The 143,761-nt window shown below is 44.6% G+C and overlaps 3 protein-coding genes across 5 annotated transcripts; 2 read left to right on the forward strand and 1 right to left on the reverse strand.

Annotated features, from left to right (window-relative positions):
* Positions 1 to 546: 546 nt before the first annotated feature.
* On the reverse strand, positions 547 to 32,065 carry Fyttd1 (forty-two-three domain containing 1). The gene is made up of 9 exons (XM_038344588.2): positions 31,870 to 32,065; positions 25,296 to 25,424; positions 15,109 to 15,257; positions 11,225 to 11,337; positions 7,726 to 7,822; positions 7,270 to 7,331; positions 4,756 to 4,830; positions 3,534 to 3,660; positions 547 to 1,086 (listed from the first exon to the last, which is right to left on the reverse strand). Exons 1-9 carry the CDS (start codon positions 31,970 to 31,972, stop codon positions 988 to 990), a joined length of 954 nt encoding a protein of 317 aa, XP_038200516.1. The 5' UTR covers positions 31,973 to 32,065; the 3' UTR covers positions 547 to 987.
* Positions 32,066 to 32,139: 74 nt separating this feature from the next.
* Positions 32,140 to 92,094, forward strand: Rubcn (rubicon autophagy regulator). Of its 3 annotated transcripts, none has more exons than XM_038344587.2 (20): positions 32,140 to 32,573; positions 54,270 to 54,423; positions 63,616 to 63,699; positions 65,546 to 65,702; positions 66,315 to 66,421; positions 68,018 to 68,174; positions 68,950 to 69,480; positions 70,868 to 70,912; positions 73,746 to 73,861; positions 75,393 to 75,603; positions 76,014 to 76,115; positions 84,512 to 84,569; positions 85,087 to 85,219; positions 85,792 to 85,937; positions 86,417 to 86,481; positions 86,875 to 87,113; positions 87,660 to 87,721; positions 88,085 to 88,238; positions 89,287 to 89,380; positions 89,598 to 92,094. In XM_038344587.2, the coding sequence occupies exons 2-20, from the start codon at positions 54,385 to 54,387 to the stop codon at positions 89,774 to 89,776; spliced, it is 2,679 nt and encodes an 892-aa protein (XP_038200515.1). In that variant the 5' UTR covers positions 32,140 to 32,573; positions 54,270 to 54,384; the 3' UTR covers positions 89,777 to 92,094. The 3 variants fall into 3 exon arrangements, with proteins under 3 accessions (XP_038200515.1, XP_038200513.1, XP_038200514.1); XM_038344585.2 differs by lacking the exon at positions 32,140 to 32,573 and adding an exon at positions 43,569 to 43,812; XM_038344586.2 differs by lacking the exons at positions 32,140 to 32,573; positions 70,868 to 70,912 and adding an exon at positions 43,569 to 43,812.
* A 25,955-nt stretch (positions 92,095 to 118,049) lies between these two features.
* On the forward strand, positions 118,050 to 132,175 carry Muc20 (mucin 20, cell surface associated). The gene is made up of 4 exons (XM_038345941.1): positions 118,050 to 118,122; positions 121,556 to 122,527; positions 128,536 to 128,627; positions 132,107 to 132,175. The coding sequence occupies exons 1-4, from the start codon at positions 118,050 to 118,052 to the stop codon at positions 132,173 to 132,175; spliced, it is 1,206 nt and encodes a 401-aa protein (XP_038201869.1).
* The last annotated feature ends 11,586 nt before the right edge of the window (positions 132,176 to 143,761 follow it).

Raw genomic sequence — 143,761 nt, forward strand, 5'->3', positions numbered from 1 at the left:
ACCCAACAAGCCTAAAGGCATTAAAAAAACTTTTTAAAATATGAAGCATAGGATTTTATGTCTAGTAAGTGTACTGTCAAAATATCCAAGGATTCAACTCATTTTAAAAAACGAAATTCTTGTAAGCATTTTTAGACGAATGTATGGACACTAGACTCAAGACGACACTAAATCCAAACAGTATAACTACAATTCAGGTTTTCTTTTCTTTTTTTTTTTTTTTAAATCACTTTCAATCCTTCGATCTGTTACTGCCTTTCATTTCTTCTTCAAAAAATTTTTACTAGAGACAAACTATCAGGGTTTGTGTTGGGCATCTCCTGCAAGGCCCTGCCAGATAACTTTGTAAATAAGCATTTCCAGCCCTGAAACATTTGATCTGAGACTAATCCTGAGAGCCACATTCTTACTAAAAGTTCAATACTAAATGTTTAAAACTCAGGGGTTTAAGCTAACAAGAACTTAAAAATGAGCCAAATTCTAAATATTTCCACAATTCTTTAAGAGCTAAAACTGAAATTCTCATAGAATTTAAAACACCACCAATGACAGAAAGGCGACTGTTTATTACCCTAGCACATTAGTGATAAGTTACAGCAACACAGGGGTATAATCTTATTTCTGAAGTTTAAGATTAACCATGGCAAAGTCTAAAAACTGGACAAAAGTGATGAGATCCTAAATATCACGCTCATAAAAATAATCGACTTCTATCTTTCTGTCTTCCTTCTGCTTCACGAGGAATCTAAGAAGTCAATAGAGAATTGCTTTGTTTGGGCCAACCATGAAATCTTTAAGAACAGATAGGTATATCCCCTGTTATTCTTTCAGGGCATTATTTATACATTTAAAAAAAAAACCTTCAAAAATAAAGTTATTTAGGCTTGTGAATATTCTGAAGTTAAGTTTCTTGAACTTCTCTGATGAACTCTTCAAGCAATTCAACTTTCCAAACAGTCAACACTTAAGAGTTCCTTTGACGTGGATCTATCCCACAGTTACAAATCGGCTTCCTCCTTTGTTGAATGTGAGAGTGGCTCTTTGCTCTTTCAGTATCCCAAATCGTTCATTCAAAGTCATCCCTGTCTATAGAAAAGGAGGGAAAAATTAACTTAACCGAAAAAAAACCATTTCCTTTATATGTGATTCAAAAATTAATAGTAACTAGTAATAGCAATACGTAACATCTTGAATTGTGTGTATGATTGAGTTGCCTATGAGAAGCTCTGGAACTTTAAACTAGGCAGTCCAAGGATCCTCATCTTCCCATCACTATAATGCATACGTTACTATTACATAAACACATGCACACTACACTATCACTACTGTCTGTAACAGACATCCAAGATACCGCTATCTGAATTAATCTGGAGTCTGCAAACACTGTTACAAATCCCAGTGCTGCCTTTGATAAAGGGTCACTTCAGCTGGTGTTGGCAGACACCTTTGATTCTAGCACTCAGGAAGCAAAGGTAGGTAGACCTATGAAGGCTAGCCAAGGATATACAGTGAGAGACTATCTCAAAAAACAAAAGCAGCAAACAACAAAAAAGTTCTTTTACCTAAAAATGGTGGTCTACTAATATCCCAAGAGGCTGAGGCAGAAAGAAAATCATGTATAAAGACAGCCTGGGCTACAGTACGAGACTGTGATTTTAAAAAATAACAGAACCACTGTTATTTCGACTTCTGAGTATTTCAAAATTTTTTTAACCGAGTGCCCTACAAAAATTCAAATAAAACTCTGGCTTGATTAACAACTAACAAAGTGTTTTCAAACATAAAAGAAATTAAGAACAGGATTAAAATAAAAGAGTACATTCGTCTCTTTTTTTCCCCACATTTAGTATCAGTGAATGTACAAAGGACTTGTCTATGTTCAACATTCACTTTCTCATTAAACAAAACCAAGTTTTCCCCCATTCTTTTAAATTTAAATACCAGGACCTCATTTTTGGCAAACTGTTTTCCAAAGAAGTGTATAATATTCAACAAAAATTCATGGTAAAAATTCTCAGCAAGTTAGTAAGATGGGCGCTCCCTTGATTTGATAAATAGAATCCATAATAAACTTAAAGCCAACAGTAATATATAAATAAATATGTTAAACTTAAGAACTATTTTCTTCAAGAGTTTCAAAGGAAAAAGTAGAGGCAGGTAAGCTGTAATTCCCAGCACCCGACAGAGAAGGGAAAAGGAGAGTCAGCAGTGGAGACCTGAAAACAGCTATAAAAGAGGAGTGGGGTGTTTTCAGAGCAAAGAGTAAGAAGGCCCCAAGTATCAGGGTAAGCATGGTTGGGATTGGTCAGTACCTGAAGAAAAAGAAAGAGGAAAAGGCAAAGTTATATTTTTGAGTTCAAACTCAGAAAAGTGGGCAAGCTTAGCTGTGAGGTATTGTAACCAACTGCTAACAGTATTACACACATGGTCAAACTTTTAATGCTTTTTCCTCAGGCTTTGGAACGTGGCAAGCACACTAGTTTTACTATGCCTATTCAACAGTGTAGTACATGTGCTAGCTGTTATAATAAAACAAGAAAAATGGTTTAAATACTGGAAAAAATTTAGAGAATGAACAAGTATATAAATATATATAAAAAACTAAAGACTCCACAGACTATGAAGTTTAGTGATTTTTTTTTAAAAAGCAGTTAACTAACCAAGGTGTTCTTATTTTTATCTTTTAAAAGATTTATTTATGTATTTTACATTTGTGGGTACTTTGTTTGCATGTATGTATGCACAACAAAAGAGGGCATTGGATCCCATTATAAATGGCTGTAAGAAACCATGTGGGTACTGAGAATTGAAGTGAACCTATGTAGTAGAGCAGTCAGTGAGTCATTGCTCTAACCCCTAAAGTTCAGTCTATGTAAAAAGATCAAAGACGACAACAATACACAAACTGTTAAACACAGTGAGATTTCACTTTATACTCATTTGTTCCTATACTCAAAGTGACAGAAGATAACACATGTTGACGGGAATGTGGAGAAGTTTAAAACCCCATATATGCTGTAGGAATATAAAAGAATATAGCTACCTCTCTGTGAAAACAGCTTGGTAGTTCCTAAAAGGTTAAATGTGGACTTAGCATACAGTCTACCAGAAATATACCAAATATATACATTGGCATTTACCAAAAAATAAAAAAAAATATGCTAAAACTGACAAACAGAATTCTTTATAGTAGCCAAAGAACACAGGAACTTCCAACTAATTAAAAAATATACAATGTGACATATACTTGTGATGAACAACATTCAAATAATAAAAAGAAAATGCTAATATGGAAAAAACTTTAAATAAATCATGGAAATGAAAGAATCAGGAATAAGATCATATATTACAAGATCCGATTTAAGTGAAATGTCAAAGAAGGCAATCTATGAGACAAAAAGCAGGTTAGTGGTTGCCTAGGGATTGGGGAAGGTGTTAAGTCACCCTGTTTAATTTGCTATAAAATATTTCTGGTTATCAGAAGGCTGTCTGTGAGTGGTCCAAAGAAACACAGGAAAAAAATTTTTTTTTACCTGTTTTCCCACACTATTTATATCAAACTGTAGAGGGACACCTTTAGGAACTTTCTTAACATCGGACTGCTCTCTTTTTGTCAAGAATGAGGGTACAGCAGTACGAGTTAATCGTGGTTTCTGAGCTCTAGCAGAGGAAAAAAAGGTTTCAGTTAGTTTACCAGTTAAAAGTACTCAAAATTTCTTTACACATGTTCAAGTAAATTACAGGTATTACACTATGCTCTCAAACACTAAAAATAAAGTGCTGGCTCCTGATGGACTACTCTACCAAAAATTTCTCATAGAATATTTTTTCAAATACAACTATATTTTTGAAAATTATTTATTATGTATACAGTGTTCTGACTGCATGAATGTCTGCAGGTCAGAAGAGGACACCAGATCTTACTTAATATGGATGGTTGTGAGGCACCATGTAGTTGCTGGGAATTGAACTCAGGACCTCTGAAAGAGCAGAGTGCTCATGACCACTGAGCCATCTCTCCAATCCCATAACTACATTTTTTAAAATCCCCCCCCCTTTTATGTGTATGAGTGTTTGCCTCCATGCATACATATGCACCACATGCATGCAGTGACCATGAAGCTAAGGAGAGGGTGTTGGAGTTCTGGGATTCAAGTTACAGATGGTTGTGATCTGTGTTGTAGGTGCTGGGAACTGAACTCAAGATACTATGCAACAATAGCAGGTTAAGCCAGGTAGTGGTGGCACATGCCTTTAATCCCAGCACTCCAGAGGCAGAGGCAGGTGAATCTCTGTGGGTTCAAGGCCAGTCTGGTCTACAGAAGGAGTTTCAGGACAATCAATGCTACACAAAGAAACTCTGTCTTGAAAAACAACACAAAAAATAGTCATCTCTCTAGTCCTAGCTATACAACATTTTAACAAGTCAAATGATTGGTGATTCTAAATCGTGGTCCTTAAATTAATCTGTTTTTTAGTGCAACACATATAGTGAAATGGTTAGTCCAAGATAACTTTGAACCCACTAAAGTATCTAAACCTGGCCTTAAAATTCATGGCAATCCTCCTGCCTTAGCCTCTCAAGTATTAGGACTGAAGTCCTTGTTAGGGTCACAAATATTCTCTATCTTTGCATCTCATTTTATCTTCACTTAGACAGTATACTCTGAGCACAAGTCCAATACTTTTTATTTTCCTATTACATACCAAGAGGTTACAATTTCTGAAGGAAAAAAAAAGAAGAAAAAGACTTACACTGGACACTGTACTGCTCCAGGGTTGTCAATGGATACAGTCAAAATTCCTCCATTTGTGGTGGAAGTACGCCATCTAGGTTTGAAATTTTTTCTTAAAATGGAAGCTTATAAATCTTACAGTGTATCCCACTGAACAATATTCATTCTGCCTCTCTGCCCATCTGTCTTAGTATACCAACGTTCTACTACCAAGATAAACTCTCAGCTCTAAACCATACATTTTCATAGTAGCCATTCATTTTCAGACTAAACACACCCACACGCACACATACAGATGCTGAACCCCACCAGGATCTACTTACTGCACCAACATCTTAGGTCTAAGAACTGCAAACCTGAATTTGTTAGATTTTTTTTAATATAACGAACACACAGTTGTTTAAAAAAAAAAAAAATGCAGGGAAGCATCTAAGGAAACAAGCAGCCTCTCATCCCAGGCTCTTGCTCACCATTTCTAAACTAGAGGTAGAATTCCTGACACTTCTTATTTGCACTGACTGCTGGCTACTTTTAGTTCATTAAACAAGATGTTTATGTAAAAAGATCTTCCTAGAAAAACAAAACAAAATCCTTCCCAAGCTTGAACAAGGCCATCAGCTTCCCTGCTTACTTCTATTTTCATGGCTGTATTATTATTTTACTTTTCATTGTAATTTAAAACTCCAGTTCTTCCAGAAGCGCCTAACTTCTCTGTCTGCTTGTATGGAGGTTTAATACCCTCGCTACTTCTTTCCACCTTTTCTCCCACCTTGTATTTCCAACACCTCACCATCACTGGGTAGGATGTAGTCTAGGCTAGTCTTGAACTTGGAATCTTCCTGTGCCACTTTTCTAAATACTGGGATTCCAGGTGAATGCCACAACAGTGCCGCTCTACCTCTATATTTATTTATATTATCCAAAATCTGGCACACTTCCATTATATTTTTCCCACATCAACTACCTTTTATCTGTGTTTTACTCTCAAAGCTCAAAACAAATAAATAATACACCAGGCAGCCTGGCACACCCTGTAATCCCAGACCTTGAGAGGTGGAGGCAGAAAGATAAGAAAGAAGTTCAAGGTTAAAGTCAGCTGCACACTGGATTCGAAGCAGAGTCCAGCGAGATCCTCTCCCAGCATAAACCGTCTATAACATCACCATTACATATATGTTCACTGAAGAAGTACAATGATTATTTTCTCCTGCAGTTTTTGGTTCATGTCTCCTGTGCTAATGTTGGGAGCAGTGAGACCCCAGATCCTAAATTTCTTGTAATCCCCTGATCTGAGTGCCTACAGCTGCTGTGAGCACGAGACCTTCAGGAGTTCCTGATGGCAGGAGAGTGGTTTCTGGTGGGTTTGGCTGGAGCGTGGCCATCTCTATATAATCTGCCCCTGAACACAATAAAGGGGGCATTCTTGGGGAATTCAAGGATGACTCATGTCATTGTCTCTCTGTCCGTGTGAGTCTGTGTATTTTAAACTTCTGCCCCTTGCCTGAAACTCGGTAACTGGGTTCAAGCCCACCAAGCGCAGACACGGGGGCGTGGTGTGCGGCAATTGCTAAAGGTTACTGCCAGCATCAGGTTCAAATAATTTCTTACAGTCTGCTCATAATCACACTTCACTCTACTTATCTGGGCCATGACCACCTTTACACTTCTTTTTCCAACAAAATGTAACTGCTGTTTTATTTTTAAAAAATTAATTAATTCCAATTTTCAGGGGCTGGAGAGACAGTTCAGTGGTTAAAAGCACTAGGCTGTTTTTCTAGAGGACCAGGGTTTAATTCCCAGCACCCACATGGCAGCTCACAACTGTCTAAATCCAGTTCTAGGGGATCTGGTGCCCACAAAAACATACATGCAGGCAAAACACAAATGCACACAAAAATAAGTAATCCTCAAAAAAATGAATAAAAGTGTTTAAAAAGTATTCTAAATCCTGATAACTCTGATGGTGGAATCAGAGAACTATATAAGTATACACTATACTTGGAAAGAATAATGGACAGAAACTGACTTTTAAAAGACTTTCACTGGGTCGCAAGGAGAAAAAAAACTACTGTATTTTTGTTTTATAAATTTCCTAAAAGCTCTATGGGATTCTATTCTAGTCATTCCTTAAACAGATTCATTTGTATAAAAGAAGGTATAGAGGAAAGAGAAGGAAGGAAGGAAGGGAGGGAGGAAGGGAGGGAGGGAGGGAGGGAGGGAGGGAGGGAGGGAGGGAGAGAAAGAATGAAGGAGGGAGGGAGAAATGGAGGGAGGGAAGATGGAAAATCTACACCATTTAAACCAGATAAATAGTGAAGAATTAGTTTAGTAACTAGTACTAAACGGGCATCTGAAACCTGAATCAACTGGAGACTAAAGTGGTTCAGTTATTATCTAGCACATGTGAGATCCTGGGTTCTAGTTACCTAATGCAGGAAGAATTTCATTTTGTTTCATTAATTTCTTACACATGGGAACAAAGGGCAATCTTATGAGTTTAGAAACAATATTAAAAAAACAAGGTGAAACTTACTGACGAGTTCTCTTTGCTACAACATCATCTAGCAGCTGTTCTGTGTTCAACTGGGCCTGAACCTAATAGGAAAATAAAAACAAAACCCCAGCAGATCTCATAGAAAACAGGATTAAAGCCAATCGGCTATCATGCACTGTAACTTTACAACCCAGGTTTAAGATGAGCATGGGTCCAGGAAGGGCCTGTACCATGTTAGCTATACACACTTTTGGGGTCCATGGATTAGAACAAGTATATTAGTAAATAAGCAAGTTAAATTATTAGAAGATACCACTACACACGCAAGAGAAAGACAGGAAATAGGAAAAAAAAACATGTATTAACAGAAAGAACTAACCTAATGTCTTGCTTTTCACACTAAAACCTAACTCTCCCTCTCAACAACAGGCCACGTCTATGATTTTTAAAGGATCCACTGTGAGTAAAGGAAGCACAACCAGGGCTTGTTAATACCTTCAGGCCTCTTCTGAAAAGAAAAGTTGCCTGACGAGTATCTTTCTGATGACTTAGTTTATTCCCACTCCTGGTAAAATTAGCTGGAATGGTATTTCTGCAACAAAAAACATGTATGAGTAATCTCAGCCACTTTGCTTTCAAATACCTTGAGAAAAAATAAGCAAAAAGTTAAACTCATAAGCTTAAATTTTGATAAGCAAGTAATATAAACTCCAACTTGCTTTTTTATTTACAGTCACTAAATTTGATTTACAAATATCTCCCTCTGCAGTATATCACATAACTTGGTTTTGAACTAATTTATATCTCAAATATTCTCCTCTCTAATATTACTCACAACTTCTGAAGACATTTACCAAATTACATTTTAGTGCTAATATTTAATATCCCTAAATTTGTTTTTTAAATTACAAGATTAGTTCAAAGAAAATCATACCTAGATACACTCAGAGCCAATCTGAAAACCACAAATACGGACTTGTGACTGGAGAGAGGGCTCAACAGTTAAGAGCACTGGGTGCTCTTTCCAAGGGACCTGGGTTCAATTCCCAGCACCCACATGGTTGGCTCACAACTTTGTTAATTCTAGTTCCAGGGGATCCGGAATCCTTTTCTGACCCCTGCAAACGTGATGTACGGATACACATGGAAGCAAAACACCATACACACATACATACAGCCTGGTGGTGGTGGAACACGTCTTTAATCCCTGCACTCAGGAGGCAGAGTCATGCAGATCTCTGTGAGTTCAAGGCCAACCTACTCTACAAAGTTGATCTACAGGACAGCCAGGATTACAGAGAGAAATCCTTGTCTCAAAAAATCAAAACAACAAAAGATTTGGAAAAACCATCTCTGTTGCTTTTGCTTTCTTCTTCATCTTCATTCAGAACCCTTTGTTAACACCAACAACAGGGGTAGGGATAGAACTAAAGGGTGGAGCATTTGCCTCGCATATCTGAGGCCTTGGGTCAATCCTCAGTATGGGAAGGGAAAACAAACACGAATATATAAAACCTAGAGGTGTATATGTATATGAATACATATTAGCCATGCTTTTTGATCCAGCAAGATGCCTCAGCAGGAAAATAAACTTGCTGTGCAAACCTGACAATCTGAGTTTAATCCCAAACTCACTTAAGGCAAAGATAAAAAACCAACTCCTCAAAATTGTCCTCTAACCTCTAACATAATGCTATGTGGCATATATATTTAATAAATAATACAGTTTTCAAGTTACACTTCTATTTTTAATTTTCATACATGGAACAACAATTATATTTGACTTGGTTTTTACCACTTTAATATGAAAAAAAGACTCAAATTTTATAATTACCTACTACATAATCAAGTACTTAATTAAAAGGTTACCTAAATCTCACTTCCAACCTCCAGAGTTTCAAATGCAAAAATTTTTTAGCTTGCACAATTAACACATAAACCTCATGTAAATGACAGATCCTTATTTGCAAAGAACCCCCTTTCACAAAAGATACCATATCAAATGACTTTCAAAAAACGATCATTAGACAAAACTGCAATTTGATTACTGTAAAGACTCCAACTTGAAGTCTTTATCATAAATTGTATTCTAAGAGAGATAAATAACAGCACTTGATATTCAAACATTAAAGTAACTTCACAGATTATCAGCTGCCTTTCTGATTACTTCAATTATTTTTCTTTTAACTCTTTTCAAGACAGGGTTTCTCTGTAGTTTTGGAGCCTGTCCTGAAAATAGCTCTTGTAAACCAGGCTGGCCTTGAATTCACAGAGATCCACCTGCCTCTGCCTCCCGAATAATGGAAACCATATCTGGTTTTAAGTGCTCCTTGGGTCAAACCAGAGTTAGATGCATGCTAGGGATGCACCCTAGCAACTGAGCCACATCCCTGCCAGATTATTAATAGTGCGGAACTAAAGGTGTGTGCCACCACTGCCTGGCCTAATTACTTCATTCTTTACAGAGAACAGAGAATGTCTTAATTTAAAAATTTTAGTTTTTTTTTTTAATGAACTTAAATTTAGTGAAAAAGTAGTTTAAATGTAAGAAACATCTATGCATCCTAGGCTGGTGGCATATGCCTGAATTCAAGCATCTAGAAGGCATAGGCAAAAGGATCCTTTCAAATTTAAGAACAGTTTGATCTACATGGTTATAGGGCTATACAACAAGACTATCAAAAAACAAAACCCAAAAATATTTATGTAACTTTCTAGCTTGCCTAAAAATAATCCATATTATGCTTCAGTGTTTTAAGAGTAAAGGCTGAAAAAAAATCAATTCAGCTTTCAGAATTTCCATTTTTGAGTAACTATGATCCAAGTGCTAGGAGTTTCACCAAAATGATTACTTTCACAATTTTATTCTATATGTTAAAAGAGGTAAAGAAAAAAAGTGAAGTCCACATATGCATCATGGTACTCCTACCTATACACACACACACACACACACACAATTAAAAAGTGATACTTTTTTAAAAAAAGTTTATAGTGATGAAATTCCTTAATATTACTGTGTCTAAGAAATAAGGAAGTTATTACAGAATGCCTTCCATCTTGGATTTCATATAGACATTTCAAATACCTTTTTTTTGTCCCCCACAGCTTTAGGGATGGAACCCTTGGTCTCCCACATACTAGCTAAGTGCACTGAGCCATACTCCAGACCCCACCAAGTAACTGCGTTGAAATGACCTAGTAAGAACCACTGTAAATCTAAATCTATTCTTCTCAATATCAAAGAACGCATTTTGTATACTGTGAACATTAATCTTGATTGGCAACTTGGCAGGATTTATAATTATTATGGAAAGAAATCTCTGGATATGTATGTGAAGGAATATTTAGATTAAACTGAAGTGGGAAAATTCATCCAACATAGGGAGAGGGCACCCCCAAAAGCTCATATATTTGAATACTTGGTTGCTAGTTGGTGGAACTGTTTGGGAAGGATTAGGTGGTGTGGCCTTGTTGGAGGAGGGAGTGTCACTAGAGGTATATTTTGAAGTCTCAAAAGATTGATTCAATACCCAGTGTTCTTTCTCTCGAGTGTCTCCTACTCGTGGATTAAGATGTAAACTCTCAGCTACTACTGCTCCAGAGCCACAACTGCCTGCTGCCATGCTCCCCCACCATGAGGCTCATGGACTCTGAAATCTTATGTCCCAAATAAACTGTTTCTTCTGTAAGTTGCCTGGGTCATGGTGTCTTATCACTGCAACAGAAGCGTAACTAAGACACAGTCCATGAACTGAGGACCCAAACTGTAGAAAAAGGAGAAAGTGAGTCGAGCACAGTACTTCCCCATCAGTTTCATGGCTGTGGACACTGTCACCAACCTGTTCTTGTTGCCATACCCTTCCTGCCACAATGAACTACGCCTAAAAGGAACCCTTCCACCTTAAGCTGTTTTCGTCAGGTATCATGGCACAGCAACACGACAAGGAAATAACAGAGACCTTCAGATAATCCATTCTTCTCTGTGAGTACTTACTTTCTGTTTAACTGGTTAGGTCTCTTGAGAACTGCAACTGGTTTCCTTTGTACTTCATTTTGTCTCAGAAGACTTGTCTTCCTTTTTAACGTTGGAAAATATCGTTCTATATTCTGTTAGAAGGTAAGACAAGTTAATCAGATTGCCATCTTTGATATAACTTACTACAATAAAAACATTTTTTGTGGTTATTTTCTGTTTTTGTTTTTCGAGACAGGGTTTCTATATGGCCCTAGTTGTCCTGGAACTTGCTATGTAGACCAGGCTGGCCTTGGACTCACAGAAACCCAACTGCCTTTCTCCCAAGTATTGAGATTACTTACATTTTCTAATGTGCAATGACAGAACCCTAGAACTGTTTTAATACAATAGGGAGATGGAAAAACTAAGACAATTTTTGTAAATGACTGACAAGATGACAATCATATTACACTTAATACAGAAATACCTAAGCTACTGGGTGAGAAGGTGAAATGGTGATGGAGAAATGTTACTCTAGCACTCAAGAAAAGAATCCAAGGCACACTGAGAAAGTTCTTAGGTCACTGGGGAAAGTGTGATAACCCTACCCCCCTCCTCTTTCTCTCTGATTTCTGGCCATGAGATGACAGTTTGCTGTACTACAGTCTCCTGCCATGACCTATTTCACCAGAGGCCCAAAGCTATGTGCTCTGCTCCTCGACTCCTAGCAGAACAACCCACAAGCCCCAAAAAGTAAGGCCAAAATAAACCTTACTCTTTAATTAGTTCAACTATTTTACTACAATACTAAAACACTGACTCTTTGTATGTAAAGGAATAAAGGACAATTTCCAAAACAAGTATGTGAAAATGGTATCATACTAACAATGAAGGTAGAGTGTAACTGATGGGGGTGGGATTTAATAAAAATCAAACACGTAAAATGTCTTTTTTTCCCTCCACATATGTAAATTATATCCATCATAATTCTAATTCAATTTTCCATATTTCTATGAAGAGGTCACCAAACTGCTTAACTGTATGGACCATTTCTTATACATTATCTGCATTTTCCTATATTTGCTTTAAGCATGAGAAGTTAAACAGTATTTAAATATTTTCTTGAATATTTAACCTGGATTGATTTCACTGATTTCTTTCTTTCTTCTTTTTTAGACAGGGTCTCTCTACATTTTCCTAGCTTTCCTGCACCCACCATGTAACTCACAGAGATCCACATGTCTATGCCTAAGTGCTGATATTAAAGGTATATACTACCACACACAGTTTGTTTGTTTTCCTGAGACAAAGTTATGCTGTGTAACTAGCCTCAGATTTACAATTCTCCAACTTCCATCTTTTAATGTTAGATTATGACGCAATCATAGTTGGCTCCATTTTTGTTTTAAACAGATCTTTACTTACCTGTGTGTGGTATGCATGTATGTGGATGCACATATATTCATGTACATGTGTGTGTGGACAGAGGTTGACTTCAAATCTTCTTCAATAGCTTTCCGCTTTATTTTTTGAGAAAGAATCTCACTGATTATGGGACTCACTCATTCCAAATAGACTGACTGGGTGGCCAGCAAGTCCCAGGAAATCTGCCTGTCTCCATCTCTCCAATTACAGGTTGTTTTATGTGGATTGAACTAAGGTTCATATGCTTACACAGCAAGTGCCATCCTGAGCCATTTCCCCAGCACCCTTTCATTGGTGCTTAGAGATTATTTAGAAAAGAAGGAAATGTAGAACAAGGAAAAAGACTATCAATAACATAAAAAGCCCACAAGATCAAAAAGATCATGCCTATTTCAAGCATTTTTCTTAATTATGCATACTGCGTTGAAGTGTGGGTATGTGCATATGCATGCAGGTGCCTGCAGAGGCCAGAAGAAGCTGTTGAAGCCACTGGAGTGGGAGTTACATGTGATGATAAGCTTCCTGACATAGATGCTGGGAACTAAACTCCAGAGCATCAAGAGAAGCATGTTTTCGTATCCCAGGAACAATCTCTCTAGCCCCTATTCCAAGCGTCTTTATTTTATCTTAGGTCATAACACCAAAGACCATTTTATAGGTAAATGTGAAGGGCTCATTTGTGAAGCATAATTTTTCAGTACCTGGCATGTTATAATTATTTGTTGTAAGTTAATTTTTAAGCTTACTTATGCCAGGTATGGTGGTGCAGTCCTATAATCCAAGCCTCCCTCGGTAAGGAAACACAGGAGAGATCAAGTTGTTCAAGTCATCTTTGACTAAAACAGTGAGTTCAACTCTTCCCCCTCCTCAAAAACAGGAGACAGAAACTAAGTTTACTAAACATATACATAGATTTTCCTTGTCACTGATTCGTAAATAGAGCAAAACAACTATTTATACAGTATATTGTAATAGGAATTACAAGTAACTGAAGGATAACAAAGTACACAGGAGAATGGGCGTATTTTATATGCAAATACTATACTGACTTTGAGCTATGTGAAGATCTTGGTATCAAAGAAGTGTCCTGGAACCAATTCCCACAGATATGGAGGAACAACTGTATTTGAGCATGAGGTATATTTATGAATGGCAAAGATTTTTACTTAGCTATTAAAATGTTTATGTATAAAGTCCCAAAGTACTTCATCTAAAAAATAAAAAAATCTGGGAATGATAGCACATACCTTTAATTCTAGCACTTGGGAAGCAGAGGCAGGCCTATCTTTGTGAGTCTGGTTTACATACTGAATTCCAGTACAGCTAGGGCTTCATAATAGAGACTCTGTCCCCAAAATAAACAAACTGTATTAAATATAAAAATCAGGGGAGTATGGGCATGAAGGAACATGACTGTAATTACAGCATCTGGGAGATTGAGGCAGAGTCCAAGAAAGCCTTGGCTACATGAGAGCTTGATTCAAAAAGATAAATTAAAAATCAAGGCTGGAGGGCTGCAGAAATGGCTCAGGGATTAAATTGGTTGCTCTTCTAGAGGACCAGGGTTCGATTCCCAGCAGCTCACAGCTGTCTGTAACTCCAGTTCCAGGAGATCTAACACCTTCACACCAATGTACATAAAGTTAAATAAATTTTTAAAAATTATTTTAAAAAAATCAAGGCTAGGGATACAGTTCAGTAGTATAGTGGCTGTCTAGCTCTAAATTTAATCTCCACTGTCCAAAAGAATAAATAAGAATCTAAACTCTGAGGCTGATGAGATGGTCCCGCAGCCGTGCAACCCTTATAGCCATCAGTTTATTCCTAAATGGTGAAGGAGAAGGAGAGAACTCCCAGAAGTTGTCCTCCAACCTTCACATATGCATGCTGGTACATATGTACGCGTGCGCGCACAGACACACAGACACAGACACACACACACACACTATTATTTTCTTAAAAATTAAATGGGGGGAGGGGATAGAGAGAGGGAGGACTCAGGAAATAACAGGACTTGCTATTCTTGCAGAAGACCTGAATTTAATTTAGTTCCAAGCACCCATGACAGGTGGCTTACAAGCGCCTGTAATTCCAGCTCCAGGGATCTGATACCTCTACCACCAAGGTCACCTGCACACACACACGCACACACACACACAATCTCTCTCTCTCTCTCACACACACACACACACACACAATCTTTCACACACACACACACAATCCTTAAAATTTTTTTTGCAAGAATCAAAAGACTCTATCTAAAGCTTATTCATAAAAACATTAGTATAGCCAAGTGTGGTACATTTAAGAAGCAGAGGTAGAGAGACATCTGTGAGTTCAAGGCCAGCCAATGGTTCTACATAGTAAGTTTTGTAGGCCAGAAAGGGCTACAGAATGATATCTTGTCTTAAATTCACTAATAATAAGTATGTGACACTCACCCACAAATATAAATAAAGGAAAATAGTATCTGGCACAGGATCAAGCCATCATCCTACCTTGTCACTTAGAGGTGGACGATTCATAGGACTAATTCCTTTTCGAATTCCAGTTGCTTTCCTAGCTGCAAGGCCAGTGATAACTCCATATGGACGTCTCTTTCCAGGCAAAACTCTTCCTCTACGGCTCACACTTGCTTTACCAAAACCTACAGAAAGAAGGAAAGGATATTAAAATTTAGGAATGCAACTACAAAGTTGATCAGATATTTTACTTCTGAAACATGTATATGTGGTGGTGAGGATCAAACTCACAGCCTTCTGTGTGCTATGCAAATACTCTACTACTGAGATATACTCCAACCCTTAATATTAACTTCTCAATAGGACAATCCAAACCGATTTGTGTAATACAGTGGCTACTAATTTATTTGTTTTTGAAACAGGGTCTCACTACATAGTTCTGTCTGGTCTTGAAAATGCTAGGAAGATGGGGTTAGCCTTGACTTCACAACAATCTTTCTGCTTTTGCCTCCCAAGTTAGGATTATAGATGTGTGACATGTTCAACAGTGGCCACTAACTATATGTGGCTAGTGCATACCTTGACTAGTCTGAACTGAGACAGTACATAGTGTTTCATTAATGATTTTATATTTTATGCTAAAATGGTAATATACTGAATATGCTTGACTAAATCAGGTCCCTTTGTACATGGCTCAAATTTGATTTCTATTAGTGTTGATCTACACTAGAGTCCCCAGCTCATCTTCCGTTTACTAAGTTACAATTTGGCTTCTTTACTCTTAGCCTTACTCTATCCAAATTGCATTTGCTGAAATCTTCATTAGAGCCAATTAATTTATTTTAAACTCTGTGGCACGTAACATTACTGAGTTTGCTTTTCTGTTAAACAGCTCTCTAATTTTTTCTTTTTTAAAAAATGATTTATTTATTTTTACTTTATGTGCATTGGTATTTTATGAGGATGTCAGATCCCCTGGAGTTAGAGTTACCGGCAGTAGTAAGCTGCCATGTGGGTGCTGGGAACTGAACCCAGGTCCTCTGGAAGAACTGCCAGTGCTCTTAACCGCTGAGCCATCTCTCCAGCCCCTATATACTTTTTTTCTATTGATAAAAAAAAATGCCCATTCTATACATATATGAAATTATCAAAGAACAAAATAGTCTAAATAGAAAAAGCTTGCTGTAGATATTCTAAAAACATAGTTTTAGTTTCAACTATAAGTTAACTCAGAAAGTATTATTACATGTATTACCACCATTTTGTTAGCTAAGTAGCCAAAAGGTGAGCTCAATCAACTTTTCACATCAACTAAAGTCATATCCTTGTGTAATATTTTACAGGCTACATTAATACTATACCATGAATACTATTCCACTTTTTAAAATCTTTTTATTATATTACTCTTAAATATGCTACACTCAATCTAACCAATTTAGTCATCACCTCGGTTATGTTTTGTCTTTCTGAGAAATAAATTTCTCAGGTAATTTATTATATAACAGGATGACCTTCAACTTTCATTTCAGTTACTTCTAACATTTCTACACATATCCATCCAACATATTTCTTTTACTTATATTACAAAAAAATCCCAAATGAATTTACTTGTATTTCCAGAAACATACAGTATAATTCCCTTTTCTGTATTAACTTTTAAACGTTTCTATGAAAAATATTTTGCATAGCATATTTATTTTTTAAAGATTTGTTTTATGCACATACGTAAGCATACATATACACATGTGTATAGTGACTGCGGAAATCAGAAGAAGAATGTCCAAGCCCCTGGAAGTAGAGTTACAGATGGCTCTGAGTCACCATGCGGGTGCCGGGAACTGAACCAGGTTTTCTGCAAGAGCAGCCAATGCTCTTAACCACTCATCAATCTCTCTAGCCCCAGGATATCCCAATTATCACTAAATTCCCTTGTGTGATTCAGTTTTTGTTTTCATCTTTAGTATTTGTTTTTTAGGTTTGGAGCAACTAGCCAAAATCTTAGCCCATTTTTCATCTGTATTATTAGTATGGGGGGGATTATACTTTATCTGATGACTTTATTACCAATGAGAATAACCTGTATTTCTGGTTTCTAACTATCTATATTCTTTCGTTATAATTCGCCAACATTCATGAAGCAGATTTCTGTGATATAAGTGATGTATTTCAGAGTTTTAAGAAGGAAACTGGCCAGTGGCACACACTTTTAAGCCCAGCACCACGAAGCAGAGGCAGAGGCAGGTAGATGAGTTCCAAGACAGCCAGAGCTATGTAGAGAGGCCCTGTCTCAAGAAAAAGTCAAATAAGAGGGGAGTTTTATTTACATTTATTTATAGTTAACTGTAAGCATCTTTACTGAACTTTACTATCCACGTATTTATTTTCACTATACAGATATTTTTGTGTCACCAGGCTGGCTAAGTGAAATTCTTTTTTGCACATTTCTTTATTTTACTTACCACTAGATATTCTATAAACTTTACCAATCACATAAAAGATTCATTTCTACTAATAATTTTCTCACTGTCATTCATGGACTAATAAAAAGTTATTAAGGTTTGAATTACTACTATTTTTTGTGCTGAGGATTAAACCCAGAGAGAGTCACATCCATGCACGGCCAGTGCCCTATCGTGAAGCTATTAATTACTACTTTCTTTTTTGGTGGTGGGGATTCAGGATCTTATATATGCTAGACAAGTGTTCTACCACTGAGTCACATCCCAAGTCCTCTTCCTTCCTGGTGTTTGATGTTTTACTCTTTTGGCTTTTTGAGGAGCCCACTACCCAGCTCCCAAATAAATCACCATGGAGGTTTATTAGTAGTTATGAATGCCTTGTCTTAGCTTGGCTTGTTTCTTGTCAGCGTTCCTTAACTTAAATTACCCTGACTACCTTTAGCCTCTGGGCTTTTCCTCTCCTCTCTTGTTTCTATCTTACTAGGCTAGCCCTCGTGTCCTCCTCTCCTTGTTCTTTTGCTCTTCTCTTCCAAGATCTCTCCCATTTATATTCTCTGCCTGCCAGCCCCATATATCTTTGCTCCTGCCTTGCTATTGGCCGTTCAACTTTATTAGGCCATCAGGTGTTTTATACAGGCAAAGAATCACAGCTTCAAAGAGTTAAATACAGCATAAACAAAGCAATACATCTTTACTTCATTAAACAAATGTTCATGGCATAAACAAAAGTAACATATCTTAAAATAATATTCCCCAACAACAGTTCCCTCAAATAGTCTTCCTTTGCTTTCATGTCTATGTGTGTGTATGTGTATATATGTATACATATAGACTAGATTCTGCATATGAGAGAAAACAGAGTCATTTCTCTGGAGACTTTTCTTTTCCCCTGGGTACTAGAGCTTGAACCTAGAATCTTATAAATACTATGCACCAGCTCTATCACTGAGCTAGCTATACATTTAGCCCCAAATTCTGTAATTTTAACATAGAGATTTGTAGGTGACAATTATGTGATCTCCAAACGATACCTTTTTCTCACTTTCAACAGTAACACCTCAACTTTTTAAAATTTCCTAATGCAACAGCCAGAAATTTTCAGAGAATTAGCTAAGTAACACTGTGATGGTGGGCAGGCTTATCTTAATTATGGTTTTTAGAGGGGAAATTCTTTAGGATGACACCTGCAACAGGGTTTACAACAAAAGTCTCACTGTAAAAACTAAGATTAAAATCATTTTCTTAGCCAGGTGGTGGTGGCACACGCCTTTATTCCTAGCACTCAAGAGGCAGAGGCAGGTGGATCAAGACCAGTATGGTCTACAGATAGCAAGGGCAACACAGAGAGACAAAACAGAAAAAGGAGAGAGTGGGAAGAGAGAGATAGACACTCTGAAACTGAGATCTTGGGGGCTGGAGAGATGGCTCAGCAGTTCAGAGCATTGGCTGCTCTTCCAAAAGTCCTGAGTTTGATTCCCAGCAACCACATGGTGGCTTGCAACCATCTATAGTAGGATCTAATACCCTCTTTCTGGAATAAAGGTATATATGCAGATAGAGCACTCATATACATTAAAATAAAATCTTTAACAAAATAATTTTTTTTACTGTAGGATTCCTCAGGGCTAATATGTACCATGGATCTCTAAGAGGAAAATAATAGTACATGTCATTCCCAAGTTTATTTAACTCTTGAACCTTTTTGTGTGATACTCAATTTTGAGACCAGAATACAAGACAGGAAGTCTATTATGCTATGGGGTGTGAGAGTCACAATTAAATCTATCTCAGCTCCCACAGTTCATCCTTTACTATCTGCCTCTAATAAGAACACTATTTTGTTATCAGTGGGCATGACACTCTTGTCAGTAGAGAATGCTAGGGAGATTCTAGAGTATGAAGAAGCTTTTCTTCCAGGTGCCAGTATGTTTCTCGAGGTTTACTCTTGTGCATGGGACACTAAAGAACATTCACCAGCCTTCCTGCCCCCTGGTTGACACTATCTGGCTATCAAGGATAATAGTTCAAAATCTGTGAATGAATTAATTTGTCTAGTTCCCATCCTTGTTCACCCCCCAGTAAATTTACCACCACCACCACCACCACCACCACCACCACACATCCATAGACAGCTTCCTACTGAGTCACATTAGGACAGGAACACAAGGAACTCCTTTTGCCATCCAGGGGGCCATGTCATGGTTGCACCCTCTCTAATAAAATCAATTCAGATGTGCGAGTAGTGGTAGTATGTTTTGTACAATTCCTTCCCAGGTATTTGATGTGGGATTTCCCTCTGTATGCTGTGATTACCAATGATAAATAAAGAAACTGCTTTAAACCTATAGCAGAACTATAGGGGAACAGAGCTAGGCAGGGAAAACTAAGCTGAATCTGAAAGGAAAAGAGGGTGGAGTCAGGGGGAAGCCATGAAGCCCCTTTGGAGACAGACGCTGGGAACTTTACCCGGTAAACCACAGCCACGTGGCAATACACAGATTATTAAAAATGGGTTAAGTTAGTAAGAGTTAGCCAGTAAGAAGCTAGAGCTAATGGGCCAAGTAGTGATTTAAATAATATAGTTTCTGTGTGATTATTTTGGTTCTGGGCAGCCGGATAAACAAGTGGCCTCTTCCAACAGGTATTCTTAGTCCTAGAAGTATTAACTACTATTAATTTTATCAGAAGAAAAGCAATAAATATACAAAATTTTTAATTAAATCATGTGATTTTCTTCAGGAATGATTAAGCGCTGTGTATGAATGTGTATATAAAAATCTATGGCTTGTTATTTTTATTTGTATCAACTACTGAAACAGCTACTAGTGTTAGACATGTCCAATGTTAATTTTCATGAGAACCTGATGAGACTGATACATCCATCTTACTTTTATAGGTTAGGCAAAGAACAATGATTACTGAGAGGTCAAAGAGAAGAACAGAATCGTGCTCTAAATGCAGGTGTGTGCAGCTTTAACAATAGAAGAGGAAAAAGTAAGGTTTGAACTAGCTGTTACAAAATGAGCAGCATTTGAATAGGAAGGCAGAAATGAAGAATTTCCAGTTAGTGTAACAACTATAAAGACATGGGTGAGCACAACTGATTGAGAAATTTAAATCTGGGGAAGGGTAAAAATGAATGGAAGCACCGGGCACAAATTATGTAAGGCTTGGGATGGACACAGTCTGTGTATGACAAAGAATTCACAATAATAGTACATCAGCTTACTATCAGTATCTTAGACTCACTCAAAGAGGAAAAGAGAACATGATAAGACCACTTAGGATAAGTGACACAGGAGCACTCAAGACTTGATAAAGGACCATGAGAGGAACTGAAATTATTACACAGGAGTTGGACTTTTATCTTTTTTAATTTTACTTTCCAATATAAAATATATTTTGATCATACTTTCCCTTCCCCACCTCCTTCCCACTCAACTTCACATTCTCTCTCTCCCTCCAGAAGAGTGAATTGCAAAGCAAAAAAAAAAAAAAAAAAATGGTTAAACTGAGAGAGAATCCATTATTGTACCACAGTTTCAGGATCAAATGAAACAAGACTAACAGGAATAAAGTTGAAAGCAAAATAATCCTGTCAGAGTGTGCCCTTTAATCTCCCGCACTCCTGAATGTCTGTGCATAGATAATCCTGTCAGAGTGTACCCTTTAATCTCCCCTACTTCTGAATGTGTCTAGAACACTGCTCCCATAACCATTATTCTCTTTACTGTGTTGCCATTTCCAGGCACAGAGAACACTGGGAAGAAGGGCAGAGATGTCAGCAGACGAAGAGCAGGCAGTATGGACACTATGGAGATGAAGTAATAAAGCCACAAGGCAGAAAGCAAATGAGTAAAAATGGGTTAATTTAAGTTATATGAACTAGTTATAAACAAGTTTAAGCTATTGATCAAGCTTTCATAATTAATAAGGCTCCAGTGGTTACTTGGGAGCTGGCAGTTGAGACAGAGAAAGATCCACTTACACCACTGTCTTTTACTTCTTTTATCTGTGAGAACTAGAACTAGACACAGAAAAGGCATCTTTCTTTTGAAACTCCACTGTTCTGTCCATGAATTTCTTTCACATATACATTCTTTGCTTCAATAATTTTAGGAGCCCCTCTCTGAAGAGTAGATGAAGTTATGAGGAGTAAGCTTTCACACTCTTATAGAATGGACCTTAGTGGGTTCCCTGCCCTCTTTCCAGCACATGAGATTATCACAAGAAGTCCATGGGCTTCACCCAGAAGGCTCTCATCAGAACCAGACTCTGGTGGAATCTTGATCTACGACTTTCAGACTCCAGAACCAAGAAATGAACTTACTGGGGTCTACAAACTACCTAGCCCATAGTAATTTGTTTTAAAGCAGAAGCTAAGAGTCTGCTTCTGTATTCAATCAATTTAAATTACCAATGTCACAAAGACTCAGGAAGAAGAGCCTATGTTCATGAGGAAATGACAATGCCTTGATTAAATGCAGTTTTCACCTCCTAGACCCCTTCGGTCTTTAGGATTCTCTATAGGTGTCCAGATAACATTTTGACCACCTCTGTTGTTTGGTTTGGTTTTCTACCACAGACATTGAAGTTGTTTTTACAAGTGTTTAATGAGTTTCTAAGTTAATATGTCAGACAAGTTAGAGGCTTCAATTATGTTTTTTACCCAACAAAATCATACCACACATATGCCAATGGTCATCTATTTTATTATTCTCTTCCCTCAAACTAATGCCATCAGAGCTACCACAAGTGGAAATCTGAACTCTTCGCAGTTAATCGGATATTAACAACAGTCCAATAGCAGTAAAAGCAGATGTTCTATGTTAAGTTAGCATATCAGCAGAGCGCTTAACCAACCCAGTGCAACCCCAATCTTAGGAGTTGCTAAGATTCTCCTCGACAGCATTAACCTCACAGATCAGACCAGAACCCCATAAAAGGGTAATTTTCCTGATGCTTCAGGGAGCAAATTAAATCTCATTTCTATTCATTAAATCATACTTTATCTTAACACAAAACCATTATGTGAAGTCTATAATACTGTATCTTTTAAAAAGATACTATTTTACGTGTATGAATGCTTTGCTCTGCATGTATATATGTGTGCCCCTAGTGCCCATCAAAGACAGAAAACAGTGTTGGATGCCCTGGAATTGTAGTGACAGTTGTGAGCCACCATGTGAGTTCTGGGAACCAACCTAGGTTCTCTGGGAGAGCATGGCTCTTTACTGCTGAGCCATACTGTAACTACCCGGCTTCCCTCCTTCCCTCCCTCCCCCACCCCCTTTATATCCCATCTTGTCCCAACTTGAGGCTGTTATTTTTTGAGACAGTTTCACTATATAGACCAAGTTGGCCTTGAATTTACAGCAAGTCTCCTATCTTTGCCCCTCAAATGCTGAGATTTATAGGCATGCACTGCCATGCCCACTTATGACATTTTCAAAACTATTTTCTATAAGTTATTTGACACTAGAAATTAACTCCTTAAAGCTAAAGACTATTTCTTTATGTATTTCCAGAATTAGACAGTTCAAGCCATTTATCAGATATGAAAGATATTAATAAATTTTATTTCTGGCTACTCTGAACTCAAAACAATTACTTCAAAACAAAATATATAAACATATGATGGCACAATAATATGGCATATTAAATGATATTTGTAAAGGAATCTTTAATATGAATCAATATAATTATATATTCATTCCTAACAACTAAATACCTATCACAAAATGTATAAAGTAGATTCAGTTATTTAAAAAATTATTAGAGGCTAAAGATATGGTTCAGCTGTTAAGAGCACTTGTTGCTCTTCCCAAATCAGGTGATGAACACCCATATGTAACTTCAGCTCCAGGGTTTCCAATGCCTGACTTCCACCAGCAACTACAGTCACATGCACACAACCCTACATATAATTAAAAATAAAAATAATTTTTTAAAAAAATTATTAAAGAACATTAAGTTTCTTGTAGGTTCCACTCTCAATAATATGTATTTTTGAATACATGCTTGTATATTAACTGTTAAACATTTAAGTTATACTCAAACAACTGAAGATTCATTTTTGCTTTTCAAAATACAGAATAAAAAATTAAAAGTTAAGAACCAGGCAGTGGAGGTGTACGCCTTTAATCTTCGCATTTGGGAGGCAGAGGCAGGCGGATCTCTGTGAGTTTGAGGCCAGCTTGGTCTGCAGAGTGAATTCCAGGACAGGCTCCAAAGCTACAGAGACACCTTGTCTCGAAAAATAACAAACAAACAAACAGTTGATTAATTTGGCAAAGTTATTTTAAATTCCTTCTATTTTTATTGTGAAAAATGTTAAAATAGAAAAGATTCTCTTATTCCAAACCTTCCTACCACCAACAAGCATTAGTTCATCGCTGACCCTGTTTTATCTTTTTAAAAATTTTTATTGATTCTTTGGGCCCACTCATACACCTTAATCTCATTTTCCAATCCTTCCATTTCCTCCCCTCACTGTGTCTGCCCCCAAATAATAATAATAATAATAATAACAACAATAATAATAATAATAGATATTTTTTAAAAGTCCAATTTGTGTTATCCATATACTTACTGGCGCATGCTCAAACCCTAACTGGCCTACCCCTCTAGTAGAACTGAGTTGTTCCCCTCCTGCACCCTCACCAGAAGCCATCAAATGTGGTGAGCCACCCTCAGCATCCTTACCACACTTCCTCAAAATTCTTTTAGATGGGTTCCTGTTGTTTAGGCTGTTACTTTTTTTTTTTTTTTTTTTTCTTCAGTGAGGGGGAACTGAGAGGCAGGGGTTGTCACACAAGCCTTTCATGTCCCCCTCTCTCAACTTTGTGTCTGTAACTGGAGATACCACTGCAGATATAGTTCCCAAAAAAGTTTTTTTTTATTATGTGAAAAAGACTTAAATTTCTTTTTATTTGATGAAAGGTTTATTCTAAGATGCTGGTATAGCTGCTAAAAAGTTAATTTATAATATACATAGTGAATTACTGCTCCCAATCTACTTTAGAAAAAAACAATTATAGGTAAAAAGCTGTCAGATTAACAGAATTAACTATTTACACCTATAGCAGTCAACTTAGTGGGAATTTACAAATAAAGTTCTTGGATGATGAGATGAAGAATTGCCTTTAATCTCAGTTCTTGGGAGGCAGAGGCAGGCAGTGTCTGTGATTCTGAGGCCAGCCTGGTCTACACAGCTAACCATGGCTACACGATGAGACTCTGACTCTAACTAAACTAAATCTGCAGATAGTTTTCTGTGCAGAATAGCAGTCTGCACATAGTAAAGGATTCTCCTTTACCACATGAATTTGCTTTCTGTTATACTTAGATGTGCTTTAGTTCAAACTGAGAATCTTCTAGTAAAGAGAGCTGTCTCACCACAGAGTAAGTTTTCTTGTGGTACAGTATGCTCTTTCACTGAACAAATTCAATCTGGAGTCAGTTATCCATCAGATTGTTACTAGGGAGGGGAAACAGAATCTGATGCTATATATCATCTTTGGCAATTCTAAACTCTAGATTTAACTTAAACTATTTATAAACTGAGATCACTTTTAAACAACTTTGTATTTAAAGATCAATTATCAGCTATTTTAGGAAATAATTTTTTATTAAGTTTTCAGAACAAATATCTGAATGCAAATAAAAATCACATAGTGGTATTGGTGTATTCCTTTAAGGTTTTAAGTCTATGCTGAACGCATTACATTATGAATCCATAAATAACTGCATTTTAAAACTTACCAGAATTCTGCTGGATTCCCCACCGTACTCTCATCCTGAATTGCCGGGTACCATTTTGCTGAAGTCTTCTATTTAGTCTTGGAAAATTTTGCTTCTTTCCTTCTTTTCTATTCAGTTTGATAATATCATCTACAAAAGAGGTAATGCCATAATTATTTTCATTTTAACACAATGAATAAATTGCTCAGTCTCATTTTATAGTAAATATATTCTCCTATATCCTCAACTTAGTCCCCATTATTATTATCTTAGCTTTTTCAGACAGCCTTAGTATATACTCAAGGCTGATTTTGAACTTACTGTATAGCTTAGGCTACCTAGATTCCAATCCTCTTCCCTCATCCTAAGCTTCAATCAGCCATTTTACCTGATGAAATAGCTTGAGAAAAGTTTCTCTAGTCAAAGTTCCAATCAATAGACAAAAGCAGATCTATCAACTAATGAGTTCTGCCAGGGGGATGGGACAGCAGGTAGATTTAGCTCAGTAGTAGTGTTTGCCTAGAACATATAAGGCCTTGGGTTCAAACCCCAGCACTACAAACATCAGCAAAATGTATACTCTTGTTCTTGGACATGGTGGCACATGCCTGTAATCCCAGGGAAACAAGGCAGAGGTAGGAGGATCAGGAGGAGTTCAAGGGCCAGCTTTGACTACATATTGAGTTTGAGCTCTCAGAAAGACCCAACCAACCAATTCAAAAATAGCAATAAAGACCTCAAAAGACATTTTTAAATTCACCCGAATTCAAAAAACACTTATTGGGTGTACACTTTATGCAATTAATTCACGTGTAAGTCTACCATAAAGGAAACAAAAGTGTAAGACAGTCTTCATTCTTAATAGTTTCAATTATTTATGGAAACAGGCATACAAATAGTAAGCAAAATTAACAAATATCATCATAAAGATAGAGTACTCAGTTCTGTTCTTCTCTAGCAAAGTCATTCATAATTACTTCTTTTATTCTGACCTAATTCTGTGTGCTTCATTATTCCAAACACACTATCAAACCCCTCAGAATAATTCATAAACATCACACTTTGTTAGTACCACAGTGAACAATGTAAAGATGAGAAAACTAAATGTATTTCAAATTCTTACTCATTAAGTGTCAAAGGTTATCAGAAGACAACAATATACTCATTCAAAAAACCATCTGGTGCCAGGGAGATGGCTCCACAAATAAAGGTTACCCCCAAGCCTCCAGGCCTGATGGCCCAAGTTTAGAGGGGAGAACTGATCCTCACAAGCTGTTCTCTGACTCACACACCCATGGTGTGTTGTGCAATCTCAGACCCAAAAAATATAAATGTTAAAAAACAGAAAAAGAACTATCCAAACTCAGTAGGGTGTGGTCGCACACACTTGTAATCCTGGTACTTGACAGAGTGAGGCAGGAAGACTGCTGTAACTCCTAGGCCAGACTTGGCTACATAATGTCACTCTATCTCAACAAAGACAGAGAGGATGAAGAAGGGAAGGAAAGGGAAGGAAGGAAAACTCCTCTAGTACCTAAATCAAACCTTAATTGTGATGACGGACAATGCAACTAACTAAAGAAATTGCAGTCAGCAACTTCCTACTAAAGCTACAGGTTAGTTCCAATTGTTTTTCCAAATAATTTTAACCATAAAGATGTCAATATAATTATTTTCCTAAATCAGAGAAAGAAATACAAAAAAATGATAAGGATCATTTCTTATATGACTTATATTATTTCTCTCATACATTGTTCTCTGGCCTAAACACACACAGCAACATGCACAAACAAATACATGTAATTTAAAGTACTTCAAAGTACATTATTTGTCTTCTTGAGACCAATCTCCAACTGCAAAATAGCTTGCTAAATTTAAAAACACAAGGGCTGGAGGTGTAGCTCAGTGGTAGAATGTTCCACTGTAAGCACTCCTAAGACCCTACGTTTGTTCTTCAATATCAATAAGATAAAAGACACTAAAAGCCATTTGTGTTAGTAACATTCCTTCATTGAAGAAAAATAACCAAAAGGAAAAAGAAAATAGGAAGGTGAGTTATTTTTTCGGCGGGGGTGGGGGGGGATCATAATTTCAGAGGTTCCATTCAATCTGTGGTCATTTGGCCCCTTTGTTTTTAGGTCTCTAGTGACAGAGAACATCATGATGGAAGGGCATGGAGGGAAAGCTGACTGCCCCTGACATCCAGGAAAGGAGAAAAGGGCACTACCCCTCATAGGTACACCTTTAGTAACCTGTTCCCCCATCTCAGCCCTGCCTCTCCTAAATAACACACTCAGTTAACGAACTTAGCAAAGTCAAATCCAGAGTAGCCTTTTGGATTTGGATTGGCTTCATGACTCAATCACTTCTCAGTAGACCCACCAGCTGGGGAACTAAGGCTTCAACATAGAAGTCTTTTGAGAGATACTAAATCGTAACACTATGTTTAAAACAAAAGGTTTCATAAATATCAGACCTATGAACTTATAATTCTCATTGAGAAGAAAACAGGAAACATTGTTTTCCCTTAATAGTTTACTATTTATTTTCCAGTAGACATCTACAACCTCAAAGCTTTGAGAATATACCCAAACAATGAATCCGGTCAGAGGATTAAGGCAAAGGAGGTGTTGGCTTTGACTACTAGGGTAATTGTGTTGTTTTTGAGACAAGGTCCTACTATATATCCCTGACTGGCTTTGAACACATAGACCAGGCTGGCTTGGAACTCAGAGCTCTATCTCCCTCTATCTCCAAGTGCTAACATTAAAGGCATGTGCCATACATATTGCCCAACATACTAGGGTAATTTTTACAAAGAGAATATACGACATAAATATAGCTGAAATTAATCTGAGACAAGGTCTTGCTTGTGGCCCAGGCCAGCCTCAAACTCATGATCCTCTTGCCTTATCCTCCAGAGTGCTGGATGTTGGATTACTGGTGTATATCACAATTGTTGCCACAACTAATAATTAAAAATAGAAAAACACTTCATTATCTAAGTCCTCAGACAAAATGTTTTGATATGCAAAGAGAAAATGGCCTCTCCTACCCAATGAGTACACAGGGTAGGTACGAGAAGAAAAAAGAGGCACTACAATGAACTACTTTATAAAGTTTTTTCTTGGGCTAGAGAATGGGTCAACAGTTAAGAGCACTTGCTGCTCTTCTAGAAAACTCAGGTTTAATTCCCTGTGACCACATAGGAGCTTGTAACCGGCTACAACTCAAGTTCCAGGATATGGGACACCCTCTTCTTGTTTCCACAGGCACCAGGCACTCACATGGTATACAGACATTTGTAGGCAAAATACTCATACACATAACTGTACGTGTGTTTGTGTCTGAGATAATTATAGTGCATTCAATCATTCTCACAACAATCCTATGAAAAAAGGGCTATAATATTAATTTTTAAATTAAGAAGCTGAGTCAATGTCAGTTACTAGTTAGATACTAGTAGATACTCTATAAGTTCTTATATCAATCCAGCAGAGCCACAAAAAAGAAAAAAAGGAAGGAGGGAGGAAAAGAGGGAGGAAAAAAGAAAAGAAAGAAAACCAGACTTTTTTCCAGGGGGTGAGGTGGGGGGGGGTGGGGGAGGGGCGGCAGCAGGGACGTGTGTCTCACTATGTATCCATGACTGGCCTAGACTATATAGACTAGGCTGGCCTCAAACTCTATAGAGCTCTGCCTACGGCCACTTCTCTGCTGGTATTAAAGGTGTGTTTCATCAAACCCAGGTGCAGATTCTAAATATTTGTAGGCCTGGTAAGACAGCATCTCTAAGATTCTCACTAAAAGCAAAGCACCTGGAGGACTGATGACTCTCCTGAGAAAAAGACGGCTCGATCAGCTCTCCATGCACTCTTTTTCTTTAAAGATTTATTTATTTATTATGTATACAACATTCCTTCCATGTGTGCCTGCAGGCCAGAAGAGGGCACCAGATCTCATTACAGATGGTTGTGAGCCACCATGTGGTTGCTGGGAATTGAACTCAGGACCTCTGGAAGAGCAGACAGTGCTCTTAACCTGAGCCATCTCTCCAGCCCCACGCACTCTTTTTCTACTTTGAAAAGAACCAGCCTTCTTTAATTGATGTCCTTATTATCAAACACACACAAACGGGACTAGAAAGGTGGCTCAGTCAGTAAAATGCTTACCAAACAAGCATGAGGACCTGAGTTCAGATCCTCAGCTCTCCTATACAAAGCTGGGCTCTGTGCACAAGTCTGTAATCCCTGCAATGTGAAGGCAGACACAGGACCCCTGATACACGCTGGCCAGTCAGGTGAGGCAGATGGATGAGCTTCAGGCTCAGTTAGAGACCCTGCCTCATAAAGGTAGAAACTGAAGATGACACCAGATGCCAACTTCTGGCATCCACACGCCTAGTACTTGCACATACACACACATACTAAAAACACAAGATGGCTCAGTGAGCAAAAACATGATGACTTGGAGTTTAATCTCTGGAATCAAAGGCAGGAGTGAACCAAATGTGGTGATATTTGTGTTTTAACAAGTAAAGCTTGCCTGAAGATCAGAGCGCACAGCTAAACCACTCGAGGCCAGGCAACGGTGGCACACACATTCAATCCAAAGATTCGGGAGACAGAAGCTGACAGATTTCTGTTAGTTCAAGGCCACCCTGAACTACACGAAATTAATCCTGTCTAAAACAGAAACAGAGCTCACACAAAGGTGATCCCAGCAGTTAGGATCCCATGTCTATAACCCCAGCACTAGGGAGACAGGAGTGATATGGCTGGGTGGAGAGAGGAATATAAGGTGGTAAGGGACGGGAACTCAGTGCAGTCTGAAGCAGTCCGTCTGAGGAGCAGTCAGAGAAGGCATTCTGAGGAAGGATCACCCTTTTGGTCTGAGCATTGGTAGAGGTGAGAACTCTAGTGGTTGGCCACTCTGATCTGATCCTTTAGTTTTCACCCTTATATCTGACTTTGGGTTTTTATTAAGAACAATTAGAATACAGGCTACAATCAACTATCTCTAGGTAATCACTGTTACCTTTCTTACACTTTCATTTTTAATTCGTTGTGTATGAGCACAGTGTCTATGGATGCCAAAAGAGGGAATGGGATCCCTGGAACTGAGTTACAGGAAGTTGGGAGCCAAGTTGGCAAAAGTGGGTGCTAGGAACCAAACTTTGGGTCACTGTAAGAACAGAATATGCTGCTAACCACTGAGCAATCTCTCTAGCCCCCACCATCACCTTTTTAGACAAAAAGCACTAACAAGTAATTTGTCCTTAGTCACTTGGTTAGAAGTGTCAGGAGCAGGGTCCCCCTGAAATAGTATGGCTCTAGATTACCTATCAATAAGAGCACAACACTTGTGAGGTTGTCAGGAAATTAAATGTGTATTATTTAGCCCACTGCCTAGCAGCCTGTAAGCATCCAGCATTTGTTATACGGATTCACACCTTTCGCTCAAAAGCTGTCCCCACTTTCTTAGGAGTTCATTACTGATCAGCACTGTCATCAGAACAGATGCCAAACATATGCCTGCTAATCTTCTAATTCAAGTGTAAGGTTCTGACTTGAGGCAACCCTAGACACCAAGAAAGAGTTCTCAACTGATGATCAAAAACTTTCCAAATTAACAGAAGAGGTAAGACGAATTTAAAGAAATAGCAAGCAAAAGAATGGTTCCAGGCACAGTATTACCCTAAATACCATCCTCAGAAAAGGTCACACCTGAATTAAGTAGTCAGGGGTGGTGGTGGGGAGAAAAGACCCAGGAAAAGAAAAAGCAGGCAGCACTGACTCTATCCATTGCCATAACTTGAGTCTACAAAATGGAATTACTTTGGGACCAAACGGAAGACTTCAGCGTTGGATCTGAATTTTTTTACGAAAATAAAAAAACTATTATCATATCATGCCTTTTTTTTTTTTTTTAAACGTAATCAACGGCACCCTTTTTATGTGTGCTGGACCCCTGGTTCTAACAGACGTTTTAGCAATCTGTGTACATCTCTGCCTCCCCGCCCCCAACTGGCTAACTTTGAGACCCGGCTAGGGAACGTGCTTCAGTAAACACCTAATCAAACACAGCAATACGGTCCCGGCTTAACGAAGCTCACAGCGCCCGTTCCGGGACCGCGTCCCCGCCCCCCGCCACGGCTTTCCCAGGAGGGCGCCGGTTGAAAAGTCGCCCGTGCCAGGCGCACGTCTAGGCACGGTCATGCCAAGCAAATCCTTCCTGTAGCCGCTGGCTTTAACCGGTCGCAGCCCTAACCGGCTTTTAAGACCCTTCAAAAGGAAAAGGCCGGTGGGGTGCGCACACGCCTAAGGGAAACCGTGGCCCGAGAGAGCTCGTACCGCGTGGGAAAAGGACGGCACCCGCCGTCCCTGCGGGCCGCGCGGCCCGACCAGTCCTCACCATGGCCCCTCCCTACCCCTCGGGGGTTGGGCACGCCGGGGTCTCTCCCGCCCCACCTCGGGGGTCCCCACCGGTGCAGCCCACGCGCGACCAAACCCGCCCGGCAACCGCGACCAACCGTCCCTTCCCCCACCGAGACTCCCGCCCCCTCCCCCACCGCGACGCGGCCGCCCCGGCCCCTCACCCAGGGACATGTCGATTTTGTCGAGGTTCTCATTGCTGCGGGCTTTCGGCGGCGGTGGCTGGGTCGCCGTGGCTCCCACCAACCGGGTGCCGAACCGGTTCATGACTGGAGCTGCGGCGTCGGAGCAGTCAGCCGGGAAGGCCAGAGTCACAGGCCCGCCGCCTCCCACTCACGCACGCAGACTAGCTGCAGCGCGGAGCGCGCACGCGCGCTGGCTGCGTCCTTCCCCGCCCACCCTCGGCGGCGGGAGGGGAGGGGGCTACCGAGACGAACCGAGGGCCAGAGCGGCCCACGCGGAACTGGCCCCTAGCGGCCCTTGCTGGCCGGGGGCTCCGCTCCAGAGCCGCATCCTCTGGCGCCGTGCAGAGCCGCTGTCCTAGCGCCTGGACGTTCCGCACCAGTGGCAGCGGCTGGACCCGAGCGCCTCCGGAACCGAGCCTGAAACACCAGCCCGGTCTTGCGTGTTCTCCCGGTCCCTCCTGCTGCGAAAAGACTCGGCACGCCCCTCTGCACTGCAGTCTCGGGAGGCTGGACAGACCCCCCGGAGTTCCCTCGCCCAACAGCAAAAGCTGCAGTGACAGTCTTGTGTCACCTTAACAATTAAAGTAAATGCTAATATATTTGCACCATCTCTCAGTCGGTACTCTATAAATATTTAGCACGGTACTAGCTACCTTTGTAAGATCTCATCTTCCCGTGGAAGGGTAAGTACTTCTGTTTATATAGTTGCATTTTTCTGTCGTTCAATTGATATGCTAGAGGAAGATATGTTTTTTCACTAATCGTCGTTATTAGAAAATTTGATGTTTACATTCCTGCGTAATAACTCGTTTTCCATTTACAAAACGTTATAATCTATCTTTTTTACCTCTTTTCTCACACAGCACATTTGCGTAGAAGCGTGCATGTTATTCACCGCCCCCCCCCCAACAGCTCAAAACAATCTCAGACATAACGTCAAATGTTCTGTCCTTGTCGAAATCTCTGCCACCATTTTCTCCACTTCCTAAAATTTCTTTAGTAGGGACCTGAGCCAGAGATTTGTGCTAACCCGAAGTATCTAAAAACCACAGTAGCCTATGTTTAATTTAGTAATGTCACAATGCCATGTGGTTTGCGAATTCAACAGCCGTGACACGTTTTACTATTTTTTGCTTGGGATTCCCATAACTTAAAATATCTCTTATCATGCACAGTTGCATATATAAGTATTATATTTTCTAACTTTTTCTGTTTTACTTTACCAACTGAAACCTAGTTATATCATATCTGCCTTTTCTAGTAGAGATTGGACAGTTATTGATTTATCTTAAAAATAAAACTACATGCTTCCTATATTTGAAGTATGGTTAAAAACAAAAGCCATGCCAAGTTATGATTCCAGCCAAAAGCAAAGAACCATAACATTTTGTGTGTGTGCGCGCACGTGTGATGAGCCACAGTAGTCTTAGCTCAAGGAAACATAAAATTTTCTTTTAAGACTTTAAGAAATACAATTGGTGGTGCACACCTTTAATCCCAGCACTCGGGAGGCAAAGGCAGGCGGATCTCTGAGTTCGAGGCCAGCCTGTTCTACAAGAGCTAGTTCCAGGACAGGCTCTAGAAACTACAGGGAAACCCTGTCTCGAAAAACCAAAAAAAAAAAAAAAAAAAAAAAAAAAGAAAGAAAGAAAGAAAGAAATACAATTCCTTATTCTCAGAAGTCAAGTTGGGCCAGATGTGGTGTCCAACACCTTTAATCCCAGCACTCTGGAGGCTGAGACTAGCGAATTTCTGTAAGTTGGAAGCCTGCCAGATCTAGTTAGTGAGTTCCAGGACAATCAGGGCTATGTAAAAGAGGCCTGGCTCAAAACAACAAAAGTCAAGTTAGTTTTCTTTACTGTGGCAAAAATATAACTGTATATGCTCAGTTAACATAGTGTACGCTTATTAAGGTGTATTAGAAACTAATGGTGAAAGGTTTGAACTCAGCAAAGATCCAACAATAGAATCTGGTATGTTGAGTAAAATTGCCTGATGCTTTTGGCACAGGTGCTTGAGTTTGCTATTCTGCTCTCCAACCCCCACTTCCTTTGAACTGCTAGCAGCTAGGGAAGCTAGATTGCAAAGAAGAATGTGGATGGGTTGAGGCGTGGTGTGGTGGTGCACACCTTTGATCTTAGGACTCAAGAGACAGGTGGATCTCTGAATTCCAGGCAAATCAGGGCCACAGAGTGAGACTGTTTCAAAACAACAAAACAAAAACCAACCGACCAAACAAAAAAGTTACCAAGGTTCCTGATTTATTGAATAGTACATTTCCTTTCCTTTCAGTCATTGGCTATATTACCTTATGAAGTTCTGTAGACCTTAGTCAGCTTCAAAACAAGAAAGTACTCTACGCTTTTCTAAGTTGTCTTAAGATTCTTTATAGTTCTGAGTTGGCTGCTGGTGGTGTACGCCTTGAATCCCAGCACTTGGGAGGCAAAGGCAGGTGCAGTTCTAAGTTCAAGGCCAGCCTGGTCTACAGAGTGAGTTCTAGAACAGCCAGGGCTACACAGAGAAACCCTGTCTCGGGAAAGAAAAGATAAACAATTCTTTACAGTTCTGAGATTTTTCTAAGCACACAACATTTCTTTCTGCATTAGCCCTCTGCCATTAGTTATAACTCTGCACCCTCTGCTCATTTGTAAACTACAGAGAGTGTAGATTGTATCCTTTTTTTTTTTTTAACAGCAGTGTCTCATATGTGGCCCTGATTGACCTGGAACTCCCTATGTAATCAGTGAGGCTGGTCTCTTACTCACAAAGATCTACCTGCCTCTGCCTTCTTAGGGCCGAGTGTTCACTTACATACCCACCCTGAAAATTCTGTATACTTTTTATAATTATATGTTTTTGTGTGTCTGTGTGTGAGAGCACATGTGACATAGCGCACGTGTCAAGTCAAAGGACAACTTGTGGGCGTCTATTCTCTCTTTTACCATGTAGGGCTCTAACTCAAATTGTCAAAGCAAGCACCTTTAGCCACTGAGCCATCTATCTGACCGGCTCATCCTGTTTCTAGTCTTATGTAAGATTTTGGTAGCATGCATTTACTATAATAAACTGGGTATGCTTAGATTTTGGATTTTTTAATTTAGGTATTTATAGAACAGATAACAAATACACCGATGTGTAAGAGCTTCCTCCACTAATATGGTAAGTACTACCTTTTGTCCTGGTCTCCTCTCACAACTGAAGCCTGGTTCCAAGTCTTTTAGTTATTTAGACTGCTCCTCGGTGTCTCATCAATCACGACCTCTTGTTTTGTTTGGAATTTCAAGCTTCCCCAAGGACTAAAGTCTCAGAGATTCACAGTCTCCAGATTTCAAAAGATACGAGAATGAAGCATTGTGGGATTATTATGTCAGTAGACAGGTCACACACAAAACAGAACAAAAATGGCATTGATTATAAATCTACTATCTGTCTCTGTAGATTTGCTCATTCTGGACATTTCATGTAAATGGGATCATGTAATATATGATCTTTTGTTTCCAGCTTCTTTCACTGAACAAGGTTTTCTAGGTTGGCTTATTTTTTAACAAGGAGTCCAAGCCTCACTCCTTTTAATGCTTGAATAGTATTCCATTCCATACTTCCAATAGACAGTTGGGCTATTTTCACTTTCTGATTACTATAAATAGCATGCTATGAACATTCCTATATGAGGTTTGTGTGGGCATAAGTTCTCATTTCTTAGTCATATGCTAGATATAGATTGCTAGATCATATATATGATAACACTTCAAGTCTTTTTTCTTTTGGTTTTTCAAGACAGGGTTTCTCTGTGTAGCCCTGGCTGTCCTGGAACTCACTCTGTAGATCAGGCTGGCCCCGAGCTCACTGAGATCCACCTGCCTTTGCCTTGTGAGTGCTGGGGCTAAAGGCGTGCACCACCACCGCCTTGTGCACTTGAGCTTTTTAAGGAACTGGCAGATTGCTTTTCCTAGTGCTTATGTTACAAACGCTCGAGACACCAGCGTGTGAGGGCGCCAGTGTTTCCACCTGCTGCACATACTTACTATTCGCTACTATTTTTGTGAAGAAATCTGACTTTATAATTGTGTAGCAATTAAAGTTTAAATATGAAATTGTGATCAGAGAAGTGTTCTGCCGATAAAACATTACCATAAAGACTAGATTTAGAAGTAATCAATCCAAATCAATTAGATGGTATAGTCAAACTGATCTTTAAACTGACTTTTGAGTTACAGGTCTGAATTTGATTCCCATAAGCTCTGTTCCTTAAGGTAAATATTTAAACTCTCTGAATCTCCATTATACCTCCCTCGTGTCATAGTAATAAATTGTGCTGACTGGTTGGTGGTGGCGCACACCTTTAATCCCAGCACTCAGGAGGCAGAGGCCAGTGGATCTCTGTGAATCTGAGGCCAGTCTGGTCTACAGAGTGAGTTTCAGGACAGCCAGAGCTGTTACACAGAGAAAAATCTGTCTCCAAAAACTTAAAAAAAAACAAAGAAAATAAATTGTATTTCCAGGATTATAGTCACGACTTTACATTCTGAATTTTACATTATTTTGAGAGTTCATATTGAAAAGAAATAATAAAAAGTTATAAATATAATATTAGATATTAATGTCTTAGTTCTGACTATGTGATTGTCTCCTAGGAGACAAACCTTCAGGCATGTCTATGAGGAAGTTTCTCCACTGAGTTAATTGAGATAGAAGGCCAAACTAAATGTGGGCAGCACCACTCTATGAGCTAGCTGAGCTTGCTGACTATGGATGTGACCAGCTTGTCGTTGCTCCTGGCTCGGTGCCTCCTCTGTCACTACTGCACACACAGATACACACACACACACACAAGCACACATGCACACTTGTAAGCACTCAAGCACACACAGCTGACAGAGGTGTTTATTGGCCCAGTGCAAAGGCTGGAGTTAAAAGGTCAACTGTGCATTTTCTCGGAGCACGAGCGTTAGCTATTCAGTTAATCATATGTTCACTGTGTCCCAGGTGTTGTAATAGGCTCAGAGAAGAAGCCGTAAACAATTTGAATGTAGCTCTTACCTTCACACAACCTGCAGAGCCAGAGGTTTTGAATACGTGTGTGAATGAGGTACTGTTGTGGATGTGGCATCTACCTTAGCCTGGAGTGGAACAGTTCCGAATCCAAATCGAAAGAAATAGAATTCAAGCAGCCACCCTTTGTAGAGGCTGGATTTCATACAGTGTAGACGGGACAATGCCTACTATGGCCAGAGAAAACAGAGGGCCAATTAAATGTGGATTTCAGATAAGCAAGGACATGATATGTCACATGTTTTGGACAAACATCAATTTTACCATTTGTGTCTGGTGTAGTATTTAAGATTATATATTATACGTATTCTGTGTTTAGTGTGTGGGGTATAAGTGTGTGTGCACACATATATGGGTAGGGCTTGAATGCCAGACATTGTAATAGGCTCAGAAGATAAACAGTAAGTGAAATGAATGTCTCTCTTCCTTTTGTTCAGCTTGCAGAGCAAACCGTATTTTCTGAGCACCCAGAGGGTTTCTGCAATCCCTTGTGTGCATACATGCGCAGGTGCTCTGGTGTCCAGAGATCAGCCTCTGGGGTACTTCCTCGGGAGCTGTCCAACCTGGTTTTATTGTTGTTTAATTTGTGAATTTCATATCTGAGTACACCAGGTCTGTATCATTCCCACCCTGCCCTCTTCCTGTTTGAGTCACAGACTCTTACCTGGGACCCTGGATGCACCAATTGTGCAAGGCTGGCTGGCCAGAAGCCCCAGGAATCCCCCTGCTTTCCAGTGCTAGGATGCCTGGCTCTTTGGGGGAGTGCAGGAGAGGGAACTCCAGTCCTCTTGCTTGTACTGCTCTCAGTTTGCCAGCTGAGCTTGGAGTTATTGTGTAGCTCAGCTCACAATCCTCACAACTTTCTCACACTTCCCCCTTGACTTTGTTTTGTTTAGTGCACCTTTTAGGTTTCCTTTTCCCTCGATTTTGTTGAGATACAACTGATAGCCAGGAAAAGACATTCATCTAAAGTATACAGTTTATAGAGGTGCACAGAACAGATGCCTGTGAAAACATCACCATATAATGATAAATACATCAATAATAAATATATCAATCACTTGTAAAGGTTGTCTTGTGCTCTTTTGTGTTCTTCCCCTCACCTGCTATCTAAAGGGCCACCAATGTGGCTTTAGTCATTGTTGATAAGTTTACAGTTTTCACCCTTTTATACGAATGAGCTCATACCATGTTTTTTAAAAAAAAAAAACTTGAAAAAATTTTACTTAGTATAATTGTTTCCAACCTGTATGTCTTTTACTTGTTGCCCATATTGCACCAGGGATTCTAGTACCATGCTTTAACTAGTAGCTCAACTGAATGTCCTTACCTTGCTCTCAACTTCAGAGGGAAAACATTCCAATGGAGGGGGTGCTTTTCTTCTCTCTCTTTCTTTCTTTTACATTTTTATGTATTTTAATGCATGTGTGTTGAGGTCAGAGAGCAGTTTGTAGGAGTTGGTTTTGACCATGGGGTCCTGGAGATCAAACCTAGGTCAGGCTTGGTGGCAAGCACCTTTATTTGCTGACTCATCTCACTGTCCCAAGTATTCCTTAACTAGGGCAGATTTTTTTAAAGATGCTTTTTGTTTGTACCACATTTTTAAAAGATGTTCTTTATTAGGATGAAGAAGCTCCCATCTGCGCCTAGTTTGTTGAGTTTTAATTTCGAATGTTGAACTCTATTTAATACTTTTGCTATATCAAGTGAGATAATGAAATAGTTATTTTAAAATTATATTAACATGGTAGATGGCCGGGCGGTGGTGACACATGTCTTTAATCCCAGCACTCGGGAGGCAGAGGCAGGCAGATCTCTGTGAGTTGGAGGCCAGCCTGGTCTACAAGAGATAGTTCCAGGACAGGCGCCAGTGCTACAGAGAAACCTTGTCTTAAAGAAACCAAAAGAAAAAAAATGGTAGATGGATTTGTATTTTTTTATTTTTTTAATTATGTGTATATATGTAGGCGGAGTTTTTCATCAGGACCCATGGCTCCCCAAATAACCACACAGAGACTTATTATTAATTGTAAATGCTCAGCTGATAGCGTAGGTTTGTTACTGACTAGCTCTTTCAGCTTAAATTAACCCATATTTCTTATCTATGCTCTATCATGTGGTGGTGCCTTCTATCAGCACGACATGTTCATCTCCCGCTTCCTCTGCATCTGGCTGGTGACCTTGCCCTCTTCTTCCCAGCATTCTGTCTGGCTTTCCCATCTAACCTCTTTCTGCCTAGATATTGGCCAGTTGGCTCTTTATTAAACCAATGAGAGCAAACCATCTTCACAGTGTACAAAGGATTATTCCACAGCATCTATGTGTAAGCGGACGTCTCCTGTCCCAGCCACCTGGTCACAAATAACTGACTCAGAGGCTGAGTATGAATTATAAATGCTCAGCTGATAGCCCAGGCTTGTTACTAGCTAACTCTTACATTTTAATTGACCCATATTCCTTATTTATCCTCTGCCACCTTTATTAGTATGGCACATTCATCTCCTGCTTCCTCTGCATCTGGCAGGTGACTCCTGACTCTGCCCTTCTTCCTCCCATCATTCTTGGTTTGGTCACCCTGCCTATACTTTCTGCCTGGCTACTGGCCAACCAGCCTTTTATGAGACTAATTTGAGTGACAGATCTTTACAGTGCACAAGAGGATCATTCCACAGCAAATGTGTGTGTGTGTGTCTGTCTGTCTGTCTGTCTGTCTGTGTATGTGAATGTAGTGCCTGCAGAGATCACAAGAGGAAGTTAGATGGTCGCTGAGCTGGAATTACAGGTAGTTGTGAATCATCTGACATGGGTGATGGGAACCAAACTCAGTGAAGCTCAACTCCAGACACCAAGTTTTCAGCACAAAGGAAATTTGTTTGCCCCAAAGGGACAAGGAATAGGGAGTAAGAGTCAAAGAAAGGAGATAGAGGATGAGGGAGAAGAAGGGAACAAGGAAAAGAGGAAGGGACATTTGTTCCAGAGGCTGGATGACGACAAAAGACTGTCTCTGGATAGAGAGGAAACAGATGTGGCCCATAGGCAAATGGCAGTTTATAAAGGTAAAAGGGGAAACCCCATGTTAGGATGTTATTCATTTTAACTGGACTGTTAATTAGTGCAGCCAAGAGGGATTTTGATTGCTGGATTTTAATACTTTTATAGCTGAGCCTTGGTAAACAGTCTCGGGAGAAGGAGTGGCCAAATAAGAAAACAGAGCTTGGTGACTGGCTTTAGGAATGTAAAAGTTTTTAGCAATGCAGAGGGGCGGGGAAAAGGGCAAGTCCTGCCAGACACACGGTTTGTCTGGGTGTGGACAGTGCCTTCCCTCAAGTCCTCCGGAAGAGCAGTATGTGCTCTTAGCTGTAGAAGGAGCGGCGGGCTGTGTCCCGCCACCCCGCTAGCTTTACCCAAAATAATTACATGGAAACTGTATTCTTTTAAACACTGCCTGGCCCATTAGTTTCAGCCTCTTATTGGTTAATTTTCACATCTTCTTTTAACCCATATTTAATAATCTGTGTAGCACCACGAGGTGGTCGCTTACCAGGAAAGATCTTAACCTGCGTCTGTGTTGGAGAGGAAAAGCATGGCAACTGACCATGGAGACTGCCTGAAGTGTCTGCCTTCTCTCTCCCAGCATCCTGTTCTGTCTACTCCACACACCTATGTTCTAACCTATCAGGCCAAGCAGTTTTCTTTATTAATTATCCAATGAAATCAACAGATTGATAGAAACACTCCTCCATCATTTAACCTCTGAACCATCTCTCCAGCACTGAAGCTAACCATTTTGTATTATCTTTAAAAAAAGTTATTGTATTTAATTTGAAATACTTTTTTTTTATTTTAACTTTTATTTATTTATTTTGAGGCAGGACCTTACTCTGTAGCTCGGCTCACAGTCCTCCCACTTCAGCGTCTTGACTGATGGAATTGCAGGCATCTGATACCACACCTGGCTTGGACTTTGTCTTTTCTTAATTGAAACTGTCCAGGATCTCACATCGAGCACTAGGGCAGCCTTGAACTCTGTATGTAGTCAAGGATGCAGTTAAATTTGTGATCCTCTGCCTCTCGAGTTCTGAGATTTACAGACATACTCCACTGTCTCACCGTGGTGCTGGGGGTTGAACCTTGGAGGCTACTGTTGTTTTCAACAAAACCTCAGTCTGGTCTACAGAGCTAGTTCCGAGACAGCCAGAGCTCTTACACAGAGAAACCCTGTCTCGAAAAACCAAAACCAAACCAAAACAAAACAAACAAAAAAAAACAACAAAAAAATCCTCAATCATTTGATTTTACCAATAAAACAGACAAATACTGGGGTGAAAGCCTGCTAGCTCAGAGAGGCAGAGAAAGCACCCAGTTGATCTTCCTCCTCAGCTGACATCCCAGAAACCTCTTTCTCCTACACTGTCTCAGACTAGACCCTTCAACTGAATATCCCTCCCTTCTACTTCCTCTGCCTCTCTCTATCCATGCTCCTAATTCCCCTTTACTCTCTATGGTTTTTTCTTAATAATCCTATGTTCACTTCCTGCCAACTGGTTGCTGGCTCTGCCTCTGTAGACCAGGCTGGTCTCAAACTCACAGAGATCCGCCTGCCTCTGCCTCCCAAACTGGGATTAAAGGCATGCACCACCACTGCCAGGCTACTGGCTCTGCCTCTTGACCTGTGGTTGACTTTATTTAACCCTGTTTACAGTAGTTAAGCAGAAAGCTCTTGTTTTAAAGGGGGTATGCTAGGGCTGACCTGCACCAGAAACAGGTTTTTCTAGTAAATAAAGCAATCTGTGTGTTACAGTGTGATCAAATATCCTGCAACAGCCTACCAAATGAGCTACATCCCCAGCCCAAATTAGAGAATCCTTAGAAGCTGTGTTATTTTCTTAACCATCCTTAGTTTTAATGGAGTTGAAAGAGAAGAGTTGCTCTCTTCTCTACCCTCTTATGTTATATCCAGCCCTTCACAAAATAATACTGATTCTTACCTTAATATTGTTGTAATCTTAATGTAATCTTAACCTCCTCATTCTTCTACCCTCTGCCCTCGCTTAAGTCTGGTTTGTAAATTAGCAACCAAATGGCCCCCTTCAGCTTAGAGAAAAGCTTTCCTTGGTCTGAACATTATTCTGCCCATATTTAGAAATGTAGTTAACTATACCTTAAAGGGCAGATCCTGTCAACATTTAGTTACAGCTAAGGTGAGACTCCCTTCTTGGAAAAAGGCTGAAACATCCCAGTTCAGACTTCTGCTCTTCTCTTGCAACTGGCTCATTTCACTCTGTCCAGCACCCACTGACTCATCTGGGACTTCTAACCCCCTCTATCTACTTTCCTTTTACCTCTAATGTGGTACCGCTCCATCCCCTTCCACATCATCAGACTTAGCCTTGTAAGCAGTTTTGACCAGATTTCCTCATTTGTACATACTTGATAAAACTCAGTTTCATGGTTAAGATTCCTGCTCCTCGAAATTCATCACCTGTTCTGCTTGCATGAGAATGCCTACATCGCCACAATATTCTGTCTCATTCCCTTCTTGGCTTTAAAACGTCTTTTATGTTACATTTTACTTTGTGTGTGTGTGTGTGTGTGTGTGTGTGTGTGTGTGTGTGTGTGTACACGAACGCTTATGTGGAGGACAGAGGATAATTTTCAGGAGTTGGTTCTCTCCTTCCAACATGGGGGTCTAAGCCTGGAACTCAAATAGTCAGGCTTGGTAGCAAGCATCTTTACTTACTGAACCATCTTGCCTTCCCCCAATTTTGATTACTATGAAGCAGTAGTTACCAAAACACCATATCTTCTTCGTATCTGTCAGGGCCGTTTAGTCTATCTTTCCCACCTCTCCTTTCACCCCCGTTAACTCATACCCTAGAAACCGCTGTGTCTAGCTTTGGTGGTGTATGCTTATAGTATTTGCACTTGGGGTATGAGGATCCTGAATTCAAGGCCAGCCTCTGCTCCAAAACCAAAACAAGGTGGAGAATTGGTTCAGCGGTTGAGAACGATGTGTTCTTGCAGAGGACCCGGTTCCAAGTTGGGGTCCCTGTCCAGGTAGGTGCCTTCGCGGGCACCTACACGCACGTGATACACACATACATCCAGGCACACGCATATACATTTAAAAATGTTTAAAAACAAGCAGGAACGTGTACCCTGACATCACTCCTGCTGAAGACCTTCCCACAAAGCCTAGCCTTTGTACTGTTCCTTTGCGTTTCAGTTTGTGACCTCTTGATTTAAAGAGTTGGGTCCCCCAACACCAATAGACGTTAAATCACGATGGGCTGAAGTGTAGGTGTTAAATCACGATTGGTGATGGACTGAAGTGAAGTTTATCGAATTTTGATTATATCGGTTTCCTTGTCTATCTTAACCTCCGATAAGAGTCAGATTTCCAGGAATCAAGTGTGACAGGAGTGTACCCTCAGATTCCTGACTTTGGTTAGCTGGAGTTTTCAACCTGGTACTCCGCCTGGTTAAACTAGCCTAGCACGGGCGACTAGAGCCTGCGCGCCCAGGTTAGCTCAGCCTGGGATTGGGTAGGGCAGTGCATGCCGGGAGTGGCCAATCTTCGAAGGGCTTGTTGGGAATTGTAGTTCTTGGGGCCGGAAGTGGTGGTGGCAAGGGTAGAAAGGCAGCTGAGGCAGCAGTCCTTAGCACTGACGCCGCCGGGGTGTAGTGCATGGTTCCGAGCCCACCAACCATGGTGCCGTCCCTCTCCTGAGAGTGCTCCGGGCGCCCTGTTGACCGAAGCGACCGGGAGCCTCTCTTCAGCCCGGAGACGGCCTTGCAGTCCCGGATGCGTCCGGAGGGCGCGCGAATGGATCTTGGCGGCGGCAGGGAGCGCCTGCCGGAGGAGAGCAGGTGGGCTGGGAGCGGCTGGCAGTCGGGGCTGCTGGGTGCGCGCGAGCATCGGGAGACTTGGCAGGGCTGGTATGACACGCAGTGCGGGGCGCGGCAGACCTGAGAGCGACCGCTGCGAGTGACTTGTTTGGGAAGAATTTCTAAGAGGAGGGACTGGCGGGCATGTGTAAGGACGAGGGAGGAGAGTTTAGGGACAGTGAGCGAGAATGGGTATGATTCGTTCAGGGCTGGGAATAGAAGACAGTGAAGCCAAGATCCAGGACTGCTGAAGGGGGGGGGGGGGGGAGATTCAGAGTCTGGGAGAAAGGACTGAGGTGCTGTAGTGAGATTTTATAGGCCAGACTCTATAGATAAGAGCAGGGGACAAGGTCGGTGCCCTGCGTTAAAACTTGTGGTGACAATCCAGACTGATATTATGAGGGTAATGTAAGAATTTCTGGGAGCTAAGGTTTAGGTTATAATTGACCCAGCAAGGTTAAGAAGGGACGACTGTGGGTTAGAAGGAGAGGAGGGCCTGTGTGTGCAAAGCCACTGATTGCACTGGGTGTGGGCTTGTTGAAATGATAGAAATTGTGTCCTTTGTCAGCGAGATCCCCGCTGCCCTGAAAGGACCTCTGTCATTTACTTCTCATCTTCAGCCCCTTCGCTTCTGCCACACAATGCAAGTTTAATTTTATGTGGAATTATCAGAAAGTCTTAGCTTCTAGAAATAGGGGCATTTAAGATTTTATTTTCTTTTTTAATTTAAACAGTTACATATTTGTATGTGTGTGTATGCACGTATGTGTGTGCACATGGGGAGGTTAGAGGACATTTTGGAGGAGGTGGTTCTCTCCATCCACCGTGTAGATGCTGAGACTAGAATCAGGTTGTCAGGCTTGATGGCAAACAGCTTTACACAGAGAGCTCTTTCAACAGCCCAAATTAGGATTAAAAAGCTACTTTAGAGTTATGATCATTTGGACTTTGTAGAGATGTGTCTCCTATTGGGAATTTGCTTTATTAACATCTGGGCTTAGGTTGGGGAGTATATAGTAGAGCACTTGGCAAGCATGCAGGCGGCCCTGAGTTCCATCTCCGGCATCACGAGAACAGAAGCAAGTCTTAACTTCTTAAGAGGATGCCGGAGCAGATACCCAACAGAAATAATGGCAGAAGGAAGTCTTTCTTGATGTTTGGAAATAGATTCAGATACAGTGATGATCTCCAGAGCAGATGAAGGCCAAAGACTAGAGGCAAAATAATTTACCTCAAAATATTCTCCATGTAGAATTGAAAACTGCTTGGGAGAAGATACCCCTGCTATGGTGTGCTTTCTTGAGTACAAAGTGGTTGGAACTGGAGTTTTTGCCTGAGGTCTTTGAATGGTCTATACTAAATGAAACTGATTTTACTTCCCTTTTCAGCATTTTAGTTTCTGCTTTTGTATATTTGGCTATGTATTCTTCCTCCAGATGTCTGTGAAGTGTTTTATGTAAAAGGTACCTTGTAGCTGCTAAGCAAGCCTTATGGTAATTTTGATTTTCTTGTGCTATCATGTGGAGCAGGCTGGGTCAGCTATGTTAAGTTTGGTTTTTCTTTCCCATTTAGCTGGAGCTGCATTAGTTAGGTAGTTATTCATTACTTATTTGTTCTATGCCAGGCACGGTCTTGACAGCATTGCGGATGTTAATATATTTAATGCCCTGACTGTTGTGTGAGGTACCTGCTGTAACATTATCACTTCCCAGAGGAGGAAGCAGGCACAGTGACAGACAGGATACGGAACTTGCTGTGTTATGCATGGATCTCTGGGAGAACTGAGACTCACACCCAGTGACGTTTACTATCTATACTCTGCTGCTACCCAACATGATAACATGACCAATGTACACAATAATGTTAATTTTTGCCACCCTGTGCCTGTCGTTTAGGTGGGTGGGACAACTCCTTTGCAGGTATATTTTTTTTCTGTCAGTTACTTTTCTAACTTCTTAACTAGAGTACTTTAAACAATTTCAGCAGTGAGATTCCCCCCCCCCCCGTCCCGCGCCCCACAGTCACTCACTCAAACTGTCCTTGTAAAGCTACTCTCTCTCTCTTGGTGGCTGACTAGTTCAGAATGTTTTCAGTAAAGCTTCATGGCACTGATGGCCCCCTTAGTCCCAGATAGACACTGGTACATACATGCCTCGTGTGAGAATTGAGGCATTGTGGCTGAGCCCCTGCAAACATAACCTTTCATGGTCACTACAACACACAGTTCAGAAAGTCATCTCGACGAGACGGCAGCTGTTTAAGCATGAAGGATATACAGTTTCCCAGTGAAAGTACTCGATAGTGAAATGTGCATAATTTAAACCCACCGAAAGCTTCCCCTTTGTTTTTATCTCAGTTAATAGCATTTTCTACTCAGTCAACCAAGCCAGAGCCTCACAATGAAATTTCGGATTTCTCTTTTCATATCTCATATCCAAAGCTTCAGCAGAATCCTAGCTTATGTGCTTGACTTGGTCATCTTACTAAGCCCTGCCTGCGTGAGGCAATGCTCTTCCCTGCTGGAAAATCATAAGACTTAAGTAAAATAATGAGTGTGGTACATACCAGAGTACAAGGGTTGTGCTCCTCGTCCAGCCTCCAGTTTCCTTGTGCTAGGTGTGTTGTCCAGTTATTACCCGCAGCAGTGTAACTTTTTTCTCCCTATTTCCATGGCTCCCCTAGCTAAGTTGAGCACATGGGAAATTGGGGTGTTGACCTAACTCTTAACTTCACCCTAGAAGTGCACTTACTACATAATAGGTCCTCTACTGTTTCCTTGTACGTCAACTACCTCATAGCAGATACTATTGTGCTTAAAAATGATCTTTATCTTCTCCTAAAGTTTCCTTAAGTGCCAGTTGTTTGGGAGTTGTCTCTGAAGCTATGAGCTAAAACCACAGCCTTTCCACTATTGAGCTGTGCAGTCTGCTCTGCCCGGTGCTCACTTGACTGTACAGTGGCCCACACCGGAGCAAAACTAGATAGTAAGGTGTAAGGTGTATGCAGTGACTCTGAACACACAGTGCACCAAAGCTTCCCTTTCTTTGTCCTCAGCCCTAGCATTTTCAATGTAGTCAACTAAGCCGGAACCTCCCAGTAAAATTGGATACTTCCCTCTTCCCATGTCCCTTATCCAAGCAGGCTCCAGTTTCTGTAAAGTCTTCAAGTCTTCCCTGGTATTTCCTTAAATTTTTTTTTTTTTTTTTACATTTCCAGATAAAGGTTTATAGTTTCTTAAAAAACAAAACAAAACAAACAAAAAAGCAAATCCAGGTCATAGTATTGCTTTTAGGTGCAGCCAAACCTTGGTGCTGAAAGTCCGCTTTCTGCGCCTGTCTCTAAGCTGGGTCCTGGTTTATTGCCTTTCTTCTCGAGGAGACTTTCTACCTGGCAGTCTCAAGAGCAGTTGCAGAAAAGCTGCTGTCCGGCAGCTCCAGCAAAAGCTGGCGTTCAGGGGCTGGCTGGCCAGTGCCTGACATTCAGCACGTCGAGCACACTGCTCACTTGGGCCTGGACTGTGTTGGCCTTGTGACCAAAATAAGTGATAAAGGTGGTTCTGTTTTCACCAGGTCGTGGATTCCAGGCAGGCGCAGGTCACATGGCCATTCGCAATCATAATCTCACAGTGGAGATTATTCTAACAACTACTGAACTCATTTGCCTCTCTAAACGTAGTAGGTCTCCATACTGTTGCTTACTTAATGTTTCGGAAACAAAGTCCCTACAGCGTTTGCTCAGGGATGTTCAGTGATTTCTTTCCCCTTGTAGTTTGACCATGCAGTGGAATTTCTTCAGCCGTAGTGAAAGCTGAAGTTATGTTGTTTGTAGGAAAATGGATGCTGATGAGGATAATCGTATAAAGTCCGTCTCATAAGGTTAACTGTCCCTCGCCTCTTACTTTTCTCCCCTTATCCTTTATAGATACATAGGGTCATAAATGTACTGACGGCATGAAAATAGAAGTGAAACTGTCTGGGGAACAAAGGGGACAATGCGAGGGATGAAAGGGGAATGTAGTGGGGCTTGAGAGTAGTGTGCTCGTAGTACATTATATACTTGCATGGTAATATATAGAATTCAGCAACTAAAGGGAATAGAGAAAATAGAATATAGTCCAAACTCCTACACTGGTATTCAGTTTGAGTTTTGGCCCCCCCTGAAGCTCCCAGTCACGGTTCATGACACTCGGTCCCTAGACTTTCCCAGCCTTCTGGCTCTTGCTTCTGTGCACTCCTGCAGTCTCTCTCCTCTTTGCCTGAAGAGTGATGCTCTGTCGAAGGCATTCCCGACCGGACTGTCCCTTCCCACCTCTTCAGCACAACCTTCCCTTCTCTGCATTCATTCGCATTTCTCATCACTTTTACCCTCCATGCTTTTCCTTTTCACCCTGACAGGGCCAAGGATTGACGGTACATAGGATGGTGGTGAAGCAGGTGAGTTTTGAGCATTCTTCACTCTAGTTCAGTTCTTTGTATCACACATCCCACTCCTGCCCTCCCCCACTCCCCTGCCTGCAGACGCAACCCTGCAGCCTTTAGGAAAGTGCCTCTGTGAGGATGAAGGGGAGGGAGGTCTGTCCGCTGGGGTCTACCCCACAGCTCCTTATCAGTTCTTCTCTGAGATGGAGCTTTTCTCTTTCTCTTCTTCCTTTGCCACCCTTCTCTTTTAGTTATCTTAATTAATTTATTTTGGTTTTATTAGACAGGGTTTCTAGTTGGGTTTTTTTTCCCACTCTTTGGGGGCCTACTACCCAGCTACCAAATAAATACAGAAGCTTATTCTTCCTTATGAATGTCCAGCCTTAGCTTGGCTTGTTTCTAGCCAGCTTTTCTACCTTTTGCCTTGGGGCTTTTCCCTTTCTCTATTCTACTTACCTTTCTTTCCTTCCTACTCTGGCTGGTTGTGTGGCTGGGTGGCTGACCCTGGTGTCCTTCTCTCCTCCCTTTCTCACTCCTCTCCCTTCTCCTTTTTTCTCCTTCTATTTATTCTCTTTGCCTGGCAGCTCTGCCTATCCCTCTCCTGCCTAGTCCACTCTCTTATTAGACCAATCAGGTGTGTTAGGCAGGCACCACAGCTTCACAGTTAAACAAATGCAACACACCTTTGCATCATTAAACAAATGTTCCACAGCATAAAAGAATGTACCACATTTTTTTTTTTTTTTTTTTTTTTTTTTTTTTTTTTTTTGGTTTTTCGAGACAGGGTTTCTCTGCAGCTTTTTGTTTTTTAGAGCCTGTCCTGGAACTAGCTCTTGTAGACCAGGCTGGCCTCGAACTCACAGAGCTCCGTCTGCCTCTGCCTCCCGAGTGCTGGGATTAAAGGCGTGCGCCACCACCGCCCAGCAATGTACCACATCTTTAACTAATATTTCACAACAAGGGTTTCTTTGTTGTAGCAATGACTGTCCAGCTCTTTAGACCAGGCTGGCCCCAGACTCACCTGTCTCTGCCTCTAAAGTGCTGGGATTAAAGATCATTTCCTACAACGTTTTGTCAACTTTTCTGCTTGATTATAGAACCTGCTTTAACAAAATGATTGGCACTAGCCACAGGTGATGATTAAGATAGCAATTTTTAAGTTTTATGAGGAAGAATTGTCTGTTGATAGCATTGGATAGGAGATCCTAACAAAGGAATTATAGTGAAGCAGATTATTTAAAATCTCTGACAAGTTGAGCCAGAGCCGAACCCAAATCCCTAAATAAGGTGACAAGAGGAGAGATCATTCTAAGTGGGCAGATCTGGTGAATAAAATCCCAGAAGTCAGAGTGAGGTGCCATGCGCGTGATACCGAGTGTACTAAGTAGCCTTCGATGCACGGAGAGCGAGGACTCTAGCAGGAAGGTTAGTGTTAGTATTTAGATTGAGACCAAGCGATGGCCACTATGTGAGCTCCACACTACGGAGCCTGTATGTCAGCCGTGGATATAGTTCCTAGTGTAAGGAATCCTCCTGCCTTTTGTTCAGTCTGTTTATTGTTGGAATTCAGTAATTCCAGTTTCATTCAAGTTTGGTATGACTGGCAAGGCATTTGTACAATAGGTATAAGTTATAAAGCTGTCTAGAGATAATGCTAATATCTTCCTATACATCAAGACACTGCTATTAAAAGAACAGGGCCAGCCAATGGCTAGGTTCTCCTGCATACTCCAGAGTTAAGAGACTGTACAATAGAGCCAAATATGTTTTTCCATTAAGCATTGTATTTAAGAACCAGCATAAATATCTAATCACAAAATCTAAAAGTTAAATACTGTGTAACTAGAAACAAATTATATAGCCAAATATGAATGAATGTTAAATTCAAATTAAGTATGGGAGTCTCTTGTTACCTCAGTGTCACCAATAATTCTCTTTTTAAAAATTTTTTATTTCTTTTAATTTGCTTTATTAATTATTTAATATTTATTTTTATGTGTATTGATTTTTTTTGCTTGCATGTGTGTCTGTGTGAAAGTGTTGGAACTCCTGGAATTGCAACTACAGACAGGAGTGAGCTGCCATGTGGGTGCTGGGAAATGAACCCAGGTCCTCTGAAGAGCATCCAGTGCTCAGTGACCGCTGAGCCATCTCTACAGCCCAATTCTTTCTCTTTTATTTTGTGTTTTTCTGTACCTAGAGGAAAAACCAATTCTTTCTAGAAACAGCTTTCTGGCTTTGAAAGTCCCAGGGGCTTGCCGAGTCAGAGCCTTTCATCACGAGACACTTTTTGACATTTGATGTTTAAAAATGCTTCATGGTACTTTCCAGTTCTTGTTTGCTAACTTGGTTCAGATTATTGCTTCTTTTTAAAAAATTTTATTTTTATTTTATGTGTATGAATGCTTATTTGCATGTGTATGCGTGCACCCTCAGAGGCTAGAAGCCTGTGTTGGATCCCCTGGAATTGGAGTCACAGACAGTTGTGAGCCACCATGTGAGTGGTGGGAACTGAGTCCCAGTCCTCTGCACATGCTCCTAACCACTGAGCCATCTTCCCAGCCCCCGTGGAGCCTTTATTAAATGCTAATCTCAGATAAAGGCTTAACAGCTCCTCTCTTTTGTAGTCCCCCCTGTTACCAAAGGAACACTGTAGCATGCTTTATTTTTTAGTATTTTCACAGTGAGATCAGTTCTCTCTCTCTCATGCTATCATAGCTTTGGAAAGTCTTTCTGATCAAAATTTATTTCTTTTTTTGGTGTTCTGTCATGTTGATATCGTATCCCACCCTCCATTTCAGGGATTAAGTCATCGCTTGGCTTGGTACAGTTTGGCCTCTAGCTGTGTCTCGGGAGTGTGTCTGTCCTGGGTAATGGCATCCTGTGAAGGGGACAGGCTAGACTAGTTTCCTTTTGCTTCTTAGAAGGGCTGGGGAGGTAACTCAGTAGATGAAGGTGTTGCCCTAGTGCCCATGTTAAAAACAAGCAAGCAAAAGGACAACAAAGCCAGGTATGTGTTTGTAATCCCAGCTCTGGGATACAGAGACAAGCAGTTCCCTGGGGTGTGCTGGCCAGCCTAACCGAGGCATCGGGCCTCAGAGCCCAGTGAGAGACCATGTTTCAGAAAACAAGTGTAGGGCTCCTAAGAACAACAGCTGGGGTTGACCTCTGGCCTGCATGTGTACCTGTACAAATAAACACTCGCGCGCACGCACGCGCGCGCGCACACACACACACACACACACACACACACACACACACACGAGGGGGCGGTGGCGCTTGATTCTCCGTGGTGGTCTCTTTACTTACATCTAAGGCTATTTATTTGTTTGTTTGTTTGTTTGTTTGTTTATTGAGAAAAGGTTTCTCTGTAGCTTTGGAGCCTCTCCTGAAACTAGCTCTTGTAAACCAGGCTGACCTTGAACTCACAGAGATTCACTTGCCTCAGCCTCCTGAGTGCTGGGATTAAAGGTGTGTGCCACCACTTCCCGGCTATAAGTTGATTTAATATCTCAACCTCTGAAAATATTTCTGTCATTAGGATAGAGAACACTAACAGGCATACTCTAACTATGTAAATACAAATTTTTAAGGCTTATCATTCTCCCAGATGAGCATTTACAAAGCATAGAGTGCTTGGGATACCGCAGTGAAGCCACATTTCTTTGTCGTTTTGGCATCTCAGGGACACTTTCTTGTGGGCAAGGATGGTTGCTTAGCTTTGTCCAGGGGACTTTATTGGTAGACCTGAGTGCTCAGAGGTTCTAGGACTTCCATGTTCTTTGTAGAATTTTGGGAGCAAAGAATGATGTCTACTTCGTAATACTCTTTAAAAAGTTAATGCATTATTGACCCAGGATGAATCAGAACACAGGTATGCAGCCTCTTGCTGAGCCACACTAGCTGTTAGACCTGTAAGGCTTGATTGTAGTTTGTTGAAATGTGAAAAGCTAGTCCGTCAAAGTAGACCAGAGGTTGATTAACCCTGCTGAAACATAGGACGCAGTCAGTGAGCAGCAGTTGGAGTCAGCCTCTAGAGTGGTAGTTTCTCAATATAAACATAAATGGCACTTTAAGTGATTACTTTAGTTCAGTGGGCATTTTACAACTGGTATAGAAATACAAGAGAAGTCTGGTGACTCAGTATTTTTGTTTTTGAGACAGAGTGTTGCTCTGTCTGGAATTCTCTTTGTAATACAGGCTGGCCTTGTATTGAGTTTATGGCAGTCCTCCTGTTGAAGCCTTCCTAGTGCTGGGATTATAGGTGTGAACCACTATGCCCAGCTGGTGATTCAAATATTTAATAAGGAAAAGAAAACCTGAATGTCCCCTAGTTCAAACAAATTCTGGTTCACAAGGCCTTCAAAGCAAAAAGCCCAATCCTCTTGACCCTCCCTTTATGGATGAGTCTCCTACCCCATTCTGTCACTCATTTTATTTATGGGTTTTACTTATCTGCCTTTACTCATCCACTATTCTAAAATTGCTCAGAAAATACACAAAAGATTAGCTTTGTATTGATGGAAAGGATTATAATTCAGGATCCATCCTCTGCTGGTATTTACATGATATAAAATCGTTATGATAAAGTTTCCTGAAGAAATCTTTCCTATTTCCTATGATCGTCATGAAAAGAGGAGAGAGCGGTAGTCTAATAATGGAAAGGAAGATAATGTGTGCATTGTTACAGTTGGGGGCCCAAGAGCCAGGTGTGACGCATCATCTCCGCATGCGTCCCTTGTCCAGTTTGATCAGTGCATTTGGGTCCCGCATTCTATTGCACTTGGTGTTGAGTTTTGCTGGTTAAAAGCTGTGCAGAGAAAATGCTAGGGATTAAGAAGAACCTGAAAGATGATCAGGGCAGCAATTTTCTGATTTTACAGTGAAGTACATCAAATAGTCTAGGAGAACAAGGTGACAGCTGACTGGTCTGGGGACGTGTCTTAAAGTGACTTCAATGCAAACTTAAAACCTTTTTTGTTTCAATGTTCACTTAAAAATCTTGGAGGCAAAAAGTCTTATGGTTGGCTTGGGGTGTTTGGTACCAACAAACAAGTTGGTAGAGTGTTTGTCTAGCATAAGAAAGCTCTGGTTCGATCCCTAGTACTTCACAACATCAGAGCCTGTAGCACACACCTGTGATGTCGGCATTTGGGAGGGGATGGCAGGAGGATCAGGAATTCAAAGTTATCCACAGCTACCAAGTGAGGTCAGGGGAAGCCTAGAATACACGAGACCCTCAAATGACAAGTAGTTTGTGTCCTTACCTGTCATGTTTGCTTGTATGTGTTTGTATGTATGTGTCTGTCCTTTGCTGTACTCCACTTAGTGCTAGGGAATAGAGTAAAGAAGAAGCAGGGTGGTTGGATTTATATCATAAAAGATTTCTGATTTGGGACTGGAGAGGTGGATCAGTGCTAAGTAGCACTTCCTGTTGTTCCAGTGGACCTGGGCCTCCATGGCAGCTCACAACCATCTATAACTCCAGTTTCAGGGGATCCAGTGGCCTCTACTACCACCAGGCCTGATATGGTCACAGACAAGTGTGTAGGCAAAACATCCATACACATGAAAGTACAATTAAAAAAAAAAGATTTCTGATTGTGGGTGGGTGTTCTCCTCTTTTCCCTTTGTATTATCATTGTTCAGAAATAGGTCTTTTATTTCGTTTTGTTGATTTTTCAAGACAGGGTTTCTCTGGGTAGCTTTGGCTCTCCTGGAACTCGCTCTGTAGACCAGGCTAACCTGGAACTCAAGATCCGCCTGCCTCTGCCTCCCAAGTTCTGGGATTAAAGGCGTGTGCCACCACTGCCTGGCTCAGAAATGGATCTTAATGAATTGCACTCCTGAAATCACAAATAGCCATGATATGCCGTGTAAGTGTGAGGGCTCAAGTCTTTATAACTATAGTACTCTCAGAATGGAGCCTTATGTTGAAGAGAGAATGTCAGGCAGGAGACACTGACATGTATGGTGAGGGTCAGGTTCAGCAAACTGAACTAACCATTGGTATGATTTCAGGAGAGAGCATTGGCAGTTGCTGGGTAATTTGAAGACTACTGTGGAGGGTTTGGTGTCAGCCAACTGCCCCAATGTCTGGTCCAAGTATGGTGGCCTGGAGCGGCTTTGCAGGGACATGCAGAACATTCTATATCATGGGCTCATCCATGACCAGGTATGTAGAATTCATCCCTCCCCCCCCCCCCACATCTGATTGGCTGAATCCCTTGGAAAACAGTTGCATGAAGGTGGTTGGCAGAGAAAAGGTGAAGCCCACTGGTTTATGTCAGTTCCTAAGTATAGAACTGAGTCCATGCGTTTGCATGCTTGTGTGTGTGTGCATCTGCCTTTCTGCCCCACCCCCATGTCTCTCACTCAGTGCCACCATAGATGCCAGAGGAGTGAATAAACCGCCAGGTCAGGCAGCACAGCAGCAAGAGGTTAGGTCAGTTTGGTTCCCATTGATTCCATGACAAAGATGAATTTACTGACTAGTTACAGATTTATTATCTTTCAGCTCTTGAGGTTGGAATTCTCAAATGAGTTTCATTAGACTCAAGCCAGGGTGTCTGCTGTGCCGCACTCCTAGGAAGTGCTAAATGTTCCTTCTCTCCTTGTCCTTTTCAACTTCTAGCTGTTTCCCTCGAATTCTTTGGCTGCTGCCACCACTGCCCAGTCTTTGTTGTTGCTGTTAAAGTGACTGTTTTTAATTTTTATTGATTTATTTTTAAGTTTATGGGTGTTTGCCTGAATGTATGTCTGTATGCTGCATGCATGCCTCAGAGACCACAGAAGGGCATCGGATCACCTAGGACTGGAGTTACAGATGCTTGGAAGCAGACATATGGATGCTGGGGTTAAGCCCAGGTCCTCTGGAAGAGCAACCAGTGCTCTGAACCATTGAGCCATCTCTCCAGCCCCTAGAAGATTATTTTTTATCATCAACCATAACCAGGAAGATTTTCTGCTCCCTTCATTTTAGTCTTGTTTTAGCACAATGCTTTTGATCTGGGGCTGGAGCCCAGTGGTGGTAAAGCAGTCGCTGCCTGTGCAGGGCCCTGGGTTCAAGCCCCAGCACTGAAGTCACTTACTCACTCAGTTAATCAGTAAATAGAACCATGTGTTCTCTCCAAGCCCCCCTCCCATATGGAATATTGGAATATGGAATAAAGCTGATGCAAAATGTGTACAGTCCACGAAATGTTTCTGCTTAGTAAGAAGCTGAAATTCCACGTGGTCAATTATTCTGTACTTGGAAGCCTTTGGCCCAGAGACCAGTGTGTGCTGTGGAGATAGATCCTTGGGCTTGATGAGTTTGCTTAATTAGAATTAATGTTTCTTGTTTGATCCAAAACCATCCTTTCTTCCTCTGACTCTAGTGTTGCAAGGAGAAGGGGGGGTGGTTGTTCTGTCCCAGCCACCCGGCTAGCTTACACCTGAAATAATCACACAGAAACTGAATTCATTTAAACACTTCCTGGCCCATTAGCTCTAACTTCTTATTGGCTAATTCTTACATCTTAATTTAACCCATTTCTATTAAATCTGTGTATCACGAAGTGACTGTGGTTTACCAGCAAGATTCTAACCACTGTCCGTCTCAGGCAGGAGAGCCATGCTTCTGTCTCTCTGCCCTTCTTTCCAGCATTTAGTTCTGTCTACTCCACTTACCTGAGTTCTGCCCTATCAAAAGGCCAAGGCAGTTTCTTTATTCAACCAATGAAAGCGACACATGAACAGAAGGAACTCCTACACCACTTTAGATTGCCTTAAATTTAGACTTTTGTTGTTACTTTAATTTAAAACAGGGTAAAAGAATTGTATACTATCCTAGCAGGACTAGCCAGGACCCATTCTTGAATATTGAATATTGAAGACGGCATAATTTTACGTGTATGGGCATTCTGCCTGCATGTTTGTCTGTGCACCATGTATGTTCAGTGCACACGGAGGCTAGGCAATGGCAGCAGCTCTCCCCTTTCAATTTTCTTTCTTATTTTTATTGTTTTTGTAATTTAAATTTTTTTGTTTCAGTTTTGTTTCAGTTTCGTACATTTTATTTATCCTTTGACAGTTTTTACATGTATACAGTGTGTCTTGTGCTCTCCACCAATGTCTTGCCATTCCCATCTCCCACTCTACCTGGCTACTCCCCGACAGACAGCACATGCCCCCACTTCCATGTCCTCCCCTTGTGTTGTTAGTTTGTTCTTATAACCCACTGAGTCCAGTTAGTGCTGCCTGCTGGGATTTTGGCTTATCTTGTTGGCCTGACCCTGCATAGGTAACTGCAGCCTCAGTGAGCTCACTGCAACTGCCCTGCGGTGCATGCAACTGCCCTGTCCAGAAGACAGCATTTCACATGCTCCTCTCCATCCTCGGGTTCTCACATTCCTCCTACCTCTTCTTCCTCAGTGTTCTCTGAGCCATGGTGCCAGTAAGAGGGGGTGGTGATTTAGTCGTCCTGCTTAGAACTGTATCTCAGCTTTCTGCCCAGAAGAAATCCTGGACTTCACTCTCCTAGCCCCGACTTCTCTTAAACTTTAGACCCAGAGAATCTAAAGACTTTTCTTCTGGGATAGCCTTCAGGTGTCTTAAACTCTTATGTCCAAAGCAGAGCTGGACAAAATACTTACCGAAAGGTGGGAATCCCAGTCTCTGGCCAGCCAACCTAACCAGTCTGACCAGGTCAAGACCAGTAAGAAACCCTGTCTCAAAAAACAAGGTGGACAGTACTTAAGGGATGACGCCCAGGACTGTTTTCTGGCCTCATGCATGTACGCCTGCACATACACAAATTCAGACCTCTCTAGTGCACACATAATTAAGGGCCCTCAAACACTCATCTGCCCTTGCCAGGGACTACTATTCTTCTCAGGAAGTGTAGCAGCCTTTCTTGGACTGCCAGCCTCCGAATCACGACACAGAGACTTATTATTAGCTATAAATGCTCAGCCTTATCTTATGCTTGTCCCACTAGCTTTTATAAATTAATTTAACTTGTTTCTCTTCATCTTTTTGCCTCAGGGCTTTTTTCCTTTCTTTCATTCTGTATGTCCTACTTTTCCTGCTTCTTCTGTGTCTGGCTGACTGGCCCCGGCATCTTCCTTTCTTTCTCCCTCTCCTCTCTCTTGAGCCTAGATTCCTCCACCTATTATTTCCTCTGCCCGCCAGCCCCGCCTACTGTCTAGCTATTGGCCAATCAGCTTTTTATTAGACCAATCAGGCGCCCAAGGTAAAACAAATGCAACACATCTTTGCCTAGTCAAACATTCCACAGCCAGGAAGTCCTTTTTTACCAGAGCTATGTTTCTCTTCTCTCACCTGAATTTATTTTCTGCTGGCTGTCACACTGGAAAATATCCAGTTGGCATCAAAGGACTTAGTATGTTGCCCTCCATTCTAAAAGTAGGGCTCTGTTACCCCTGAACAGCAGCTTTGGCCCTGTTGGAAAGTCTTAGAATTCAATGGAAAAGTCGGCTTAGTAACTCAAGGTCAATTCTCCTTTGACTATGTAAGTTCAATACTGTTGGCCACCATCATCTCTTGATGCCATGGAAGCATTGTCTATGTGTGACTGGTCTTCAGTTTCTATCCCTGGACTTTCTTCTTGGATCAAACATTTTTAAATGATTTTATTTATTTGTTTTGGGGGTACATGCATGGTGAAGATCAGAGGCCAGCTTGCAGGAGTCCGTTCCTTCCATCATGTGGGTCCTGGGGGTTGAACACGGGGCATTAGGCTTGGCAGGGACCTTTACCTCCCTTGTCCTTTAAGGTCTTTAGAGATGGAGTCATCTGTATTCTTGAAGCAGTCTCAGTCTTGCCCATGCATCCGCAACCCTCATCTCAGATCTCGGCTCTGAGTTCTAGGTCTAGACCGGCTGTCTCCCCTGCTTTATCACCTGGCTGGATCTCTTTCCTACCCAACAAGCACAGCCAAAACTGAATATATTTTCTCCCAGGAGATTGCCTTTCATCTTGGTGTTTTTATGCTAATTTGTAGTATTGAACTACCCAGTGTTCCATTCAGAAATTTGGGATTCATGCCAAAATGTTTTGTTAAAAACAAAGTGCAAGTTTCCCAGGCTGGTGACAAATAGCCCCAGATTAGTGGTGCTGCTGTTCCGTAGTTAGAGCACTTGATGGTGCTTGATGAGAAAACTTCTTCTTTTCTTGGCCCTGTTACTAATTTTACACCATCACATAGTAACCTGACTAGATTACATGACAGTTTCACCATCCGTACGCACCACAAAAGGAAAAATGTTGATAAGATTCTCAAATAAAACAAGCTCGCAAATGCAAAATGCTACTAACATATCTTGTCAGAGTTCTCAGAAACTATAGCGTTTATGAAAGCACCTGTTCTTCAGAATGAAAATGTTTTTAAAGAATGTGTGTGACCACTTACAAAACTAGCTGGCTCTGGGAAATGGGAGCAGAGACAGCCGCTTGACACACAGACACACTACAGCATGTAGAGGCACACAGCACATAGCGGCTCCAGTAGGAAAAAGCTGGAAACAAAAGCTCCACGTTAAGTTGTGACTCTGCCTGTTACACGGTCTAAGGATTCAGGTCGGTTTCTGAATTGTTTTCTCCTGCTGTTTCTGTCCGGAAAGCTGAGAACTTTCAAAGATTTCAGCTGCTGTGTCATCAGGGAGCTATTCTGGGTGTTGTGTCCTTGGGAAGGGGAAGGGACGTGATGATTCACGGTGGTCATCTCTCCCCTTTGTTTTCACAAGGATGTGTTATGGGTGTGAGTTCTCTTTGTTTTAATCACCCAGGGCCCCAGGGAGGCTGTGACGTCATTACCGGTTTCTTAGAGGAATCTCATTTTTGTCAGCCTGCATCTAGGACACCTTTTACTCCTTTTGTAAGGCGAAGCATAATGATACCATTTCTCGGTCCTGCTGCTTAGAGACCTGGAAACAACTGAGTGGGAGTGACTAGCGCCTAGAAGAAACTGCGCTTAGCAGTGTGGGCCCAATACAGTTTTTTGTGTGTGGGTTTTTTGGTTTTGTTTTGTTGTTGTTGTTTTTTGGTTTTTTGAGACCAGGGTTTCTTTGTAGCTTTGGAGCCTGTCCTGGAACTAGCTATTGTAGACCAGGCTGGTCTCGAACTCACAGAGATCCGCCTGCCTCTGCCTCCCGAGTGCTGGGATTAAAGGTGTGCACCACCACCGCCCAGCTTCAATACAGTTTTTTAATAATTTATTTTTTAATGTGTATGAGTATGTTATTTACATGTTGTATACATGTGTACCATGTACATGCCTGTTACCCATGGAAGCCAGAAGAAGGCTTTTGGATGACTTGGAACTGGAGTTACAGGCAGTTGTGAGTGTCATGTGGGTCTGGGAACCAAACCCAGGTCCTCTACAAGAGCAGCCAGTGCTTTTAACCTCAGAGCCATTTCACCAGCCCCAATTTTGTTTGTTTGTTTGGTTTGTTGTTTTTCAAGGCAGGGTTTCTCTGTGTAGTGCTGGCTGTCCTAGAACTTGATCTGTAGACCAGGCTGGCCTCGAACTCAGAGACCCACCAACCTCTCTACCTTCTGAGTGCTGGGATTAAGGGCATGGGCCACCACTGCCTGGCCATGATTTTTAAAGTAATAATAATGAAAAAATCTATGTGTATTTTTAAAAATATGCATAATATATTATTATTTGTTGAATCTTTGACATACACTAAAAAGACTCAAAAAAATAAATATAGCCAATAATCTTAATACCAAGTAACAGTATCTGTTTAGCATTCTGTTGGATGGTCTTATTTTTTCTTATTTTTCTCTTTATATTTAAATCCTTATATTTAAAAGGCACTTTTATGTCTTTTAAAGTACTTAAGACTGTACCATATGTATCACTAGATAAGTTACATTAAAATGTTTTATTTTTGTGTAGATAGTACACTTTTTACATGGTTACATGGCTAAAAAGTCAAGTATAAAACCATATAGTCTCTCATTGATTATCTTCTGATCACATAATTGACTGCTAGCTTCCATCCAGAGAATGTATGCTTATGAAAGCAAATATGAATAACTTCTCGTTATTCATCCTCATTTTTGTTTTGGTTTTGTATTTTGAGATAAGGTCTTACTGTGTAGCCCAGGTTAACATCCAACTTGAGATCCTCCTGTCTCTGTCTCCTTTGTGCTACGTTTATAGGAATGGGGCACTGTGCTCAGCTCCTGGGTTTTTTTTTAATATTTATTTATTTATTATGTATACAATACTCTGTCTGTGTGTATGTCTGCAGGCCAGAAGAGGGCACCAGACCTCATTACAGATGGTTGTGAGCCACCATGTGGTTGCGGGAATTGAACTCAGGACCTTTGGAAGAGCAGGCAATGCTCTTAACCACTGAGCCATCTCTCCAGCCCCCAGCTCCTGGTTTTGTGTGTATGTGTATGTGTGTGTGTGTGTGTGTGTGTGTGTGTACGTACATACATTGTGTGTATATATGATTAAAACAACAACTAAAGAGCCAACAGGATGTCTCAGTGAGTCAGAGTACTTGTTGCCAAGCCTGATAACTTGAGGGACCCACATGGAGAAGCAGAGAACCAACTCCCACCAGTTACCCTCTGACCTGCGTGTACACCGTGGCATGGCTTTGAGCAGCACACCCCCCCACCCTCCCACCCCACACACATTATAAATAAGTGTAATGTTGTAAAGTCATGATTTTAAAGGATCGATTACAAGGTATGTTAAGTGAAGAGGGACAGTATAAAATAGTGGTTATAATATGCTAGTATCTTCTTTGAAAACCTCTAGAGAAGAACGATCGCCTTCTCTCAGCAGCTGTTGCCTATCGGTAGCTCTTCGTCTAGGGCGAGGCCCTGTGAGGTCTTCCCCTCTGCGCTGACTCAGCTGATGTCCTTGTGCTGGTCTTACTTAAGCAGCCCTATTGTTCAGACTTCGTGGGGCAGCTTCCTGTCACATACAGAAGTCTGTCTCACAGCAGACATCCTAGTCCCCTGGTACTCACAATTGCTCTGATCTTCCTTCTGTCCTGTGCCATGTTCCCTGAGCCTCGGGTGTAAGGGTCACATTGTAGATCTGTAGACTTTATTATTATTATTATTATTATTATTATTATTATTATTATTATTGCTACATTCCATAACCATGGCAACCCCCCTTTTTTTACTTTTTTTTATTTATTATATATACACTTTCCAGGAGACAGTGCCAGATCTCATTACAGATGGTTGTGAGCCACCACGTGATTGCTGGGACTTGAACTCAGGACCTATGGCAGAGCAGTCAGTGCTCTTAACCTCTGAGCCATCTTTCCAGCCCCTGTAGACTCTTTTAAAAAAAATTTTTTTACATTTATTAATTCGTTTATTTAGGGATGCATGCATGCAGAAAGTTGGTCTTCTCTCTCTCTGCGACATTGGTTTTGGGGCTCAAACTCAGGTTAGCAGGCATGGTAGCAAGTACCTTTACCCACTGATCCATCTTGTTGGCTGGCATACAATCTTTTTAAGGTGTTTGTTTGTTAATATTATGATTATAAACTTTATATTTATGTTCATTGAGGATTTTGATTAACAGTTTTTTGTTGCATCTTTGTATGGCTTTGAGATCACAGTGTTTCTAGAGGTTTGGTAATTTATCAGTGGAGCCATCTGTTCCTGAGTTCTGTTATATTGGGACACATTTTATCAATGATTTAAATAGTGTCATTCATTGCTCTGTTCAGGTTTTCTGTGTCCTCATAGTTCAGTTTTGGTAGGTTAAATGTTAAGAAATTTAGCTATTGTTAAAGGTTTTTCCAATGAATTGACACATAATTGTTTGTAGGGTTCCTTCCATTGACTTGAACCACACCCCTCCCCATCTTTGGGAATGAAACCCAGGGCCCTGCTCACACTGACAAGCACAGTACCTCTAATCCACAGCCTCCTTCTTTACCATCGATTTTTGAGATGCTTTTTGAAATACACATTACTTTCTAATGTATTTTAAGGTCTCTTTCTAGCTGTTTATTTTGTTCTATTAGTTGGTTTGTCTCTTGATATTTGTGTTAGTTTTATATTTGAAAGATTATTTAATCTAAATTCAAACTCCTGCCCAGTAATCTCAGAAAGGGGGGTGTCTTTTATAGGGTTTTTGTTGCTGTGAAGAGACACCATGGCCATGGCAACTCTTATAAAGAAAAACATTTGATCGGGGCTGACTTACAGCTTCAGAGGTGTAGTTCGTTACCATCGTAGCAGGAAGCATAGCAGTGTGCAGGCAGACATGGTACTGGAGAAAGAGCTAGGAGTTCTACATCTTGATCCACAGGCAACAGGAAGTGAACTGTCCTCTACACTGGGCCTAGCTTGACCATATGAGACCTCATAGCCCACCTCCAACATGACACACTTGCTCTGACAAGGCCACACCTCTTCCAACAAGAGCACACCTCCTAATAGTGCCACTCCCTAGGGGCCAAGCATTCAAATACATGGATCTGTGGGGACCATACCTATTCAAACCACTATAGGGGTTCTCAAAAACATTACGTTTTCATTATAGAAAACATTTCCTTGTCGGGTCTGGGCCTCTTCCAGTGTAAGACCCTTCATTCGCTCAAGGTCTTCACATTTCTTTGACTCTAAAATACAGCCCTTTTTTGGCCAACATCTATGCCAGAACCAAGTGTTTTGTTTTGTTTGCAGTAGATACTAAAGACATTCACCCCTGTCAACTGACTGCACTACTTTTAAGAATTATCTTGTAGGAAACCAGATGATGAAGAGAAAGGGAGTAGGAGACAGATAGCTTTCACTGTATACCTTTTATTTCATTTGTGTGTAATACTTATTCAGAGCATTTAGGTTCAGTCCATGAAGTGCTTCCACAGAAGCCAGAGGACCTGAGTTCAATCCCCAGAACCGGTACTCACTGTAATCCAGGCCAGCCATTCTAGCCTACCGAGTGAGTTCCAGAGTCTCAAAACTAGGGTGGAAGATGCTCCTGAGGAACTTCACCCAACGTCGATCTCTGGCTTCTGTGAACATGCGTATACACATACACCCATACACACAAGAACAATTTAAGCAAGTTAAAAAAAAAAGTAAATGTGTTTATATTCCTTTGCTTGCTGCAGGAAGCCTTTGTTGAAGCAAAGGAAGGTTATTCTCATTTTTTTTTCCCTTTCCTACTCCTCTGCCTCTATTTGGTTTTCTTGTTTTGGAGGTAGGGTCTCTATACAGCTCAGGCTGGCCTTGAACTCCAGACCCTCTGGCTCCACCTCTCAAGCGCTAATATTACAGAGGGGTGCTACTATGTCAGCTTTTATATCTCTCTCTTACTGTCAACAGTCAGGATCTGCTCATCACCTTGGTGTTTGTTTGGCAGGTATTTAGCCGCCAGGCGGATTACTGGCAGTTTGTGAAAGACATTCGGTGGCTCAGTCCGCACTCAGCCCTTCATGTTGAGAAGGTAAGAGTAAAAGGAGCTGGCTTTTTCACAAGTTTCACTGGTGCTCAGCCAGAAGACTCTGTTCTCCCTGGGATGGAGTACGTCCACTTTCTTTTAACTAGAGGGGAGAGTTTATCTTGGTAGCACTGACTTAGAGGGAAGGCTTAACCAACCAACAAACCATACAAATCTATCCAGGCTGCTTTTTCATCTCCTGGGAAATGGGTGAAAATGATTTAATGAAACTCTTTAAAAAAAAAAAAACTAGGAGGAATGGAGAATTTCCCTAAAGAAGTAAGAGGAGTGTGGGCATAAAGCATACCAGAGTCCAGTGGATTGAGTGCTGCCTTAAACGCTCTGGCTGCTTTGGAGTCTCCTGTCTCCAGCTCCACATAGTGCTCCAGGTTTCCAGTCAGGGAAACAATGAAGTCAGGTGACTTGACCAAAGATACACAGCTGGTTCTAGACTAATCACTGACAATTTTATGTATGCACTTAATTTTTTATTATAGGAAAATTAAATGTATCTTAATTAGATTAATGAAATGACTCCAAAATATCTATCCATCATCCCTCTTTATTTCTCTTTGTATGACTTGTTTTGTTTCATGTGTGTCCCAGCTATTGATTTATTGCTAAGATGAGGTCAAGAAGTATACTTTTTTTTCACTGGATACTAAATATCCAGTGAACAAAGACTCTGGGCTTTATACTGGCCTTTCTGTATGTGGTCATACTGGTCGTTCTGTGTATGGTCACACTGGCCTTTCTGTATATGGTCACACTGGCCGTTCTGCATATGGTCATACTGGCCTTTCTGAATATTGTCATACTGGCCTTTCTGTATGTGGTCATACTAGCTTTTCTGGTCTGAAAAGATCAGAACCTGCTGTTTTCTTTTACCTTCTCGTCTTTCCTTCATTCATATGTTCATTCTGTTCTGTTGTGTTTACTGATGTAGTTTCACTAGATAGCCCAGGCTGCCCTTGAATGTGTAGTCTGCCTTCCTTAGCTTCCTGTACACTAGGGTCATCAGGTGTGTGCCCCCACACCTCAGATGTAGTGCTATAGCCATTTCTTCTGAGGGGCTTCCTGACATTGCTGTTGATGCATTTTGTTGTACCTATTCTGGCTATGAGAACTTGGTCTTAGAAACACTGAAGGAGGAGGAGGTTTCATAGAGAGATCATGTGGTTATGACCACAACCAAAAGGCAGTGTGTAGGCGGGTTCTCTTTAGAGAATCTTTAGTCTGGACTTGATAAGAGCACTTGCTGCTCTTCTAGAAGATCCAGGTTCAATTCCTAGCACTCACATGGTGACTCACAACCATCTGTAACTCCAGTCCTCAGGGATGTGATGCCCTCTTGTAGCCTCTGCGGGCACTGTATCCATGTGGTGCATAAACATATATTCAGGCAACACACTCACACACATTGAGAAAAAGTCTCAAGAAGAATTTCAAGTGCATCTTTGGTAGTGTTTTTCCTAGACCAACCCATCCACAGATACACATGCCAAGATTTTTTTTTTTTACATTTCTCTCTGGAGGCTCTGAAATAGAGGACTCTGTTAGAGAAGCCAAGAGGTCAAATTCCTTCCTGGGAATATCCTAGAGATAGCTCTTTGGAGATAGACCGTAGAGAGCCAGATTTAGCAGGCTTGCTTCTCCTGAGGTCTGATAGGTAGAGAAGCCATTCATCTCTCACAGTCTTCCTCCTGCATCTTCCGGAAGCTAGCTGCAGGAGACACCCCAGGTAGCCTTCTCTCGCCTGTCTTCAGTGTAGTTCTCAGGTCCCTAGGCCCTCACTGCTGCGCTTTGTCTGCCAGGGTGTGTGTGTTTGACCCCTGCCTCTTTGCCTCCCCAGTTCATCAGCTTGCATGAGAATGACCAGAGCAGCGCCGACGTGAGCGAGCGTGCTGTTGCAGAGCTCTGGCTGCAGCACAGCCTGCAGTGCCACTGCCTCTCAGCCCAGCTCCGGCCTCTGCTTGGGGACAGACAGTATATCAGGAAATTCTACACGGGTGAGTAGAAGCAATTTAGGGCATCGTGCGTACTTCCTGTTGATCTTCTGTCTCTCTGTTCTTCAGTAGATTGCTTCTGTACCAGGGTCTCCTAAAACTTTCTTGATGCTGTAGATTCTACTCAGAAATGCATACCCAGCCCTCCTCTTAGCCACCTTGGAAAATGCCCATGCCAGTTGTTCCTGTCCTGATGCATGCAGACTGTAAGAAGAAATGCCACGAACCAAGTTTCCTATGTGCTGGTCACTGTGCCACCACGAACCAAGTTTCCTTTGTGCTGGTCACTGTGCTACCACGAACCAAGTTTCCTATGTGCTGGTCGCTGTGCCGCTGCCCTCTTTACAGCTGCTCCGCGAGCTGGGTAGTAGGATCACTGTCTAATCAGAGAGGTTAGGTGACTTGGCCAGAGTCATACAGAGCCAGGTCCAATTCTGCACCCTTCTGATTTTGGAGCTTCTTATGTTAGACTGCATACAACTGAGCGTCTTCTGTACTTTACTTGTCCCCAAATCCTTCCTCTCCACAGTGACATGCTTTTCCTCCATTCCTTTTCATTCTGTCTCTTTCTCTGTGCTTCGCTCTTCATCGCTATGGTACGTTTTTCCTCCCTAGAAACTGCTTTCCTGCTAAGTGACGCCCACGTCACAGCCATGCTCCAGTGCCTGGAAGCAGTGGAGCAGAACAACCCCCGGCTCCTGGCTCAGATCGATGCATCTATGGTAAGGGGGGGGGGGCAAAGGATTACCCATGTCTGTCCTGGGCCTCTGTACTTCTCCATGCTGGACACTCCTCAGTAGCAGATGACTTCTTACTAAGGCAGTTGTGAGATGAAAGACTTTCATTTTTAGAAATGTTTGGGGAGAGCTGGGTGTGGTAGCACATGACTGTTGCCTGAGTCTGCTTGCTATTGCTGACGTAAAACACCTTGGCATAAAGCAACTCGGGGAGGAAAGAGTTTATTTGGCTTACATATCCTTAGTCACAGTTCATTGAGACAGGAACTCAAAGCAGGAACCTGATGCAGAAGACATGGAAGAGCACTGCTTACTGACTTGCTCCCCGTGGCTTGCTCAGCCTGTTACTTACAGAACCCAGGACCACCTGCCCAAGAATGGTACCACCCACAGTGGGGTGGACCCTCCCACATCAATCATTGAGCAAGAAAATGTCCTACAGACTTGCCTACAGGCCAGCCTGATGGAGGCATTTTCTCAGCTGACATTCCCTCCTCCCAGATGAAACTGTAACTGTGTCAAGTTGACAGGCATCGTAATCCCAGCACTTGGGAGGTTGACGCAGAAGGGTCAGAGTTCGAGACCAGCCTGGACTATATATATAATAAGCTTTACACTAGCTTAGACTATGAGATCCTGTTTTAAAAATAAAAAAGGAAAGGGGAGGTGAGAGGTAGGGTGAGGGGACCAGAATAGGATGGAAGGGAAAGGTGAACTGGCGAGCCTGAAGTCCACTGAGAGACCCTGTCTCAAAAGGAAGGTGGTGAGTGATTGAAGAAGATGCCCAGCATCGACCTCTGGCCTCCATGTTTGTGCACACGTGTGAATGTGTGCCCTACCTACAAAAGAAGTCGCTAGGGGCCGGGACTAGGCATGGTAACTCACTACTGTAGTCCCAGCACTTGGAGTCTTAAGAGGTGGGAGGATAGGCATGAGTTTGAGGGCAGGGCAGTTTAGCTACGTTGTGAGTACCAGGCCACCCAAAGTGACATATCAAGGCCCCGTCTAAAAAGTGAAAAAGAAAAGGGCACTGAAACACACACACACACACACACACACACACACACACACTTGTCTTCTCACTCAGAGCTCAGATTAGGTGCTCATGACAGACATATATGGTTTAGACCACCACTCTATATGACTTTTACTTCCACATGCATCCTTTTTGGTATGTATTTATGTGTAGTGTAGATACCTGTCTGTATACCTGTTCCCATGTGTGTGGGTATCCATGTGCAGGCTGCCATGCCCACCCGGATTTCACACTGGTACTTGGGCTGTGAGTTCTAGTCCTTGTGCTTGCAGAGCAAGTACACTTGCTGCACCGTCTTCCCAGCCTCCCGTGCATATTCTTGCGTTCTCTGTTGCACCACTTAAAGGAGAAACTATCCTAGAAGAATCCCAGTGCAGAAGCTGCAGTGTTCTGATGTTGTATGCTATGGTGGCTGTGCTGGGGCCGCTGGCTCTAGTAGTCCAGGCCTTCTGTTAACTATGAGCTCCTATCAGCGTTTCTGCAGTAATGAGTGCCCCTCCTCTGAGGGCCTCTGCTTCATTCTGACATGTTTTCTTTTGTTTTAGTTTGCCAGAAAGCACGAGAGCCCACTGCTGGTTACAAAGAGCCAGAGTCTGACGGCTCTGCCTGGTTCCACGTATACCCCTCCAGCTAGCTGTGCTCAGCAATCCTGCTTTGGGTCCTCCTCTAGCCTCCACCAACCCATGGCCAACCACAGCTCAGGTATGGGGCAGATGATGTGTAATTACTGCATGCATTTTAGGCTGGGGAAGTAGAGGACTTTTGTGAGTGCTCACAGGCCAGAACCTGCTTTTGTTTGGTTTTGGTTTTACCTTCTCATCCTTCACCTCTGGAAAGTTGAGTGTCCTTGTGAGAGTGACTGCAGACTGGAATTGAAGCATGGACTGGTAGACATTGGTGTGAGTGTCTTTGTCGTAGGCGTCATAAAAATTATGGAGCAGCAGTTGCTGGTGTGGGGCTGCAGGGCTGGAATCCCAGCGCTCAGAAGACAGAAGCAAGAAGATGGGTACAGGTTCAGAGGTGTCCAGGGCCACACAGTGAGGCCATGCCTCACAAGACAGAAAGTTCTTCAGCAGCTAGCCTAAAATCATTCTGTAGCAAAGAAATGTCCTTAGAGGCCTTTGAGCTTCTGCTTCACGTTTCAAATCAGGTCTGTAGTTGCTAACATCTTTAGAGTGCCCGCACCATGCTGAGTTTTGTTACAATTTGTGTGTACTGCTCATTTGATCTTTAAAACAGTCCTGTGAGGTTGCTATTCTCATTATTTCTCTCATTTTGCAGTTGAGGGGTTCAGGCTCAGGAGCAGTGAAGCCACTGCTAGCTCAAGTGTCCATGCCCTCCCCTTAGCTGCTCTAAATTCATACTTTAATTGATTTACCTTTTCTGAGTGACAGGGATTCTGGGTACCGTTACCTGGGGACCTTTATACATACTCTAGCTTACCTTTTTCTCCCCTTATCCTTTTTTTATATCCTAGAAAGAAGATCTACTTCCTTTTCGCTTTCTGGCCCTCTCTGGAAACCTCAAGAAGGCAGAGAGCTCTCACCAGCGGAGAGTCAAACCGCCCAAGCTCCGCGGCTTTCAGACTCAGCTCTAGCCCAGGGTTCCCCACTGACCCCACATGAGATGAGTTCCAGCCCTCTGACCAGCCCCATAGAGGCATCCTGGGTCAGCAGCCAAAATGACTCCCCAAGTGATGCCAGTGAGGGGCCTGAGTACCTGGCCATTGGCAACCCAGACCCCCGTGGCCGGACTGCCAGTTGTCAGAGTCACGGCAGCAATGCTGACAGTAGCAGCTCCCACTTGTTCTCCTCCAGCAGCTCTCAGAAGCCAGATTCTGCTGCTTCTTCTTTAGGGGACCAAGAGGCAGGTAGGCAGAGTCAGCCGGGCGGTGTCCTTCGCAGGTCCAGCTTCTCAGAGGGGCAGACAGTCCCTGTCGCCAACGGGACAAAGAAGAGCCACATTCGCTCCCATTCGGATACTAACATTGCCTCCAAAGGAACCACAGGTACTGCTTAGCAGGATGCCCCCCACTCCGATTCAAATTCAGGGCTGGAGGGAGGGCTTGTTCCTGTGATTTTTCAGATGGCAGAGAGAAAAGAACCGTTTCTGGATGACATGTTTGTTACTCTACTCTGTCATGAAAGACATTTAGCATGTAGTACTCATGAAGTCCATGTATATTTTTATGTCTTCATGATGCTAAATACTAAATGCTTCCCCGATTCTTCCAAAGTTCCTTAGCATTGGGATAGTATGAGCATTGCAGTATATGTTTTAACTGAATCTCTTAGACTTCAGCAAAGTATTAAAGAGGTTTAGAGATAATCCTTTAAAATTCCTTCTGTTGTGATTCCTTAAAAGTTAGTTCGGGAAGTAGTACTGAAGCTGAGTACTATTAGGGTTTCCTAATTATCATCGGGTTAATAGTGAGAATGGATGGGCAGTGTGACCCTGGACCAAGTAGATGGGTGACTGCTGTCATAACTCAGACTGAGGCCCTTAGATGAGGGACATTCGCTCTGTAGCCCCCTCTCCCCCCGCTCCCTCGCGCCCAGAGTGCTAGCTGGTAGTAGGGCGCAAACCTAGGCATGATGAAGGTGAGTCTCCTTGCTTCTGCATCACATTGCCACCATCCTCCCGGGGCAGCTGGTGTCTCTAGGCTTTGGTTGGGGATCATCTGTAAGTATAACTCTAATTTTTGTGCTCAAAGCTATTATAAGTCAGATACAAAATATAAAAATAAGATAGAAAGTATTTATTTCATGAGCGACAATAAAGATTTCCTGTGGCAGCTGGAGCTGCCCTTGTCTGTAATTTCTAGAAAGATGAAGATTCGAGGCCTCAACTAAACCCTGGGTAGCAGACCCTCATCTGTTTTCCTCCAAGAATTTTGGATGACTCACTTGAACTTCCTCACATGGGAAGCGTGTTGGGGTTAGACCCTCAAGTCCCGTCTGCTGCAGTCCTGTGTCCACACTCCATGAGCACTGACCTTTGGTCACACAGAACTTTCCCTGGGGCCTGCATCACACTGTTCTGTCGTTTTAAGTGGTCTAGGGATTGAACCCAGGGCCCTGTTCATGCTGGGCAAGAGCTCTACAGAGCCAGCCTCCCTGGCTCCATTCTTGAATCTGTGTGGATTCCAGAAACCATAGTAACCTGCATGGGATACGGGAGCCAGCAAAGACCTGTGCAGAAGGTCTGAGCATGGGTCTCGTAGCTTCTTATCCAAGGCACCCCTCCTTCATCCCTGGTGTCCCCTCTTGGCAGCTCATGTCACCACTTCTGCCAGGTAAAAGTCACGGGGTTGGTTTTTTTCTCTCTCTCTCTCTTTCTCTCTCTAATTTTGTTTGTTCTGTCTGGATTCTCTGTCCCTGTGTGTTTATCTGCAGGAGGCCCCAGGAATATCACCATTATAGTTGAAGATCCCATTGCAGGTTTGGGAGTCAGTCCCCACCTTTCCTTCTCTTCCTCTGTGACCACCTTGCTTAGTTCAAAACCTCCTTTTCCAGTCTGGTGTCAAATCAAGTCTGGCGAGTTTTAATCCTGTTGCGGTGTGGGACCCATCTGTAACAGGACACTACGTGTTGTGCCCCAAACATGCTTCCACATGCTTTGTTCATTCTACCCACAGCTTCTGGAAGCCATAGTCAAGCTAAAGCAATTCTCCTTTAAACAAGGGTGAACATGAGGCCTGCTGTCCATCTAAGGCCTCATGATGGGTCAGTAGCAGGGTGTTCTTTACCTGAAGGCTTGCTGTGAATGACTTTATTTTTCTTGACTTCACACCAGAATGTGTTTTATTCCTTTTATGTGGTCTTGGATCTACTTGCATGACTTGCCTGTCTAAGGTCCCTGTCTCCTTCCCTGCAGTCTTCGTTCCCTTGTGCATCTGCATACTCCATACTCGTCACTGAACATTTTCTAGTAAAGCCGATTTGTTCTTTGTTTTTGCATTTTCCCTCATGGTGGTTTTCAAGCTGAGATTTGTGTTCTATTCTGGGCGCTGTAATGATGGAGTTATTAATGTGTGGGAATGGGTTAGTAAAGCTGTGACGGGGGAGGACTAGAGACCACAGCCTCCTGGAAATGGAGAAGCCACTGACATGTTGTCTTGGAAAAGAGAACAGTAAAGAAGAAAATCTGCAGAAACAGAAGGAGAGGAAAAACTGGGAGAAAGCAGATTCTGAGTGAGTGGGAAGAAATGCTGAGTCTGTTGAGTGGGTGCCCGTAGGAGTCGGTGACCTCAGTACAGAAGCCCAGCGGCTTGTGTTGTCGAAGAACACAGTGATGGTGTTACTGGTGGTGTGGTGTGCCGTCTGCCTAGGCACTGAAACAGTCTCTTCCATTGTTTCTTACCATGGTATCGTGGTGATTACTGCTGTTTCCTTAGTTCAATAGACAGAGCAGGGCCTACTTCCAGGGCAACAAGAGCACAAAATTACTTGCTTCGTGTGAGTGCACGTGTGTGTGTGTCTGTGTCTGTGTGTCTGTGTGTGTGTGGCACCTGACACTTGACGTTATTTCCTGGTTGGATGTGTCTAGGCATCTGCTCTTGCAGAGCGTACTGCTCATGTCTCAGGATTTTCTTACTATGGCACTGGGCATTTTTTATTTCCTTTTGAATAGCAGTTTCTCCTGTCTTGTGACCCCTTTAGCAACCTCTCTGTCCCCTTGTTTTTGAGACCAAATTTTACTATGTGGTCCAGACTGGACTTGAATTCACATTTGTGGTCCTCCTCCCCTGACTTTCCAAGGGCTAGGACTGCAGGCGTGTGTCACCATGCTCAGCTTCAGCCTTCTCTGGAAGGCTCTCATTTTCCCTGGTGACTAAATCCTTTGGTTTTGAAACCACCATCCTTGACTTCTCCAGAATTGACTTGATGTTGCTTTTAAGCCCCTTTCTGAGTTTCATTTTCATTAGTGGATATATATTTTCTGACACTGTTTTAAAACATAGTGTCAAGATACTGGTAAAAATTATTGTAGTTATTTTTATTTTACCATCTAAAGATTATTTTTTAAACTAGTTTGTTGAGAATTAGTGATTAAAGCTGGACAGTGGTAGCACATGCTTTTAATCCGAGCACTTGGGAGGCAGAGGCAGGCAGATCTCTGTGAGTTCAAGGCCAGCCTGGTCTACTGAGTGAGTCCCAGGACAGCCAGGGCTGTAACACAAAGAAACCCTGCCTCAAAAAAAAAAAATAGTGATTAGTTAATAATTTTATAACATTTGGTTAGAAGATGGAAGAAAAGGAGACTAAAGCCCATTTTGATTTTTTTCACCTTCGCATTGCGCCAATGGTGGTGTCTCTTCCCCTTAGACACACTGACATCTCCATGTGTTCTGTATTCTTGGACCGCTTGCCTTCGGCATGCCACCTCTTGCCTGTTTGGGAAGGCTTTGGATATGAGAGAGTTAAATGCTGAATTCAAGGGTTGGGAGTGTATCTGTTGTTCACTTGTTTGTGTGTTTTTATTTCTGGTTTGGTCACTGACACTAGACTGTCTGCAATGATACATTGAATTTGAGAGGCCCCTTCCCTTGCTCTGGCCAGAGCAGTGCAGTCAGTAAGTGCCCCCAGCTCCCTGTTCATGGAGTATGGTGAGCGAGCACCAGGAAGGCAAGGACTGAAGCCTGCTTGTTTCCGTCTCGTTCTGCTCCCTCCTTGTGACTGCTGGGCTTTGGAGCTCAGCTCACTCTGTGGAGGACCCTATATGCCCTCACCTGCCCTCTGTCATCTTCAGCTCTGAGTTCACTTCCTGTGGCCCTCACTGACTAGGATTCCCTTCTCTCATGCTCTGGGCGCTACCGTGTGTGTCTGTTGTATGTGCCATAGCCTGAATGAACACGAGCCTTGACAGTGGGTCTTTGCATAGGTCTCAGAAGACAAGTTTTACATGGGAACTGTTTGCAGGCAGAAGCATGTGTGTCCTTTCCCAGTGCTTAGCACTGAGTTAATCCCCTTTCCTCTTTAGTGGAGTGGGAAGGACAGTGTTGCCTGTAACTTCAGATAGTAAAAGGAGTCTCTAGGATCTCTATTTTCTCTGTCGTTCTCCGTCCAAGAGGTTTGGTGCTCTGGGACTCTTAAGTCTAAGCAATGCCTTTAGAAGATGGACAGATGTCCTTTTTGCAGTTTCTGGTCCCCATTCCCTGGGAAGACTTGGGAGAGCCTTTAGTAGTAACGTCCTTAGACTTCTTGAAGGGGCATGGCTGTTACAGGTTCTCATTTCAACTCAAGTTTTATATCCACCCTCCATTTCCCACAGAGGGTGGTCAGTACCTGTGCTCAGGAGAAGGCATGTTTCGAAGACCATCAGAAGGACAGTCCCTCATCAGTTACCTCTCCGAGCAAGACTTTGGCAGCTGTGCAGACCTAGAGAAGGTAAGGCATCAAAGGGGCAGATGAGGAGCTAGCGCAGTGGGGGATCCGGCCCGATGGTCTCTGCTGCCGTTGTTTTAGTGAGGTTTCTTTCGAGTACACAGCAGTGCCTATGAACTTAGAGCTCTGTCGAGGGAATTCTTCAGGGAGCCTGTGCTTGTCATTGGTCCAGTGCTACCCTATGCAGAAACATTGGATTTTAGCCACCCGATTGTTTGTTGACCCTGTGGCCTCACATAGAAACTTCTTCCAGAATCCAGGTCTACATTTGTTCCTAGGCTCAACTACATATGATAACATCTGTACACCAGTCTCTTATCATGGGGCTTACTTACCTTACTACTGTGGGTATGGGTTTATGATTCTGGGAAAAGAGTCTCTTTGGAATTCCTGGCTTGTTCTCTCCCTTGTTTCATCAGGTTAATTAGTGCAAAGAGAGAATTGTGTATCAGCAACCGAAAAGACCTGCAGTGTCCAATGGACTTAAAAATATTAGACACTTAGACTTGATCCAGTCTGTAAATAACATTTTGTTGTTGTTTTTGAAGCAGGGTTTTACTGTGCAGCCCACCTTAGGATTCTCCTGTCTCTGCCCTCTGGGGACTGAGACTACAGGTGTGGGCATCACACCTGGCCTGAGTAATTTTTAAAAAGCAGTCGTAAAAGAAAACAGAGGCTGATAAAACATCAAGTTTTATCTTTAGAAGTTGGTTCATTTCACTTGGTTTCATTCTTAGAAGTCAGATTCTCTAGGAGAACTGAAAGTGTCCCATTGCCTCTAGAGCAAATGGTATTTCCATCCACACACTGGGCAGAGCTTCAGATAGTCAGGCCACGGGCAGCAGGTCTCAGTGCCACTGTGGTGCCGGCCACATGCAGCAGGTCTCAGTGCCACCATGGTGCTGGCCACGTGCAGCAGGTCTCAGTGCCACAATGGTGCCGTGCTGTTGGCTGCATTTTCTCAGTGGCCTATAATGGTGGAAACGTTTGTGCCAGACACCAGCAGGTCTGTGAAGGTGATTCCTCGGTGTGTAAATACTCACCTCAGTATCAGGGATGCCATTTTATCTTACCCTCTTTAAGGAACCAACGCTCTTTATCATCTGCTGTGGTGGTCTGTGAACCACAGCTTTCTTCAAGCATTGCCTTTCCCACCGATGTGCCCTGTGCTTGCAGTTTGAAGAGGTTTTTTTTTCATAGTTTCTTTCATTGTGCTGAGTGGAAATGGGGCTGAGCAGAAGCTGTGGTTGGCACTGAGGAGATCTTGGACTGACTAGCTGAGATTCTTTTCCCATTTTTATATAGAAAATAGAACAGATGAGGAGATAGCCATGGCCAGCTAAGAGAGCAAAGACTCTAGAGCAGGTCGTCTGCCCATCTGCCTTCTTAGAGCAGTCAAGTGCATTTTCCCTGCTGGCCCCATTGAGGAAAGTGCATGTCTTGGGAGCTCTGCTTCCCCGCATTGTGTATCCACAAGGTGTTCCATACTCTAGTCCGTTAACAAGCCACTTCCTCGGTGCCCTCCTTCCTCCAGGAGAATGCCCACTTCAGCATCTCAGAGTCCTTGATTGCAGCCATCGAGCTGATGAAATGCAACATGATGAGCCAGTGTCTAGAAGAGGAGGAGGTAGAGGAGGAAGACAGTGACAGGGAGATCCAGGAACTGAAGCAGAAGATCCGCCTTCGGCGCCAGCAGATCCGCACCAAAAACTTGCTCCCCGCGTACCAGGAGACGGAGCATGGCAGTGAGTGAGGCCCGGGAACATCTGGATGCCTGCCTCTTCACAGCTGGCAAGCTTGGGCCGCTGGGCTTCATCTCTGGTCTTTGTGTGAGGTGTTCTGGCTAAGCCAAGGGCTCCCCTGCTGTCGGAAAGCAGTACCGAGCTGCTCTAGTTTTGTTTCTTCTCTCCATGCTAGACTAGGAACACTGCTAGAGCTCGGGATTCCTCCATCACAAAGAGCATTCTTCAAAATGGGACTCCAGGGTGGGAACTAAGGCCAGGGTAACGGATGGACTCCTCCAATGGAGAATGGGCCAGCAGGAAGTGCCACTTCAGCCTCAGTCCCAGCCGTGGTTCTGTTCCCTCTCCTCTGCTCAAGTCTAGGCTCTTTACTGTGGCGTTGAGAGGGGTGACAGTGATCTTTACTATCACAGGCTTCCGGGTCACATCCAGCAGCTCCCAGTTCAGTTCACGTGATTCTACACAGTTCTCGGACTCTGGCTCTGCTGATGATGTCGACGAGTTTGAAATCCAAGGTAAGCATTGCCAGTCTGTTACAAAGGAGTGCTTATTACTAACAGTCCTGTTAATGTGGAGTGTTAAGCTGAGATCTTCATTATTACCCACTGTGTACATTGTTAGTTATTGTAAGGGACGGCTGCTCTTGCTAAAATCAGAACCGCGTTAAAATTCATGCAGACTTGAAGAGGTGATTGGCTATTGAAGTCAACCTGATTTTCAGTCCTCGTGTGTTTATCTTTCTCTTGGGTCCTCACTCTCTTCCTCCTTCTAGTTCTTTGGGCTGAGCCAAACCACTTAATTAGAATGTTTCCCTGTGCTCCGTAACACAATTGAAATTGCTCCAAGATATATAAGAAGGAATTTTATAGTGATATGTATGGTGGGGGACATAAATCATTAAGGGAAAAACAAAAGAAAAGGAGAAACAGATAGGTTTACAAAGTAGAGCTTTAATTTCTATCTTAGCAGTCTTAAGGCAGAGCCTCAGCCCCTTGTTGGAAGTGTCAGTATAGCGAGGGAGGGGCTGCTGTCTGAGAAGGCGTTTGTCCTAAAGCAAGTTAACGTTCCTTGTGCATCGCTAGTCACCTCGGAGGGGGATCTCACAGCAGACCAATGAGACAGTTTCAAGTCCAAGCTGGTGAGTCAGGGAGTTTATTGATTTACTTACTGCATCACCAATAATAATAATAATAATAATAATAATAAATCAGACCAGCATGAGTGACAGCCTCCTAAGAGCTGCTTAGCTGGAGTCCCGCCTTCAGCTCATCTTCCACCTCCTATGTAGTCTAGCCTCTCCCAAGATACATGCAGCTGGCCCAAGCATTACTCGAAGGTGGGAGATGGGGGCGCAAGAGAGTGGCTAAACTCTCAGGTGAGGGTCTGATGATCTTCCCTCCAGTTTGTATGAAGGAAAGTCAGTAGATCCGATCTTGGGAGGGTCTCAGTGAGTCTAGCCTGGGATCAGCTGCCCTGCTTCCAACATGGCAGTGACCACGTCATGCTTGAGTGATGTGCTTCACGGTAGCCCTGTTCCTGCAAACCATAGATCTCTTCAGGACCCAGCAAAGAGACAAACAGCTAGCAAGCAGTAAACAGAGCGATTCAGGTGGATAAACTCTTTGCCGTGATAAACTAAGATGATTTCCCTGCAGAGCTAAATTGTCTACATTTTGACACAGTAAAACGATAATGAATAGATAGTTTTATATTTTTAGTCTTCAGGGATATCCTGAGTAACCAGAGTGCTTTCTCACTCAGAAATTCAGATTTTACACAGCTTGTCCAGGCCTCTAAGGACTTTGCTATTTGTTCTTCTTAATGTATTTGATTTCTACTCTTGACAATAACAGTAACTTAAAACTCCCCCCCTTAGTTTGTGTTTTTTTTTCTAATCGTAGTTCAACAAAGTGCACTTCTGTTGGAAACTGTTGCTTCGATTGTGGGCCCCAAGGGTGCGTGTAAGCAGCTAATTCCCTGTTGGTTCAGGACAGAAATCCTTAAAGGAGACACCATAGGATGGGATCTCAGTCTCTAGGCCCCTGTCATCCTTTGTTGTGAGGGACTGCACAAAGACTGAGATGTTATTCCTAACTCCGCCCTTAGCTTCTTCTTAGGAGGTGCGTGAGGCTTGACTGGCTTGGGGAAGTAGCAGTTACTGTTTTCCAAGCCTGCCCATGCATGTGGGTTCCTACAAGCTGCACGAAAGCCACAGCCTGGTCCCCAGGACGTGTGATATGGAATTGTCGTCTCAGCAACTTTCTTTCTAAAGGGCCCCTCTTTGTAATTATTGTTACACAGATGGTAGTGAAGGCTCTCACCTGACTCACATGTCAGAGAGTGGACTCTCAGTGTCAGTGGCCTCGATGTTCTCAGGTAGCCGTGCTGGAAGTGCGAATGTGCCTCTACATGTGTGTGAATGTTTGCACCGGCGTTTGCACTTGTTTGATCTTGTGGTACTTGTCAAGGTTATGAGAACTTCGTGGGCTAGAGAACTAACTAGAAAACACTAGACAGTGCAGGAGAAATTCAGATATTCAGATACCATTTTACATATGACTCAAGCAGTCCTTGCTAGCTCCCCTCAGAGAGATAGTTTTAGATTAGGTAGTCACGTAAATTAGGTAGTCACATAACTGATGGAGTCAAAGTTTAGAAAGGAATCTTCAAGCCTAGAAAAGGAGTTCCATCTTGAATTTTTTGGTATTGGTGGTAGATAAGAGCATAAAATGTATTTCTTTTTTTTTTTTAAATTTTATTTATTTATTTATTTATTTATTTATTTAATGTGTATACAATATTCTGTCTGTGTGTATGCCTGCACGCCAGAAGAGGGCACCAGACCCCATTAGAGATGGTTGTGAGCCACCATGTGGTTGCTGGGAATCGAACTCAGGACCTTTGGAAGAGCAGGCAATGCTCTTAACCTCTGAGCCATCTCTCCAGCCCATAAAATGTATTTCATGCTGAGTAAAATTTAGCATGAAGTTCCTCAGCTGCCTTTTGAAAGCTTACTAACTATAGAAATTCACTGTGAAGCTGGTTAATTTTAGTCTTTGATGCTTTTATTTATTTGCAGTTTTTGTTTGGCTACTCTTTTGTTTTGTTTTTCATTTGTTGTTTATTTTTTTATTTTTGGTTTTTGGCTTTGGGATTTTTGAGACAGGGTTTCTATGTATGACAGTCCTGGCTGTCCTGGAACTTGCTTTATAGACCAGACTGGCCTCAAATTCACAGAGATCCACCTGCCTCTGCTTCCCAAGTGCTGGGATTAAAGACATGTGCCACCACACCCAGTTTATTTGCAAGTTTTTTAAATAATAAATGTTATATTAAGAATGAAACCGTTAAATTAAGAATTTAAGTTCAAGGGCTGGAGAGATGGCAGTAAGATCCTGTATAGTTATGAATCCCAAAAAAATGGACTATAGATATTTTCCTTTGTATTTATTTATTTATTTATTTATTTATTTATTTAAAAAAAGAGGGGAAAGTGGTGCAGGAGTATTGTCTGTATTCTGTCAATCATGTTTTAAATAAACGCTGATTGGCCAGGCAGGAGGTAAAGGTGGAAAAACCAGACAGGAAGTAGATATGATGTAATGAGAACAGGAGAATTCTGGAAAGGAGGAAGTTGATTCCTCCCACTCCTGCCCAGACCACCGAAGCAGCAGGATGTGATCTGCAACCACTGAAAAAAGGTACTGAGCCACATGGCTAACATAGATCAGAAAAATAGGTTAATCAAGATGTGAGAGTTAGCCAGTGAGAGGCTAGAGCTGATGGGCCAATCAGCTTTATAACTTATAGAGATCTCTGTATTATTTCTTTGGGGCTTGCCGGCTGTGGGGTTCCGGGCAGGACAGAAACCCCAACAAGCAGGCCTGGCCCCCTCTTGTTACACACAGTTATGACATGTTCCCACCCCCAGCCTCAGTTGACCACTAATGCATGCTCTCTGCAGATTTGCCCTTTCTGGGCATTTCATATAAATGGAGCATACAGTATATGATTTATGATCTCTCCTCCCTGCTTCTTTCTCCCTGTTTATTTTAGATGTGGTGTCTGACAAATTGGCTTGGTATTTGGTGTCTGCCAAATTGATTCCATAGACTTCCAGTTCTGGGTAGTGTTTTCACTTTGGGGTTTAAGATTCTGTTGGTCTTGTCCCCACCCCTCCATTCTCTTGTGCTGTAGCCTCATCCTTTCTTCCCTCTGTAGAGTCTTCTCACGTTTAAGCCCTCTGCACATATATGCACCTTTCAGGTCCAGTTAGGAGACAGAAAATAGCAGGGCAGTGTGAATAGGGGGCGTTGAATGGTAAGAGTTTTCAGCTGTAATAACAGTTGAATCATGGGAGAAAAACTCCTGAGGAGTGAAGAGAACACAGGAAGGGTGGATGCAGTGGCAGCCACTCTCCCACGGGCTACAATAGAGCAGCCCCAGGCCGTATCCCCAGGTGAGATCCAGGTGGCAGAGGAGCTTCTGAAGTCACAGAGCTGCCTTGAGTCACATTGTGGATGCTGTCCATAGGGAGAGGCCATGCCAATAGACTCTAGTGGGAAGCCATTCTCAGTGCCAGGCAACCGCCTTGCTCAGAACTCAGGCAGGACTACAAGAGAGCCTGTGGGAAAGGCTGACACTTAAACACCGCTCTCCAAAACGTGCTGTGGGAAACCGTGTATGAGAGGAAGCAGTAATTGCCCCTCTGTGGCTCTGCTGTGGGCACACTTCCCTGGGCAGTATCAGTGCGCTGAGTTGTCGGTCCAGGTCAGAGCACAGCCGGCTGGAACAGGACAAACTCTTTCCTCCCAGCATCCTCCCAGTGCCCTCCAGTGATGCTTTATTTATGCCAGCTGACCCAGGAGACTTGTTGGAAGCACAACAGATTTGGGCTCAAAGGCAATAAACTGAAACCTAATATAATATATGAAGAAGGGTATTCATGAACTATATTTTCTGATAAGTAAAATCTGCATGGAGTTTGTGCTGGCTGTTTTTAATGTCAACTTGACACAAGCTGGAGTTATCCGAAAGGAGGGAATCTCAATTGAGAAAATGCTTCATAAGGTCTGGCTGTAGGGCATTTTCTTAATGATTGACGGGAGGACCCAGCCCATTGTGGGTGGTGCCATCCCTGGGCTCGTGGTCCTGGGTTCTATAAGAAAGCAGGCTGAGCAAGCCACTAAGCAGCACTCCTCCATGGCCTCTGCATCAGCTCCTGCCTCCAGGTTCCTGCTCTGCTTGAGTTCCTGTCCTGACTTCTTTTGAAGATGAACTGTGATGTGGAAGTGTGAGCCAAACAAACCCTGTCCTCCCCAAGTTGATTTTCTTGTGGTGTTTCATCACAGTGTAGTACAGTAACTCTAACTAGGAAAAGATCAAGGTAACCAGTTGCTCCTCCTCTTCTTAAATCAGTTTTAACAATAATGTAGTTCTCCACTTTACAGTCTTCCTCTTTGAGTTAATGATCACAGAAAGTGCACTGGCATTGGATCCCCGGCTGTGCTGGAGAGTGTTTTATCTGCTAACGGAGAAACCAGTGTCAGTACAGCCAGGAAATCCCTAAGCTAACTCCCTAAGTTTCACTTGCTTTGTTTAAAAATGTGTAGATTTTGCTAAAACCAGAAGTGTGGCCGGTTGTTCATGATCAGCCCAGCCACCCAGTAGAGCACCTTCCCCTCGTGACATCGTTTTCTTGTCTGATTTTACGTTTTAGTTTGTTCTGTGTGTGAGGGCAGGACCATGCCTCCGCATGCATGTGGGTGTCTGGGGGCAACCACGTGGGTCCAGGGGCTGGCAGCAGGCACCTTCACCTCCAGAGCCATCTTGCCAACCCCTGTGTTTATATTTTATAACTTTCCCCCATCAATAATAATTACTTTATTTATGGAAAGCCTCAAAAGCACTTCAAATAAACTCTCTTAGAAAAATATATTTGTTTTAAACATATTTGTTTTTGTTCAAAAGGTTAAGAAGACATTTTATAGTTATGCTAAACTCCACTAGGAAGGGGCAGGCTGCTTTCTGTTCTCTACAGAATGCTTTCCTTAGCTATTTTTGACCTTGGTGTGGTTTTATCACTGTGTTCAACCAGTGGTCCATCCATGTCAACTTAGTCATCTGCCTGAACTAAGTAGGGTCAGCAGAACACCCTGCAGGCACAGTAAAGTGAAGGTATTTGATCGGTGTAGGGTGCCATATCCAGTTTGATATCATCTCTGCCTCAACCCTCTGCTCTGGGGTATGAGCCTTACCTCAGGGCAATGTGGTTCTCTACGCTCTTGCAGTATTTATGATTAGCTAAAAAGTACCTGCCACATAACCTCCTCTGACCTTTTATGTATCTGGTGAAAAATAACAATAAGCAGGATAATCCAGCTGATTATAGGTTCTAAAGAAAAGAGAATAAAGATTTAAAAAAAGTCTTCCTTATTTGAATATGAAATGCTTTGCTTAACTATAAAGTTACATTCTGAGAAATGTATCCGTAGGTGATTTTTTTTTTTTGTGGCTATCATAGATCATAGAATTTACTTACACAGACTGAGGTGGCTACTGTGTCTGAGATCCTGTCACCTCAGGTTAGGGTCTCAGGGGGCCACTGTCTTATACATCGACTACCACTGACAGAAATTCCTTTATGAGGCATGGTAGTTTTGTGGAAATAATGGTTTCTGGAGCAACTGCTATCAACAGTATGTAACACTTTCTCTTTTTTTAAAATATTTATTATGTATACAATATTCTGTCTGTGTGTATGTCTGCAGACCAGAAGAGGGCACCAGACCCCATTACAGATGGTTGTGAGCCACCATGTGGTCGCTGGGAATTAAACTCAGGACCTTTGGAAGAGCAGGCAATGCTCTTAACTGCTGAGCCATCTCTCCAGCCCTGTAACACTTTCTTTTATAGCCTGGCCCTACAGTATCAAAATTGGTTAGTTTCTTATTCAAGGATGTCTGTCTAGGATTTTCTTTCATTTTTCCCTATCCCAAGTAGGATGAAATTTGCAAAAACTTGAATTGCTTTTAGTCACTTCATCATTCTGGAACTACTCTGAAAATCCGTTCTATGGAGAGCATCCTGAGTGCTGTTTGAGAAGACAAGATTCATGTTCAGCCCTAGAAGGATTTATGACCCCCAAGTCAATGGTGCAAACCAGACAGTTGTGTAAAGGTCTGGCTGCTGCTGCCCTCTTCCCTCTTCCCCATCAATACCAGTGGCAGTAGACTAGACAGCTGGCATGCTTTGGAGCTGCATGATTTGGGTGACTGAAGTTCAGACAGAAAATATGACAGAAATGAGCACCTTTTTGTCAAATAAAATGGTCTTTTTGTAGTTGCAAGGGGAAAAAAAGGTCGATGTCTTGTTTTTATATGCTTTTAAAGCAAATGAGGGCTGGGATGTAGCTCAGTATCAGAGTGCTTGCCTGTCATGTCAGGCCCTGGGTTTGCTCTCCGGCACTGCCTCAAACAAGTAGCACATCAAAGCTGCACGAAGCCTCGAAGCCATTAGTTTGTGAACAGTATTATTCAAATTATACTTGTATCCAGAACTGTGTATTAAATGTTGTAAAGCTCAGTGAATTAGACATAATCTCATTTCCTCACAGAGATGTTTTGTAATCTGGTTATGCGCAGTTAAAGCATAAAGCACAGTGGAGCTACCCGTGGCCAAGTGCAGAGTGACATCATGTAAGCCTAGAGCTGTGCCGAGGGCTCAGACAGTACTAGTCATTGTCGGGATTAGTTAGGGAGAAAAGGTCCTCTTGCTGCCCATCAAAGAAAGTAAGAAATGAGACTATCAAAATAGCCTTTTTATGACTTGGTTAGGGCCTGACTAGTGTCCTAGAATAAGACTTCTATAGGATTTGGGTCAGTGAGGTCTCTGGGGGCTCAGGTCTGTTTTTAGAACTTTGCTTTGGAAAGTCTTATTTTTCTGTAATTATACATGAGATTACTATAGTAATGATCATGTTCACAGGTCCCGTGGAAAGTTGGTTACCAGGCTTCTCCAGGGAGTCTCGAGCCATGGAGAAGTTCTTTTCCTCCCTGGGTCACCAGACGGGAGTAAAATCTTCCCATGAAACTTTATTCTAAACGTAGAGAAAGCATCTAATATCGGGGGTAATGGTGAGCAGTGAAACACAGAATTTAATAGGTAACCTCGATGATCTAAATCTTGTGTTGGTTGATAATTCTTTTGTTAAAAAAAAAAAAGACAGAGCCCTTACTTTTAGGTGCTTTTATCACATGATCCTCCTGCCTCAGCCTCTTCAGTGCTGGAATTATAAGCACAAGCTACCTACCATACCACTTTTGGGAGGATGCCATTTAAGAAAGCTTGAGATTCACTCAAGAGGGAGATTTAATCATCATTGTATTTGTGTCTGTAGTGAGTGTGCCCCCATGTACCTGTAGTGTGTCGTCCCTGTGTGCCTTTAGTGAGTGTGCCCCCGTGTGCCTGTAGTGTGTCGTCCCTGTGTGCCTTTAGTGAGTGTGCCCCCGTGTGCCTGTAGTGTGTCGTCCCTGTGTGCCTTTAGTGAGTGTGCCCCCGTGTGCCTGTAGTGTGTCGTCCCTGTGTGCCTTTAGTGAGTGTGCCCCCGTGTGCCTGCAGATCTCTCTCACTCTCGCTCACTGTTTACACCAAACCCGAGTTTGTGTCCACCCCCCCATACATAACCACTTTGACCTTCTCAGTGTTCTGCATGATGTCACTAATTCAGCCTGGTTGTGATGTGGATGGAGATGGACTCTAAGTAGTGCATAGAGCCTCACTGTTCCGTGCCCTGCATAGAACGTAGCTCCTAGCTGCCACCTTAGTGCTTAGCTGCAGCACCCTGTGACAGTTCCCTTAGCTTCTCTTCCTTTCCCAGTTCCTGCTCCTCTTATCTCTGGTTTCCGTGCAGATGCTGACATCAGGCGGAGTACAGTCTCCAATGGCAAATCATGCATCTCCCAGAACTTGTGAGTATTTTTTCATTCATTTTAATAACCTTTGGGATGCATGGAGAAACAAAGCCAGAACATGGTCCATGGTTGAGAAAGGGCACAGAGAAAGCCATCCCATTTCACCAACAGGCAAGGTTCAAGTGATGGCCCTGCCAGATGGTGGCAGTTCAAGGGGAGACAGACCTCATCTCTAAGAGGTGCAATAGCAGTTTTACTGATTTATTTTATGAACAGCATACTGTCCATTTTGCAATTAAAGAAACTGAACTTTAGGGAAAGGAAAATACAGAACTCTTAACTGCAGTACCACTCAATGCTGGTAGGCGAGATAGGGGCTGTGTATAGACTCAGGATGATTAAGAACAACCATATTCTTTCCACAGTGCAGGTGTATCTGGCACTGAGTAAAGAAACTGAACAGACTGGGTGCAGCGAGTGTTCCTCAGCTGTAAAGTTCAGGCACATGGTCCTGAAAGGAAACTGATCTTCCTGCCTTGGTGCACTCAATTCTCCTTGGTTCTCTCCTTCCCAGCTCCCATTGCTTCCTGCACTCCACATCTGCTGAGGCAGTGGCCATGGGGCTTCTGAAGCAGTTCGAGGGCATGCAGCTTCCAGCTGCCTCCGAGCTAGAGTGGCTAGTTCCAGAGCACGATGCCCCGCAGAAGGTAGGCTCTTCTCACTCTTCCCTGCCCAGCCTATGAACCTTCTGGTCCTGTTTTCCTCTCTCACGCGGCCCTAGTCAAGAACGAGCCTGTGCATCTGTCCGTGTTCCTGGGCAGCATTTGTTAAAGCGCAGAGTGAGTGAATGAGAGAGTGCTTGCCTGCCTGCGTGGGTTTCCCTAGCCGTTTCCCCTTCGCGGCCCTCTTCCGCAGAAGAGAATCTCTTGTTTTGTGGCTAACTTTAAGGCATGGTGTGAAAGTGAATTGTTCAAACCCTGCAGCTGAACCTTTTAGGGCATGAGGCACACTAGCATAGGCCCTAGGAAGAGGTGGGGTAGCATCGGCAGTGGGTGCCAGCACCCAGGATGATGCTTCTGTTTGCTTCTTGGAACTCAAGGTCCTTGTTTCTAGGAGCCTAGTACCTACTAGATTGTTTTGAAATCAGGGTTCCTTGAAGATCAGCCTGTAGTGATTCTGAAATCTGTTTCGTGGTCTCTGCTTCTGTCGTGGACGGAGGGACCAAGCATCTGTGTCCTCTGGATTGTCCAGCCAGCTCATCTGCACTTTTGTCCTGCAGCTCCTGCCCATTCCCGACTCACTGCCCATCTCACCAGATGACGGGCAGCATGCGGACATCTACAAGCTGCGCATCCGTGTCCGTGGCAACCTGGAGTGGGCTCCACCTCGGCCTCAGATCATCTTTAATGTTCATCCAGCTCCGACGTGAGTAGAGTTATGGTCTTGCCTCTCGGCTCTGCCTCTGGTTGTACTTTCCACACAGTTCTGTGTGTTTAAAAGCATAGAAAGGGGATTCTGTTTTGTTTTGTTCTGTTTTGTTCTGTTTCTCTTAAGTTCTTTTAGTTCTTTAATTCTTTCCCATACCTAACTGGACACCACCCCAATCTTTTAAATCAGCATTTCCAGACTGTCTCCCAGTAGTTGATGGACTTATTAGGTTTTCTCCTCTTTTTAAGATAAATGCTTTCCTTCCCCATTGTTCTTTCTGGGTTATTATTCCTGACACCTTGCATTTACACAGAAATGTGGTTCCTGTTGAGGATAATCAATCACTGCCATGGTCCACTGCTATAAATTCTAACCTCATAAACCTCCCCATAGAATGAGTTTTGTCCAACTCTAACAGGAAGTTGGTGAATTCTCGGCTCTCCATCCTCCAATCCCCTCTCCTTCCCTTTCTGTAGGAGGAAGATCGCTGTGGCCAAGCAGAATTACCGCTGTGCTGGCTGTGGCATCCGGACCGACCCCGGTAAAGCTCTGTCCTCACCTAGAGATGATAGAGCAGATGTGGGGAGAAGGAAAGAAGGGCCTGGAGCAGGGGGAGGCTGAGGCAGGAGTTGGCAGTTGTGGGGGATTACCTGGGGGAGCAGTACACCTCCAGAACCACTGCTGGAGAAACTGACTCATTATAGCCAGGTTCTCAGAGACTGAGTCGCAACACTTCTGGCAGGTTTGGATTCTTTGGTGGCCTCCAGGATAGGATGCAAGGGCCATGAACCTCATTATGCAGGGTTTTTCTCCAGCTTTAGAAAATTTACACAAAAGCTGCTAGAAGCCGCTTTGCCCTCCCTGCCTGCCTCTTGAAGGGCTGCCAGCTTCTGGGTGCAGAAGCATCTAGCCTTCGGCTTTCTGGCTTTCCTAGATTATATCAAGCGGCTGCGGTACTGTGAGTACCTGGGCAAGTACTTCTGTCAGTGCTGCCACGAGAACGCCCAGATGGTCGTCCCCAGCCGGATCCTGCGCAAGTGGGATTTCAGCAAGTACTACATCAGCAACTTTTCCAAGGACCTGCTCATTAAGATCTGGAATGATCCTCTCTTCAATGTGCAGGACATCAATAGCGCCCTCTACAGGAAGGTCAAGCTGCTCAATCAAGTCCGGGTAAGATGCCTGCACAGGCCGCCTCACAGGTCCCTGCTCCTCTCCTAGCTCTGTCTGTGTTGGTGCACCTCCCTTAGGTCACCATCCGTCACCATTCGTGTTCTGTGTACTTGCTTGTCGGTCTGTTTTCCAGGGCTGGGCTTGGAGCCCAGCACTAATACCCATAGTACTAGCAAACCCTCTACCACCGAGCTACCTGTCTCCAGTCCCGGAGACTCGTCTGCCAGAGTCTCAAACCTCCCAGCAGCTCTGAGGCCATAGGTAGCACATAGAGCAAAACAAGTTCCTACACTCCCCGAGCACAGAAGTGGGAGTTTGGATCCCAGAGTCCCAGCAGCTGCCAGTGGTCTGAATGAGCACACTGACCTGGCAGGAGGGCCTTCCCTGGCCAAAGGTCACTTGAGTGACTTGTTGAAGTTGAAGCTGTTGACCGAGAGGTGTGAGGGCCCTCCAGACCCTGGCTGCTCCATGCAGAGTGTGAAGGCACCTGCCGGCCCTTCTAACAGCTCCTTCTCTCTCCTTCTCAACCCAACGCCTTGTCTTTAGCTGCTGCGGGTTCAGCTGTACCACATGAAGAACATGTTTAAGACCTGCCGGCTGGCCAAAGAGTAAGTGTCATGGAGGCCAGAGTCCTCTGGTGTCCTGTCTCTGAGAGGAACATGTCCTAACAGTTGGAAGGGTTTGCACAAATGCCTGAAAGTAGTAAATGGGAAGCCATGGCGGTAACTAGATCTGTGTCCTCTGGGAGGGGACCATCTGTCCAGGGCCAGACACCACTTCCCAAGCTCACTCTACAGGGTTGAGAAATAAAATGCTTCTGTCCTCCAGGGAATGGTGTGAGGAAGCTGAGGTGGCCTAGGATGTCACCAGCCCCATGAGCTTCTCTCCTGCCGAGTGAGGACTTTTGTACTGTCGTGTGCCGTGTGAAAGGGTTGCTCCCAGGCCCTCCTACATCCTCTCGTTTCCTGTAGGCTTCTGGATTCCTTCGACGTAGTTCCCGGCCACCTGACAGAGGACCTCCACCTGTACTCACTGAACGACCTGTCTGCCACCAAGAAAGGGGAACTGGGGCCCCGGCTGTCTGAGCTCACCAGAGCAGGAGCTGCGCACGTAGAGAGATGTATGGTGAGGAGCTGTGTTCTGCCATGCAGCTGAGCCCTCGCGTGGGGCTTAGTGGTGGGCCAGGGTCTTGACATTTACCTCCAGAAACTTGATGTTGACACTGGAAGAAGCCAGAGAGCTTGCTGCTGGCCTAGTGAGTGAGCGGTAGGATCTTCTAAAGGACCTGGGGTTAGAGGAAGTAGTGCTGGGGCACTGAAGCAGGGCGGCTGTGAGTTCAAAGTCAGCCTGGGCCGCATAGCAAGAGCCCGTCTCAAGGAAAAAAATACAAAAAGAGCTAGAACAGAGCCGATGCTGGTGTTGCCCTGAGCGAGACTGGGCAGCACTCAGTGAAGGATCCCCATGCTCATGGAGGACTCCGGCCTTGTTCTCAGTCACAGTTCAGACAATTTGCTCTCTGTGTGAGCCTCAGTGTTCTTCTTTCTGAGATGAAGGTAATACTTAGATGAGACTTAATTCTTCCCTCTTGAGCGTCTGTGGTTTGATGAAGCAGCTTATTTGGTGACATTTTTGCAAATTCTATTTACAAATGTAAGTTATTACCGTTCGTGATAGGATCAACACACTAGAAAGTCGGAAATGATGCTTTTAGATCTACCCGTCTCCGCTGCCCAGTCTGTGGTCCTGTTGGGGTGTGGGGGAGGGCAGAGGGGTGAGTAGACTGCACTGTAGCCTGACTAGAGGCTATTATTTTGGGGAAACACTCTTGCCTTTACCTTTCATCTTAATTACGAGAGGAAATATTTCAAGACCACGTGGCTATCCAGACTGGATTATAGACTTATTACCCTCTCCTCAGCATCATCCCTTCCTTCTTGCCTCTTCCTTGAGTGCTGTTCCAGTGGCCAGGGCTTCCCAAGCCTACATCTCTCTTGCCCTTACCTTCAGTTTTGTGTGATGGTACCCAGCCCTGATCTGGCTCTCATACTCACAAGTCCAGCCCCAGGCTCCACCCTTCATCCTGCTCAAAGTTGTATTTATGGCTTGCTTCCCCTCACCGAGGCCTCCCTTCTGGGCAAGTCCCTCACCTTGCTACCGTTACTCTCCTCCGTAGCTGTGCCAAGCCAAAGGCTTCATCTGTGAGTTCTGCCAGAATGAGGATGATGTCATCTTTCCTTTTGAGCTCCAGAAGTGCCGGACCTGTGAAGGTGAGGACAATGCTAGCACTGAGACGAGCAAGGCTGGACACAAAGTGATGTGTTCCCTCCCTGCGTGTCCTCTGTTAGCAGAGGGGTGGTGGGAGTCACCCCACACGCCGCCACCCCCAGAGCACAAGCTATGGGGAGAAGTGGCCAAGGTGCTGGCTTGCTTCCAGCCTGGGAGAATACAAATTATTTTCTTCCCTTTCTCTTTCAACTCGAATAGAGTGTAAAGCGTGTTACCACAAAGCTTGCTTCAAGTCTGGAAGCTGCCCCCGGTGTGAGCGGCTGCAGGCCCGGCGGGAGTTGCTGGCCAAGCAGAGCCTGGAGTCCTACCTGTCTGACTATGAGGAGGAACCCACGGAAGCCTTGGCTCTAGAGGCCACTGTCCTGGAGACCACCTGAGGAATGCACCTGACCCTTTGTCTGAGGGGCTGCCTAGGGTCAAATGATATAGAACTGAGCCACGCCTCCAAGAAAGGTGGTGGGGCCTTTAAAAATATATATTGTCATTTTTTTTTATGACTTGTCTGCTGTCCAGGTGTAGGCCACCTTTATTGGTTGGTGGGTCCAGTCTGTTGTGACAGATATCTGTGAGCACTGGGTACTTGAATCAGAACTGCCGCTTGGAGTGCCTCTTGTCAGGGGAGTGGACAAGACTCAGTTCTTCTGTCATGCTTGGCCTGTTCGACTAGGCCCAGATCTGGTTACAGTTGCGGCTCAAGGATCATTCCCTCTATTGACTTAGTGCCCTAGCTCCTGAGCCAGGCCCTGCTCAGCCGATGCTCTTCTCCTTTGCGGCTGAAACAGGAGAATGGAGTTTCCCGTCCCAGTCCTGAAAGAGAACAAGACTGTGCCCTGAGGCATGGGAGAGAATGGGCTACATGGCGGGCATTCTGTCCGACTGACTTAGGCATTTGGGGGGCGGGTAAGAACAGAATCATTATTGTCCCAGAATCCTCGGAGACCTCAAGGAGGCAAGCATGACTTCCCTGTCTCGTGTTCCAGGCACAGGTGGACACAAGCTGGCTTGTGTACTCTGCTGGGCTTGAGCAGAACTGAATCTTAGGCCAGGCCCGTTCGTAGCCAGCACCATGCGCATAAGGGAGGCCACAGCTGATGCCTAAGGAGCCTTTATTGGGATACAGGATAATGACGCCTCTTGGTGTTCAGGCTCTCAGTGACCAGCTTGTGTGCGGGTGTGCTTCCAGCTCAGGCAAGGATAAAAGCCCCAACCGCCATCCTAACAGTGGGTCCCTTACTGCTCTGTATGGTTCTAAGCAGAGGCATGACCCCACTCCATTCTCTGTCCCCTTCTCCCAGCAGAGCTGGGGCCCTCCCTTTGGCTGATCTCTTGCCTTAGATTCTTTTCTCGGCTGGGAGAAGCCTGCCCACTTAGTAGCTTTAGAGAACTCGACAGTTTGTGAATGTTTCTGTTTGCTCAGAGTAACAGGAGCCTTTATGCCGTTTATGCACTTAACTCCGCGGTAATGTATGTTGAACCATCTATTTCATATTACTGATTTTAATACACTCCTCCCCCATCACTTAATGTGCTTTCAGTGGGGTTTCCTAGACTAGGCCAGACACATTTGTTGGGTGTTTGAACTGCCGCAGCGTCTAACTTCTGCGAACACTGGCCGGGGTTGCATCTCAGAGCCCAGTGTTCTGGGAACTGCTGTCCACAGTGCTTTTGTTCTAGAACTGACTTCTTCCATGTACCTGTCTTCCTATATTTGGTTGCTAGTGAGATAACTGGTCCAGGAACTCAAATAAATTTGCACATGGTTGGTAGAAGCTGACAGGTCCTGTGCTCGAGGGAACAAGGGGTCTCGCAGAGAAACAGAAGGGATGTTGACGTGACAGCCACACGGAGCTCTAGCAAAGCAAGAAGAACATGGCAGGACTGGCCCGTGGCACGGTTCCTCTGCCTCACATTTGGGAACTGACAGCAGTGTTGGGCTGCATGACTCGGACTGTTGGCTCAGTTGGTAGTGAGACAGAAAGCCGAGACCAAGGCTGTTTTGAAGGGCTGATTAGGAATCTCCCTTCCTTAAGGAGATTTAGGAATGATCCCTTCGAACTCAAGTGTCTCTGAGTCAGCCCCCGGATTCAGACTCTGGCTCCAGTTCCAGTTTGCGGCTGACTTCCCATCCAGCTGCTCACTCTAGGTCACCGCTGCCGCTCAGGCTCCCTGTCCACACAGGCTCCAGCTGACCTCAGCCATCACACTGACTTCTCAGTGACCCCACGTCCCCACCCCGTTCCTCTGGATCACGTCTCTCAGTGCTCCTGATTCTGCGCTGTCCTTACCTTCCGAGTACACACGTTTATTTATTTGGGAGTGGGGGAGAGAGCGGAGGTTATGAAAGCACTTTGTCACTTAGCGGTTTGTGAGAGTCTCCCGCTGAGGGGATTCTGAAGGCACTGAAGAGCGAGGGGGAGGGGAGCACCCTCTGTACAAAGGGAAGCATTTGCTCCTGGGGTGGAGACAAGCTCCGGGGCACTCAGGGGTGTGGAAGCCCAGCCTCTGCACTTAGGGGGCTCTGACCAGCTTCCTCGGCCGAGGGTTGAGAGCTTTTGCTGAACTAACAGAAAGGGAGCAAGAGTCCAAATGAAAACCTCCGTTTGTGTACAGCTTGTGTTTTGACTGGGTTTTCACCTGCTGTAATCTGTGCACATCCTAACTGTTCATGGTCATCTAATAAACTAAGGAAATTAAATCTCGCCTTTCATGTACGTGCTTTGACAACTGTGGAAGGGTATTGTGTATCTGCTGAAAGCAGCCCTGTCTGCTCTTACCTGTGAGTTTGTGGACTCTTCCTCCACGTTACTATTGTTAGTTGTTTCATTATTGTTATTGTTGGTTTTTAAAGACAGGGTCTCCCCATGTATCCCGGACTGGCCCCAAACTTGAAATCCTCCTGCCTCTGCCTTCCTCGTGCTAGGATGACAGGTATACCCCACAGGACACTGTGCATGTGACTCTTTAGATGTCTCATTATGGTCTCCCACCACTGTCTAAAACCAAGGTTTATCTCTACAGACCTAGCCATTAGTGACTCAGATTTGAAAACAACTTGTCTTTGACTGGCTATGAGTCAGGTCATGTGCCTGGCTAGTCAGGCATTATCTCCCCACCACCTGTCAATCAAGTGTGTCGATTGTCCTTTTCTTTTTTTTTTTTTTTTTTCTTTTTTCTTTTTTTGGTTTTTCGAGACAGGGTTTCTCTGTAGCTTTTTTAGAGCCTGTCCTGGAACTAGCTCTTGTAGACCAGGCTGGCCTCGAACTCACAGAGATCCGCCTGCCTCTGCCTCCCGAGTGCTGGGATTAAAGGCGTGCGCCACCACCACCCGGCTGTCCTTTTCTTTAAATGTACCCACTCCCACACATGTACAAGTTCTCTCAGTTGTCCGCACTCATGTCAGTTTCTTGTTCATTCACTCTCATCAAATATTCGGGTACCAGTTTGTGTGGTCGTCTGTGGGGTTTACAGCAGAAAGCAAAGTGGGGACAGGCTCCACCCATAAGGAAATGAGAGACTCGTGTGGTAGACAGATACAGCACAACATCAGTAGAGTGTATAGTCAGCCGTCCGTGTCTGCAGGTCTTGAGAGCGTTTATTACAAAACTGGACACAGTGACATGTACCTGTGGTCCTAGCGCTTGGGAGGCTTAAAAAGCCAAGGTATTTAGAAAAAAAAATGTAGTAAAAGCTACTGCAAATTTAAGAACACAAGGTATTCATTGTTTCCATTATATTAGGTAGTATGAGCTATATAGATTATTTAAATATACAGATGATATAAATAGATTACATGCAAATACTAGGCCATTTTATGTGAAACACTTGAGCTTTAATGGATCTTGGAAGCCCTACTACCTCGTCCGCTGCAGATAGCAAGGGACAGCTAGTCGAAGCTCTGCTGGTGACCTCAAAGGAAAAGAGCATATGCTCTTTCAAACAGAACCAGGATGCCTAATTAGGCCAGAGAAAGGGGAAGCCCCCAAGAGTGATTCTGCAACTCTTTCCCCAAGAATGTAACTCAGAGGACCAAGATATCTTCAGACAGGAGCTGGCGTGTGTGACAATCCTACAAGAGGAACTGGGGCGAGAACCTGAAAGGACTTACTGATTCATATTTATTTTCTGTAGCTCACACTGGCCTCACACTTGGAATTCTGCTGCCACAGTCTCCAGAGTGCTGGGGTTACAAATGTTCACCATCCCAACCAATTACAATCTTAGACTTAAAAAAAAAATGTGAGTGTGAATGCAGGCAAGTCAGATGACAGCCTTTGGAAGTGAGTCATCCGCCCTTGGTTGAGCCGTGTAGGCGTGCTGAGTAACAGATACTGTACACCCCCACATCCAGCTTTTTACAGGGGTTCTGGGGATCAAGTGAGGTTGAAGCATGGTTTCTAAGAACTGAACTTAGGTTGTCAGACTTATGTAGCTATTGCTATTACCTGCTGAGTAATTTCCCCCATGTCCTCCCCCCCATTTTTTTTAAAGGCCTCACCTTGCCCAGGCTGATCTCGAACTTGCTGTACAGCTGAGCATGTCTGAACTCCTGATCCATTTGCATCTCTCTTTTCCAAGTGCTGGAATTATTGGAATATTCCTCTGTCTCCAGCCATTTTAGGTTTTATATCAAGAATTGATGTCGTAGATAAAATGCTTGTCTTACCCTAAAGTTCATATTGAAGGCTTTTATCCCAGCTTTATCCCAATGCAATCTTCAGATATGGCCTTTGGGAGGCAAATAGGGTCATTAGAGCAAAGCCCCAGGATGCACCTTAGGAAGAATGCCAGGGTGCTGGGTAGCTCTTTGTGTAAGTGTTACAGCTCTGAGGGGAAAGGTGTCCCCAATGCCAGTATTACATCTATGAAGGGAACACTGTCCTGGCAGTTGGGAGCCGAGGGATACTACAAAGTCACACGGCACAGCAAACCTCATATGAGATTTTTTGGGGAGAACACGGGAGGGCAAGAAGCAGCAAAGGTTTTATATAGAGTTCCTTGGGGGGCATGGCGTTTTCCAGGATGGGGATTGCTGGGATTTCAAGTCCAGGAAGTTTTACCCTATGCTTTCCATCCTGTGAGGGCACAGCACAAAGACAACTGTAAACCAGAAAAAGTGTTTATAGTCACCAAGACACAACCCTGTTGGCATCCTGACCTCAGACTTCAACCTCCAGAACTTTGAGAGAAATCTTTACCACGTCAGCCACTGTTTAAATCGCAGCTCAATGTAAGCCAATGGGAAAGCCACTGGAGAGTTTAATTCAAAGAAATGAGTGACTGGTCAAAATGTCATCATCCTCAGCAGAGAAAGGGCAGACAGTGGAACGTTCTCCAGGGCAGACACCTCTAGTGAGCTCAGAAGAGGTTATGTTGAACCCCAGGGTATTGCCATTGTCACCCCTTCACCTGCAACCCTCTAAGAAGACAGCCCATCTGTTCTGCTCAGTTCTGTTTAAGCAGAGAGAAGAAGGTTGGGAAGAGCTTATTTGAAATGATAGGACAAAGTACAGAATCTTGGAATCAGGGACTACTCGGGAAGGCAGGGACCAAGGAAGCCCGAGACCTGTGATTTGCAGACTTTCCCTTGAGCCCACTGCCAGCAAGGCAGGTCACATAGTAACAGCCGTGCTGAGGACTCACCTCTGAGGAGTGGGGACACCCCCAAAGAAAGGGACTGAGCTGAACAGCCATCCACCGTGGCACTGACCACGCTACTTGTGCATTCCCGTGGCCTCCACTGTGTGTAGGTGTACTATGTCTACTGATGCCAGAGAGTGGGCCAGCTTTACAGTCTCCAGGCTAAGGTCAGAGCCAACCCGGCTTCCTTTTCCTTTGAACTTTTGGCTTAGAATATGCACGAATGAGCACTGTTCTCCTGCCCTGATGCACCGCAGACCCGGCCGTGCCTCTGCCCAGGACATCAAATGGCTTATTTTTAAAGGTGACAGAAGTTGCCACAGGGCTCACATCTTGCTCACCTCATGAGCTTGACGTTCTTGGCAGCAAAAATCAGGGTGATGAGGAAGGAAACCTTCCATGTACTGGGATATCGGGCATACCTCACATGTCTGGTGTATATGCTGCTGAGGACGAGATCTGGAGCAAAGCAATGGCTCAAATGGTGGTCATCTAGCTTGGCAATGAGAACACCATGTGTCCTAGACTCTGGGAGGTGCCGTGTCCTCGCCTCCATCTCAGACTGTCCCTCCAATCAGTGATGTCAAGGGCTTCCCTCTGGATCTTTTCCCCTTGCTTGTGCTATCTGGAGTCTGCTCTGTGGCTGGAAATGAAGAGCACTGGTATATACAATGAGAGGACACAATCAATCTAGTGCACATGCCAAGGGAGCCCTGGCACATGCTGGGAGAGGGCAAAAGCAAAGGCATTATCTGAAGTCAGCCACAAATTATGAAAATAGTGACTTTGCTTATCCAACTTAAAGTGATCCAAGCTGCTGGTGTACGACTGTTTCCACGTATGTCTCTGTAACTGAGTACTTGACTGAAGTTATTAATATAGGAACACATAAGTGTTAGACATGGAGAACTTTCTGTGTCCCGGGCACTACTCTAAATTATTTACATATGGACGACTCCCAAACCTCCCAGATACTCTTTGAAGTAGACAGGACTATCATTTCACTGTGATGTGGGGTTCCCCTCTGTATGCTGTGAATATGTTTTATTACTATTGGTTAATAAAGAAGCTGCTTTGGCCTATGGCAGGACAAAATATAGCAAGGCTGGAAATCCAAGCAGAGATAGAGGAGAAAAGAAGGCAGAGTCAGGGAGACACCAGGGAGATGCCATGAAGCCACCCAAGAGGCTCGTGGTCAAATATAAAATAATAGAAACAGGTTAATTTTAAGATGTAAGAGCTAGCTAGAAATATGCCTGAGCCTTTGGTCAAAGAGTGTTGTAATTAATAGAGTTTCTGTGTGATTATTTGGGTCTGGGCGGCTGGAAAATGAAAGAACATCTCCGCTTACACCACTGTGTTCAAGTAAGAAAGGTACAGGAGTTTAAGTAACTTGACTAGCGTTAGTGGAGCCTGGATCCATATACAGGTGACCTCACTCCAAGACTCCACTCTTAACCACTGTGTTATGCCGAGATAAATGAAAAGACTGCATCCTAAAAGGCCGGAGAAATGGGCGACGAGTGTGGCCCTGCGAGACGTGGGGGGGGGGGGGGGGGGGGGGAGTCCTGTGCCAGAGCTGATTCCTAAGGCTTTGTGGGATTTGGATGGCGTCTCAGCCAGGATTCTCTAGAACGGAACTGATGAATGGATATATATTAAAGGGGGCTCACTAGCGAGTCTGACAGGATTTGGACTGGGTAGGCAAACAATGACTATCTTTCTATAGAGGAGGTGAGACCCCGGGATCCATCGGTACGTAAGGCTGGAGGCTTCAGCAGTTCCAGTCTGGTCCTGAGGGTCTGGAGGGTTCCCTGGACCACGATGGAGGTCTAAAGAAGCTGTGTTCTGATAATGAGTAGAGCAGTGACAGGTGACAGGGTGACTGACAGGCCAGAGAGACACAAAGGTGAAGCTTTTTCCTTGAACTCCACGGTTCTGGAGTGTCCCTGGAAGATGCTGCCCACATTTAACATGGGTATTCCTACTTCAAATAACTTGGACAAGAAACCCCCTTACACACACATGGAGGACCCCAGGAAGAGAAAATAGATCTCCTGAGTAAAATGAGAGGGGGGTAGATGAGAGGGGATGGGGGATGGGAACATGAGGGAGCAAGAAGATCGAGTCGGGGGAGGTGCAGAGGGAGAGAACAATGAAAGCGAGCAATATCTTGATAGAAGGAGCCATTATGTGATTAGGGAGAAACCTGGTGCTAGAAAAATTCTCAGGAATGCACAAGGATGACCCAGCTAAGACTCCTAGCAACAGTGAGGAGGGTATCTGAACTGGCCTTCCCCTGTAATCAGATTAGTTGACTACCCTAATTGTCATCATACAACCTACATCCAGTAACTAATGGAAGCAGATGCAGTGACCCACAGCCAAGCACTGGGCTAAGCTCCTGGAGTTCAGTTGAAGAGAGGGAGGAGGAGGGCTCGTATGAGCACAGGCGGGGCGGGGGTCAAAAGCTTGATGAGGAAAACCACAGAGAGAGCTGACCCAAGCTAGCAGGAGCTCATGGACTATGGACTGACAGCTGGGGAACCTCCATGGGACCAAACTAGACCCTCTGAATGTGGGTGCCAGTTATGTGACTTGATGGTGGGGGAGGGAGACTACAGTGGCATCAGAACCTATCCCAGGGGCATGAACGGGCTTTTGGGAGCCCATTCCCTGTGGTGGGATACCTTGCTCAGCCCTGATACAGGGGCCAGGGGCTTGGTCCTTCCTCAGTTTGGTATGCCAGACTTTGTCAACTCCCCCAAAGAAGGCCTTACCCCATCTGAGGAGTGGATGTGGTATGGAGGGGGGAAGGAGAGGAGGGAGAACTGGGATTGGTATGGAAAATGGAAAACACTATCTTTAAATAAAAAAGAAAACCCCTTACAGGTGTGCCTATCAGCTTATCTTAGTTTCTTAGTTCTGGTCAAGTTAACAATCTCATGAGCCCACCCCTTGCCAGCTTGATACCCTATAACATTTTCTTATGTCGTGCTTAATTTCCACACAAAAGCAACAATATCATGCCCCTCCCCGACATGATACAACTCTCCCTCACACAACCGCAAGCATGTCCTTCAGAATAGGTGGTAACGTCTCTCAAGAAATGCATAGACTTTTAGTGTTCCAGAACCTAAATATAACAATATAGGTTTACAATACTTAACTCCCTGATATTATCTTAATTGCTGTTACATCGCATGCTAAATACAGGAAAGAAAATTGCAAGTATCTGCTTAGTATGCGTGTATATATGACAAGCATATCCTTAACAAAATAGGACAGAGACACTAACGTCAATTACAACCTTCATTTTTGGAACTGGTCACATGGCCTTAGCTGGTATTTATAATTACTTTCTCCTACTGTCCATTCTGTATTTCCTCCACCCTCAGCAAGCACCTCAGTAGGTCTTGGGGCTTTACCTGGCAAGGTGGGTGACCCATCCTTTCATTTGTAGAGGGTCTGGGCCTTTTATCATCCTGACTGGATTGGACTGTTAAGCTTTCCCGTTGAACTTAATAACAGGACCTGGTAGCACCATGGGATGTCCAAAGGACTTCCTGCATCCCAGATGCGGAGAAGCAGCCCATTTTCCTTAGTCATCTGGATCAGTCCCTCCTCCTAGACTGTGTTAAGTCAAAGGCATCCAGAGACCAGAGTGGCCAGGAGGAAATCATAGCTTCCACTTTAATGGAATGTTTGCCTTGCCTACTAAAGCACTCCTTCCTCTGGAACCTAAAACTTCCATGTCAGTAGAACTTGGGGTCAGGAAAACAGGAAGCACAATTCTGCCAGTGGGTCACTAGGGGCGATAGTGAGTGGAACTGTCCCCATCTCTACCTCCTGTTTCCTAGACCTGTGAATCCTGGATACAGCAGAAACGATAGCACATGTTTTAGTGCTGGTTCAAATCATCTACGCCTCTGGAGAACCCTGACCCAGCCCTGCAGGCTTCCGTTACCTATTTGACTCTCTAACTCTGTCTTTAAAATACCATGCCGTTATTCTAGCAGGCGAGCTGCTTCAAGATGGCGGGGTACGTGTCAAGACCAGTGGATTCCATGAGCATGGAATTCCACTCTTTGCTGCGAAGTGAGTTCTTTGATCCTAAGCAATGCATGAGAGTGGACAATGCATTTTGTAAGTCCAGAGTCAGGAGTTAGCGTAGACGAATTATTAAACAGGAAAGGCAAATCCATAGCCAGAGCAAGTATATATTCCAGCGAGGAGAATGTGTTGCCCTTCCATGACAGAAGTGGTCCAATGTAATCGATCTGTGGCCAGATCACTGGATGGTCACATTGGGGCATGACACTCTATTGGGTGCTCAGCCTTTAGCTAGGTCAGCTGTAGCCAGGTCAGCCTTGGTGTAAGGGAGTTATGGAAACCATGCATAACCATGTCTGCCAGCATGGCGATTTTGATGATTCCTGGGCTTACCCGGGCAATGACATGAAATGACAGGAAAGAGACCGATACTGAGAGACAGGATGTTGGTCACTAAACCCTTCCTCTGCTGAGATCACCTTCTAATCAGAATTCACACAGCACACAAGTATCTCCATGTCCTTTCCACATTTGTGGGGAGCTATCCACCCTCCTCCCAGAAATCGATTCCAAAGAACCATGTGGTCAGGCTCATCACAATGGCCCCACTTCTCAGCACCAATTTTCTACATTAGTTTTTTTTTTCCTGTTGCTCTGATAAAATTATTCTGACAAAAGCATTTCCAGGGGAGGAGGCTTATTCTTGCTCACAGTTAAAGATACAGTCAACCACTGCAAGGAAGTCAAGACAGGCAGGAGCCTGAAGCAGCTGGGGACACCACACGCCTTGAACTCACAGTCCCCGCTGCCATCTGAGGGATGAGACCACAGACAAGCCAGGCCCAACCGAAACAGAAGCTGGTGCCTGCCTCCAAGTCCCTCTTCCTACAGCTCCTGTAGTGCAAGTAAGAAAGTCTGTGCGCCTCTATGTCGACCCCTCCAAAGCTTGGGAAAATCACGGGGCAGGGGCTGGAGTGTTCTAGAGTGCTGTCTGGCAGGCACGGTGTGGCCCTTGTACTTTTGAACTCCCAGCAAGCGTGACCACCTGCACAAGAACAGGCTGTCACCGTTCCACAGTGGAGCGAGGAGGGGTTGGTTCATGAAGCCTCACCCCTCCCTGAGGAATTATCAATTAACAGATAGAGGTTCATTCTTGAGACTGGTTGATGTCTCTCTCACCATCTTTCTTTAGCTTTAAAAAATACTGTGTGTATGTATGTGTGTGTGTGTGCACCTGGGTGTACAGGTATGTACGTGACACACGCATGAGTGGAGCTAAGTGGACACCTTTCGGAAGTCAGTTCTCTTCCTGCATCACAGGCATTGGGTCTGGGGCTTACGTCATCAGTCTTGAACTGTGCGCACCTTTGCCCAGGAGCCACCTTGTCAGCCCTCTAAGTCGTCTTTAAGGAGTGAGGTAGAGTGTGCACGTGCACCTACGCAGTCAGTGCTGAGCTTCATCCGCTCAGACCCTAGTTAGTCTAAATGGGATTTTACTGTAATTGCGCCTTTGATCCACCCTGAGTTCCTGAAACCAAAGAGGCACTTGAGCTAAATTTTACAGGCTTTAGAAGGTAAATGAAAGGAAAGAGAAGGTGGGGGGGACGGGGTATACTCCAGAAAAAGGCTTGACTTGGGGCAGTAAAAACCAGACCTAGAAGGTCACAGGACTCAACAAGGGCAGGCGTGTGGGGAGGGGTGGCCGGGTGGAGTGGGTGTAACTGATGAGACAGAAGGGGGGTGGGGCACAAAAATAGGAGGGGTAGGTGGGGAATCTACAGAGGCTTGGAGCGTAGGAACCAGGTGAGCTTGGTGGCACACGCCTTTAATTTTAAGCCTCCAGATGTAGGGGCAGGCTTATCTCTGTGAGTTCAAGACTAGCCTGGGGTCTGGTGTCCATAGAGAGTTCCAGGACAATCAGAGCTACATAGTGAGACCCTGTCTCAAAAAAAAAAAAAAAAAAAAAAAAAAAAAAAAAAAAAAAGTGGCAAGGAGAGTTCCAGGACAGTCAATGCAGGAGGCAGAGGTAGAGGTAGGAAAATCTCTGTGAGTTCAAGACTAGCCTGGTCTACAGCATGAGTTCCAGAGCAGCCATAGAAAAAAAACCTTGTCTCAACACACAGACACACACACACACACACACACACACACACAGACACACACACACACACAAAGAGGGGAGGAGTCGGAGGAATAATACAGAGTTATTGAGTTTTGGGGTGCCAGCCCCTCACAAACAGCTGCTCCCTACATACTTCTGGGGAAAGCTGAGCATGGAGGTCACATTCCAAGGCTCACCTGCAGCTGAGCTGAAAGCCTCCACCCTCCCCCAAGACCCAACTCTACCCACCCTGGCTGGAGCCCACCCCACCCCACCCCCTCCTGCTCGGTGTCCTGAGGCCTAGCTGCTCAGCTGAGCCTCCTTTTTATAGATCATGCTCACCATAAAGTTAGCCAGGAATGCACAGGCCCTTGGTCCCAGGCACTCCCTCTACTCAGGTTTCCAGAAGGTCGCAGAGTTGTGGGAGGTCACAGCCCTTGCCCCAAGCTCTGACCGGTCAGTCACTTTAAGCAACACAGAAACTTTGATCCTTTGCATTTTCTTCAGATGTAAGAAGCCAGCACTCCAGAAAATGCACTTTCCGAAGTGCTGGGCAACTGAGGGACCCACCTGACTCCTTGAAAAGTCGCGTGGAACGTGTCCCTTGTTGCAGAGGGTCAGCTGGTCATAAAAAAAAAAAAAAAAAAAAAAGCAAAAGCCTGCCACTTCCAACTGCCAGCTTGGTTTTCCTATTTAAATTTGCTTTTTATTTGGGGGGTTGGGGGCGTGCCACAGTGCACATGTACAGTTCAGAGGACAACCTGAGGGAGGTGGCTCCCTGTTTCCACCTTGTGGGGTGCGCGTCTCTCACTCTGGAATCCTCTGTGAGATGTGGGGGGGGGAGCTAGCACAGTTGCTCCCCTGTGGTATTTCTATCCCCCCCCCCCCCCCCCCCCCCCCCCCGCCTCCTTCAACTGCTGTGGCCAGGCAGCGCCCAGCCCTGCACCCAAGGCTGTGATGGTGGCTACTCTGCTTTGTTCGTCTTTTTTTTTTTTTTTTTTTTAAATTTATTTATTCTGTACACAATATTCTGTCTGTGTGTATGCCTGCAGGCCAGAAGAGGGCACCAGACCCCATTACAGATGGTTGTGAGCCACCATGTGGTTGCTGGGAATTGAACTCAGGACCTTTGGAAGAGCAGGCAATGCTCTTAACCTCTGAGCCATCTCTCCAGCCCCTTTGTTCGTCTTTTTGAGACTGGGTTTCTCTGTGTAGTCCTGGAACTGGCTCTGTAGACCAGGTTGGCCTCGAACTCACAGAGATCGGCCTGCCTCTGCCTCCCGAGTGCTGGGATTAAAGCCACCACTGCCCTGGTGGAAGGTAACTACTCTTAAAGGTCTTTCTTAACCCCTGCTACCCTGCAGTCCAGCTCCTTCCTTGCACACCACCCACCAGTGCCTGCCCCTCCTCCCACCTACCCCTTTCTGCTTTACCGGGTCTTATCTACTGGGGCCTCCCTGTTTCGCGGTCTGGGCTGCCCACAGATGCAAATTAGGCCACCGTTAAGTCTTGACCTCTCCACCAAGGCTCTTCACTTTTCCAGTTTTCTCCTTAAAAGATTTTTTTTTATCATTTTAAAGTATGTATGCATTGTGTGTGTGGGGAGCAATTTGTACACATGAATGCCAACCGAGGCCAGAGGCATAGCATCCCCTGGAGCTACAGTTACAAGCAGTTTTGAGTCCCCAATGTACAGGCTGGAACCAAACGCTTTTGCAGGAGCTGAAAGCAGTCTTTTTAAAAATATTTATTTATTTATTATGTATACAATATTCCATCTATGTGTATGCCTGCAGGCCAGAAGAGGGCACCAGACCTCATTACAGATGGTTGTGAGCCACCATGTGGTTGCTGGGAATTGAACTCAGGACCTTTGGAAGAGCAGGCAATGCTCTTAACCTCTGAGCCATCTCTCCAGCCCCAAGCAGTCTTAACCTTAACGATTGAACCATTGCACTGTAGCTCAAGTGCACGCTACTTTCCCCTCCCTCCCTCCCTCCCTCCCTCCCTCCCTCCCTCCCTCCCTCCCTCCCTCCCTCCCTCCCTTCCTTCCTTTGGTTTGTTGCTATTTTGTTTTGGAGACAGGGTTTCTCTATGAGCCCTAGCTGTCCTGGAACTAACTCTATAGATCAGGCTGGCCTTGAACACACAGAGATCCACCTGTCTCTTCCTCCCCAGTACTGGGATTAAAGGCACTCGCCACCCCTGCCCGACTTTAACGTTCCCATTCTTAGCAGGGACCACCCCAGACTTTTCCTTCTTGACACTCCGTGGATTCTGTCACTTCCCTCACAGTATTACCCCATGTCACAGATAAAGGGTGGCATCCAGGTGAGACTCCCTCCTCATCCTGCCCCAGGACTCGGCTTGCCCCAGTCCACGCCTGTATTTTCCTGTCCTGTCACTAAAACACAGGGACCAGAACACAGTGCTCTGTGGGGTGCGCTGAAGAGCCAAATCATCTTTGGAAGAGCAGGTGGCAACTTTGAAATTATTCCAAGCCAGGAGGTGGTGGCGTGTGCCTTTAATCCCTGCACTTGGAAGGCAGACACAGGAGAATCACTGTGAGTTCAAATTCAGCTTGGTCTACAAAGCAGGTTCCAGGACAGCCAGAGCTTTTACACAGAGAAACCCTGTGTAAAAACAACTAAATAAAACAAAATAAATATAAAAAAGAGGAAACTATTCCCCCAGCTGGATGCTGTGGCACAGACTATAATTTTAGCCTTCTAGAGATTGAGGCAAGATTCTGAGTTCCAGGCCAGCACAGGCTACATAGCCAGACCCAGTTTCAAAATATGATAAACTGAACAAAAATATCCCACAGACCTAGTATGCACAGAAAATGAGCCGCTGTCGGGAGAACGTGGCTCCACCAGCTGTGGCCATTCCTTGTGTTGGCCTTTTCAAGGGCGAGTAGAGGCACAACTATTAAAAGTTCTGACAAGTTTTCCCGTTTTAAAAAACCCAGGCTTGGGGCCAGGGAGATGGTTCAGCAGTTAAGAGTGTCATTGCTCTCTCAGAGGACCTGGGTTGCGTTCACAGCACAGACATGGCAACTCAAAATTCTTTCTATCTCCCTCTAACGCCCTCTTCTGGCCTCCACAGGTCCTGCATCTATGAGGTGCACATACATTCAGGCACCCGTCATATATACACATAAAAAATTGCATAAGCCGGGCGGTGGTGGCGCACGCCTTTAATCCCAGCACTCGGGAGGCAGAGGCAGGTGGATCTCTGTGAGTTCGAGACCAGCCTGGTCTACAAGAGCTAGCTCCAGGACAGGCTCTAAAGCTGCAGAGAAACCCTGTCTCAAAAAAAAAAAAATGCATAAATAAAAATATTTTAAAATTAGTCTCTTTTAAGCCTATTTCACTTCTGGTTATTTTCTCTTAAAGGTCAAACTCATCCCCCAAAATCTATATTTTTTTCTAACTTTTGAACATGTACCTTCAATGAAGCCAAATGCTGCTTCCTTCTTACTCCCACTTCCCTGGAAATACGATGGCCCGAGGGTCCCTGGGAAGTCTGGAGGGGTTACCCAAGTGGACTCTCTTCAGTGTGGACCTCCTTTAACACAGCTGCAATGTTTGAAGTAGCCATGCTGTCCCCTTAACAGCAGTCTCCCCTAGAGAGGAGACAAGACACACACTCATCTGAGCCGGTGGCGCCATCTGCTGGTATTCCTGGCGTTGTACTCAACTTTTCTCTCTATTCCTCTTCCTGGGGTCTTGGACTCCTCCCAAGTGTGGCAGCCCAGCCAGGTGAGTAAAGAGAAAGTCATCTAGACAAATAGCAACCCCGAAGTCTTTGCTTCTACTTTGTGAAGAACCCCGTGCTGAAGTCAGCATGATGACACCCACAGACTTCTGGGAGAAGCAAACAAAAAAATTCCCCTGTGCCAATCTCCACAACCCAAGGCCCCGAGGAGGTCAACGCCAAGTGATTCCTCTCAGTGCTCACTGAAGCATGAATCTCAGGCGGCTGACTTGTACCTCATTTGCATGCTTTCTCCCTAGTATTGGGAACCAGAAGAGGGCGCCCACTCTCAACGCTGATTCAACACAGTGAAACAAGTTCTAGCCACCCCAATAAGGTGGGAAAAGGAAACAGGAGGGAGCTCTGCTTGCAGTTGACATGATTATGCAGAAAACCCCAAGGAATTTGTTTCTAAAAACAAACCTAGAATAATGGGTGAGGCCTGCTGGCACCTGGTGTGTGACTTCTGCCCTCTGGGGCTGTGAGAAGATAAATCTCTTCTGTTTGTTTATGCATTTATTTTGGAGAACAGATATCACTAAACCATAGTGGTCTTGGCCACTGGCTCCCTTGAGAGCCAGTTTTCCGCCCTGGTCTTAGCACTTTTTAAAATCCATTTATTTATGTGTGTGTTTTTAAAGGTGTGTTCTATCTGCATGTATGTACACCTGAATGCCAGAAGAGGGCATCAGATCCCATTTAGATAGCTGTGAGCCACCATGCACCCCATGGTTGCTGGGATTGAACTCAGGACCCCTGGAAGAACAGTCAGTGCTCTTAACCACTGAGCCATCTCTCCAGCCCATGGCCTTAGCACTTTTAAAGATTATTACTGTGCTACTCCATTTTCATTTACACATTGCGGGAACCCCAAGATGCCAGACAAATGTAAGCTTGATTCTCTGTCCTTGCAAGAGCCCCAAAGGAGGCACATCAATTGATAACTCTAGTTCAGTTGCATAGAGATTTCCTGGGACCCAGGCTCCGCCCATCTCTCTACTCCCTCAGGCTCAACAATGTTGTCATTTGCTTCATCCTTGTGTTTGTTGCCTCATGACTGTTGTTGCCACAACCCTGTACTGAAAATCCAGTGAGGACAGGAAGGGGCAGGGCTGGCAAGAACCCTCAGAGGGTAAAGAGCTTGCTCTGCAAGTCCCACAACCTGAGTCCGATCCTCAGCACCCACGGTGGAAGGAGAGAAGTGATACTCAGATCTGGTCTCTTGACTTCCAAATGCATATGTGTGCATGTACGTGTGTGTGCGTGCATGCGTGTGCGTGCATACCCACAAAAAGTAACTGTAACTAAAATTAAATTTTAAAATGCATAAATAAAAATGTTCAAGACACAAAGAGGAGAAAGGGGGTGCTGTATTAGGGTTCTCTAGAGAAACAGAACTGATGGAATTTATGTATATTAAAAGGGGATTTATTACAATGACTTACAGGTTGGGGTCTGGCTAGTCCACCATTGGCTGCCTCCTGACGAAAAGGTCAAGAATATGGTAAGTTCTTCCACTTACCAGCTGGATGCCTCGGCTGGTCTCTACTCTGTGCTGGCATCGCAAGGAACTGGGCTCTAATACCATCGGAAGAAAGTCTCGGCAGCAGGATAGACGAACTTGCCAGCAAGAACTATTTGCACAAAGGCGAAAAGGCAAAAGCATCCTTCTTCCAAAGCCTTTTATGTGGGCTTCTGCCAGAAGGTGTGGCCCAGATTTAGGGTGGGTCTTCTCGACAGCGGAATCTAACGGCTCGGGGTTAGGAGGGGCTATTTTCTGTCGTGGGGACCCACCGTCCCTCTTAAGTGGATCCTTTGCTGCATTCAGAGATTGGTTGGAACCTTCTTGGGCCAAAGATACAACCAGATTCAAATCACAGTTAGTAATTTTCCAAATGCCCAACAGAGTAAATTCTTCGCATTTTAAAAGTATGAGCTCTAAGGGAAAAACTCTTCATCTCTTAGCCTTGAAATGACTTTCCCTCAGCCCTTCACGGTCGTTAGAGCAGCAACAGCTCTGCCAGGCGAACGGCCTCGCCAGCTCTGCAAGGGATCAGAGATGTTGCACTCACTGCTGTCGTTGATAGGGCCGCTCTTACAATTTCCCTCATTTTGAGTGGGATGGCGCTGACTGGAAGCTCTGTCATCTGAGCTCTCCATATTAAGCTGTGTGAACCCAAAGTACCCCTTGTTTTCTCAGGCCTCAGTGTCCTTGTCTATACAATGGGAAGGTCAGACACTCTCTGAAGTCCATGACACCTCTGCCACTTGGGCATTTCAGATTCTTCCCAGAGCTTGGCGTCATGGCTGTAAAAAATGGTAAGCTAAGCAGCTGGAATACCTGTCCCGCACGGCCATGGTGCCACCCTTTCGCCAATGACCAGGTGTCACCTGGCTCCTCCTCTGTGTGCCGACACCTGGCGAGCTGTCTCAAGTGGGTGGCCATTGAAGCTGGGCCTTGATCGCTGAAGCACTTCTACTTCTGCTGAGCCTGAAGCCATGTGGCCCGTCTTCCTCCTCCTGCTGTGGCTGGACCCTGTGATTCCAAAACAAAAGACAGGTAAGGAGTTGAGCTGACCCCTATTCCAGAGGTCAAAGAAACCCTAAATTTGCCCTCATTCTCCCAGCCAGTCACTATCATTGGTTTCTGGTGAGCGAGGCCGCCTCTGGACGATTCATCGACGGATCAGCTAATCCCAGGTGTAACTTCTCCGCATGTCCACACGATGTCTCTGTGGCAAACTCAACGGCTGCTTGGGGAGCCGCGGAGTCTTCAGGGGTGGTTGTGGTGTGTACAGTTTTGGTGGGGTGAGGGATCAGGAGGGACAGTGAGTGTGACAAACCCAGGTCCAGATTAACAGCAGCCTTGCCAGTCAGTCACTGGCTAAAACGTACCTGGAAACACAGCAGGAAGTTCAGTATAGGTATATATGTCAGAACATTTTTGGAAGAAAAGTGGTTGTTGTGGGTAGGCAACCTTCTTGGGCATACTTCAGATGGCATGTGCTGAAACAGAGCCACACTATCAGGTGGTTTGTAAAAACATTTCTGGGTGAGGGCAGGGCTTCGGTTTTGATGAGCTTGGCCTGAATTGGGGGGCTGGAGCCAGATCATGGGGGCCCTGGAGGATTGGGAAGTGCTGCCTAGCTCCCCTTCCACACCCTGTACTGCTCTCATCTTCTATAGAAAACTTGCCAAACAGAGCTTTGGAGGGAGCCAAGCCAGTTGCCCTGGGTTCTTCACATCGTTTTCTTTGCTTTACATTTTCAGACAGAATCTCACTAAGATGTCATCCAGGCAGCTTTGAATTCGAGGTTCTCTTTCCCCAGTCTCCAAGTAGCTGGGATTACTTGTCATCAGTACCTGACGACATGTGTGTATGTATGTACGTATATGTGTGTGGATGCACATGTTAGTGTGCGCAGGTGTCCAGAGAGGCTAGAGGCAGGGGATCCCCCTGAATTTGGAGTTATAGTCAGTCATGATCTGTTTGATGTGGGAGCTGGGAACCAAATTCAAGACCTCTGGAAGAGCAGTAAGCACTCTTAACCACAGAACCATCTCTCTAGCCTGTCCACCCACTCTCTCTCCCTCCCTCCCTGTCTCTCTCTCTCTCTCTCTCTCTCTCTCTTCCTCCCTCCCTCCCTCCCTCCCTCTCTCTCTCCCTCCCCCCCCCACCCCCCGTGTGGTCAAACAGTCTTAAATTCAAGCTCTTCTTGCCTCAGCTTCCTGGGTACTAGGACTAAGGATGTGTGTCACCATGCCTGACCAACGTTACCATGTTCCCAGTGAGCTACATTTCCAGCCCCTGAACACCATCACAGTAATGATCTAGTTCCTTAGCAGCCTGGGGAGGCAGGTTCATTTGTCTTCTCAGTGTATAAAGTATCGAGACCTCATTGTGGCATTTTCAGACAAATTTTATTTCCATTGATCTTCTCTTTCCCTCCCCCAGCTCCGGGTCTCTGTCCTGTGAGTCTGCTTCCTTTCCCCACTGTCCCTTCCTTCTGCTTTTGTGTCGTGTGTAATCTATTATCCCATCCACTGTCCTCTCTTTCCTCCCCTCCTCAGCCCTTAGAACTTCTTTCCCTCCACCCCTATACTGCCCTTTCTAGATTCAAGACTAGCAACCCCCGACCCCCGCACATACATAATCATTAAAAAGCTAGGCTCAGCCTGTAGGGGGAAAAATGTGATGTTTGTCTGAGTGTGGGCCCTTCACCTAGCAAAGCACTCTCCAGTTCCAGCCATTCTCCCGCAGACATTGGGACTGCGTTTTCCTTTACTGCTGGGTTCAAGTCAGAACTTGATGTGAAAGAATATTTTCTTCTAATGGATTTGGAAGTGTCTGACCTCCCACGCTGATGGCATCGGATAAGCCAAGGCTCAGAAGCAGGTGCAGGCAGGGTGTTTGGAGACTAACAGACTTGGGTGGTACAAGCAACAAGCACCTGTGTGAGTGACCGGCCTGGGTGCAAGGTGGTGGGGAAGCCAGGAAAGGGGAAAATCAAATCAGTGCTCCTAGAATCTCCCAGTTTTGTGGCTACCTCAAACATGGCCTTGGGTACATGCCTGTCCTCCATCTACAGGATGAGAGCATCCCTCTAGACCAGGGACTTTCAGGTTTTTCTGGCCCCAGACCATATTCATAACCATGAATTGCTCTGTGACCTAGTTCATTCATGCATGTAGTTAAGACATTTTTGAAAGCCACTTATTCTTGTTATATGTAAGGTATATAGGTCTATTTAATTTGATTTCATTCAGATTGGTACCATCCCATCCCATCTCATCCTGTCCTGTCTAAAGTAGACATTGAGTTGATCTCTAATTCATAAACAAGGCCAAGCTTAATCTGGATGGCTCCCTCACTCCTCCCTCTCCAGCTGGTTCCCCATATTGAATGCCATACCAGGTATCTGGGAAGAGGGGGGACAGAAGAATGGAAACAGATCATCTGTTCCATGAGCTGACTGTGGCAGGCAAGCCCAGAGGCCGCCAGCCCAGCCCACGCTCACCTGCTCACCTTGAGCCGTCCTAGGCCACCAGTGACCCTTTCAGCAGACTCCTATTTTCATAACAACTGGCCCTGCAGCCCTTCAAAGGCCTGTTTCTGTTGACCCTGTCAACGCTGGGAAGTCCTCAAGTTTGTCCTTAAACAAGGCCCGAGGCAGGTGCTAAACTCATAGGAATCCGCTGAGAAGGAAAGAGCATAGCATCAAGATAATCTGTTTTTTTCCACCTCTTAGAAAAGATGTACCTGCATACTTGTGGGTTAGTAAGCAGACAGTAACTGAGTCGAGCAGCTTAGGGAGATGGTTAGGGAAGCAGTTGACAAGCCTTACGTGTGAGGACAGCAAGCATGTCTTCCCTTCACAGTTTTAGGGCTTACAGCCAGGTCTGTGAGCCACCTTGAACTAGCTTTTTTGTATGTGGTATGAGGCAGGACCCCATTCTTTCACATGTGTGCTTCCAGTTGTTCCTGCATCATTGGCTCAATCTCTGTCAATCTAATGTCTCTTCCCCTAGACAGTTGCTCCCAGCCCCAGCCTCTCTGCTGCCCCGGAACAGATCACCACTGCCAGAGAGGAAGCTGCTATTGCGATGAGTTCTGCCGTGTGCTCTCAGACTGCTGTCCAGACCACAGGACCCTCTGCAACCCGGATGACCTGCACGCAGGCTCGTTTCCACCTGTGGCACAGCAGGCTGCTGTCACTGACAGAGGCAAGCCTGTCCTTTCGCTGGTGGCCGCGATGTGGGCTGGATGGCACCCCGTCCCCAATAATTCTTCAGTTCTTGTAGTCTGTGCATTTCATGTCCAGAGTGTCTTCATATTCCTCTCTGCTTGGCATCTCCCTTTCACCTTTCTGCCTACTGCTCTCCTCTGAGCCTTATTGAGGTCCCCCGGGGAGAGGCTGAGCTATAGGTGGAGAGGGCCAGGCTAGGGGAATGTGGTGGTCCCAACATCTCTGGCCTGCTGGGCGACTTCAGAGCAGAAAGGAACCTGCAGAGGTGGTGAACAGCAGTAGGCTGGGAGGCATGGATGGGAGCAGTGGGCTGGGAGGCATTGATGGGATGAAGACAGTGGGCTTTCATGCTGTGTTTCAGCTAGCCACACTCCCAAGATGGTGCTGCAGATGGTATTAAGGATGAGGAGCCCAAAAGTCTCAGCCAATAGCAATCAAGATTGGGTGCAAAGCATGGTGAGTGCCTGGGAGAGTCTTCTGCTAGGGCTGGGTGGTAACCTGCTCCAGCCTCTCTTTTAAGGGAAGGGAAGGGGAGGGAAGGGAAGGGGAGGGAAGGGAAGGGGAGGGGAGAGGTAAAAGGGAAAGGGGGAGGAGGGGCTCTATGAGCTAGGATAGAGTGCCCTATTTGAATCTTATATCATTTTCATTATGTCATAAACTATCCTTTTTTCCCCCCTCCACTGCCATTTAAAAATACACAAAACAGGGGGCTGGAGAGATGGCTCAGCAGTTAAGAGCAACTGGCTGCTCTTCCAGAGGACCCAGGTTCAAGTCCCAGAACCCACACAACAGTTCATAACTGTGTATAATTGAAGTTCCAGGGGATCCAACAGTTTCACACAGACATATATGCAGGCAAAACACCAATATATGTAAAGTAAAAATGAATATTAAAAAAAGAAAAATACATAAAACATCCTTCACTTGTGAGCTGTACAGAAACAGACCAAATTCTGACCAAACAGTGCCAAATTCACTGACTTGTGTTCTAAATCCTCCTCTGTCCTCCTCTTTCCTTCTGTGCCCTGGCCCCAAAGTGCTCAGCCCAGCTTGGAAGAACACACCTCACTGTTACCCAAGAGGAAGGGGTGTGGGGGTCCTGGCTCCTGTCCTTTCAGCCTGGGGGACCTGATTTGACTCTTTTAGTTGCTGAGCCTGTTTGCTCTTTTGGGTCCTAGAGCCTGCCCGGTTGGGCAGAGGTGACAACCCCAAGAGAGCAAGCATGGAAGGGCAGGGCTCTTGCTGGCGTGAGAGATGGTTAGAATATGAGACCATGCGTGCCAGCAAGAGGGAGGACCGGCTTTGTTGCTCACTTAGGTTCTGCAGCTCCTCCGCACCAGCCTCCCCAGAAGGCCGCTCTCAGTCACTGTGAAGGGGATCTGGAAGGGAGCCTGAGCCCTCCTGAGGCTCCTCCTCCAGCCCACGTATCAGGACACATGGAACCACTATCACCTGTGGTTGGGTGGGGCCAATATGGCTGCCAGCCCAGGGGATGTCTGCCTCTTAGCTGCCATCCTGTGAGCCCCCACGTTGGCTTAGCCTGGGGAAAATGGAAACCTGGTATTGTTGCAAACATATCTAAGTTCTAAGTGTGCACAGAATTAGTCATTAAAAAAATTACAAAAACACACTTGGCTCAGAGTGTTATTTATTGTGTTGAGATGATTGCGCACATATACACTTACAATGACCTGAAAGTAGAAGCTAAGGGGGCTGGGAGTGTAGCTCAGTTGATAGAGTGTTTACCGAACATGTGCAAAACCCTGCGGTCAGTGCCCAGTATCCCAGAAGTCAGGCATGGTGACGCATACCTGTTATCCTAGCATTAGGGAGATGGAGAAAGTAGAAGCAGGTAGATCAGACATTCAAGGTTATCCTTGGCTATATAGTGAATACAAGGCCAGCCTGGGCTACACTCATGTACATCCACCTTAAAAACAAAAAGGAGAAAATAAGAACTCAAATCAATAACCTTTAGTTAAGCAACCTACTGTCTCTCCCCGATATTCTTTCCTGGGTTATGAATAGTTCTTTACATTCAGCTTTCTGGACTCAGCCCCAGGGTCGTCTTTGATTTCTCTCTGCTGATGGTCTTCTTCTAATGTCATGTCACACCATTCCATCCTTTCTATTACAGTCCCATGGCTGCAGTCTAAGGTCAGCGGCTCCTTCCTGGTACGCTGGCACTGGTCTCTGGCTAGCTTCCAACCACATTTCGTCTCCAAAGCTCTGGTGTGAGGCCAGCTTTCTGTTCAGAGGCAGCCTGTAGCTTCCACCCTCTACACAACAAAGGTGAAAGTCCTGGGCCTGGTCTGCCACAGCCCAGCTCAGCACACAGTTCTAGCTTTATCCCCCGCTAATCCCCTTCACCCACTCTTGGTTGCAGCTGAACAGAATCGCCCATTCTCCCCCGCCCACGCCTCGCTCTAGGCCTTTACCTGAACACGGTCTCTGGGCAACTGATTGCAGCAAGGATCCCTGTTGGCATAGAGCCCAGCTCTTGGCTAATGGTTTTATGTTGGCTTGATTTCTCTGAGTAGTTTACTTAGGAACATAACCCCGATGGGATTAGGGTAAGGGAAGTGAAACAGGAAAGAAGGGAGGGCCAGGACAAAGACCTGCCCTCCAGTCAGCTCTTGGGGTGGCTGACTGGTTGCTTCACCTGTGGGATCTTCTAAGAGGCCTTGGGAAATGTGTCTGAAAGGCATCTATCTGGTGACAGATGGGTATGCCCGTCCCTTTTCCCATGGGTTACAAGCTGGCCTGTGGAGTCCTGGAAATACATATTCAAAAAAAAAATGCGATAATGTGAGTAATAACTTGATGCAGACTAGTGAAAACCTGGGGTCCATCCAAAGCCAAACATCCATGGAGAAGAAAAAGGCCAGAGCCGTTGTGGTTGATTATTACAATGGGGAGCCACCCACCATCAGAAGGAGAAAACACTGTTATACACGAGAGCTCTGGTGAGCCTTGCAGACATAATGTTAAATGAAAGAAGCCAAACACCAGAAAGTGTATGCACGGTCCCATTTACGTGTGGCTCAGGGCCAGCCATGGTGACAGTGAGGAAAACGCTTGCACCCGGAAGGGGAATACTGATGGGAGGGGGCCTGTTTGTTGTTATTTTGTGTGGATTTGGCGATGGACCCAAAGGCCTCCTGCATGCTAGAAGAGCTCTCTGGCATTAAACTGTATCCCCATCTCTGTTTTCAATGTTTACTTTAAAGCAAGGTCTTACTAAGTTTTCCAGGAAGGCATTTAACTCATGCTAGCTTAGACCAGTCTTGAATTTGCAATCCTGCTGTGTCAGCTTCTGGCGATGTTCCTTGCACACCATCTGTCCTTACAGAACACACAGAACTTGTGGAACCCTCGCAGAACCCCACAGATGGCAGGAAGGGGTTTGTTTTTTAATGTGTGTATGTGTACATGCTCATGCATACACATATGCACAGATGTGTGTGTAGATTCATGTGCACATGTAGGCACGTTCATTTGGAGGCCAGAGGACCATCTCAGGTGGCATCCTCAGGGACACCGTCTACTTCCCTTTAAGACAGAGTCTCTCACCAACTAGGCTAGCCTGCCTGACCAGTCAGTCCCAAGGATTCCTCTCTCTTTGTCTCCTCAGTTCTGGGATAGCAAGCACACACCACCATGCCTGACATTTTTCTGTGGGTTCTGGGGAGCAAACTTAAGCCCTCCTCATCTCAGAGACAAGCATCCACCCAATGAGCCCTCTCCCTAGTCATGCATAAAGATTTTTATTTAAAGTGAAGATATTCGAGGGGAGGGGGGCGGCAATGGCATATCCTAATTTATCTGGTTAAAACAGAGCCCGTTCAAAACCCAGGATCAGCACACTTTTCTGCTACTCAGTCTGTCGTGGAGACAGACTGTCCATTCCGTGAGCATGGCAAAGCTCATAGCTGCTTTCTTGCTACTCTGTCAGCCGTGGAGACAGACTGTCCATCCCGTGAGCATGGCAAAGCTCATAGCTGCTTTCTTGCTACTCTGTCTGCCATGGAGACAGACTCTCCATCCCATGAGCATGGCAAAGCTCATAGCTGCTTTCACACTTTGCCCATTGCAGCCCAAAGCCCTGCACTCTTTGCCAAGTTTGGCATATAAACATTTCCTCCTGGCCGTTCAGGGAGCTATTTACAATGAGCACACAAGTGCACTTGCAACTAAAGTTTGTCCCTTACTTAGGTGCTATGTAAGCTGCAACTCTGAGACCCAAGTTGGGAGGAGGAGGTAGCTACACAAGAAGCCAACCAACTCAGCTGTGGCCTGTGAGCTAAGGGTCAGCTTCATGTCTAGCACACAGACGGTGTTGCATTTCCAGGACATTTTTTGTTGTGTCAGTTAGGCCCTTGTCCCAAATCAGAGTTTCCCCCACAATATGCCCTGGTTTTGTGGGGGACCAAAGGTGGGAGAGCCGATCCTCTGTGGGGCTGATGGCTCCGGGTCCTCTCTGATGTGCAGGCTGAGAAGCTCCCTGACTCCACCCGGGCAGCTCTTGTCGATCAAGTTGGATTGCTCTCGGTTCTACTTTCACTAACAGAGAACTTTCACCATTTCCACCATCCCAAGTCACATGCTGGGCAAAAACTCCTAGTCTTTACGCTGTTCTCAACATAGCTGCCAAGGTTCCCATGGCCTGGCTTTCTAAAACCTGAGATAGCGCCCATCACTGCTCAGAGCTAGCTTGCCTGTCAGGTTAAAAGTGATGGGGGGTTGGCACTGTCTTAGACAAGGCTCCAGAGCGAGGCCAAGTGGCCAAATGGAGTCACTTCAGTCTCACGTCCCTGGAACTACATTCTGACCTTAGAAATCAGAAGAGGTCAATGGCCAGATTTTGAGAACAAGCGATGAATTTCCTTCATCTTACCAAACAACAACAAAAATGAGACTTGATAGTAACCAGTCAGGGATTCGTTATCTATTTCCCTGTTTGCACCTTACCAGGAAAGTATGCTTTGAAGTCACCAAGTCACTTTTTGTTTTGGTCTTTCCTTTTTCTTGCTGTGCTGGGGGTGACCCCATCCGGCCCCAGTCTTTCTGTTGTTGGTATTGTCTGTTCTGTATTCTTCTTTATCAGCTCAGCTCACCGGAAGGAATGCTCATTCTGTTTTATGGAATGAAGCTGCTGACACTCTTGCAATCTGTATTCTGATAGAGGAAAGCCTCAGCTAGCCACGACATCCCTATTACCCATGCTGGTCATTCCGCTGTCCCCACGCCCATGTCTGACTCCTGTGACTCCAGGCACAGTGGCTCTTTGGTACTCATAAACCTTTCTGCAGCTGCCCCTACCACCTCCTCACTTATTAGTATCACACACGCACGCACGCACGCACGCACGCGCACACACACACACACACACACACACACACACCGCATACACCCATGTGACAAATCCACCTTTTCCCCCATGTTCCTCGCTCACCCTCTCTTCGAGAGCTAGCTCCCGAGGGCAGGCTCTGTCTGCTTTCCTCTATGATGGATTCCTCAAGAGCCGAGGCTGGCGTACAGAAGCCTGTGCTTGTTAATGCAGTGGCACCTGCGCCTTGTGCCCAACTCAGGGCGAGCGCTGAACTGGGCTGAGGAAAAACGGTCCAAGAACTTTCTAGTGAAGTTTGTGACGGCCCTTGGAGCCACCAGCCGTCAGCCCAGGCTTGGAACCGACCCTGAATATAGAAGAAGCTGGCCCGGATCTCAGGGTTTAGTTTGTTTCTCTTTATGCACCAGTGTGTAGAGCTGCTGAGCATTTCAGGGGAGAAGGAAATGGCATGGGGGAAATCCTTGTTGAGGTGAAAAGGGCACCTTGTCAGTGGATTAGCTCCGGGGTAGCGACCTACCTGCTCTTGGAATGAGGAAGCCCCTGGCCCAGCAGGGGTGCGGCAGGAGGGGGTGTCCTCCCCTCCTGCTGTGTTCTCTCCAGCTACTCGAAGGGACAGTTTCATACCTTACACCCGGTCATGGCTATCTGGCAAGGTCTCCCAAAGTCCAGGTTCCTGCAGTGAGCCCCTCCTCTCTCCTCCTATGGAGAGCTGAGTTTGGGTAGGGAGATGAAGAGGCTCGCTTACAGAGTGTGTTCATGGGACTGGTCCCTAGGCACTCCAAGTGGCTGGTGGCTCCACACAGTCTCCATCACCCTCTCCTGAAGAGGCTGACATACCCCACTTCCTCCTAGGCCGCACAGCCTGTCACCTCAGTATGGACTAAAGTTCTGGACAATAGTGTCACATGTCCAACAGTGAATCCCAGACTACACCCTCAGAACTCTCCTTGATTAAGGCCCAGAGTGGGCAAGCTACCTGTCTAAGATCACACAGCTTCTTACCCACCATTAAAGGACAGAGCTGGAAACAGGACAGATGTTTTGACACCGTTTTAAAATGTATCTTTCTTTCTAGTGTGAGTCTGTGACCTCCATCATGTCTGCTCCATCACGGAACTACTTTCATCCAAAAGCACCTACTTAAGATTTCTAAGGAGCCCTTGGGGGATGTGTCCCCTCTGTTTCAGAGGAGACACGTGGGAAATAGTTCTGTAACTCCACTCCGCTGTCCCTGAGTCATCTCCCTCACAATGGCACTCAAAATAGCAAGGCACCCTCCACATCCTGGTACCTGAAGCCTGGCTGGGGATGTGGTCCCGGCTTTGACGTGGTGGCAAACTCCCAGGTTGTTGAAAATAGAAAGATATTAGAAGTGAGCGTCCTGCTCCCAGCTGGAGCATTGTCCCCTGGAGACCCCAGGAACACTCACATCTGCTGGTGGGGGAGGGTTGCTCCCCCTTATATCTTGAGCATCTGAGATGTATGTATTTTCTATGAGCACCAGCAAAGTACAGGCGACATTCTGTAAGAACTTTAATGGCCACCTGAGTCAGAGAGCATATCCATTTTACAGATCAAAGAGTTGAGGCTCAGAAAGATTGTCTCATTTGCCTTTGAGCCTTAGAACTAATAAAACCTAGACTCAGCAGAGAAACTTGGGTCCTGCTCATGAAGCCCAGAGCCCAGGTATGGGTGAGTGGAGTAAACACCATCTCTCCCACGCCCTTCCCAGTTGCAGGAGAGGCTAACAGAATGGAAATGATGCTGTATCTTCAAATCAGAGAGGCAGGGCTGCCAGGCAAGGGGGCAGGTGTGGGGGTAGGAGGACAAGCCTGGGTCAGCCCTTGCTGTAGGTCTGTGTTCACCTGGCTGCATCCTGGAACCTGCCCAGTCACACCTGGGCAGGCGGCTGCCCCTCCTCCCTGGGTTGAGGAAGCAGGAAAAAGTGGTGCAGAGAGGCAGTGGGCAGGTCCGCCAGGGAGCAGTGGTCAGTGCCCGGCAAGATGGGCTCTCTCTGGGGCTTAGCTGTGCCTCTCCTTCTCTTCTGGAAGGCTGGAGTCGCTGCCAGCTCTGCAGGTAAGGGACAGGACGGGACCCAGGGCTCCTCCCCGACAGGGTTTTGGCAAAGCCAGCCCTTTGCGGGCAAGGGTAGGCATCTTTGTTAATTGTAATTAACAACCTGCTGAGTGTAAAATGTGATGGCTGTGGGAGAGTGTGCAGGATGGCAGATGTGTCAGCTGGGCGTGCTGACTCCGGCTATCCCTGCGAGAGAGTGTGGGGGTTAGTCTTCAGGCATGGGACAGTGGGGTGGGAGGGTAGAGGGGCAGGGAGATGCCAACTGGTGATCATTTCGCCGTGAACTGAGAAACACAGGCTAGCAAAGCTCCCGTCCATCCAAGTCTGTTGCCTAGCACAGTTACTCTTTGAAATTTGCCTTTGGAATGAAAAGTCTGTCACAAACCGCTCAGACAGGGAGGTTCTGAGAGAGGTGGCCTTTTCTGGGAGATAAGAGCTAAAGCCAGTCTGCCACTGACAGGCACTGTGCCAAACTCATCACACACACAATGGAAAATAGATGGTTTTCAGGGCAACTTTAGGTTCACACAAAGCTGAGTAGAGGGTCCTGAGGCATTGCCTCTGTCCTGTCCCTACCACAGACGGTCCTGCCAGCCATGCCCCACAGCATCAGCGTTGTCATAGTGATGGCCCCACAGGGCACCCCACTCTAGACAGTACCTTTTAATTCTCTTTATTTCTTTATTGACTGAGTCTCCCTAGGCAGGGCCCTGGCTGCCTGCAACTTGCTATACAGACTTTATGTATGTGTGTATTTATTTATTTCCCTCATTTTCCATTTTCTCTGTGTGTGAGAATGTTTTTACGTATGTGTGGACTCACACGTGTATGGCTGTGTGTGAACATGCGTGCATTGTATATGGAGGCCTGAGGTTGATTTGATAAACACACGCACACGCACACACACACACACACACACACACACACACACACACATATGAAAGAGAGAGAGAGAGAAAGAGAGAGAGAGAGAGAGAGAGAGAGAGAGAGAGAGAGAGACACTATGAGGACCCAACACATGTGTGGAGGTCAGATGATCAGATGACCAGACGACCAGATAACCAGATGACGACCAGATGACAGTTTGGGGATTAAGCTCAGGTCATCAAGCTTGGTGGCAAGCACCTTTACCCACATGAGCTGTCTGACTGGTCCAACATTACGTTTTAAATTCTCATAACTTTAAGGACAGACACTCATCTCTAAGACCAGTACTGCCACCTTAAGGGCGAGGAGCCTGCAGTTTACAGGGAGTAACTTATCCCCGGAGCCAGCATGTGCTGTCAGCGCCTAACCACTGGCCCACCCTGCCTGTCACACTCTCACAACTGACGGCTTATGCTGCACTTTTCATCCTGTTTAACTGCAGCCGTGCAACCCCATGAACCAGGTGCCTCGCTCCATCCGGAGCCCAGAGGCTTGGCTGGTGTCACAGAGTTATACACAGCAGAGCAAGGAGCGGAGGTGGGACTCAAATCAGGCCCTGCGCCCACACTCTCCTCACCTCCAGTTTGGAGGAATGCAACAACATCCTATGACCCTGGTGGGTTCCGTGGACCAGGAGGCTCTGAGAAAGAGCTTGGACCGGAGTGGGGGAGGTCTGTGGAGATGGCGATCAGCAACTCCTGCAGATGTGGGTGTGAGCGTGTGGTTGGACTGAGTGAGCACAGGGAGGATAGGTGTGCTCATGTGCCCACCTGATCTCTCTCCTTACCCAAGTGAGCTGTCCTGGGCTCTCTGACTGCTCGCTTTCCTAGGACACATTACATTCAGGCTGGGGGCTCCTCTCCCTTCTACCCGTTACCTCTAAAGATGAGACCGCAGGTCGTTCTTGAATTGTAAGAAAATACTTCCACTGCAAAATTCTTTGGGGATGAGCAAACTACCACTGGGGGAATGACAAAAGTTCTACAGAACATTCTGGAAGTTCTCCTTCCTGCTCTGCAGTCCTGGCTCATGTGGGTTTGTGTCTCCTTTGCCCACCCTTGATGGCACAAGGCTGCCACACTGCACTGCATCCCAGTGATCAGCAAGGACCCTGAGGCTGCCTGGACTCAGTGGGTTATCAGGACTTCAGACGGTACTAGCCAGGGTGGCTGTGTTCAGAGCCGCCATGGAGGTTATGACTTCTCCATGTTGCTTTCTTCATCTTTGTTTATATAGACAATGTGCCATCCGGCAGCACCCAGGGCATAAATGCAAACACCCATGTGAAGTCAGCCTATCGGGACTCACCAAGTTGTTCCCTCCCGACACAGGCCTGAGCATTGGCAGTTCCGCTCCTTTGGTGACAATGAACAACACTGAAGTGCCTGCCTTCACTCAGAGGGATAGGCCCAGTTCAGCGGGGGCTTTCCAAACCACTGACCTAACTCAGTATGTTCCTCTAGACGCTCAAATTCTGAGTGCTGAAACTGCTTCTAACACCTTAGCTGCAACCAGTACCAGTTCAGAGATCAATTCTGGGGACACTCAGACCATCTCTCCTGCAACAGAAACAGGGAGGGACAGAGACCACCTGTCCTGCAGCATCATCCCTGGGTATTCAGATCACCTCCACACAGCGTCAGCTCTGGAGACCCAGACCCTCTTCCCTTGCAAACATTTAGCATAGATACTCAGGCCTCCTCCCCTGCAGCATCATCCCTGGACACCCAGACCGCTTCTGCACTGTTATCCCTGGACACCCAGACTAGTTCTGAAGCATCAACCCTGGACACCCAGACTAGTTCTGCAGCATCATCCCTGGACACCCAGACTAGTTTTGCACAATCATCCCTGGACACCCAGACCGCTTCTGCACTGTTATCCCTGGACACCCAGACCACTTTCCTTGATGCATCATCCCTGGACACCCAGACCATTTCTGCAGCATCATCCCTGGACATACAGACTAGTTCTGCAGCATCATCCCTGGACACCCAGACCACTTTCCTTGATGCATTATCCCTGGACATGCAGGCCACTTTCCTTGATGCATTATCCCTGGACACCCAGACTAGTTCTGCAGCATCATTCCTGGACACCCAGACTAGTTCTGCAGCATCATCCCTGGACACCCAGACCACTTTCCTTGATGCATTATCCCTGGACATGCAGACCACTTTCCTTGATGCATTATCCCTGGACACCCAGACATCCCTGGACACCCGGACCACTTTCCTTGATCCATCATCCCTGGACACCCAGACCACTTTCCTTGATGCATTATCCCTGGACACCCAGACCACTTTCCTTGATGCATTATCCCTGGACACCCAGACATCCCTGGACACCCAGACCACTTTCCACACAACAGGCACCCTAGAGAACCAGGCCATCTTCCCTGTTGAATCACTCCTAAAGACCCAGACTACTTCCCCCGTAACAGAGACCAGAACTCTTGCAATAAAAATGTCTTCCAACTTCATGGTTGTGCACCCCAACCCTACAGATACTTCAGCTACAAGTGGCAGCCCCAAAGTAGAAATGAGCACTGTCAAGACAGGCACAGTGAGTGACCCCGTAGACGCTATCTTTGACACCCTTTGTACGGATGACAGCTCTGAAGAGACTAGGAAGACCACAGTTGACCTCTTGACCTGGGCACACACCCCCACAGAAGCTGAACACCTGTCCTCAGAGAGCGGCTCCACCTTGGACAACTCAGCTAGGGTCCTCACCAGCCCACAGGTCCTGGGACCCGACACTGCAGCTCCAGCCAAGGACTTGGTTGCCTTAAACATCACCTGCGTCACAGAAATAGAAACACCTGCCACCATCCCTGGGACCTCAGACACAAACCACAGCCCTACAGGGGCCTTGTCCACTTCTGAGATGCTAACTTCGCCTCAATCCCCTGAGGCAAATCCACTTAGCCCCAAGACCACAAGCTCATTTGGGACTCTGTCGACAACGGGTACCTCAGCTCTTGCCATCACTCCAGAGGGCACACTCCCTACTAGTGATGTCACAGAAAGAGAAACAACAGCGGCTCAGACTCCTGCCTCTGGTGGAACTTTGGTGACAGTTAGTAGGAACCCACTGAAGGAGACCTCAGCACTCTCTATTGAGATGCAAAGCCACACTGAGGTCTTGGGAACAATTACAGTCCCCAGAGATGCTGGATCAACAATGGCAGAAACAATATCCTTCTCTGGTTCCACTTCAGACAGCAGTCCCTCTGCAGGGGCCACCACCAAGGGCTCTCCCACCTCAGAGACTTTAACCACAGATGATAGAACCAGCAGCTCCTTCCTCGCAGGTAGTAGCCCTCTTCCTTTTGTCTATTCAAGTACAGCTAGTGCCAGTAAAAACCCAAACATCACCTTAGCCAAGACCACAGCATCACCAAAGACCCCAGGGATGCCCTCACCATCTATACCCACTACTTCTTGGACAAGGAGAACCCCAAAACATGACCCAGGTAAGTGAAACCCCCATGTGTGGTCTTTGCAGATTTAGGTTTGGAGTATTTTTTGGTGGGGGTGGAGGGCAGTTTCCTAATAGGGTTTTTATGTAGCTTTGGAGCCTGACCCAGAACTTATAGACTAGGCTGGTCTCAAACTCAGAGATCCTCCTGTCTCTACCTCCCGAGTGCGGGTTTGTGCCAACAGGGTTTCTCTGTAGCTTTGGCGCCTGTCCTGGAACTAGCTTTTGTAGACCAGGCTGGTCTCAAACTCACAGAGATCCGGCTGCATCTTTCTCCCAGGTGCTGGGATTAAAGGCATGTGCCACTACTGCCTGGCTGGTTTGGAGTATTCTTAAGGAGTTGAGAGGAAGGAAGGGGTTCAAGGCCAATGTTGCAAACTCACCCTGACATTTCATGATTTCCTGGTAGGTTGATAATAGGCAGTTACGATGTATATGTGATGTGGTCATGTGTATGTCATGTAGTGATGTGTATGTCATGTAGTGATGTGTACGTGATGTGTTCATGTGTATGTGATGTGGTCAAATGTATGTCATGTAGTCACATGTATGTCATGTTGTCATGCGTATGCCATGTGGTCATGTGTGTGTGATGTGGTCATGAGTATGTCATGTTGTCATGTGTATACCATGTGGTTATATGTATGTGATAGGTGTGAAACAGGTTTTCGAGGAGTGGTTGAGATCTTGGCTGTTTTAAGCTGAGAGACAGGACCTGTCCCTGTCCTCAGAGCCTAGGTTTCTTCACCCTGGCTGGGAGGACAGGCAGCACTGCACTGGATGAACAGCATCTTTCCCAGATCTGACCTTTACAGGGTCAACTCTTGTGCAACTGCTGTGCTTCAGGGGAGATCGGAAATGTTTTTTAAACACTTGGCCCTTAAGTCAGTCGTGCCCATGCAGAAGGGAGGAATGTGGACAAGCAACTTGTCCAAATGGCTGCCACGTGAGCATGCAGAGGGCATGGAAGTGGGGCTCAGTGGCCATGTTTGCTGTGCTCTCTATCATAAAGAGCGACTTTAAGCAACCAATGAAACAGCATTTGGGGAGCTTGACTCTTAACTTATGAAATGGCAGAAACGTCTCTGAGGAGCCCCCCAGTTGTCAGCTCTGTGGTAAGAAGTTTGTGGGTGCCCCGGAGGGAGAATCTGTCCCTGCTGGTAGTGTTGTCCTTGTGGTTCATTCCTGAGTGTCTTTGCCTCGTCCCAGCTTTCTGAGCAAGGGAAATAAGATACTAATCACGAGTTGAGGACATAGCTCTGTGATGGAGCACTTGTCACTGGCAAGCGTGCCTGAGACCCTACATTTGATCCCAAGCCCTGAAAAATCTCCCTCTCTGTCATCTGTCCCTCTCTGTGTCTCTGTCCCCATCATCTCTGTGTGTCTGCCATCTCTGTCTCAATCTTGATCTCTGTCACCTGTCTCTACCATCTCTCTCTCTCTTTCACACCCATCTCTACCAGCGTCCTTTTGTCTTAATCTCTATCCCTACTATCTCCCTTATCTCTTTATTGTCTCTGTCAGCTCAATCTCTGTCATACATCTTGAGGCATGATATCACAGGCCCTGCAGCCCAGTACTCTGGAGGTAGAAGCCGGACTGTGAGTTTGAAGCCAACTTGATCTACGTAGTAAGACCCTATCGGTCAACCGGAATCATCCCAAAACAAAAATTAAAACAGAGAAATATTTAACCACAACCATGTTATTGAATATCTTTTATATTCTGGACAGAAAATAATGTAAAAATTCCTCATAGTCAGTAGGCAGAACCCCAGAATGAATTTGCCAGATGCTCTGGTGTTCTGACTGTTACTGTGATGAGCACCATGACAGAAAGGAACTTGAGATGACTTATTGGCCCATAGGCCAGTCTGATGGAGGCAATTCCTAAGTGGGATTCCTTCCTCCCAGCAGTGTGTAGACCTGTGTCAAGTTTACAAAGCTACTATAGCACCAGAGGAAGATGACTGAATGTAGTTGTCATGGGTGCAGGCCACCGATAGGATGGTGGCTGTCATGAGCTCCATAAATGTGTGAGAGAAATCTTTACCCAAGAATGGAGTAGCTGTAGACACTCTGTCAAAGAAATGCCTAGGAATTGCAGGCTAGTTCACACTGGCGGGTTTGGATTCAGTTCTGCCTAGGAATTGCAGGCTAGTTCACACTGGCGAGTTTGAACTCAGTTCTGCCTAGGAATCGCAGGCTAGTTCACACTGGCGAGTTTGAACTCAGTTCTGCCTAGGAATTGCAGGCTAGTTCACACTGGTGAGTTTGGATTCAGTTCTGCCTAGGAACTGCAGACTAGTTCACACTGGTGAGTTTGAACTCAGTTCTGCCTAGGAACTGCAGGCTAGTTCACACTGGTGAGTTTGGATTCAGTTCTGCCTAGGAATTGCAGGCTAGTTCACACTGGCTAGTTTGAACTCAGTTCTGCTTAGGAATTACAGGCTAGTTCACACTGCGAGTTTGAATTCAGTTCTGCCTAGGAATTGCAGGCTAGTTCACACTGGCTAGTTTGAACTCAGTTCTGCTTAGGAATTACAGGCTAGTTCACACTGCGAGTTTGAATTCAGTTCTGCCTAGGAACTGCAGACTAGTTCACACTGGTGAGTTTGAACTCAGTTCTTCTTAGGAATTACAGTGTAGGGGGCTGGAGAGATGGCTCAGTGGTTAAGAGCACTGCTTGCTCTTCCAAAGGTCCTGAGTTCAATTCCCAGCAACCACATGGTGGCTCACAACCATCTGAAATAAAATCTGCTGTCCTCTTCTGGTTTGCAGGCATACATGCAGACAGAATACTGAGAATACTGTATACATAATTAATAAATAAATCTTTATTTAAAAAAAGGAATTACAGGATAGTTCATACTGCGAGTTTGAACTCAGTTCTGCCTAGGAATTGCAGGCTAGCTCATACTGTGAGTTTCAACTCAGTTCTGCCTAGGAATTGCAGGCTAGTTCACACTGGTGAGTTTCAACTCAGTTCTGCCTAGGAATTACAGGCTAGTTCACACTGGTGAGTTTGAATTCAGTTCTGCCTAGGAATTGCAGGCTAGTTCACACTGGTGAGTTTGAATTCAGTTCTGCCTAGGAATTGCAGGCTAGTTCACACTGGTGAGTTTGAATTCAGTTCTGCCTAGGAATTACAGGCTAGTTCACACTGGTGAGTTTGAATTCAGTTCTGCCTAGGAATTGCAGGCTAGTTCACACTGTGAGTTTGAATTCAGTTCTGCCTAGGAATTGCAGGCTAGTTCACACTGTGAGTTTGAAATCAGTTCTGCCTAGGAATTGCAGGCTAGTTCACACTGTGAGTTTGAATTCAGTTCTGCCTAGGAATTGCAGGCTAGTTCACACTGTGAGTTTGAATTCAATTCTGCCTAGGAATTGCAGGCTAGTTCACACTGTGAGTTTGAATTCAATTCTGCCCAGTGCTAGCTTCAGGATCCATTTTCAGAGCATTTCCTCAGCCTGGTTGTAAAGAACATCTGGACCAGGCAGTGTTACCACAGAAGACTAGCTTTTCCCTTTCTGTGGGTTCATACCCATAGTTAGTTCCAAAACTTGCCTCAGTGGGCTTCTCCTTGGAGGCTGAGGGCATGTTTCCCATTCTGAGAGCTGAGGGCAAAGTCACACATGTGGGGTGGTCCCTAGGTGAAGTCACACATGTGGAGTGGTCCCTGGATGAAGTTACACACGTGATGTGGTCCCCAGGTGAAGTCACATATATGTGATGTGGGATTCCCCTCTGTATGCTGTGAATACCATTGGTTAATAGAGAAACTATCTTGGGTCTGCACAGAGCAGAATAGAGAGAGGTAGGTGGGGAAAACTAAACAGAATGCTGGAAGAAAGGAGGTGGAGACAGAGGGAAGCCATGGAGCTGCTACCAGAGACAGATGTGCTGGAAATTTGCTAATAATAATAATAATATAATAATAATAATAAGCCACTGCCACATGGAGATACACAGATTAATAGAAATGGGTTAAATTAATATGTAAGAGCTAGTCAGTAAGAAGCCAGAGCTAATAGGCCAAGCAGTGTTTTAATTAATATAATTTCTGTATGATTATTTCGGGAGTCTGGGTGGCCAGGAAAAGAACAAGCAGCCTCCTACTACACACATGGGGTGATCCTTAGGTGAAGTCACACACATGGGGTGGTTCCCAGGTTCTAGGCACAAGTCCTCTTGCTGTTCCCACTCCCACGGAGCACTCCATTAACGAAACTAGTCTGTCTGCATGGAGGATGAACCACAGACGGGTGCATCTCACAAAGAGGGCCTTGCAAAGAGGAATCCTTTTCTAAGTTTCTTTCTCTCTCTCCTTCTGTCTGTCTGTCTGTCTGTCTGTCTGTCTGTCTGTCTCCTCCAACTCCTCCTTCTCCATATCATTATCATCATCATGTATGTATATGTGAGTGTGAGTATGTGTGAGTGTGTATGAGGGTGTGTATATGTGTGAGTGTAAGTATATGTATGAGTGTGTGTGTGTGAGTGTGTGCATGTATGTGGTGGGAACAGGTATTCATGTGTCCTGGTGCACATCAGGAGTTCAGAGGAGAGCTTTGTACAACCATTTCTCTTCTTCCACACTTGGGTTCCAGGAACCATACTCAGGCCACCAGGCTTACTCAGCAAGCCTCTTGACCCACTGAATGACCTCAAAAACTCAGAGCAGAGTTCTGAGCACACATCTCAAGGAAATCTACCCTGCCTGAATTCCAAATCCACAGCCTCTCAGATTATTCGTTTCTTTGGTCCAACCATTAGGCACAAAATCATTCAGTGCCAGATCAGGTCTAGGGAAAGTTATCTATAGCAACAGTGATCCCGTGGGCAGCTGGGACTAACCTGGGAATCCCTGGCCAGGCCTGGCTTGCTGTCAAGAAACATACAGTAAGGTTTATTTCTATTCGCCCCAGATAGCGAGAGCTTTCATAGATTCTATGGTAAAACAACATATTCCTTGGTGTTACTATGGGAGTCTGGATGTCACCAAAGAATCCCACCTCTTATGTAACCTTAGGGAGGGGCTTGGCCTGGTGAGCCTGCCTGAGCCTTGAAATTAGCTCATAGACATAATTTGAAAAGGGTCTTCTATAGGTGGTCAATAGCAGCAGTGATCTAAGACATCTGTGATCATACCTAACCCAGAGGAATCAGACACAGCACTAGTTGTGGGCAGAAAGTTGGGAGGCCCACCAACCTTTGTTTTTACCACCCCAAAAGGCTAATGACTTTGTCTGGACGAGGAAAGAAGATTTATCTGGAAAGGGGCTCTTGAGTATCTGAAGGGCTTCTTAAGGAGGGGAGGAAGGAGCAGGGTGTAATGAAAAAGACAGGATTCCAGAGACTTCTAGAAGCTAAACCAATGACCTCTTGCCTTAGTCATTGTTATATGAGGTGAAGTTAAGAGAAATCAATATGAAACAGTTCTCAAATGGTTAATATCAACAATTTAAAGTTGAACAGAAATCTGACCTAAAGATTAAGGTGGCAAAAGAGACAGAGTGTAGAGTGTAGATGCAGAAATGTCAAGCGGACGGAGTGTACAGGCAGAGAGGTCAAACATTTCCACCTTGCTTTAGCAGCTCACCAGACATCTGCAGATGCTTTTAGCAAAGGTGACTTCAGAGCCTGGGAAGGCAGCACACTCACCTGGTGTCATCGGAGCCCGAGTTGGAGATCTTGTCTGCAGTGGGTTAGCGAGGGACCTAGGATATGTTGCTCTGCTTCATGATCTCCAAAATCGGTGATTTTCACAGTCAACTGAAGTAAAGGAAGTTAGGGTCTATTTTCCAGCACTCCGGAGGTAAGGGGATCTCTGTGCGTTCGAGGCCAGCCTGGTCTATAAAGAGAGTTCCAGGAAAGTCTGTCTCAAAAATACAAAAACAAAACAATAAACGAAAGACAAGCAGGAGTGTAAACCCATATGGAGAGGGCCCAGGTTGGAGATGAATGGGCTGTTTTCACCATCTTTTCTCTATCCTCAACTTTCAGGTGAAGATGGCGGCTTCCTCCTTGTACGGGTGAGTGTGGCCTCCCCTGAGGACCTCACTGAGCCCAAAGCCGCAGAGAAGCTGATGCACCAGGTAAGTGAGGCATTAGGTGAAAAGTGAGGGGCTGTCGGGGACCCCAGGGAGTATCTACAGGACACAGAGGGCACTACGACATGAAACAGTGTTACACGAGAGAGCATTAGGAGCTGAACCTGGGGCTCAGGTCTGGCTTTGATCTTGCCTAGCTTCTCAATTCTTCTGTTTGTAAAGTGAATGAATCGCCCCACTCCCAGACCCAGTTTTTTCAGGTCCTAGAAATGCAGGTCTTCTGGCCCTTGAAAAGGCCAGCAGTGTTGACATTGCAAGCAGCAGCAGCAGCCAAGTCACATGGAAACCAAGTCACATGGAAAAGGCAAAGGCTGAGAAATCTATAGGTGCCCCCCCACCCCCCCCCCCACTGTCACACATGACTGGAACAGCAGTGCAAACTAATCAGGAGTGTTTTCTCTGCAGCCCTGTGTCCCCATTCTTCATGGTCTTTCTCCAGACATAAGGAAGGGAGATATCACAGAGGAATACATGAACACAAACATGCTACTGCTCAGCCTATCTTTGTAACTGCCCTGGCTGTCCTGGAACTCGCTCTGTAGACCAGGCTGGCCTCAGACTCACAGAGATCTGCCTGCCTCTGTCTCCCGAGTGCTGGGATCAAAGGCGTGCGCCACCACCCAGTCTTTCTCCACTCTTATACAGTCCAGCACCCCAGCCAAGGGAATGGTGCCGCCAATAGTGGGCTAGGTCTTCCCATATTAAATAACTTTATAAGACAATCTCCCATAGTCAGGCCAAACTGATCCAGACAATGCTTCATCGAGACTCTTCTAGGTGAGTCTAGAGTGCATCAGGTTGACAAAACTAACATCCCAGTCACCACGACTGACATCACAGTAAACATCACACAGGTGGGAGAGAGTATGAAGTAGGGATGCTAGATACAGATGAACCCCTCGGAGATGCTCCAGGCAGGGAGGAAGATGGCGGTGTGTTTGTATACCAATTTGGAGAAATTCTCTTAAGTAAGGTTCTGGGGTCAAGGCTTTTGGGGGGTACTGTGAAGGAGTGGAAGATTAGACTGGGTCAGCTCAGTATAAAGGCCATAGGCCTAGCTCAGTGCAGGCCTCATGAAGTGTCCAAGTTCTACCCATATTGTGAACAGTGAGAACAGACCTGGTGTGCCACCTAAGACAGACTGCCCCTTCCACCCTCTTCCACCAATGTCTCAGCCTTGCGGACTGCACCTTTCACAGTCAATGAGAACCACAGCAGTTCAGGCTCCATGTTACCTCTTGAAAGAACAGACCGGAAAGAGAGGCTGACAGGCAGCCTTATGCCAGGGCTGAATCCGGGATAGATGGGTGAGGTGGTCCAGTAGCAGACAGAAGTGGATGTAGAATCCCTCAATAAAGGCAGAAGAGACCTGACATCCGTCACTGTCTGGCCTTGTCTGACTTTTTAAATTTTTTCCTATTCCCTTTTCATGTTGTAAATAAATCCCCACCCCCACATCTAATTTTTGTTTTTATCTTATTTTATGCATATGGATATTTTGCCTGCACGCACGTTTGTGCACCACATCCATGCCTGGTATCAGTGGAGGCCAGTAGAGGGTATCAAATCCCATGGAACTGGAGTTACAGATGGTTGTGAGCCACCATGTGGACACTGGGAACCAAACACAAGTCCTCTGCAAGAGTAGCCAGTCCTTTTAATCATTGAGTCATCTCTTCAGCCACAGATCCGATTTGTTTCAGGTCCTAGATGTCCAGGCTTCCAAGAAGTTAAGTGACATTGATGGGGCATGCTGGGGGGGGGGGGGACAACGCTCTCGGTTGCAAATGAGGGGAAGGAGGACCCCAGATGCCCAGAAGCAGAGGAACGACAGAAAAGCAGTTTTGAAAAAGCAGGCGGCTGGGCGGTGGTGGCGCACGCCTTTAATCTTGGCACTTGGGAGGCAGATGCAGGTGGATCTCTGTGAGTTCGAGGCCAGCCTGGTCTACAAGAGCTAGTTCCAGGACAGGTGCCAAAGCTACAGAGAAATCCTGTCTCGAAAAACCAAAACAAAGAAACCAACCAAACAAAAAAGCTTGGGGACATGCTCCCTGGGACACTGTCCTCATCCTGGTCAGTGGGCATCACACTCCATGTCCTGCCTCACTGCTTCCCACTGCCACTTTGCTTTTGGGTTGCTTGTTACAGGGTCAAAGTTTTGAGCAGGAGCATCCGACTGGCCAAGGCTGGTTCTTGTATTCACCAATAACTTCCCTGGGATATTAGGAGGGACTAAATATAGGGCCTTTGAATTTTCTTAGTATCAAGGAAGCCCATTGGGAATGCCCTTGTGAGGACTTCTGTCCACAAGGCGTCCAGGTTTGACATAGGACAGACAAATAGATGACAGATATCTCTGTCATGAACATCAAAGCAGGAAGCATGGATCCTCATAGGACGGGGTGGCCACAGGGGAGCATAGACTTGACACCTGAATTGGCAACCATTTCAGGAGTCAGAAAGTAACCAAGAGCTCAGAAGTGGGTCAGGCAGCTGAGAGACAGGAGTGAGGCCACATGAGGTTGCTACTGTTTTTTTATTTATTGTTTTATTATTATCATTATTATTATATTTTATTCCTTTATTTTATGGGATTTATTAAGCATATTGATTTTTGTTGAAGTCTGGTGTAGTAGGAGGCTGCTTGTTCATTTCCTGGCCACCCAGACTCCCAAAATAATCACACAGAAACTATATTATTTAAATCACTGCTTGGCCAATCACTTAAGCATATTGCTAGCTAGCTCTTAAATCTAGAATTAACCCATTTTTATTATTTTATATTTTACCATGAAGCTCGTGGCCTACAGGCAAGGTTCCAACTGATATATATATATATCAGTCTGGCTATATTCTGTTAAGCCATTGGCCGAAGGCAGCTTCTTTATTCATTAGCCAATAAAAACAACACATATACAGAAGGACTTCCCACCCCATTTCCCCTTTTCTGTTTAAATAAAAAATTAAGGTTTTTTTAATTTTAACATAGTAAAGTTATATACAACAAAACAGTTATCAAGCAAGTATAATATTGATATCTACTTTATCATAGCTAAGGAAAACTGTAACTATCTATTCAACTCCATCAAAGACTCTAGAAGGATATAATACTGCCTAAGTTAACAGGAAGTGCGTTGTAAGCAACTTCTGAAACTCTAGAATTGACAGAGACATCTCGCTGCCTGGACAGTCTAATAGGCCAAGCGGTGTTGTAATTAATACAGTTTCTGTGTGGTTATTTCGAGGCACAGGGGTCAGGTAGCTCTGAGGGTGGGTTCTAGGTAGCTGTGTGAGCTTGGGTAAGCCAGTCCGCACCACTTTACCCCTCATGCAATGTGGGTAAGAAACGGCTGTGTTTTAAGTGGCCCGGGAAGCATTGTTGATGTCCCTCTGCTGCCCCTTCTTGTCCTTGGCCTATGGAGGGCAGATAGGCTGGGCACCCCACCTGTTCTTCTGCTTTCCAGCTCAGCTGCGAACTGCACACCCACATGCCACTCGTCCAAGTGTCCGTGCTGAGCGTCAGAAGGGGCTGAAGGATGTTAGCTGCAACCAGGCACGCCCTCCATACTGGAAGAAGAGTAATGCTACTTGTGGCCCGGGCCCAAACCAAACACAGCCATGGTACTGTGCCACGGGCCCAGATGGTACCCATGAAGGTCAGCTGACTTGAGAACCCTACCCCATACCTGACCACAAGGCATTTGTCCACTCTGCCTGAGGGTGTGTGCAAGGGGAGAGGGCTGGCCTGTTTCCAGCGGTGTCTTTCACCTTCTCTAACTGTTGTTGTATTTCAGTAAAGAGAGAACTGACCACTTTACTGTGTTCTGTTTTGTACTCAACGACACTCAGTGTGACCCAGAGATGATCTGTATTGAGCCGATGTGCCTTAGATGTTTTTATTATGTGGGAATCTGGGGAGTGCTTTTCTGTGGCGTGCCTTGGAGCCTGATGGGTCTTGAGCTCTGTATAAACTGACTAGCTTATCATTGCTACAGCAAAATAGGAGATCAGCAACTTGCAATGAGAAAAAAATAGTTTATACTCACAGTTGAGAAGGTTTTGGGTCAAAATAGGGCAAACCCAATGCTTTGGCCTCCAGATCAGGTCAAAATAGGGCAGTGGTCCATTGTTTTGTGTTGGGGGGGAAGTGCCAGGTGACAAAAGCCAACTGCTAGTCTTGTGCTCAGAAAGCTAAACAAAGGAAGAGGAAGGAGCAGGGCTCCCCATCCTGTTTGAGAGCACATCCCCAGTGACTTCAGAATTCCCCCTTAGGCACTATCTCCTTAGAACCCCACCTACTGAGGAGCTACCCTGGGGACTAAGCCTTTCCAGGAAGAGGAGTCTACAGCACAGAGAGCTCCTTCAGGCGGGGGGGGGGGGGGGTCCAGTGAGGGAGGACCACAGAGAACATCAAATTGATTTAAATGCCTAACTGTAGACTCAAACAGATTTAATAGAAAGTCTGTAACATGCAGTTATTCCTGCCATAGCTCATTCTCTCCTGCCATTATTTAAAATTCAGTGTGGTTTGTTTTTCTTCTCTTATAAAAGCATAACTTGGTTATGATTTTAAGTTTTCAGGAAATCTAAAAAGGAACCAGAAAGAGTAAAATAGGAATGAGGGGGAGGCAGAAGGAAAAACCCTGAAACGCCAGCTCTTCCATGCAGCCAGTGTTAATGTATGTTTCCAGTTGCCCACGCGGTTGAAGAGTCACGGCACACTCAATGCTCCCAGACTTGAAGCTGGCAATCCCACTTGCTGCGTCATCCTCAATTCCCCTCAACTCCGTTCATTCCGCTTGCGCCCTTTAGCTGTTCCAGCCCAAATTCTCAGAACCACTAATCCTTCTCCTTTCCCTCTCACATTTTATAATAGAAAACTCAACTGGCTTCTCTTCCTTGAACGATGACCAGCACCCTACAGCCCCCTCCCCATTTCTGCTGCCATGGCCCAGGTGGTCAGAGATGCCACTGTCTCTCACCTGTAGTACTCCAGCCTCCCTCGTTGTACCTGTGCCCACCTGAACACCCAGTCCTATCCCCAGACACCAGCTGGAGATGTCTTTTCATGACACACGACTGGCCTCTGCTTCATACACTTCCGTTTCGCTCACAGGAAAAGCCAAGTTTGGGCAACAGTTCGTAGACCGAGAACGATGGGTGCCACTGCACCCGGCTCTCTGGGCTACCCTCTGCAAGCCGCCTGACTGCTCTGCTGATCCTTATCTATATCTTTGCTGGGCTTGCTCGGGTCTGTGGGCCTTTGTATGCACCGTTCAGTCTGCTTTTCAAAGGCCTTTTCTGCAGACATCAGCTCAGCACCTCCTCCCTCTCTACCTCTCAGCTGCTCCTCAATGTACTCTACCCACAATTCCCTTCTCACCCTATGTGCCGACTGCCACTCTGCCTTGATATACCTGGAGTAGTATGCATCTCTTCTATTTGTCTTTATCACCTGCATCCTCAAATTATAACGAAATCTTTTTACTCTTTGTAGCGTGCCTAGCACCTTACGCCGAGGTTGCAGCTCAGGCTCGGAGCACATTCTCACTGAGATCAAAGGGCGGGGGTCTAATCTCTAGCATTGAAATGACGACATAAATTGCTCCGTCGACATGTTATATAGATTTTGAAACCAACCACCAGCTGCTCTGGTTAAAAGGTGTGTGTATACTTAACTGACATCCTGTGTTCTCAGAGTGGGGCAGGAAATAACTCCAACTCTTACCCTAGTGTGCTTGGTGAGTCCCTGAAACAGAAGACTGTGCTGTGTGCTAAGGTGGATTCAGAGACGTCCCTGGGGCTAGGAAGATGCTCACGGGGTAAAGGTACCAGCTGCCAACCCTAAGGACCCGGGTTTGATTCCCAGGACACACATTATGGAAGTAGAGACCCAGCTTCCTCATGCTGTCTCCGACCTCTGTGACACCTCCCTTTTCTGTACACAAAGTAAAGTGATTTTTAAAAAAATGTCTCCTACCACAAAGAGTAAAGCTAGTAGGAGATGTTTAGACTCAACAAAGATAAAAAACTGGGGAAATATGATGTACAACACATTTACCTGGAACAGCAGGTCCTTGTAAGGAGAGTTTCTATAGGACTACAGAGGGAGAAGCAGGCTAGCAGTCGGATGGACAACAGCAGAGAGGTATAACTCGCAGAAGGAAGAATGAGAATGCCTTCCCATGAAAAAGAAAGTTTGACTCTGCTGCCAAAGATGGGAAAATGAATACAGTTAGGTATAGTTTATTGCGTTTCAGGTAGGTAGGTAAAGATTTGTAATTTTTTAAAGATTTATAACATTTTCAATACTAATAAGTGAGTAGACAATATTAAATATTTTTATCGTGGATGAAGCTCGTACATGATTTTGAAGGTAAATGCAACTATTTGACAATTTAAAATTTTGAAAATGCACATCCCAGGTTGGGTGGTGGTGGCATATGCCTTTAATCCCAGCACTCCGTCTACAAGAGCTAGTTCCAGGAAAGGCTCCAAAGGCTCCAAAGCCACAGAAAAACCCTGTCCAAAAAAAAAAAAAAAGCACATCTCTTCAACCTGGGGATTTCATTCCTAGTTTATTTCAAGAAAATAATGAAGAATCTGTATAGAACTGTTATTGTTATGGATTTGCTGCAGTTCCTCCACAAACCAAGGTGGCTGGCTCCCTGGGCGTCCCCGGTGGCTAGACATGCGGGTGGTGGGTGGGCAAGGGGCAGACAGATAGGCACACCATGCAGATGGGTTTGCTACAAGCTGCTGGGGTCCCAAGCAGGGATGGTGCATGAGACTGTGCGGCAGGCACCATGTGACTGCAGCGGGCAGGTGGGCAAGAGAAATGGATAAACATACCATACAGAGTAAAGTTAAGTTAGATATTTATTAGATGGGTTATGGAGGGGAAGGAAAAGGAGGAGGTGGGGAGAGAGAGAAAGAGAGAAGGAGAGAGGAGAAAGTGGGAGGCAGAGAAGAAGGGAGAGAGGCCGAAGCTGCCTCTTGGAGAGAGGGGACAAGAAGAGAGTTGGGGTCTGAGGCTGCAGGCAGGAAGGGAGTGGGCATGGCTTGTCTCTTAAAGAGACAAAACAATCATAACAGTTATAACTGCCAACAAAAAGAAATCTAAATAAAACTCAAAGAAGCTCAAAATATTGCAATAAGACAGTTTAGTTAGATGCGGTAGATGTTTAATACAATATTATTCAATCTGTAGAAGTCCCTGGCTGGAGTGATGACTCACCAGTTAAGAGTGCCTGCTGCTCTTGCTAAGGATTAGAGTTTGGCTCCCAGCACTCATGTCAGGTAGCTCTGGGATCTGATGCCCTCTTCTGGCCTCAATGAGCACTGCAGTCATGCATATACCTCACCACAGACACATGCAACTAAAAATAAAATAACTCAGGGCAGGAGAGATGACTCAGAGCATGCACTGTGGACAGAGCAGGCCTGAGGCAGCAACCTCCACAGGAGCAGGTACAAGGGAGCAACTGCTGAGGTAGGAGTCCTGAGCCAGGGACATCTGTGGGAAAAGGCCTGAGCCAGTAACCTCCAAGGGAGCAGACCCAAGCCAGCAACCTCTGCTGGAGCAGGCCTGAGCCAGCAACCTTCATAGGAGCAGGCCTGAGCCAATGACCTCCACAGGAGCAGGTACAAGGGAGCAACCACTGAGGGAGCAGGCCTGAGCCAGGGACATCTGTGGGAACAGGCCTGAGCCAGTGACCTCTGAGGGAGCAGGCCCAAGCTGGCAACCTCTGCCAAAGAAGTCTCAAGGCAACAACCTCAGCAGGACCAGTCCCAAGCAAGCAACCTCCGTAGGAGCAGGCCCAAACGATGCCTGGGATTGCAGAGAAACCCCTGGAAGTGCTGAGTGACCTCTAGGAACACCGAGTGACCTCCAGGGTCACTGACTGCACCATGAGGAGCAACCATAAGAGCCTTGGGTCAACTGGCACCTAGAAGATTGATCACAAGAGACATAGTCCCAAATATACTAATCAGAGGAAAAGACGGGTAGACAAGGTAAGAACACATTCAACACCTTAAAGAGCAACATGATACCAACAAACACTAGTGACCCTACAACAGCAAGACTTGAACAATTAAATATAGATGAGGCAGAAGAAAATGACCTAAAAAATAACTTTAGGAGAATGTTTGAGGCCCTTAAAGAGGAAATGAAAAATTCCCTCAAAGAAATAGAGGAAAAGACAAACAAAAAATTGGAAGAAATCAACAAATCCCTTTAAGAAAATCAAGAAAAAGCAATCAAACAGATGAAAGAAACTATTTAAGACATGAAAGACAATAAAGAAAACATAAACCAAGGGAATTATAGAAGCAGAAATTATGAGAAAACCACAAATGCAAGCATAAAGAGCAGAATACAAGAGATGGAAGAGAGAATCTCAAGAGCTGAAGATACAATAGAGGACATAGACTCATGGGTCAAAGAAAACATTAAATCTAACAAAACTTAACACAAAATATCCAGGAAATATGGGACACCATAAAAATACCAAACATAAGAATAATAGGGATAGAAGAAGGAAAAGAAGTACTATTTAAAAGCACAGAAAATATATTCAACAAAATCATAGAAGAAAACTTTTCCAACATAAAGAAAGATAAGCATATGAAGATACAAGAAGCTTACAGAACACCAAATAGAATGGATCAAAAAAGTTCCCTTGCCACATAATAATCAAAATACTAAACACACAGAATAAAGAAAGAATATTAGAAGCTGCAAAGAAAAAGGTCAAGTAACATGTAAAGGCAGACCTATCAAAATTACACCTGACTTCTCAATGGAAACAATGAAAACCAGAAGGTCCTGATCAAGTGTTATGCAGACATTAAGAGACCACGGATGCGGGTCCAGACTACTATACCCAGCAAAACTTTTAGCCACGATAGATAGACAAAACAAGATATTTCATTATGGAAGGCTGGCTTTGAACTGCATAGAAACTCTGTGCAGGGGTGACTTAAGATAGCATTCTTGCTGACATTCTTGGCAGGCCAAGTAAGGAGGAGGCAAACCGCCTCTATCAGAAGAATGCCCTGCCAGTAGTCGGTCCTTGAGTACACAGATATGCACTGTAGTTCAAAGGCTACAATTAGGTTGTGGTTTATCCCATAACAATAGTCTTCTTGTTTAGATTAACGAAGGCATAAAGCTCTTGAAATAATTTGTAACAAAGTTATTAGTTTATGTAACTATTTCCAATTATTATGAGAACCTAGCTTGGATTGTGAGTTGAGTATTATAAAAGAGCACTGGCTTTGCAATAAAGTGTGCAGTTGTATCTCCTACTCTGCATCCCCTGTGTCCTGATTTCTGCAGCACTACCCAGGGTCATCCATAACCGAGGAGGTTGGGGAAGGGTCCCCAACATTCCATGACAGAACCAGATTTAATCAATACCTAGTCACAAACCCAGCCCTATGCAAAGTACTATAAGGAAAATTCCAACCCAAGGAAGTTGGCTACATCCACAAAAATATAGACAATAGATGATCTCATGGCAGCAAATCCCAAAGAAGAAAACACACAAAATAACATCACCACCAACAAAAACTAAAATAACAAGAGCTAGCAATCACTGATTATTAATATCCCTTAATATAAATGAACTCAACTCACCTATAAAAAGACAGACTAACAAATTGGATACAAAAACAGAATCCATCCTGCTGCATACAAGAAACACATCTCAACCTCAAAGACAGACATTGCCTCAAAGTAAAGGGTTGGGAAAAAATTTTCCAATCAAATGGACCTAAGAAACAAGCTGGTGTAGCTAGCTATCCTAATATTTAACAAAATAGACTTCAAACTAAAATCAATCAAAAGAAACAAAGAAGGACATTTCATATTAGTCACAGGAAAAATCCATCAAGAGGAAATCTCAATTCTGAACATCTGTGCCCCAAATACAAGGGCACCCTCATATGTAAAACACTTCTACAGCTTAAACCACAAATAACCAAACAGTAATAATGGAAGACTTTAACATTCCACTCTGACCACTGGATAGATCTGTCAGACAGAAAATTAACAGAGAAATAAGGGAACTAAGATGTTATGACTCAAATGGACTTAATAGACATCTATAGAACATTCCATCCAAACATGAAAGAATATACCTTCTTCTCAGCACCTCATAGAACACTCTCAAAAACTGACCACATACTAGGTAACAAATCAAACCTCAACAGATACAAAAAAAAAAAAAATTAGAATAACCCCATGTATTTTATCTGATCACCATGGCTTAAAATTAAAATTCAACAACAACACTAATTTCAGAAAGCCCACAAACACATGGAAATTAAACAATGCTCACCTGAATCATCATTGGGTCAAGGAAGAAACAGAGGAAGAAATTAAAGACTTCCTAAAATTTAGGGAAAATAATCACACAATATACCCAAATTTATGGGACACAATGAAAGCAGTGTTAAGAAGAAAGTTCATAGCACTAAATGCCTACATAAATAAGCTAGAAAAAAAATCTCATACTTGTGAGTTAACAGAACAACTGAAAACTCCAGAACAAAAAGAAGCAAACTTACCCAGGAGAACTAGATGGCAGAAAATAATCAAACTGAGAGCTGAAATCAACAAAATAGAAACAAAGAAAACAATACAAAGAATCAATGAGACAAAGAGTTGGTTCTTTGAGAAAATCAACAAAATAGACAAACCTTTATTCAAACTAACCAAAATGTAGAGAGAAAATATCCAAATTAACAAAATAAAAAAGGGCAACATAACAACACGCATGGAGGCAATCCATATTTAGAAAACCTATACTCCACAAACTTAAAGGAAATGGACAATTTTCTGGATAAATATCACTTACCAAAATTAAATCAAGACCAGGTAAACAAACTAAACGGACCTATAACTTCTAAAGAAATAGAAGCAGTCATCAAAATCTCTCAACCAAGAAAAGCCTAGGGCCAGATGGTTTCAGTGTAGAATTCTACAAGATTTTCAAAGAGGAACTAATACCAATACTCCTCAAATTGTTCCACACAATAGAAATGGAAGGGACATTGACAAACTTTTTATGAGGCTACAATTACTCTGATGCCCAAACCACGCAAAGACATTACTAAGAAAGAGAATTACAGACCAATCTTACTTATGAACATTGATGCAAAAATACTCAATAAAATACTGGCGAACCGAACTGAGCACAGAGCCCCACTTAGAGGAGCACTCAAATGTTTCTGAGTGACTCAGATGGACGAGGGATTGGTTATGTGCTGGTTTGGATAAGAACAGCTCTCAACAGGCTCATATATTTCAATGTTTGGTTCCCAGTTGGTGGATTGGTTTGAAAGGTTAGGAGGTGTGGCCTTGGTAGAGAAGGTGCATCACTGGGGGTGGGCAGGCTTTGAGTTTCAAAAGCCCCTGCCAGGCCCAGTCTAGAGCTCTCTGGATAAGAAGTGAGCTCTCAGCTCCTGCCCCAGCTCCATGCCTACCTGCTTGCTGCCATGATTCCTGCTATGATGACCATGGACTCACCCTCTGAAATTCTAACCAGACCCCAATTAAATGCTTTCTTTTCTAAGTTGCCTCTGTCATGGTGCTGCATCACAGCACTAGAACAGTGACAAAGTCCGGCTACATGCACAGATGTCCCTGAAAGAAGGGCAGTGGGCTCTGAAAGCTAAGGAAAGAGCTCTCAGCAGTGCAGTCAAGCAAGCCATCAACTGACTGAGGTAATCACCAGCTGTGCAACCAAAATGATGTAATCACGAGCTGTCAGACCGATGATGTGATCACCAGCTATGGGACCAACAATGTGATTGATCGCCGGCTGTGTGATGATGATGTAATCACCAGCTGTGTGACCAATGATACGATCACCAGCTGTTCGATCAATGATGTGATCACCAGCTGTGCGACTGATGATGTAATCGTTAGCTGTGTGACTGATGATGTAATCATCAGCTATGCGACCAGTGATGTGATTGATCACCAGCTGTGCAGCCGGTGATGTAATCACAAACCGTGCTGTGAGAAGGCATAGCAGGAAAGCTCACTTGACTACAATGTCACTGTCAAGGGAGCCTCTCCCACTGAGTCTCTTTTCTTCTCTTGCTTTGTACTTTCTTAAATTGGTGACACCTACTCTGGAGGACAATTTCATATTAATTGCTTTTAAGTAAGGGCTTGTACACACAATGCTGTTGATGACTACAACTGTCAATCAGAAAAATTATAAAATACAAGACAGACAAATTGGAAATTCTAGAGTCTAATTGTAATTGTGTGGAGGATGGAAGAGAGGATCAAGGTTAGCAGAAATAATGTCATCAAATCATGAAGAAGCAGAAGAACATGGAGAAAATTCTCTAGCTATTAAGATTCTGAAAGTGTGTGTAGACGAAAAACATCAGATGGGGAAATGGCTGGGTGGGTAAGAGAGCTGGCTTCAGAAGCATGAGGACCTGAATTCAGATCCTCAGCATTCATATGAACAGCCAGGCAGGGCAATATGCTGTTTACCGAGTTTTCTGTCCTATCAGGTCCTGTAGTCATTAAGTCCCAAAGAAATACACAGAGATCTACATTAATTATAAACTGATTGGCCTATTAGCTCAGGCTTCTTATTAACTCTTTCTTACATCTTATATTAGCCCATTATTCTTGTCTGTGTTATCCATGTGGCTTGGTGCCTTTTTTGGCAAGGCAGTCACATCTTGCTTGCTCTGTGTCTGGCTTCCTTTGTGTCTAGGTGATGACTGCAGACTGTGTATTTCCTCTTCCCAGAATTCTCCTGTTCTCGTTGGCACGCCTCTACTTCCTGCCTGGTTGCCCTGCCTATATTTCCTGCCTAGCTACTGGCCAATCAGCATTTTATTAAAATACAAGTGACAGGGCACAGACCACTGTCCCACAGCAATATGCAAAGCCAACAACCCCAGCACTGCTGGGGATGGGACACAGACAGGAGGGTCACTGGGGCTTGCTGATCAGTCAACCTAGCCAAAATGTCAATCTCCGGGTTTGCAGAAAAATCCTGTGTCAGACTAATAAGACAGAGAGTGATGGAGTAGGCCTCCTAACGTCCTTCACAGGCACACACACTTGGGCACACACACATACACACACACACACACACACACACACACACACCAGCCCCATTACCACACATTTCCTAAAGGTGAAAGCATTTACAGACCTAAACAAGACCACCTGCCTTGTCACCTGTGACTAGGTATGACCTCTGAGACTCTAAAGCATGAAGAGACGACACAATGGGACACTTTCCTGACAAGGTCACCCAAAGCCTGTCCATCTAGTTCTCCTTTTGTCCCTTGAGAGAGGGCTGGCCACCACGCTGTGTGAAGCAGTGTCCACTCACGCGTGCGTAAGTGAGTGGATCGCTTTCTAGTTTGAAGTGGTGGATCAGGTCAGCCAGCTGTTTTCTGTCATCTTGGCTGTCTAGCTCCTTGCATCGGACCCACAGGAGATATCTGGAAGGTTCCTTTAGAGCAGAAAAGAATGAGCAAGGACATTGGCATTTGGGGTCCCAGATAGCTCTCTTTGTCCTGCAGTGGCCCCTCAGGATATCTCTGATGCCCGTAACCAGCTGGGACTGGAATGTGCCTGCTTCCTTTTCTCAGCTAGGCCTAGCTCCCTGAAGATGAACCAGTCCTTTCTATCCCAGATGCTGAAGTGACAGAATCCAAACCAAAGAGCCAGGAGTAAACCCGTGAAAACTTGCAGTAGTGCCCTTGATCTAGCTCTGTCTTTCTGGAAGGTAGCTCTCTGCCAGATGCAGCATGCTGTCCCCAGGGGACAACCTCCTTTCCCTGTCAATGCCCCATTCTGTGCCCTCAGTACCTCAGAAATGTGACCAGAGTTACTAGACAAGGTATAGAGTATCAAGTATGTACACCTTCAAATGAACAATTTAAAAATAAATAAATAAAAGGAAGTCCTAAATATTTCCTGGAGCCCCCTTCTACTACAACATAAATTGTGCTGGTGGCTGGTCAGAAATTTAATTTTAACTAGGCATCCTCTGATTTTTATTTGCTAAATCTGACAACTCCCCTTTATTCAAAAATAATATGCATTTGTAGAGTACATAGTCCGAGCTGTGCAGGTGCTTTGCATCCGTTAGCAACCAGCCCTCCTTTGGGAGATCAGATCTTGCTATAAGGCCCGCTGGTTCAGATCTTGCAGTGATCCTCCTGCCTCTGCTTCCCAAGTTCGGTTACAGGCATATGTGGCCCTTACTGATATAGTTCACAGTTTTAGAAGTTGAAGTCTAAGGTTGATTGGCCTCATCTGTTTGACCTTTAGGTCAGGGCCCCTGGACTAGGTCAAATGGCAGAGAAACAGAAAAGAGACCTATCCACTATATGTAAAAGAGGCCAAGGGCACAGGCTAGCCTTATGTAATAAAATCCCCTTCCCAGGGGCACTGGGATCCCTTGAGAAATACTCCAGTCTTCCTGAGGGTGATTTCCATGACCTAACCGCCTTGTACTAGGCCTTGCCTCTTGAAGGTTTACCACTTCAACATGGCTGCACCAAGGACCAAGCACAGAAATCTTTGGGGAACAACTGCCCCCAAAGCACTGGCTGAGGTGTAGTAGTGGGGTGAGACAGGAGGAAGCAAGGACCAAGCCAGTGCTGTGACCACTGATGCAGCCAACATGGGGCATCTGGGAACTGTGGTAGGGCTAGGACCCACCACCCGACTCCTGTACCTCATGTCTAACATACGATGATTGGGAGAACGAACTGTGCCTTCAGCCACCAGAAGAGATGGATGAAGCCCATGGCTTGGAGACACGAAAAGACAGAGACTTTATTTAAATACATTTCAATGAGAAGTAAGCCAGTTTTACATGTAAAAATATTTTGGTTAATGTAGAACCACTCACCCATTAACTCTAGTGTGTGTGTGTGTGTGTGTGTGTGTGTGTGTGTGTGTGTGTACTCATACATGGCAATGTCCTTCTTTCAGATATGTCTTTGTGAAAACCCACCCATCTCTATATTAGGTCATCATGGCCTTTTCTGTGCCCCTGGTCTATTGCCAAGATATAGTCCGACTTCATGTCTCTATTCATTCTTGAAGAATCGCA

This window comes from Arvicola amphibius, chromosome 10 (assembly GCF_903992535.2).
Source record: "Arvicola amphibius chromosome 10, mArvAmp1.2, whole genome shotgun sequence".
NCBI classification, from domain to species: Eukaryota; Metazoa; Chordata; class Mammalia; order Rodentia; family Cricetidae; genus Arvicola; species Arvicola amphibius.

What these genes read in the sequence shown, in the direction of transcription:
- Fyttd1 (XM_038344588.2), bottom strand. Translation starts at nt 31,972, where the DNA reads ATGAACCGGTTCGGCACCCGGTTGGTGGGAGCCACGGCGACCCAGCCA. An exon ending in CCTAACCAGTTAAACAGAAA is followed by an intron (nt 7,823 to 11,224) that starts GTAAGTACTCAC and finishes TTTTTGTTGCAG; the next exon opens with AAATACCATTCCAGCTAATT. An exon ending in TAAATAGTGTGGGAAAACAG is followed by an intron (nt 1,087 to 3,533) that starts GTAAAAAAAAAT and finishes CCTTTTCTATAG; the next exon opens with ACAGGGATGACTTTGAATGA.
- Rubcn (XM_038344585.2), top strand. Translation starts at nt 43,748, where the DNA reads ATGCGTCCGGAGGGCGCGCGAATGGATCTTGGCGGCGGCAGGGAGCGC. An exon ending in CGACGAGTTTGAAATCCAAG is followed by an intron (nt 76,116 to 84,511) that starts GTAAGCATTGCC and finishes GTTTCCGTGCAG; the next exon opens with ATGCTGACATCAGGCGGAGT. An exon ending in AGCACGATGCCCCGCAGAAG is followed by an intron (nt 85,220 to 85,791) that starts GTAGGCTCTTCT and finishes TTTGTCCTGCAG; the next exon opens with CTCCTGCCCATTCCCGACTC.
- Muc20 (XM_038345941.1), top strand. Translation starts at nt 118,050, where the DNA reads ATGGGCTCTCTCTGGGGCTTAGCTGTGCCTCTCCTTCTCTTCTGGAAG. An exon ending in AACCCCAAAACATGACCCAG is followed by an intron (nt 122,528 to 128,535) that starts GTAAGTGAAACC and finishes CTCAACTTTCAG; the next exon opens with GTGAAGATGGCGGCTTCCTC. An exon ending in CAGAGAAGCTGATGCACCAG is followed by an intron (nt 128,628 to 132,106) that starts GTAAGTGAGGCA and finishes TCTGCTTTCCAG; the next exon opens with CTCAGCTGCGAACTGCACAC.